The sequence below is a fragment of the Heteronotia binoei genome, chromosome 1, assembly GCF_032191835.1.
Source record: "Heteronotia binoei isolate CCM8104 ecotype False Entrance Well chromosome 1, APGP_CSIRO_Hbin_v1, whole genome shotgun sequence".
Taxonomy (NCBI): domain Eukaryota; kingdom Metazoa; phylum Chordata; class Lepidosauria; order Squamata; family Gekkonidae; genus Heteronotia; species Heteronotia binoei.
This window is the reverse complement of record NC_083223.1, coordinates 263,927,270-264,041,870: the sequence shown is the minus strand read 5'-3', so window position 1 is coordinate 264,041,870 and position 114,601 is coordinate 263,927,270. Positions and strand designations below refer to the sequence as shown.

The 114,601-nt window shown below is 46.3% G+C and overlaps 4 protein-coding genes across 9 annotated transcripts in view; 2 read left to right on the top strand and 2 right to left on the bottom strand.

Moving 5' to 3' along the window:
- Positions 1-3,225: 3,225 nt before the first annotated feature.
- Positions 3,226-82,967, bottom strand: NDUFS2 (NADH:ubiquinone oxidoreductase core subunit S2). Of its 2 annotated transcripts, XM_060255156.1 has the most exons (15): positions 82,826-82,967; positions 80,936-81,039; positions 73,671-73,861; positions 71,180-71,300; positions 69,097-69,209; positions 68,898-68,972; positions 64,103-64,180; positions 62,176-62,261; positions 61,393-61,512; positions 57,620-57,749; positions 55,765-55,860; positions 53,632-53,715; positions 50,339-50,396; positions 44,881-44,923; positions 3,226-3,237 (listed from the first exon to the last, which is right to left on the bottom strand). In XM_060255156.1, the coding sequence occupies exons 1-14, from the start codon at positions 82,903-82,905 to the stop codon at positions 44,886-44,888; spliced, it is 1,374 nt and encodes a 457-aa protein (XP_060111139.1). In that variant the 5' UTR covers positions 82,906-82,967; the 3' UTR covers positions 3,226-3,237; positions 44,881-44,885. The 2 variants fall into 2 exon arrangements, with proteins under 2 accessions (XP_060111139.1, XP_060111131.1); XM_060255148.1 differs by lacking the exon at positions 3,226-3,237 and having other exon boundaries at positions 44,676-44,923.
- On the bottom strand, positions 7,000-34,203 carry FCER1G (Fc epsilon receptor Ig). Of its 2 annotated transcripts, XM_060260589.1 has the most exons (5): positions 33,907-34,203; positions 16,426-16,517; positions 15,269-15,316; positions 10,942-10,962; positions 7,000-8,563 (listed from the first exon to the last, which is right to left on the bottom strand). In XM_060260589.1, the coding sequence occupies exons 1-5, from the start codon at positions 33,959-33,961 to the stop codon at positions 8,468-8,470; spliced, it is 312 nt and encodes a 103-aa protein (XP_060116572.1). In that variant the 5' UTR covers positions 33,962-34,203; the 3' UTR covers positions 7,000-8,467. The 2 variants fall into 2 exon arrangements, with proteins under 2 accessions (XP_060116572.1, XP_060116580.1); XM_060260597.1 differs by lacking the exon at positions 10,942-10,962 and having other exon boundaries at positions 15,260-15,316.
- A 2,441-nt stretch (positions 82,968-85,408) lies between the features above and the next one.
- On the top strand, positions 85,409-93,304 carry LOC132588222 (cytochrome b-c1 complex subunit 8-like). Its single transcript, XM_060260578.1, has 3 exons — positions 85,409-85,573; positions 88,891-89,058; positions 93,095-93,304. The coding sequence occupies exons 2-3, from the start codon at positions 88,905-88,907 to the stop codon at positions 93,187-93,189; spliced, it is 249 nt and encodes an 82-aa protein (XP_060116561.1). The 5' UTR covers positions 85,409-85,573; positions 88,891-88,904; the 3' UTR covers positions 93,190-93,304.
- A 7,132-nt stretch (positions 93,305-100,436) lies between these two features.
- The window catches only part of PACS1 (phosphofurin acidic cluster sorting protein 1), a 126,877-nt gene continuing 112,712 nt past the window's right edge, over positions 100,437-114,601 (top strand). For 3 of the 4 annotated variants that reach the window (XM_060255080.1, XM_060255068.1, XM_060255074.1), the window contains exon 1: positions 100,443-100,820. In XM_060255080.1, coding sequence (XP_060111063.1) covers positions 100,477-100,820 — 344 coding nt within the window. In that variant the 5' untranslated portion in view covers positions 100,443-100,476. Of the gene's footprint in view, positions 100,821-114,601 lie in introns of all 4 variants that reach the window. The other variant, XM_060255063.1, reaches the window with a different exon arrangement.

The following is a 114,601-nucleotide window of genomic DNA, read 5'->3' as shown; positions in this document are numbered from 1 at the left end:
TCAGTCTCCATAGGGAATAATAGAGTTCCCAGCAGACATTTCCTTCCCCTCCCCCCGCTTTTTGATTACCCTGAAGCGGAGGGAGGGCCTCCAATCCGGGGAATCCCCTGCCCCCACCTGGGGATTGGCAACCCTACCCTAACTAGTGGTCAAATTCTAAGTTTTTTACTTTTGTATATTGCAAGCGGTATTAGTATTAATATTTCTTTTGTATATTGCAAGTGGTATTAGTATTAATTTATTACTCGTTATTTTATCAATTCCTAGTGTCAGTTTTATACAGTTTTTTTAATATGCTGTTGTATCTGGCAACCCTATGCCTGCATCCCGTGTCCATGGATCCAATATCTGAGTAGACATTCAGTGCTACTATGCTGTTCCCACTTTTGATCTCAGAATAGGGTTGCCAAGCCCCAGTGCCTCTCCCCAAAATACCCCCCAAGTTTCAAAAAGATTGGACCAGGGGGGTCCAATTCTATGAGCCCCAAAAGAAGGTGCCCCTATCCATTATTTCCTATGGAAGATAGGCATTTTAAAAGGTGTGCGGTCCCTTTAAATGTGATGGCCAGAACTCCCTTGGAGTTCATTTGTCACACCCTTGCTCCTGGCTCCAACTCCAAAGTCTCCTGGCTCCATAGGGCTGCCAATCCCCAGGTGGGGCCATCTATTGCCTGTTTGTTTATGGCTGTGCTGGAAAATGATTTTTATTGTAACAGTGACGTTAACCCTTTCTTTGAAGACATATTGTTTTTTGTTAGGTTTGTGGACGACATCTTTTTGATTATGAAACATGCAGAAAGATTGGAGAGTTTAGTTGAATGGATGGACTCTTGTCACCCTAGCATTAAGTTTTCGTTTAATAGAGATCCTGACACCATTGTATTTTTGGACACAGTGGTGTATCGCACTGCCAATAGTACTCTAGCTATTAAGAACCATAGAAAGGCAGTGGCTAAGAATGGGTATCTACATTATGACTCTTTCCATCCTCCCGTTTTGCGGAATAATATACCCTATGGGCAATTCTTACGCATGAAACGAAACAGCACCTCAGTCACTGAGTATAAAAAATCGTGTAATCAACTGACAGTGCAGTTTAAGGAACGGGGTTATCCAGTAACAGTCATCAAAGGGGCGGAGACGAGGGCTGCCAAACAAGGACGTTCCCTTATGCTTCAGCGTACGATCAAACAGAATGGAGAGGCTAGGGAAAATCAAAGATTATTTTGTTCATTACAATATACTCCGAAGGCATTAGCGATTAAAAACATCATTTTGCGCCATTGGGGTATTGTTTCCAGCATTGCAGGATGTGCCTCCCCACCTATAATTGGTTTCCGTAGATCTAGGAATCTAAGGGACTATTTGGTGCATACGGATTTGAATACTGCACAGACGTCTTCTCGATTGCCCCCTGGTCATTTCCGTTGCAAGGGTTGCAAAGCGTGCAAGTACTCTCTACAAATAAAAGAGTATGTGGATCCTAGATACCAAACAACCATTAAATTGACAGGTTTCACTAATTGTGACTCTAAAGGGGTCATCTGTGCCCTGGTCTGTGGAGATTGCTCTAAAATGTACATAGGATGTTCCCGTAGGGCTATTAAGACACGTGTTTTGGAACACATCTCAAGGGTTCGCCATCAAGTTCCTGGTGTTCCTCTCCTTCAACATTTTACTGAGACTGATCATAACTTAGAAGCCTTAAAATTCTTTGTGATTCAGAAAATTGGTGATAGTAGAGGTGGTGATTTACAAAGGACCATGTTACAAAAAGAGGCACGGTGGATACATCGTTTAAACACCATTGAACCCTCTGGCCTTAACCAACACAATGATTTCTCTTGTTATATATAATGTTTGGTGTTTCTTGGGTATGTTGGAGAGTGTGGTGTGGTCTCTTTTAAATGTTTAAGTAACAACAGCTGTGTCCGTCCCTTTAAAAAAAGCCGTGGGCTCTGGCAGCCCAAGCTGCAAATTAAGATATCAAAATGGGCGTTTGAGAAAGAACTTGGCTGGATTTTTCAGGTTGTTTGACCTACTGTATCTGTATGTTTTTGTTAAAATCACTTTGGTTTAGGGTGGTTTTTATCGGTCACTTTTGTTGTTTACAGTTGACTTACGAGGAAGCTGCAGGAGCAGCGGAACGCAATCAAATCCGGGGTTTGCGTGAAGGCTAGAATTTGTCCTTCAGAAGTCAACAAACAACGGAGGGACTCCTGTGGAACTTTATTTTTGAGTCATTGTACTCATTTTGAAAACTCTGTGACTGTGTGGGGTCCTCCTTGGAATATTGTTTTGAGACTGTTGTTTTCTATTTCTATTTATACTGTATGAATGTATGCCCACTGTTGTAGGCTGTTCATTTCATTATAATAGAACTTTATATACACCAGTTTAGAGTGTTTGTGCACAATATTTTGTATTTTTGTATTTTTGTAATCCCCAGGTGGGGGCAGGAGATCCCCTGGTTTGGAGGCCCTCCCCCCAACTTCAGGGTCATCAGAAAGCAGGGGAGGGGGGAGGAAATGTCTGCTGGGCACCCAGTTATTCCCTATGGAGAACAATTCCCATAGGGTATAATGGAGAATTGATCCATGGGTACTAGGGGCTCTAGGGGAGTTGTTTTTTAAGAGGCACCAAACTTGCAGCATAGCATCTGGAGACTCTCCTCAACATAACCCCCAAGTTTCAAAAAGACTGGAGAGGTCCAATTCTATGAGCCTCCAAAGAAGGTGCCCCTATCCTTCATTATTCCAAATGGAGGGAAGGCATTTAAAAGGAGTGTGATCCCTTTAAATGTGATGGCCAGAACTCCCTTTGGAGTTCAATTGTGCTTGCCACACCCCTATTCCTGGCTCCACCCCAAAGTCTCCTGGCTCCACCCTCAAAGTCCCCAGATATTTCTTGAGTCGGACTTGGCAACCCTATCTCAGGAGCAGGGATTTCGTATTGTTTCCAAGACCTGTTGGACCAGGCCAGCAGTCTCCAAACATTTCAAGCCTGCAGGCACCTTTGGAATCCTGACACAGTGTGGGGGGCGCAGCTGCAAAATGGCTGCCGCAGCTTACCTTCAGTCACACAGTAAAAATATGTGTCTTGTAGTACTGGCTGCTGCCCAAGCAACATTTTAAAACATCTGCATAGTCAATCATACCACCAGTGGCCCATCGGAAGTCTTGCTTGCAAAAGACCCATCAGACTCAACCCAGTTTCTAAAAAAAACTTGGCAGGTGCCAAGAAAGGTATTGGCAGGCACTCTAGTGCCCATCAGCATCATTTTGAAGACTCCAGGACCAGACTCTCAACTCCCCTTCCAGCACTATGTTATTCTACTGAACATTTCTCAGGAACACTGTAGGCATATACTGCATTGAGCAAGGGGTTGGACTAGCTGGCCTGTATGGCCCATTCCAAACAGCCCTGTAGCCACCGGGGGGGCTGTGGGGGCACTGCCCCCTGACTTCCAAGCAGGGCACCCTGACTTCCGGAGGCAGCCTGCTCTCTGTATCTTTTTTGCCATGGCTGAGCTGCCAAAGAATCATCAGCGGCAGCTGGAGCTGGGAAAGCTGAGTTGTCTCTCTCTCTCTCTCGGCTTGACTTCGCGAACGAAGATTTAAGAAGGGTGTAGTAGTCCACGTCTGCTGCAGGCTCATTGGTGGCTGACAAGACCAATGCGGGACAGGCAGATCCGGCCACAGTGGCTGCAGGGAAAAGTCTGATTTGGGGTTGGTGCTGTAGCAGTGCGATTCTTCCTCAATCTCCTTTTGTCCTCAAGTCCAGCTATGCGTGCGTTCTCAAAGGAAGAGACAGCCTGGTGGATGGTGTGCCTCCATGCTTTGCGATCTGAGGCTAGGTCAGACCACTGGTGATGGTTGATGCGACAGGTGCCAAGGGATTTCTTCAAGGAGTCCTTGTACCTCTTCTTTGGTGCCCCTCTATTTCGATGGCCGGTGGAAAGTTCGCCATACAGAGCAATCTTGGGAAGGCGGTGGTTTTCCATCCTAGAAATATGCCCTGCCCAGCGCAGCTGCGTCTTCAACAGCAGTGCCTCGATGCTTGTAACCTCCGCCCTCTTGAGGACTTCAGTGTTGGTCACAAAGTCACTCCAGTGGATGTTGAGGATGGTTGTACTGCAGTTGTACTGAGTTGTACTGCAGCAGCAAAAGTAGCAGGTGGAGAGGAGGGAGGCAGAGTAGTGAGAAATGGAGGAAACCATGTGGAATGGGTGGTGGTGGTGGGGAGGAACAGATGGAGCTGCTGGCTGCAAAGTGTTGGGGTGGGGAAGAGGGAGGTAGAAGGAAACCCCCCCTGCTTGCATGCGAGGTGCAGTCTCTTCTCGGCTCCAGTTCTAGGGTTGGCCACCTTGACTTGGCTGTTTTCAGAGCCTCCAGCTTTTGCCCCTACCCCAGAAAGCTTCTGAGAAGCAGCGAGCCCCACAGTAGATGGAAAAGGGTGCCCCCCCAAGTTTTTTTTTTTAAAGCCCCTTTTAAAAATCCTGGTTACGGCCCTGCTTCCAACTCTATGACTCTCTGATTCTCTGAAAAGAAAAACGGTAAGGTGAACTTCACTTGCATTCAGAAGAAGGGGGCACTGTAATGCAGTGGAATTTATCCCCCCGGTCAGCATGTGCTGAGGTTTGTTCTCTTCAGTGAGGGTCACTGTCATGTTCTGCTAAAACTGCACAAAACCAAGGGAAATGACTCATGCCCAGCCATCCTCTGCCTTTATCTGACTGCACCACTACCATCTCCCCTGCTGTTCTTCCTGTGCGAGACCATTATCTTGATGGGGAGCAGGGCAGCATGCACATAACTGACTACATGGAAATATCAGATAAATCCAAGCTGCAGTGTTCGTCTTTTTTCCACTCTTCTTTGGTGCAGGTTGCGCGAGGGCGGCATTTGTGCCACAAGGAAGTCGTTAGAGCAAGGTTCTGGCCCGGGAGGGAGACCCTTCCGGGGTTTAAGTTTAAGCAGGGGTCGTTTTGTAGAAAAATTGGTGGTGGAGCTCATTAGCATAACTCATAAGCATATGCTGCCCCCCCCACCAGCCAAAAGCAACTCAACACAAGAAAGGAGAGTCCCAGGTTAGTGAGGCCTGCTCGGGCTGGCTAGAGATCCAGCCAGTCCAAGCAGGCCTCGCTCACCTGGGGCTCTCCTTGGCTGCCCTCCCCCCCCCCAGTCAAAAGGCCAGCAAGCTACCAACCACCCAAAATCACATAAGAAGTGGAGAAAGGGTGGTGTGGGCTTCTCCAGGGGCTAACGAGGGCTGCTGGGGGTGTGGCAAAGCCACTGGTAGCTGGCTGGCTGCCCGCTCTCTTAATCCAGGGATTGATATGCAGCTGCACCTAGAACATAAGAGAAGCCATGTTGGATCAGGCCAATGGCCCATCCAGTCCAACACTCTGTGTCACACAGTGGCAAAATTTTTTATACATACATACACACACACTGTGGCTAATAGCCACTGATGGACCTCTGCTCCATATTTTTATCTAAACCCCTCTTGAAGGTGGCTATGCTTGTGGCCGCCACCACTTCCTGTGGCAGTGAATTCCACATGTTAATCACCCTTTGGGTGAAGAAGTACTTCCTCATCCGTTTTAACCTGGCTGCTCAGCAATTTCATCGAATGCCCACAAGTTCTTGTATTGTGAGAAAGGGAGAAAAGTACTTATTTCTCTACTTTCTCCATCCCATGCATTATCTTGTAAACTTCTATCATGTCACCCTGCAGTCGACGTTTCTCCAAGCTAAAGAGTCCCAAGCGTTTCAACCTTTCTTCATAGGGAAAGTGTTCCAGCCCTTTAATCATTCTAGTTGCCCTTTTCTGGACTTTCTCCAATGCTATAATACCCTTTTTGAGGTGCGGCGACCAGAACTGCACACAGTACTCCAAATGAGACCGCACCATCAATGTATACAGGGGCATTATGATACCTACTACTCAATGGGCTAGGTAGGTGGGAGGGAGGAGGGGGACATCAGAAAGGTTCAGGAGCTGCGGTCCTGTGAGCTCCTGCTAAATTCAAGGCCTGATTTAAGTTACCTGCTGCTCTCTCAGAAAAAGAAAATACATACAAGGAGACTGAGCTGTGGCTTGGGTTGCCAACCCCCAGGTAGAGCCTGAAGATCTTCCACAATTACAGCTCATCCCTGGGCTACAAAGATCTGTTCACTGGAGAAAATGGCTACTTTGGGAGGTGGAATGTATGACATTATACTCTGCTGAAGCCCAGCCCCGCCCCGCCCCTCCCCTCCCCAAACTTCTCCCAGATAAGAGTCCGCACACTTAACCACTACACCAAACTGGCTGTCATGGATAGGTTGCTGGAGACCACGATCAAATTAATTCATGCCACAGTATTCTGCATTACTATGTATGGGGATAAAAGTTGTACAGTGAAGAAAGCTGACGGGGAGAAAGTTTATTCATTTGAAACGTAGGGTTGGAGGAGAGTTTCACCATGGGCCATCAAAAAGACAAGTGGATTCTAAGGAAAATCAAGCCAGAATTCTCCCTAGAAGCTAAAATTATTAATAAGGCTCTTGTTCTTTAGTCACTTTATGAGAAGACGGGAGACCCTGGAGACAGCAGTAATGCTAGGAAAACCTGAAGGCATCAAGAAAAGATCCATGAGAGAAATTGACCCCATCAAGGAAGCTACAACCCTTCGTTTGCAAGACCTGAACAAGGCTGTTAATTATAAGACCTTTTGGAGATTATCAATTCATAGGGTTAACATGCACACAACATTTGTTTGGAACTGGAAGGCTTTAACTGCAGCGGCAAACAACTGATTACTTACAGCAGTGTCCATGTACACAGCAGGGGTGTCGAACTCATTTGTTACGAGGGCTGGATCTGACATAAATATGACCTTGTTGGGCTGAGCCGTGTGTGTCATAAAATGTAATGCTAGGTTGCGGAGATATAAATGTAATAAAGGACACAGACAAACACAAAGATTTAAGAAAAAAAAAACTTAAAATATGCTTTAAAAGTTAGCACTCTTGCAACATTTTGTTTAATAGTTTATGATAAGAGACACTTCTTGCTCTGAATTATTGCATCAAAATCTGGAGGCAATGTCTGTGCTGTAGCAGTCTTGAGTTTGCTGTTCAGGTGTGTGTCTGTAAGTTGTAAACCTACTTTTGATTTATTGACATTCGTTACCAAAATCTCACGGTCAATGCTTCGAATCTAAGACCAAGGGGAAAACATGAAATGGCTGGGCATTCCGAGCTTTTGTGGGTAAGTTGCTTCACATGCTAGTCAGCCAATGGAGAAGACAGAGGCTTTGCTCTGCAGCTCCTGTGCGATTGAGCAAGCCTGGCAAACCAAGCTGTGATGCAGAAAGAAGCAAGAGAGAGAGAGACAGAAGGAAGCTGATGACAGTTAGTTGCTCACGGGCCTGATAAGAGCCCTCCGGAGGCCTGATCTGGCCCTCAGGCTGCACGTTTGTTATCCCTGCTTTAAAGCATAACATGAGCAAAAATACAAGACCGTGGTCCAAAGATCACCCCTCTTTTGACAACCAAAGAAGGCATAGGGCAGTGAGGAGGGGAGATGAGGACAAGCAACTCATACTTTCGCAGGCTTTATTTCCATGGAGAAAGTTGAGGACTGAAGGCTTTAAGCTAGAGGCTTCCCACAGGAATTGTTTAGGAAGACAAGAAAGTATGGGACATCAAGGATGTAGGGTTGCCAACTCTGGGTGGGGAGATGCCTGGAGATCTGGCTATGAAGCCTGGGGAGGGTGGGGTTTAGGGAGAGGAGAAACCTTATTGGGGGTATAATGTCATACAGTCCACATCCCAAAACCGCCATTTTCTCCAAAGGAACTGATCTCTGTAGTCTGGAGATCGGCTGAAATTTCAAGAGATCTCCAGGTCCCACCAGGTGGCTGGCAACCCGACAAAGGTGGCAAGATTGGAAGACAAAGGTACAGCCAGGGTTAAAGGTAGATGAGAGGCAAATTCAGAAAAGCACAGCTTCCTTTTGTGTGGTTGTCCGTGCTTCCCGCAGCGGCCATTTTATGGTTGGTTCTGCCTAGTGCGGCAGCCATTTTGTTCCTGCACCCACCACCCTGTGTCAAAATTCCAAAGGGGCCCATGGCCTCAGAAAGGTTGAGGCTCGCTGCTGTAGGCTATGGAATTTCTCATGGCCATATGGGGTCATAGATAAACCAGGCTTTGCCACACAACAGAATGGCTTTGTGGGATCAACAAAAAGTGAAATTTCACACAATCTCCCATCCTAATAGGAGTCAGCTGCAATGAGCAAGCAGTGGCAGCTTTGGGTAAGCCTTCCCCCCCTTTTCAAATCCACTTGGCAACGGCTCATAAGAGGACAGAGTCTTCCCTGCAGGCCCAGCGAGGATAGCTCTACGGTTGTCCTGTGTCAAACTCGGTTTTGCAATTTTCATATGCAGGCAAAAGGTTTCCACAAGCGACAGCAGTGCCTATTCTTCTACTGGTTCTTCAGGGACTTTGCCCCGTGCTTCAACTTTGGGGAGCTCGAGGGGTGTGTAGGTGTCAGTTTCCTGAGTGACGAGGCCCTGGAAGATGGGAAAAGGTTAAAGGGTGGTGCATGTGACTCTCCTCACCTCTCCTGTATCCTCACAACAACAACCCTGGTAGGTAGGCTAGGCTGAGAGAGCCAGACTGGCCCAAGGTCCCTGTGGTGGAATTATAGGCGAGCCAGGGCAGTTCTGTTCAGCAGCCTGAATTTGCTTAGGCCTCTCTGTCTCGTTCTTTCTCCCATAAGGCTTTGCATGCCTCTCTCAGCCCTGACCTGATCTGTCAGTACACTAGAAGAATTGTTTACATTTTTTTCAGTTTAAGCATGTACAGTCAGCTCATACATAATGTTATGTATGCGGACCAATGTGGAGACTTTTATGCGTGTTCCCGCCTGGCTCACTGGAGCCGTAAGGACTGAGTTTGAAGAAGAAGAAGAAGATATTGGATTTATATCCTGGCTTCCACTCCGAAGAGTCTCAGAGTGGCTCACAATCTCCTTTACCTTCCTCCCCCACAACAGACACCCTGTGAGGTAGATGAAGATATTGGATTTATATCCCGGCTTCCACTCCGAAGAGTCTCAGAGCGGCTCACAATCTCCTTTACCTTCCTCCCCCACAACAGACACTCTGTGAGGTAGATGAAGATATTGGATTTATATCCCGCCCTCCTCTCTGAAGAGTCTCAGAGTGGCCTACAATCTCCTTTCCCTTCCTCCCCCACAACAGTCACCCTGTGAGGTGGGTGGGGCTGAGAGGATTTTCCCAGCAGCTGCCCTTTCAAGGACAACCTCTGCCAGAGCTATGGCTGACCCAAGGCCATGCTAGCAGGTGCAAGTGGAGAAGTGGGGAATCAAACCTGGTTCTCCCAGATAAGAGTCTGCACACTTAACCACTACACCAAACTGGCTCAGGACCAATGGGCAGCAGGATCCAAACACCTGCTGCCCTGCTCCAATCCTGGGTCCCTTGCTGGTTTGAATGATCCAATGGCGTGCTAGTGCAGGAACCTTGAAGTGTATATAAGTTGATCCCATTGGCCCAGTTGTCCAGTCTGAGTTCAGCCATTGCTATGCTGTATCTAATAAAAGAGCTATGATCACTGCTACCTCGTCTCCTTTGTGCATCGAACCCACTCTATTATACATAAAAACCTCAACCATTTTTATCTTCGGTTGAGACAAAGTATTTGTATGGCTCCTGTAATTTAGTTTTATCATGCTCAGTTTGTCTTTCTATCAAAATTGACGGGGTGGGGTGGGGATATAGGATTGCCAACTCCAGGTTGGGAAAGTCCTGGAGATATGGGAATGGAACCTGGGGAGGGCAGGGACCTTGGTGGGGTGCAATGTGATAAAGTCCATCCTCCAAAGCATCCATTTTCTGCAGGGGAACTGATGAGGGATGAACTGTAAACCTGGGAGATTACAGTCGAGATATTACAGTCGAGGGATGCACTGTATTCATGCATCATATTAGAAGAAGACTGCAGATTTATACCCTGCCCTTCTCTCTGAATCAGAGACTCAGCGGCTTACAATCTCCTATATCTTCTCCCCCCACAACAGACGCCCTGTGAGGTGGGTGGGGCTGAGAAGGTTCTCACAGCAGCTGACCTTTCAAGGACGACTCCTGGAATAGCTGTGGCTGACCCAAGGCCATTCCAGCAGCTGTAAATTGAGGAGTGGGGAATCAAACCCGGTTCTCCCAGGTAAGAGTCCGCTTACAATCTCCTTTACCTTCCTTCCCCACAACAGACACCCTGTGAAGTCAGTGGGGCTGAGAGAGTTCTCCCAGAAGCTGCCTTTTCAAGGACAACTCTGCGAAAGCTATGGCTGACCCAAGGCCATTCCAGCAGGTGCAAGTGGAGGAGTGGGGAATCAAACCCGGTTCTCCCAGATAAGAGTCCACACACTTAACCACTACACCAAACTGGCTCTCAAAGGTATTTTTAAAATATATATTTTTGTTTGATTTTATATATATATATATATATATATATATATATATATATATATATATATATATATATATATATATATATATATATATAAACGTGTGTGTGTGTTTGTATATGTTGTGTATCCCTGATAAAGTTGTGTGCCAAACCCACAGGGATCCTTGAACGAAATAAAATTGATTTTCCCTCTGCACCATCCCCCCCACCCCCACTTTCTATTTCTTGGCTGTTATTTTTGCCTCTTTAAAAATACAGTGTTGTGTTGCCATTGTCTTGATCGGCTTCTCATTCGTGGTCATCACTCTCAGCCTTTTTTTTTCAAATTGTAAAACCCATTCACAACTGTTATGATTAAAGACACAAAGCAACAAAGTAGAGATACAAATATTTCAATGCAAAGATGCCTAGAACTGCCTGTGCCCCTCCCATCCAAAGAATACTGACAGATACTCACTGTGTAGACTCCTTCCACTTTCTAGAGAGAGAGAAAAGAAAATGAGATGAGGATTCAGAAAAACAGGAATCATAAACAGAAAACGAAAATATGTTAACTTCTTCAAACTTGTCCAGCCCCCTTTCTTTCTCTCCGCCAAGATTTTAAATTCAATGCAAAATAATACATTTAATAATAATACATTTTATTTATATCCCGCCCTCCCCGCCGAGGCAGGCTCAGGGCGGCTAACAACATCAATTAATATAACAAATTATACAATAATTTAAACAATAGGTAAAAATTAATTAAAATTCTAAAAACAGTAAAACGATAAAATTAACATCGTGGAGCTATTCCGACAGATGACACAATGGGAACAAACGCCCTTGCGCTAGATCAATTCATTTGAGAGCAGCAAGGTCACTACATTTTACTGCAAGGGCTTCTGTGTCGTCGCCCTGTCAGGCAGACAACCCACACAGTTAGCTTTTCCCCAGCAGAAAAAAGGAAGCTATGGCAGTAGCTGCACCTGCTGAGTTTCTGCCTGTTGTGCAATGTTTTTTTGGGGGGTGTCCCAAACAAAAGACTTAGCAGCCCTTCCCCAACATTGCAGGAAAGTTGTCATGATGGTTGCCCTCCCCACCACCACTGTGGGGAAGCTTCTGCCACCCTTCTAATTCTCTGCTCCATGGCAGGGAAGATGCCTCCTTTCACACTGCCCAGCCCTCACTGGAGCCAGGGATATAGCTTGCCAAAGCACCATGCCATGATGTCCCTCAACAGGATAGGGTTGCCAGGTCCAACTCAAGAAATATCTGAGAATTTTGGGGGTGGGGCCAGAAGATTTTTGGGGTGGGGCCAGGAGGAAGGGTGTGACAAGCATGACTGGATTCCAAAGGAATTTCTGGCCATCACATTTAAAGGGACCGCACACCTTTTAAACGCCTTCCCTCCGTTTGGAAATAATGAAGGATGGGGGCACCTTCTTTGGGGGCTCATATAATTGGAACCCTTGGTCCAATATTTTTTTGAAACTTGGGGTTGTTTTGAGGAGGGCCATTAGATACTATGCTGAAAATTTGGTGCCTCTACCTCAAAAAATAGTCCCCCCCCCCAAGTGCCAGATGCCCACTGCTTGATCCAACATTATACCCTATGGAGACCGGTCTCCATAGGGAATAATGTAGTGCCCAGCAGAGATTCCCCCCCCCACACACACACATTTTCTGATAATCTTGAAGCAAGGGGAGGACTTCAAAACTGGGGGATCCCCTGCCCCCAACTGGGGATTGGCAACCCTACAACAGGGGCATATTGAGTCAACAAAAAGATCACCCTGGAAAAGGACCTGCCCTCCAGCCTTCCCATTACCCCACCCCACTGATAAGGGACGCCAACTCTGGTTTGGGGAATTCCTCAAGATTTTTGTGAGGTGCCCAGGGAAGGCAGAGTTCAGGGAGGGGAGAGAGTTGAGCTTAAGGGTTGTTACCAGGTTCCCCTGGCCACCAGTAGGGGGAGCAGGTGTAGACTCTGTTCTCCAAAGCTACCATTTTGGGGAACTATTGTAATTCCAGGAGAATTTTAGGCCCATTTGGATTTTGTAACCTTAGCTACGGTTGCTAGCTCTCTGGGTTGGGAAATACCTGGAGATTTAGAGGGTGAAGCCTGGGGGAGGACCTCAGCTGGGTATTATGCCATAGAGTCCATCCTCCAAAGCAGCCATTTCCCACAGAAACTGATCTCTGTCATCTAGACATCAGTTGTAATTCTGGGAGATCTCCAGGCCCCATTAGGGCTGCCAAGTTTCCACCAGGGGCGGGAGATCGCCCACTTTGGCGGGCCTCAACCCCCTCAGCAGGGAGGAGGCCACCGGAGGGATCCCCACTTGCCCAAGAGTCCCATCACTGTGCGGGGTGTGCGGCACCCAGAAGTGACATATCACGCTGGGCACATTGAGCGGGGAAACTCTATGGTTTTGTTCCGGGACACTCCAGCAATTTCGGGAGGGGGGGAATCTATGGTACCATAGAGTCCCCCCCCCAATTGCTAGAATGTCCCCATGCAAAACCATAGAGTTTCTTAGAGCGTCCCCACGTGACGTGCCTGGCGCAATACATTACGTCCAGGCAATGTCATTGAGCTGCATGCGGGCAAAAAAAAGTCCCCCCACCACCACCAGCAGGAGACTTGGCAACCTTACGCCCCACTTGGAGGTTGGCAAATCTATTCATGGCTCATGAGAGAGGACATGGCTCATGAGAGTTAAATGAGGTTAAATGCACAGACTCTTATCTGGGAGAACCGGGTTTGATTCCCCACTCATCCAGTGACCTTGGATCAGTCATCACTCTCTCAGACCTGTTCTGCTCAAGAGCAGTTCTCTTAGAGCTCTATCATCCCTACCTACCTCTTGTGGAGAGAGGAAGGAAAAGGAGATTGTGAGCTGCTCTGAGACTCCGAGTGAAGGGCGGGGTATAAATCCAAAGTCTTCTTCTTCATCATCATCACAGATTTGTCCTTGGCCTAGAGAAATTATGAATGGACTGTGGACATGGTCTGTTTACAGTGGTCAGTGCCTTAAATCCTTAAGGCTGCCAACCTCCAGCTGGTGGCTGGAGATCTCCTGGTATAACAACTGATCTCCGGGCAGCAGAAATCAGTTCCCCTGGAGAAAATGGCTACTTTGGAAGGTGGACTCTGTGAGATTCATTGTACCCCACTGAAGTTCTTCCCTTCCTCCTCAGGCTTCCCCCCCAAAATCTCCAGGTTCTTCCCAACCAAGAGGCCTATGCGTCCTACAAGAACCAGCTTCTTGCCAAAAGCTGTTCCTTTGCACCTTAAATATGTCTGGTTTTGTTTCACCTGCTCAAGGATAAGGAAAAGGCTGTCTATATTTGCTCAGGGTGGGATGGGCGGGATGGGTTTTGCCCATTCGGAAACTGCTGTGCTGTGCTCTAAAATCCCATACTATTGTATGCAGGATAGTTTCTATCACTGAGGGTTGCCAACCTACAGGTAGCGCCTGGATATCTCTTGGAATTCCAGCTGATTTCTAGCCAACAGAGATCAGTTCCCCCGGAGAAAGTGGCTGCTTTGGATGGTGGACTCTGTGGCATTATAGCCCTCTGATTCCCACCACTCCACAAGCTCTGCCCACCCAGGCGGCTCTAACAAATCTCCAGGAATTTCCTGACCCAGAATTGGTAACACTAGACCCTGTTTATCAGGGATAACAATGCTCAGGGTACCCCTACAGCCAGCCCCAAAGCTGGTAAAAGTTCTGGGGGTGGGAAAATTTAAATCATCGCAGAATTAATGAACATACAAATTCTTATTACTTCCTGGAAAGAAGAGAAGGATTTGGGTTTTTCAGCTCTGGTACAAACTGTCTTGGATCTTGTCCAATATCACGAATCTGATTACAGATAACTGAGATGATGTATACAAAGCACTTATGTTTGAACACATTCTGTAGACATGCTAACAGGGGTGTCAAACTCAGGTCTTTTTTGTAGCAGGAACTCCTTTGCATGTTAGGCCACATCCCCCTGATGTAGCCAATCCTCTTGGAGTTTACAGTAGGCCCTGTAATAACAGCCCTTTAAGCTCTTGGAGGATTGGCTACATCAGGGGGTGTAGCCTAATATGCAAAGGAGTTTCTGCTGCAAAAAAAGCCCTGGTCAAACTCATTTGTCATGAGGGCTGGATCGAACATAAATGAGACCTTGTCAGACCAGGCCATGTGTGTCATAAAATGTAATGCCAGATAGTGGAGATATAAACTTTATAAAGAACAAAGACAAACGCAATTGAAGATTTAAAAAAAAATTAGCACTCTTGCGGTATTTTGTTTATATAACAGTCTCTGATAAATGACACCTCTTGCTCTGAATTATTGCATCAGAATCAGGAGACAATGTGCTGTAGCAATCTTGAGTATGCTGTTCAGGTGTTGTTCAGGTGTGTGTCTGTAAACTGCAAACCTACTTTTGATTTATTGACATTCATTACAGAAATCTCATGGTCAATGCTTTGAGCCTAAGACCCAGGGGAAAACATTAAATGGCTGGGCATCGCAAGTTTTTGTGCATAAGTTGCTTCAAGTGTTGATCAGCCAATGGCGAAAATAGAGGCCTTGCTCTTGTGCTCTTGTGCAATTGAACAACCCTGGCAAAACAAGCTGTGATGCAGAAGGAAGCAAGAGAGAGAGAGAGAAGGAAAGCAAATGACAGTGAGTCGCTCGTGGGCCTGATAGGAACCTTCCAGGAGCCTTATCCGGCCCTTGGGCCACATGTTTGACACCCCTGTGTTAAGAAATATGAATATTGTTATTAACTGAATGTACCTCGTAAATTGCCGAACGCTCTTCTCTTGCTTTCTTTCGATATCGGATCTGAGGAAGCGAAACACAGAGTTAAGTTTATCTATACCAGGGTTGCCAATCCACAGGTGGGAGAAGAAGAAGAACCCAAAAAACAACTGCGTCAGAAATACACAACACTTATAACAAATTTACAAAAATTTATATTATAAATGTGCAAAAGCATCCACAAATTCATCCAAAGATAATAAAATACATAAAGAACATAAAGTCCCAAACAAAGGAATACTGTTCCAAAGGATGACTCTGGAAAACGTCAAAAAGTCTTTGTAGAGTAATACTACTTGAAAGTAAATCCCAGACGGAGTCCTTCCACTGATGCCTACTTCAGAAGGAAAAAAATCTTGCCTTCACGCAATCACCGACTTTTATCACGTTTCGCTGCGTTGCAGCTTTTCCACAAGCCAACTTACGAAGTCCTCAGACTAGCTTCTCTCACACGCCCATCTTTCGTATTTTAAGTGACGGCTTGCTCAGAAGGAAAAAATCTTGCCTTCACGTGATCAGCCGACATCAGCGGAAGGACTCGTAGCGGAAGTAGCTTGCATTGCTACTGTGAATGCAAGGACAGCAGTGTTACATGCCACCAGGATAACTAGCAAAAGTAATATAAAACAACAGATTTTTCAGGGACTGCCAGAATGTTCAGGCAACATGTGATGTGACTCCCCAGGAGTGACATCATAGCACTGCATGATGCCCAGCTTCCTGGAGCCCCCAGGGATTGCTAGTCCTTGGCTGGCAGAAACCAGAGCTTGAAAACTGGCAATATTGTAGTGGTTCCCTAGCAATGGCCACTGAAGTAATCAATTTCTTAAAGCTACAGGCTTTGGCTTGCAACCCAAGTTCACAGGGAAAGGTTTCCAAATGCAGAAACATAAGCAAGACTGTCTATGGCCAAGCTGATGGCATATGGCTATTATGTGCCCACTTGGGATGAGCTCACCATTGTGGCTGTTAGGCTAACTGGTAGGGGTGACCCTAAATCCCCAATTGCTTTCTCTTCTGTTCAACACCCTTTGGATTTTATCAAGATTCAAGAAGCCAATTAGAACCACACTGGAGAATGCTGGTTATGTCACAACCACCCATGAACATTTCAAAGATTTGGGAGGACTCACCTTCAATCGGCAGTAGAGGAAAGTGAGAGTGATGCCATAGACAAACAGAATCCCATCCAAGATGTAACATAACTGAGGTTCTTGTAGAGCCTCTGCAGTGAGACAAGGTACATTTGGTGACTTCTTCAGGAACAGACTTTTAGCCTGTACATAATTTCTTTTTTAAAAAATGGGAAGTGATAATAGGAAATGCATAGGGCACATGGGTGCTCCAAACTTCAAGCCACTTTAATGCAGGGGTGTCAAACATGAAGTTCGGGGGCCGAATCAGGCCCCCAGAGGGCTCCTATCAGGCCCCCAAGCAACTGGCTGTCATCTGCTTCCTTCTCCCTATATCAGAGGTCCTCAAACTTTTTAAATAGGGGGCCACTTCACTGTCCCTCATACTGTTGGAGGGCCGGACTGCCATTACTGTACAAGGCCGCGGGCCGTCAGTTCTCCATCTTCTGCATCTCTCTCCCTTCCCCACACTACACACCCCGGCCTGGGAACTCACCTCATCTCAGTATCACCTCACACTCTGTCTCCGCCGCCTCAGCCCAGTGCCGGAAGTGTGCGTTGCTAACGCGAGTTTAGGTCGAACGTCACTTCCGGTCTGATTTTGCCATAACCTGGCGGGCCGCATAAACGTCCTCAGCGGGCCGCATCTGGCCCGCGGGCCGTAGTTTGAGGACCCCTGCCCTATATCTTGCTTCCTTCTGTATAACAGTTTGCTTTGCAAGGCTTGCTCAGTTGCTATAGAGCAAACCCACTATTTTCTCCATTGGCTGAGGCTCCTCCCTTGAGGAGGAAGGCGGGGAACGGCGAGAGCTTGTTTTTCCAGTCTCTCTCAATTGCACAACAGAGCTACTGAACCAAGCCTCTCTTCCTTCTATTGGCTGAGGTTTCCTTTCCTGGGGGAGGAAAGAAAGAGCCACAGCTTCCTTTGCCCAGTTCCCTGGATCCCATGGGAGAAATATAGAGAAAACACCTTTAAGACCAACATGTGCTAACATTTTAAGCATGGTGTAAGTTTTTTAAAAAATTAATTGTGCTTGTCTGTGTCCTTTATAAAGTTTATATCTCTGCTACCTAATCTTAAATAGGTACACACATGACCTGGCCTGACATGGCTCAGCCCAACCCAACACAGCCCAGCCCAAAAAGGTCTCATTTATGTCACATCCAGACCTCATAACAAATGAGTTCGACACCCCTGCTTTCATGACTTCCTCCCAAAGGAAACAGGGAGTGGTAGTGTGATGCCAGCATGGGGAACTCTCTTAATGCCCCCCTTCACACTTTCACAGAATTCCGCCCCCCCCCCCCCCAATGTTATCTGGGCATTCTGTTGATCTGCTCCACTTACACACACACAGAGGGCTTTTTTTGAACAGGAACGCATAAGAACACAGTTCTGGCTGGTTTGGCATCATGGGGTGTGGCCTAATATGCAAATGAGTTTCTGCCAGGCCTCTTCTACAAAAAAAACCCTGTGTGAAACAATGGTGGCATCAGGGGGTGTGGCCTAACATGCAAATGAGTCCCTGCTGGGGGGGGTGGCGGTGGCGATTCCAGGTGAGGTCTAACCAGAGCAGAGTAAAGCGATACCATAACTTCACGTGATTTAGACACTATATTTCTGTCAATGCGTCTCAAAATTGCACTTGCCTTTGTAGCCTTTTTTAGCCACCACATCACACCGTTGATTCATGTTCAGCATTTGGCCCACTAAGACCCCTAAGATCTACTGCCAAGACAAGTCTCCCCCATCCTATAATTAGGAAAAATCCAATGCATAATTATAATAATCATAGGATAGGGGGAGACTTAGCGGACCATAGTTAGTGGACCATCGTTCTCATCGTCCTTTCTTACATGCCCAGGGAAATGCTGGTTGCCACTTTGGGGTCAGTCAGCCATTTTTCTCCAGGCCAGTTTGACAAGGGATGCTGGAGGTATTTGCCATCTTCTGGGCATGCAGCAGGATCACTGGAGATGTTGCAGGGGGGAGGCATTTGTGAGGTTCCTGCAATGTACAGGGATTTGTACTAGATCACCTTGCAAGTTCCTTCCAAGTTCCAACTCTATGATTTTGCGATTCAAAGGAGGAGGAGGAGGAGGAAGAGGAGGAGCCAGGAGCAAGGTTGTGGCAAACATAATGGAACTCCAAGGAGAGTTCTGGCCATCATGTTTAAAAGGACGGCACACCTTTTAAAAGCCTTCCCTCCATTGGAAATAATGAAGGATGGGGCACATAAGAACATAAGAGAAGCCATGTTAGATCAGGCCAATGGCCCATCCAGTCCAACACTCTGTGTCACACAGTGGCAAAAAAAAAATTATATACACACACACTGTGGCTAATAGCCACTGATGGACCTCTGCTCCATATTTTTATCTAAACCCCTCTTGAAGGTGGCTATACTTGTGGCCGCCACCACCTCCTGTGGCAGTGAATTCCACATGTTAATCACCCTTTGGGTGAAGAAGTACTTCCTTTTATCCGTTTTAACCTGTCTGCTCAGCAATTTCATCGAATGCCCACGAGTTCTTGTATTGTGAGAAAGGGAGAAAAGTACTTCTTTCTCTACTTTCTCCATCCCATGCATTATCTTGTAAACCTCTTTCATGTCATCCTGCAGGCGACATTTCTTTGAGGGCTCATAGAATTGGACCCCCTGATCCAATCCTTTTGAAACTTGGAGGGTGTTTTGAAGAGAGGCATCGGATGCTACGCTGCAAATTTGGTGCCTCTACCTAAAAAAAAACAGCCCCTCCAGAGCCCCGGATACTTGCAGATAAATTCTCCATTATACTCTATGGGAATTGGTCTCCAAAGGGAATAATGGAGTGCCCAACAGACATTCCCCCCCCCTTGCATTCTGATGCTCTTGAAGTGGGGGAAGGGCCTCCAAACTGGGGGGATCCCCTGACCCCACCTGGGGACTGGCAACCCTAGGCAGCTATGCCACAGCTGCTGACACATTTATTTATTTATACCCTGCCTTTCTCCCCAGTGATGACCCAAAGTGGGAGGGGCTGTAGCTTAGTAGTTGAGCATCTGCTTGGTAAGCAGAGGGTCCCAGGTTCAATCCCTGGCATTTCCAACTAAAAAGGGTCCAGGCAAATAGGTGTGAAAAACCCCTGCCTGAAACCCTGGAGAGCCGCTGCCAGTCTGAGTAGACAATACTGACTTTGATGGACCGAGGGTCTGATTCAGTATAAGGCAGCTTCATATGTTCATATGTTCAAAGTGGCTTACATCCTCCTTGTTTAGTCCATTTTATCCTCACAACAATCCTGCAAGGTAGATGAGGCTTACTGGCCCAAGGCCACCCCACCAGCTCATTATGGCAGAGCAGTCTATTGTAGAACAAAAAGTGAAAGCAGCAGATCCAGGATCTCCTGGGCTGAGGGAAATATTGGTCGACTGGGCAACTGGATCTGGATGTTTGCACTGGAAAGAGAAACCAGTTTGTACGCAAGATTCGCTGCCAGCTAAAAAAACAATCTGTTCTCCAGTTTCAGCTGGGAGGGAAGTTTCAGTTCTTGGAACATAATAGCCTACGTGCCCCACAGCCAGTCACAATTTCAACCTCCAGTCAAAAGGAGAAGGATGTAGAAATGCCAGGTTCAGAGCCAGCCCTAGACTGTCTGGCACCCTAGGCAAAGCTAACTTCTGGCACCTCCCCCCTTGCATTGATAACGTCACTGAGTCACATGGGGCGGGGCACACGATTCAGCGACCCAAGAAGGCCAGCACCCTAGGCAATCACCTAGAGGCAGGGCTGTCCCTGGCTACGTCCATAGAAGGACGGGGTGCCTTCTTTTAGGGCTCATAGAAATGGACCCTCTGGTCCAATCTTTTTGAAACTTGGGGGTTGTTTTGAGGAGAGGCACTGGATGCTATGTTGATAATGTGTTGCCTCTACCTCAAAAAACAGCCCCCCAGAACCCCAGATTCCAAAGGATCAATTATCCATCATACCCTATGGGAATTGGTCTTCATAGGGTATAATGGCGTACCCAGCAGACATTTCCCTCTGCACCTCTGGATTCTGATAACCCTGAAGTGGGGAGAGGGCCTCCGAACTGGAGGATCCCAAGCCCCCAACTGGGGATTGGCAACCTTATAGGGTTGCCAGCTTTGGGATGGGAAATTCCTGGAGCTTTGGGAGGGTGGAGCCTAGAGAAGGGGAGAACTGCAGTGGGAATGTGATGGCATAGGGTCTGCCCTCTCGAGCAGGCCCGGCGCTAGAGTTTCCAGCGCCCCGGGCTGGATCTCACTTCTCTGCTTCCCCCCATTGCTCATGATGATGTCACTGTTACACTCCCCCCCCCCGACTTTGTGGAGGCTGCCCGAGCCTCGGGAGGCCTCCGCAAAGTCCCGAAGGCAGCAGGTGCGCTCAGAGCACTCTCGCAGCTTCCCTGACTTTGTGGAGGCTGCCCAAGTCTCGGGAGGCCCCCGCAAAGTCCCAAAGGCAGCAGCGGGCACACTCAGAGTGAGCTCACTGCCATACCCCCCAACTTTGCTGAGGCTGCCCGATTCTCCAGAAGCCTCGGCAATGTCAAGATGGCAGCGGGGTGTGGGGAGAACGCCCCTAGGCCAAGTGGGGGCGGCTGCCTACTTGGCCTACTCCCGCGAGCCGGCCCTGCTCTCAAGAGCAGCTGTTGTCTCCAGGGGAAGTGATCTCTGTAGTCTGGCAATGAGTTATAATTCCAGGGGATCTCCAGGTCCCACCTGGATAACGGCAACCCTTTACAAGCCTACTCTGCCTAGCTAAATTGAGAGAGCCAGTTTGGTGTAGTGGTTAAGTGTGCAGACTCTTATCTGTGAGAACCGGGTTTGAATCCCCCAGCACTCATTTTGTAGAAAAATAGGTGGTGGAGCTCATCCAGGGATTGCACATACTACTCAATGGATAATGAGGTAGAACTCTCAGAAGGAGGAGGAGGAACTCTCAGAAAGGTTCAGGAGCTGCGCTCCTGTGAGCTCCCACTGAATCTGAGGCCTAGATTCCCCACTCCTCCACTTGCACCTGCTGGAATGGCCTTGGGTTAACCATAGCTCTCATAGGAGTTGTCATAAGAACATAAGAGAAGCCATATTGGATCAGGCCAATGGCCCATCGAGTCCAACACTCTGTGTCACACAGTGGCCAATATACACACACACACACACACACAATGTGGCTAATAGCCACTGATGGACCTCTGCTCCATATTTTTATCCAATCCCCTCTTTAAGCTAGCTATGCTTGTAGCCGCCACCACCTCCTGTGGCAGCGAATTCCACATGTTAATCACCCTTTGGGTGAAGAAGTACTTCCTTTTATCCATTTTAACCTGACTGCTCAGCAATTTCATTGAATGCCCACGAGTTCTTGTATTGTGAGAAAGGGAGAAAAGGACTTCTTTCTCTACTTTCTCCATCCCATGCATAATCTTGTAAACCTCTATCATGTCACCCCGCAGTCAACGTTTCTCCAAGCTAAAGAGCCTCAAGCGGTTTAACCTCTCTTCATAGGGAAAGTATTCCAAACCTTTAATCATTCTAGTTGCCCTTTTCTGCACTTTTTCCAATGCTATAATATCCTTTTTGAGGTGCGGTGACCAAAATTGTACACAGTACTCCAAATGAGGACACACCATCGATTTATACAGGGGCATTATGATACTGGCTGATTTGTTTTCTAACAATTCCCTTCCTAATAATTCCCAGCATGGTGTTGGCCTTTTTTTATGCAATCACACACTGTCTTGACATTTTCAGTGAGTTATCTACCACGACCCCAAGATCTCTCTCTTGGTCAGTCTCTGCCAGTTCACACACCATCAACTTGTATTTGTAGCTGGGATTCTTGGCCCCAATGTGCATTACTTTGCACTTGGCCACATTGAACCTCATCTGCCACGTTGACGCCCACTCACCCAGCCTCAACAGATCCCTTTGGAGTGCCTCGCAATCCTCTCTGGTTCTCACCACCCTGAACAATTTAGTGTCATCTGCAAACTTGGCTACGTCACTGCTTACTCCCAACTCCAGATAATTAAAGAACAAGTTAAAGAGCATGGGACCCAGTGTTGAAAGAAAATATGGATAGTGTTCATTCATTCATTATAGGGAAAAGGGGACCCCCCACTTTCCCCCAACTTTTAGCAGTAAAACTTCTGTGTGCTAGCTTTTTGATATGGTTAGGCCATTTTTTTATTGCATTCTCTTGCTAACCTTATATCTCAGACTTAGAGTTAGACCCCCCTTCCTTTGTTCCTTACTTTTTAATTTTATTCACAGCATTTGTCTTTCTAGTCAGCAATAAATGTTGGTTGGGAAAGTTTTAGACTGTTACAATTCATGGTACAAGGGCGAAACACAAGCTGGGCCATGAACATAAATTCTATTGTTTTGCTGAGTTGCTAAGATGTTGCTAAGCAATATGATAACTTTCTATTTCTGAGAAACTTGATCTTTCTTGTATGTCTAAATCCACCCCCCAGCCTCACACGGTCGGTCGAGGTAGACTGTAAGCCCCAATGGCAGTTTGCCACAGGGTGAGGTAGCGGATGACGTCGGTAATGCTTTAAGAGGCTGGGGGCTTGGCTAAATCGGGCAGAGAAGGGCGTTGCTGTTTGCCCATCTCTCCACTTATCTGCAGAAAGTGAAATAAAACTGTTTTCTCTGAACAACAAAAGTCTCTTGCCTGGAAAATTGTTTGGGCTTCAGGGCTGAGGCCCAAAACCGGTTGACACCAGTACTGAGCCCTGCGGCACCCAACTACTTACTGTCTTCCACTGCGAAGACTGCCCATTTATACTCACTCTCTGCTTCCTATTAATTAGCCAGTTTTTGATCCACGAGGACCTGTCCTTTTACTTCATTACTCTCGAGCTTACTGAGGAGCCTTTGATGAGGAACTTTATCAAAAACTTTCTGGAAGTCAAGGTAAACAACATCTATTGAGTTCCCTTTGTCCACATGCTTGTTCACCCCCTCAAAGAACTGTAACAGGTTAGTGAGGCAAGATCTTCCCTTACAGAACCCATGCTGAATCTTCCTCAATAACCCGTGTTCATCAATGTGCCTACTCATTCTGTCCTTGATAATGGTTTCTACCAACTTTCCCGGTATTGAAGTCAGACTGACTGGCCTGTAATTTCCCGGATCTCCTCTGGAACCCTTTTTAAAGATGAGGGTGACATTTGCTATCTTCCAGTCCTCAGGAAAGGAGGCAGATTTCACTGAAAGATTACATATTTTTGTCAGGAGATCCACAAGTTCAACTTTGAGTTCTTTCTGAACTCTTGGATGTATTCCATCTGGACATGGTGACTTATTAGTTTTTAATTTGTCAATCAGTTGTAGGACCTCCCCTCTTGTCACCTCAATCTGACTGAGGTCTTTCAACACCCCTTCCAAAATTAGTGGTTCTGGAGTGGCCAAACACTTCTCATCTTCCACAGTGAAGATGGAGGCAAAAAATGCACTAAGCTTCTCAGCCATTTCCCTATCTTCCTTCAGTAATCCTTTGACCCTTTGGTCATCCAAGGGCCCCACTGCCTCCCTGGCTGGTTTCCTGCTTCTAATGTATTTGAAGAGATTTTTATTGTTGGTCTTTATGTTTTTTGCAATATGCTCCTCATAGTCCCTTTTTGCCTGCCTGATCACAGTCTTGCATTTGATTTGCCACAGCCTGTGTTCCCTTTTATTAATCTCACTTGGACTAGCTTCCCACCACTTAAAGGGGTCCTTCTTACCTTTTAAAGCTTTCATTACTTTGTTTGTTAACCATGCAGGCCTTCTCTTATACCAGTTTGTGCCTTTCCTAACTTGTGGTATATATTTTATCTGAGCTTCTAGGATTGCAGTTTTACATAGCCGCCAAGCTTCCCCAAGGGTTTTGACTGTATTTACCTTTCCTTTCAGTTTCCTCTTCACATACCTCCTCATCTCAGAGAATTTACCCCTTTTAAAGTTAAACGTGGTTGTGCTGGTCTTTTGGGGCAACTCCCTATTTATACAAATGGTGAAATCAATAACGTTATGGTCACTGCTCCCAAGCAGTGCGATCACTTTTACATCTCTCACCAAATTTTCGGCATTACTTAAGACCAAATCCAGGATTGCCCCACCCCTGGTAGTTTCTGTGACCATCTGCTCCATAGCACAGTCATTAAGAGCATCTAGAAACTCAATCTCTTTCTTTCGACCTGAACACATATTGACCCAATCAATCTGCGGGTAGTTAAAATCACCTATTACGACACAGTTTGGAGGCCCTCTCCCCACTTCAGGGTTATCTTTAATCCTTCCATCATATTATAATCGTCCTCTATCTTTGATTTGGTGGGTGATAACAAACTCCCATAGTTAAATTTCCTTTTGGGCCCTCTATTTCGACCCAAAGCTTTTCTAGAAGGGAATCTAATGCTTTGACCTCAGTCTTGCTGGACTGTATACCCTCTCTGACATACCGAGCCACCCCACCTCCAACCCTTCCCTCCCTATACTTCCGATATAACATATCCAGGAATCACCGTGTCCCACTGATTCTCCTCATTCCACCAAGTTTCTGAAATTCCCACAATGTCTATGTTTTCCCCCAACACTAAACATTCCAACTCACCAATTTTACTTCGAACACTTCTAGCATTTGTATACAAACATCTATAATTTCCCAGGCAAGTTAGACCCGCAACCTTCCTCCTGCTGCCTCAAGACTTTGGCAGGCAGCCCATACTGTTTGTCACCATCTCAGTGGACAACTCTGATCCATTACCCGGTAGAAAAGTAACAGCTAACCCTTCATCTCTTTGAGATGAGTCCTCCCGAACCAGAGACATTTCATCTCCTGTCGGCTTTCCCCCAAGATTTAGTTTAAAAACTGCTCTGCCACCTTTTTTATTTTAAGCACCAGCAGCTTGGTTCCATTTGTCCTTGAAAGGGCAGTTGCTGTGAGAGCCCTCTCAGCCCCACCCACCTCACAGGGTGTCTGTTGCAGGGGGAGAAGACATAGGAGATTGTAAGCCGCTCTGAGTCTCTGATTCAGGGAGAAGGGCAGGGTATAAATCTGCAATTCTTCTTCTTCTTCTAAATATGGAGCCTTCCTCAGAACCAGTCCAAGGAACCTCCCTCCAAAGAGGAATGAAAACTTCCTTGTGCCAGAAGAAGACTTAGCACTTAGCTAAGTTGAAATACACACATGCTTATCCAGGAGTTATTTCATAGAAAAAGAGATGCCAGAGCTCATTTGCACTCCTAATTTGCATATTCCACACACACCTGACATCACCAGAAGGTGTGCTCAATTATATCAGCTCAGCATCTACCTTAAAATGCTTATTGGGTTATAACTGTCATAATAAAACCTTACTGCCACATCATACTTTTTGAATTACTTTCTCCTATGTGGCTACAGTGGCATGATGAAGATTTCCATCTGTCTGCTTTATATGTTTTGGTTATTTTCCAGTTTTTTGTGGTCGAAAATATTAGACAGTTTGTCAGATCTTAGAGTTCAGCAAAATTCTCACTGGGGGTTTGAGCAATGGAGCCCAGAAGCAAGGTTTTTTGGGGGGTGGGGGGTGGGGGAGAAATAGCCCAATAAAATGTAGAGTTTCTGGAGCTCTGCTCCTGTGAGCTCTTGCCAAAATGAGGCCTGCTTATGACCTGGGTGATGACGAGCATATAGCAAATTATTCACTGAAGGATAAAACAACTGGGCTTTTTAAACATGGAACGTAACAATTTCCTATTTCAGAATGGAAAAATATCTAAATAAAAACCAATAGTATTTGATGCCCTCTCTCCCTGAAGTGACAATACCACAAACTTCACCTGGATTTCCCCCATATCCAAGAGGGTTTTTCAAGCCCACAATCACCCTTGATCCTGAAAGAGAACATCTCAGAGAGGCCTGAGAGGAACAGAACAGAGCAGAGCAGCTCTGATAAGCTGAGACAGCTGGAGAAGTTGCTAAGAATTTCTGCGTTTTGAAAGACTTCATTCTGAGGCTTGGGTGACTGCTGAAAAGGCTGAGTTGTGATAGCTGGGGAACTGCTGTACGTTTGGGTGAGTGGGCTAAAGGTGAAAGTGATTGATTGATTGATTGATTGAGAGTAATTGTTGATGATTGCTTAGGAGTGGTCTGCTCCACCCTCTTTGCATTTTAAGCTGCGCCTTGCCAAAGGCGCGAGCCTTCGGCGCGAGCCGAAGGGCGAGAGCTAAAGGGCTCTTGGCCTGTGGCTCTTTGCCTGGGGGCTTCCTAAGGACCAGGAACCCAGATCCCTGATTTCCTTGTTCTCCCAATAAGGTAAGTTGACCTTCCAGAAGGGGAGCCACGTAAACAACAGCATTTAAAGAGGACTGTATATTTAATATATATATCATGAAGGTAGAATGCCAGCAGGGGGGTGGGGGCTTTCCAGTGTTTTGCACTGAGTGTCACATGTATGACTATCTGCCCACAGGACAGAAGTCTTGGGTGTGTGCTCGATGCAAGGAGCTCCTGGTCCTCAGGGAACGAGTTCGTACCCTTGAGGCCGAGGTGACTGCCCTGGAGAAGCAGAGACGGTCAGTTAGGCAATTGGGGAAGACTCTTGGGGGCGTATTAGATGAGCCCCACTCTGAATGTGGCAGCCCCGTTGCTGCCAGAGAGCGTGAGGGTCTAGAGGGAACAGGGCACCTTGCTGAGGATAAGGGGAATGCGCCCTCAGAAGGGACCTCTTCTTCGGTTGGTGAGCGGGTATCCTTTCGCGCCAAGGAACCATCCCTGGGCAGGGGGAGAGGGGGGGTCTTGGTAGTTGGTGATTCGATCCTTAGGCAAGTAGACAGCTGGGTGGCGAAACCGCGTATTGACCGTATGGTGACTTGCCTGCCTGGTGCGAAGGTAGCGGACATTACGCGTGTAGTAGATAGGCTGATAGACAGTGCTGGGGAGGAGCCTGTGGTCATGGTGCATGTTGGCACCAACGATGTGGGGAAATGCAGTCGTGAGGTCCTGGAGGAGAAATTTAGGCTGCTAGGTGGGAGACTTAAGGCCAGGACCTCCAAGGTGGCCTTCTCGGAAGTACTACCTGTTCCACGTGCAGGGCAGGAGAGACAGGCGCAAATTAGAAGTCTCAATGTGTGGATGAGACGATGGTGTAAGGAGGAAGGGTTTAAGTTTGTTAGGCACTGGGATGCTTTCTGGAACAAGCCGGAGCTGTACAAAAGAGACGGTCTCCACTTGTCTCCAGATGGAACCAGGCTGCTGGCGCTTAAAATCAAAAAGGTGGCAGAGCAGTTTTTAAACTAAATCTTGGGGGAAAGCCGACAGGAGATGGAATGTCTCTGGTTCGGGAGGACTCGTCTCAAAGAGATGAAGGGTTGGCTTCTATTTTTCTACCGAGTAACGGATCAGAGTTGTCCACTGTGATGGTGACAAACAGTATGGACTGTCTGCTAGAGTCTCGAGGCGGCAGGAGAGAGGTGGCGGGCCTAGCTTGCTTGGGAAATTATAAATGTTTGTATGCAAATGCTAGAAGTGTCCGAAGTAAAATTGGTGAATTGGAATGTTTAGTGTTGGGAGAAAACATAGACATTGTGGGAATTTCAGAAACTTGGTGGAATGAGGAGAATCAGTGGGACACGGTGATTCCTGGATATAAGTTATATCGGAAGGATAGGGAGGGAAGGGTTGGAGGTGGGGTGGCTCTGTATGTCAGAGAGGATATACGGTCCAGTAAGACTGAGGTCAGAGAATTAGATTCCCTTTTAGAAATGCTTTGGGTTGAAATAGAGGGCCCAAAAGGAAATTTAACTATGGGAGTTTGTTATCGCCCACCAAATCTAAAGAGAGAGGACGATTATAATATGATGGAGGGATTAAAGATAGCGGCTAAACGTAAAAACTGTGTCGTAATAGGTGATTTTAACTACCCGCAGATTGATTGGGTCAATATGTGTTCTGGTCGAGAGAAAGAGATTGAGTTTCTTGATGCTCTCAATGACTGTGCTATGGAGCAGATGGTCTCAGAACCTACCAGGGGTGGGGCGATCCTGGATCTGGTCCTAAGTAATGCCCAAGACTTGGTGAGAGACGTAAAAGTGATTGCGCCACTTGGGAACAGTGACCATAATGTTATTGATTTCACCATTTGTATAAATAGGGAGTTGCCCAAAAAGACCGCCACAACCACATTTAACTTTAAAAGGGGTAAATTCTCTGAGATGAGGAGGCATGTGAGGAGGAAACTGAAAGGAAAGGTAAATACGGTCAAAACCCTTGGGGAAGCTTGGAGACTATTTAAAACTATAATCCTAGAAGCTCAGATAAAATACATACCACAAGTTAGGAAAGGCACAAACAGGTATAAGAAGAGGCCAGCATGGTTAACAAACAAAGTAATGGAAGCTGTAAAAGGTAAGAAGGACTCCTTTAAGCGGTGGAAAACCAGTCCAAGTGAGATTAATAAAAGGGAACACAGGCAGTGGCAAATCAAATGCAAGACTGTGATCAGGCAGGCAAAAAGGGACCATGAGGAGCATATTGCAAAAAACATAAAGACCAACAATAAAAATTTCTTCAAATATATTAGAAGTAGGAAACCAGCCAGGGAAGCAGTGGGGCCCTTGGATGACCATGGGGTAAAAGGATTACTGAAGGAGGATGGGGAAATGGCTGAGAAGCTGAACGCATTTTTTGCCTCCGTCTTCACCGTGGAAGATGAGAAGTGTTTGCCCGCCCCAGAACCACTAATATTGGAAGGGGTGTTGAAAGACCTGAGTCAGATTGAGGTGACAAAAGAGGAGGTGCTACAACTGATAGACAAATTAAAAACTAATAAGTCACCGGGTCCGGATGGCATACATCCGAGAGTTCTGAAAGAACTCAAAGTTGAACTTGTGGATCTTCTAACAAAAATCTGTAATCTTTCATTGAAATCTGCCTCCGTTCCTGAGGACTGGAAGGTAGCAAATGTCACCCCCATCTTTAAAAAGGGTTCCAGAGGAGATCCGGGAAATTACAGGCCAGTCAGTCTGACTTCAATACCGGGAAAGTTGGTAGAAACCATTATCAAGGACAGAATGAGTAGGCACATTGATGAACACGGGTTATTGAGGAAGACTCAGCATGGGTTCTGCAAGGGAAGATCTTGCCTCACTAACCTGTTACATTTCTTTGAGGGGGTGAACAAACATGTGGACAAAGGAGACCCGATAGATGTTGTTTACCTTGACTTCCAGAAAGCTTTTGATAAAGTTCCTCATCAAAGGCTCCTTAGAAAGCTTGAGAGTCATGGAGTAAAAGGACAGGTCCTCTTGTGGATCAAAAACTGGCTGAGTAATAGGAAGCAGAGAGTGAGTATAAATGGGCAGTCTTCGCAGTGGAGGACGGTAAGCAGTGGGGTGCCGCAGGGCTCGGTACTGGGTCCCATCCTCTTTAACTTGTTCATAAATGATTTAGAGTTGGGAGTGAGCAGTGAAGTGGCCAAATTTGCGGATGACACTAAATTGTTCAGGGTGGTGAGAACCAGAGAGGATTGTGAGGAACTCCAAAGGGATCTGTTGAGGCTGGGTGAGTGGGCGTCAACGTGGCAGATGCGGTTCAATGTGGCCAAGTGCAAAGTAATGCACATTGGGGCCAAGAATCCCAGCTACAAATACAAGTTGATGGGGTGTGAACTGGCAGAGACAGACCAAGAGAGAGATCTTGGGGTCATGGTAGATAATTCACTGAAAATGTCAAGACAGTGTGCGTTTGCAATAAAAAAGGCCAACGCCATGCTGGGAATTATTAGGAAGGGAATTGAAAACAAATCAGCCAGTATCATAATGCCTCTGTATAAATCGATGGTGCGGTCTCATTTGGAGTACTGTGTGCAGTTCTGGTCGCCGCACCTCAAAAAGGATATTATAGCATTGGAGAAAGTTCAGAAAAGGGCAACTAAAATGATTAAAGGGCTGGAACACCTTCCCTATGAAGAAAGGTTGAAACGCTTAGGGCTCTTTAGCTTGGAGAAACGTCGACTGAGGGGTGACATGATAGAAGTTTACAAGATAATGCATGGGATGGAGAAAGTAGAGAAAGAAGTACTTTTCTCCCTTTCTCACAATACAAGAACTCGTGGGCATTCGATGAAATTGCTGAGCAGACAGGTTAAAACGGATAAAAGGAAGTACTTCTTCACCCAAAGGGTGATTAACATGTGGAATTCACTGCCACAGGAGGTGGTGGCGTCCACAAGCATAGCCACCTTCAAGAAGGGGTTAGATAAAAATATGGAGCAGAGGTCCATCAGTGGCTATTAGCCACAGTGTGTGTGTGTGTGTATATATATATATATATATATATATATATATATATATATATATATATATATATATATATATTTGGCCGCTGTGTGACACAGAATGTTGGACTGGATGGGCCATTGGCCTGATCTAACATGGCTTCTCTTATGTTCTTATGTTCTTATCTCACTTAGTGTACCGTGATCATGAAACTTACAGAGAAAAAGGAATAGTTTATTTAAGGGGTCCCCAATCTTGGAGTTTTGACACGGTATGGTAGGTGCAGCCACAAAATGGCTGCCGCAAATGGTTTGCCACAGGAAGCAGGGCCAGCCAGAAAATGGCTGCTGCATTTACACAGCCCTTGTGATTTGATGGCAGCTGCTGCCAAAGAAATTAAAAGAAAAAACATGGACAGCCAATCACTTTGGTGGTCAGTCAAAAGTCCTGTGGGGCAAAAGCCCCACTTTCTAAAAACACTTAGTGGGCACCAACAAGAAAGATGTTGGCAGGTATCATCATGGTGCCTCAGGGAACCACATAGTGGACACGCAATGTATGGTATTCATTCTACCGAGGTTAAAACTTTTGGCCTTGAAAAGGACCGATCTTAATTCAGCTCTTAAAATGTTGATGCTGGTAAATCGATAGACCTCGAAAATACAAAGCCTTGAGTTTGCTGCCACGGTTTTAGAAGCTTTGCGGGATTACAAGGAAACCATAGATTTGCCATTCATTTCTTTGAGAAAGTGGATGCCACTCCTGCTTTGACCACTCCTTGATGTGGTGGGATAAATACCCAGTGTTGGCATTTTGAGAAATGGGAACTCTGATGCTCAGCTGGTTTTAGTAGAATCAGCTTTTTTGCCTTGACTGGAACTCTTGGTTTTACTTTCCAACAGGAGATCCAAAGCATCATTACTGAACACAAGAATTGCCTGATGTATCCCAGTATGAAGTTGCTGTCTTGGGTGGGGATGAGGGGCCCTGTCGCCTACACTGGTCCTACACTGGAAAGTCATGACCCCTTCCTGTCTATCTTTTAGAAAGCTGCCCATGGCTTTCTTTGGCAGGAAGTTGCTCAGCCTAGATGAGGTTTATGTATTGCCATTTTAACTTCCATGTGAACTCGATTGCTATTGGGTTTAACTCTTTAAAATTGTGACTATATTTTATACTTCCCTCAGACGCTATTTGGGAGAGGGGTACTAAGCCGGCATCCGAGTTTTAGAACTAATTTACTCATACCCAAATACATCTAAACAGTGCTGCATACTTTTATGGAGAGCCAGTTTGGTGTAGTGGTTAAGCGTGCGGACTCTTATCTGGGAGAACCGGGTTTGATTCCCCACTCCTCCACTTGTACCTGCTGGAATGGCCTTGGGTCAGCCATAGCTCTGGCAGAGGTTGTCCTTGAAAGGGCAGCTGCTGTGAGCCCTCTCCAGCCCCACCCACCTCACAGGGTGACTGTTGTGGGGGAGGAAGGTAAAGGAGATTGTGAGCCACTCTGAGACTCTTTGGAGTGAAGGGCGGGATATAAATCCAATATCATCATCTTCTTCTTTTAACACCCTGGTCTGGATAGGCCAGGCTAGCCCGATCTCAAAACCAAAACCAGGGTCAACCCTGGTCAGTCTTTGGAAGGGAGACTGTAATATGGTGGGTTCTTAGGCATTGAAGAGGTGAGGCGGTAGTGATAGCGAGCTCTTTACTGAGTACAGCATGGTGGTGGCCGCACTAACTGAACTGGAGAACAGGGCCTGCTGGGCCAACGATATACAGCACTGGGTTCCCACACTAGCACGTTATTGGGTCATTCAAACCAGCAGGGGGCCTGTGATTGGAGCAGGACAGTTGAGATTTGGATCTTACTGCCCTTTGTTCCCAAGTCCCCAAGCTCAGTCCTCCAGGCTCCAATCAGCCAGGCAGGAACACCTTTTAGTAACACAAGATTCACATATACAACAGAGACCAACCACCAAGGAAGATCAGGTCACAACATGGAGGGAGGGCTGGCCCTAGACTTTCTGGCACCCTAGGCGAGGTTAACTTCTGCAAGGTTAATGTCACTGAGTCACATGGAGGGTGCTTAATTTGGTGCTCCCAGAAGGCAGGCGCCCTAGGCAGTTGCCTGATTTGCCTAGGGGCAAGGCCAGTTCTGCACGGAGGCAGGCATTGAGAAATCACCTCAGAACGTCTCTTGCCTTGGGGTCACAAGAAGTCACCAGAAGTCGGCTGTGACTTGACTGAAAAAAAAAAAAAGTTTTAAAACTTAAGCAGTTTCTCAAAAAGATGGGGCTGTTTGCCAACTGACAGCTGTTAACGGATGGGGGGGGGGGGAATGAATTCTTAATCTTTTGACTGATTAAATTATTTGCCTATTGCCAGTCTGTAACTTTAGGCACCTTTTAAAGACAGACGGAAAGGATGTGATATCTTGCAACCTATCTGATTTCTCTCCCTCCCTTCTTCCAAGCAGTGTGGGCCAGAATTTGTGTTTTCCTCTCATTTTATACTCACAACATGCCCTGGGAGCCGTGTTCCTTCTAAGCTGAGTTACTATGAGCTAGCTCACAATTTTTTAGCCTTCGGCTCACACGCTTGTGTCTTACCTCAGGAAAAATGGCCCCAGAGCAAACTCATTTATGCAGTAGTAGCTCATAACTTTAGATGCCAGTAACTCACAAAGTAGTATTGTTGCTCACAGGACTCCACAGCTTAGAGGGAGCATTGCCTGTGAGGAAGATTCAGCTCGTGTGAAGGGCCCAATATCATCCAGTGAGCTTCCTAACCTCATGAGGACGAAGTCTCAACTCCCAAACTCTTGTCTGACAGTGTAACTGCTACGCCACAATGGCTATCTAATTATTAGAAAGGCCATCATTAATAACCATCCTTCCGATTCTCCATAAAATGCAGACTAGAATTAATGCACCCGTCATACACAAGCCTGTCCCCCACTGCTTCATGTTGGCCACTGCCAATTAATCAACTATTATTAGTTGATGAATCTACTAATTAAATCTTGCCTTCCCCACCTGTGTACAGATGATGAAATCTCAGCGGGGAAAATTAGCAGCTGATTTATCCTTGTGCTTCCTCACCGCCCATGGAAATAAATGCTTTTTGCATGGACAGCAACGTGACGCATCAGAGACATGACACGCACCAGAAATCTGTAGAGCCCCCCGATATGGCATTTCTGCACCCCGCCCTGCCACCTTCACCTGCTTCTGCAGCCGTCAGGAGAACCAGGAGGGCTGTCAAGAGACCCAGCTTCATCCTGGAGACTTGCGTGGAGTCGTTCTGCTGAGCGGCGGCTCTCCTTCCAAGAGATGGGGCCGGATGGACGCAAAGCCAACCACCAGCGCTATGCGCTCTGCATGCGCCTGGCTTTGCAAAGTCCGGCAGCCGAGCTGAGCTTCTGCTTTGCCGTTCTCGATTTGGCAGGACAGCCCACAACCCACAAAGCACATGCTTTCCTGCGTCGGCTGCCTGAATTGCTTGCTCAGTGATAGCCCATCAAACTCAGAGGCAAGTTCCCCTTTTTTCCAAGTTGCTTCAAAGAACTGGGTGGTGAGTGTCCAGAAAGGGCTACAGCAGGGGTGGACAAACCTGCTTAACGTAAGAGCCACAAAGAATACATGTCAGATGCTTGAGAGCCGCGAGACAGACGTTTGAGAGCCACAAGCGAAGGAGGGAGGGAGAGAGGAAAGGTGGAAAGAAAGTGAATGTAAGGGGGAGAAGGGAAGGAGAGGTGGAATGAAAGCAACTTTAACTTTAAATGCATTCTCCAAGCCACCAGCTGGCTTGGCTTGGAGAAGTGATTTAAAGAGATAAATGACTTCTCCAAGCTGGCCAGTGGGGCAGTGGGGAGCTTCAAGAGCCTCATAATATAGATGAAAGGGCCACACGTGGCTCCCGAGTCACAGTTTGACCACCCCTGGGCTAGAGTAAAGGAGCATTCCCACAATCTTGTGTGCATGAGAGTCACAGAAAAACACACTAGAAAATCCCCTGCGTGGCTTCTTGCGTATGCAACCGCAGGTACGACATGCGATGGTGCACCAGGGCTTATGTACCACATGTGCCAGGGGATGCGCACGCCTGTCTTGGAAGGGACTTCTGCAGTGTTTCTCCACTGTTTTATCACGTGACAAGTGTCCAGGCAAACGGGCTTTAACTTATGCTCCTTCTAGAGTTGCCAATCTCCAGCTGGGGGCAGGGGATCCCCTGGTTTGGAGGCCCTCCCCCTGCTTCAGGGTCATCAGAAAGCCCAAAATACCCTCAAAGTTTCAAAGAGATTGGACCAGGGGGTCCAGTTCTATGAGCCCCAAAAGAAGGTGCCCCTATCTATTATTTCCAATGGAGGGAAGGCATTTAAAAGGTGTGCGGTCCCTTTCAATGTGATGGCCAGAACTCCCTTTGGAGTTCAACTATGCTTGTAATACCCTGGCTCCTGACTCCACCCCCAATGTCTCCTGGCTTCACCCCCAAAATCTCCTGGCTCCACCCCCAATGTCCCCATTGAATTGGACTTGGCAACCCTAGCTCCTTCTGCCGTAGGCCTCAGATCAGAATAGGGTTGCCAAGTCCAATTCAAGAAATCTCTGGGGACTTTGGGGGTGGAGCCAGGAGACACTGGGGTGGAGCTAGGAGCAAGGGTGTGACAAGCATCACTGAACCCCAACGGGAGTTTTGGCCATCGCATTTCAAGGGACGGCACACCTTTTTAAATGTCTTCCTTCCCTCCACCCTCCCCTTCTCTGATTTCACCTCAGAGGCGGAGCGGGCGACGCCGCTGCACTGCTGCTGCCTCTTCTCCGGTTCACCTTAGCTGCTCCTCTGAGATGGGGCGGCTCGCCACGCTCCTTGGCGCCGTTTCCGCCCCCTCCCCCTGCTTCCGTTTTTTGGGAGAGCAGGGGAAGAGGCTGTAAATCCTGGGGTCCCCCGCCAGGGCGGGAGGGTTGGGAAGCCTAGATCAGAAGCTGGCATTAAGATAGGCCCGATCTCACCTTGCATTGTCTGTGTTTTTAGTTTGAGGGTCAGAGAATGTCACAACCTTGAAAAAAGAGCCAAGCTCCTAGCCCTCCTCACTGAAAATACACAGGCAGTTCCTTAGGAAAAGGCTGAACCCTATCTGGAATCCAGCAAGCATTGTGTACCCCAAGACTCTAGAAACGGGGCCCCCAAAATGGTGCCCATGTATGCCAGGCCACCTCCTGATAACCTTTCCTGCGCCATCAAATGTTTTTAGAAAGTGGGTGGGGCCAGGGGTTTGTCCAGCAAGACTTTCGATTGGCCACTGGAGACGTGATTGGCCATGCAGATTTGTAACAGCTTTGCTTGGGGCAGCAGCTCCTGACATAGCACAAGGATCTTCAATGTGCAACTGAAGGTGAGCTGTGGCAGCTGTTTTGCCTCCAGTGGCAACCATTTCACCTACCATCCTGCGTCCAAATTCCAAAGTGTCTGCAGGCTCAGAAAGGTTGAGCTCAGTTCTAGAGAAACAACAGTATTTCTATGTTTATGTTTAATTCGATTTACACCCCGCCCTCCCTGCTGAGGCGGGCCATGTCCTTTATGGAGAGGATAATCCTCCCATAGCAAAGTTCAAATCAAAAGAATTCTAAGATATTGGATTTATATCCCACCCTCCACTCCAAATCTCAGCGTCTCAGAGCAGCTCACAAACTCCTTTATCTTCCTCCTGCACAACAGACACCCCCTGAGGTGGGTGGGGCTGAGAGAGCTCTCACAGAAGCTGCCTTTCAAGGACAGCTCTGCGAGAGCTATGGCTGACCCAAGGCCATTCCAGCAGCTGCAAGCGGAGGAGTGGGGAATCAAACCTGGTCCTCCCAGATAAGAGTCCGTGCATTTAAGCACTACACCAAACTGGTTCTCAGGCACCATGAGCCACTGTATTTTATGGTTTTGACTATGAATTGGTGCTTAGATTATGGGAAGGAGGAGGAGGAGGAGGAGAAGATTGGATTTATATCCTACCCTTCACTCGGAGTCCCAGAGGGGTTTACAATCTCTTTTCCCTTCCTCCCCCCTCAACCAACACCTTGTGAGCAGTGTTCCCTCTAAGAAGACTGCAGATTTATACCCTGTCCTTCTCTCTGAATCAGAGACTCAGAGCGACTTACAATCTCCTATATCCTCTCCCCCACAACAGACACTCTGTGAGGTGGGTGGGGCTGAGAGGGCTCTCACAGCAGCTGCCCTTTCAAGGACAACTCCTGTGATAGCTATGGCTGTCCAGCAGCTGTAAGTGGAGGAGTGGGGAATCAAACCCGATTCTCCCAGATAAGAGTCCGTACACTTAACCGCTACACCAAACTGGCTCTAAGCTGAGATAGCATGAGCTAGCTCACAGATTTTTAGTCTCCAGCTCACACATTTTTGTCTTCGCTCAGAAAGGATGACCCCAGAGCACAATAATTTATGCAGTAGCTCATAACTTTAAGGCCAGTAGCTCACAACTTTGTTTCCAGTAGCTCACAAAGTAGAATTTTTGCTCACAAGGCTCTGCATCTTAGAGGGAACATTGCTTGTGAGGTAGGTGAGGCTGGAAGAGCTCTAAGAGCACTGTGACTGACCCAAGGTCACCTAGCTGGCTGCACGTGGAGTAGTGGGGAATCAAACCCCGCTCCTGTTAACCAATACACCAAATTCAGTATCGCTTTATACCGAATCAGCTTGATCCTTCTGGCTCAACACAATCTCTGCTGACCAGCAACAACTTTTTGGGTCTGAGAGACAGAATGATCTTTTGTCCCATCTGAAATCCTTTATGATGGATCGAACTGTGGGGATGTTCCGCATGCAGAACGGGTCTTTCAGCATTGAGCTGCAAGTCCCTCTCCAAAAGACTGGGAGTTCCTCTGGTCGAATGCTCTATGTAATTTAAAAAAAAAAAACGCAATGAAAACAGAGCTTGTCTCTTAATTATCCTGTTTCTAATTAAACCCCAGTGAGTGTCTATGTTGGTTACTCTGTACTTCTCGCCTATCACCACCGCAAACGAGTGACTCAGTTCCTTGGGAGCTTCCTGTATTTTCAAACCGACCACTAATATAGCAGATCATGCACATGGGGGGGGGGGCGGTATGGGATGCTTCAAGCCCCCCAAGATGTATGTAAAAAAACAAAATTTCACCCCACCCCTACATACACACAATTTTCTTTCTGGCCAGCCAGAGTTCATCCATCCGTCCTGTTCAGACCAGCTGTGTATACAAAGATCTTATACCCAGACCAGGTAGATAACTCACTGAAAATGTCGAGACAGTGTGCGACTGTAATAAAAAAGGCCAACGCTATGCTGGTTTGGTGTAGTGGTTAAGTGTGCGGACTCTTTTCTGGGAGAACCGGGTTTGATTCCCCACTCCTCCATTTGCACCTGCTAGCATGGCCTTGGGTCAGCCATAGCTCTGGCAGAGGTTGTCCTTGAAAGGGCAGCTGCTGTGAGAGCCCTCTCCAGCCCCACCCACCTCACAGGGTGTCTGTTGTGGGGGAGGAAGGTAAAGGAGATTGTGAGCCGCTCTGAGACTCTTCGGAGTGGAGGGCGGGATATAAATCCAATATCTTCATCTTCTTCTTCTTCTTCTATTAGGAAGGGAATTGAAAAGAAATCAGCCAGTATCATAATGCCCCTATATAAATCTATGGAGCAGCCTCATTTGGAGTACTGTGTCCAGTTCTGGTTGCCACACCTCAGAAAAGATATTACAGTATTGAAAAAAGTGCAGAAAAGAGCAACTAGAATGATGAAAGGGCTGGAACACTTTCCCTATGAAGAAAGGTTTAAAATGCTTGGGGCTCTTTAGCTTGGAGAAACGTCGACTGAGGGGTGACATGACAGAGGTTTACAAGATTATGCATGGAATAGAGACGGTAAAGAAAGAAGTATTTTTCTCCCTTTCTCACAATACAAGAACTTGTGGACACTCAATGAAATTGCTGAGCAATCAGGTTAGAACAGATAAAAGCAAGTAATTCTTCACCCAAAGGGAACACATGGAATTCATTGCCACATGAAGTGGTTGCAGCTACAAGCATAGATGGCTTCAAGAAGGGATTGGATAAACATATGGAGCAGAAATCCATCAGTGGCTATTAGCCACAGTGTATTGTTGGATCTCTTTCTCTGGGGCAGTGATGCTCTGTATTCTTGGTGCTTGAGGGTGGAGGCAACAGTGGGAGGACTTCTAGTGTCCTGGCCCCACTGGTGGACCTCCTGGTGGCACCTGTTTTTTTGGCCACTGTGTGACACAGAGTGTTGGACTGAATGGGCCACTGACCTGATCCAACATGGCTTCTCTTATGTTCTTACTATAGTTCAGAGGAAGAGCCTCTGCTCTGTATGCAGAAGGTCCCAGGTTCAATCTTTAGTATCTCAGGTTAAAAGATCTGACAGGAGGTGATGTGAGTGACCTCCACCCAAGACCTTGGAGAGCTGCTGCCAGCCTGAGTAGACAATACTGACCTCACTGGTCAAAGGGTCTGATTCCATATAAGTCAGCTTCAAGTATGTTCATGTCACCCACAGAAACCATTCATTTCCCAATATAGATCCATGCTTAAGGGAGCTGGAGCCAAGCAGGTCTCTTCAGAAGGGTTCCCACATCAACATTTCTTGTCAACGCACCAGGATAGCCACTTCAAAATACAGGACCATGCTATGGGGAAAGAAACCAACACTTGCTTCAGTATAACAACAAACATAAGAAGAGCCCTGCTGGATCAGACCAGTGGTCCCAGCTAGTCCAGCATCCTGTCTCACACAGTGGCCAACCAGTGGTGTAGTGGTTAAGTGTGCGGTCTCTTATCTGGGAGAACCGGGTTTGATTCCCCACTCCTCCACTTGCACCTGCTGGCATGGCCTTGGGTCTGCCATAGCTCTGGCAGAGGTTGTCCTTGAAAGGGCAGCTGCTGTGAGAGCCCTCTCCAGCCCCACCCACCTCACAGGGTGTCTGTTGTGGGGGAGGAAGGTAAAGGAGATTGTGAGCCGCTCTGAGACTCTTCGGAGTGGAGGGCGGGATATAAATCCAATATCATCATCATCATCATCATCATCATCATCATCATCATCATCATCATCATCTTCTTCTTCTTCTTCTTCTTCTTCTTCATCATCATCACCATCATCTTCTTCATCATCATCTTCTTAATCTTCATCATCATCATCTTCATCATCTTCTTCATGTTCTTCTTCTTCTTCCTCCTCCTCCTTCTCCTCCTGACGGCTTGAAACAGGGCAGAGAGACTGAGGCTTTCCCCTCATAAGAACATCAGAAGAGCCCTGCTGGATCAGACCGGTGGTCCATCTAGTCCAGCATCCTGTCTCACATTTTGGTCAACGGATTCCTCCAGAGGGCCAACGTCAAGGCATAGAGGCCAAGGCCTTCCCCTGATGTTGCCTCCTGACTCAGAGGATGTGAAAGGACTGTGGAGGTTGCCCTCAGTCACCATGGCTAGTAGCCATTGATAGACTTATCCTCCATGAATCTGTCTAATCCCCTTCTAAAGCCCTTTATTTCTGCGGCCATCGCTACATCCTCTGGGAGCAAATGCCACATTTTAATCACCCTCTGTATAAAGTAGGATTTTTTCTTGTCGATTTGTCCAACTCCTGGCCTATGGGCCAGAACCAGCCTGCCCAGGGCTTCAGTCAGGCCCGCAGCAATTTTCTCCCCCTCCTGTCCTCACCCTTTGCAGCCCCAAGGCTGCTATAACAAATGTTCCCAGCTCCTTCTGCCTTGTCTTTGCTGACTTCTGGGCTTGCAAGGAAAACATGGAATGGATTTTCCATTAAGGTCTCTGCACCCATTCCATGTTTCCCTTGCAACATTGTGCTGCAATATATTTCCATGGAGTGGAGGTAAGGCAGTTTCACTTTTTGCAGCGTTTATGGCTGGTTGATGCTGCTTGCAAATAAAGGTTTGATGCTTTGAGCCAGCTTGTCTTTGCTGAATGGACCTGAGAACTGGTGCCTAGTCAGTACTCAAACCTGGGAACCCACAGCCATATTATCTGGAGAGTTATCGTAAATCTGAGTAGACTCGGGGTGGAGGGAGAAGCTTGCAATGCCCAGCCATTTCATGTTTCCTAGATTCAGAGCATTTTATATTTGTAGTTTCTGCTGTGATCCTTGTGCTTTTTCTTCATGTTTTATTTTTAAAATTGCATTGCCAAATTCCACTATTGCCCCACTTTTCCATTTTAAACAAAACATCACAAGAGCTTTAGTATAAAGTTTATATCTCTGCTACCTGGGGTTACGTTTTATGACATGCATGGCTTGGCCCCACAAAGTCCTGTTTGTGTCAAACCTGGCCCTCGTTACAAATGAGTTTGACACCCCTGCTTGTCTGTCCTGAACCTACTGCCCAAACAAGAACTGGGCAGGAGTAGGGTTGCCAAGTCCAATTCAAGAAATATCCAGGGACTTTGGGGGTGGAGCCAGGAACAAGGTTGTGACAAGCATAACTGAATGCCAAAGGGAGCTCTGGTCATCACATTTAAAGGGACTACACACCTTTTAAATGCCTTCCCCCAAATGGAAATAATGGATAGTGGCTCATAGAATTGGACCCCCTGGTCCAATCCTTTTGAAACTTGGGGGTTGTTTTGAGAAGAGGAATTGGATGCTATGCTGAAAATTTGGTGCTTCTACCTCAAAAAACAGCACCCCCCCCAGGTAACCATGGAACAATTCTCCATTATACCCTATGGGAATCAGTGTCCATAAGGAATAATGGAGTGCCCAGCAGACATTTCCCTCCCCCCCCCGACTTTCTGATGACCCTGAAGCTGGGGAAGGGTCTCCAAACTGGAGGATCCCCTGCCTCCACCTGCATTAAGGTAAAATGGTTCAAATTGGTTATTTGAAACTATTTTTGTATGGATTATCTGTATACTTAGTTTGTATTCTTCTTCACTCAGCCTGTGGAAGCTTCAGAGAAACGGAGACAGAGAGGCGCCGCCTTCGTAGCTGTCTGCTACTGTTGGCTTTTTTTCTACTGCAGTTTGACTTGTGAAGAAGACTCTACTTTGCCAGTTCTTGGCTGAAACCATTTGGAGGCCTATTGGTCCCAAGAAAGACTGTGCATATTATAATACTTCACCTAATGTTGTCCTTTGTAAAGGACTGGGCATATTGTATGACTTCACCTTATGTACAATTCACTGCTTTAAGTGGTTGTTTATGTTTCCTTTACAAATTTCAATGAAAATTTGTTGATTATATTGGAGGCTGGTTTAATCACAGAACCCTTCGGGGCAGTCCACCCGGGGATTGGCAACCCTAGCAGGAGTTCTGAAAAAGTAAAAAGAACCACAAGTGTAACGTCTAATTTTTACCATTTGTGCCAAGGCCCACAGCCGCCTCTTCCTTTATGTGGCTTTTCTTTCCAGACTGCAAACTTTTGAACTGTCCCAGTCAAGGTAGCTGGTGGCCACTGTGGAATCTACCAAGTTCCTGAAAATATTGTTGCTTTCAGATTTAACCACGTTCCCCGCCTGCCCCACTAAAATGAGTGGGTTTTTGATTGTGGCCTGGACTGGAGGAGGTTAAACAGGCCTGAGTGGAATGGATCCATTGACTAGCCCCCTTATAGGGGACTACTCGCCAACAAGTATAGCCACCTTCAAGAGGGGTTTAGATAAAAATATGGAGCACAGGTCCATCAGTGGCTATTAGCCACAGTGTATGTGTGTATATAAAATTTTTTGCCACTGTGTGACACAGAGTGTTGGACTTGATGGGCCGTTGGCCTGATCCAACATGGCTTCTCTTATGTTCTTAATGCCAGTGTACTGCAGAGATTTGGCTGCTGGGTTTGGACCAGCTTCACTTCCCTACACCAGGAGCCAAACAATGTTCCCTTTAAGCTGTTAGTGTGAGCTAGCTCACAGTTTTTTTAGCCTCCGGCTCACACATTTTTATCTTAGGTCAGGAAAAATGGCCCCAGAACAAACTAATTCATTTATTAGCTCACAACTTTAATGCCAGGAGCTCACAAAGTAGAATTTTTGCTCACAAGACTCCATAGCTTAGAGGGAACGTTGGAGCCAAAGGTAGATATGATCGGGAAGATCCAGCCCTTACCTTGATGATCCTGGTGAGCCTGATTTTGTCAGATCTTGGAAGTTAAGTGGGGTCAGCCCTGGTTAGTAATTGAATGGCAAACCACCTCTGAACATTTCTTGCCTTGAAAACCTTATGGGTTTGCCATAGGTCAAATGTGACCTGACAGCTGACAAAAAAAGGGGTGGGGGTGGGGATAAGACACCTGTATCTCCACCAGGTCCTCTTAAAAGTGTGTGTGAGGGGGGATCGGGTGGGAGAGTGATTTTTGGAGTGTGAGGGGGAAGTTCAATAGCCACTCTGCTTTCAAGTGAGCAAGGTAAAGAGCACTGGAGGGACGAGCAAGTGCTTTGCTTTCATTGGTGTGCTACGGTTATATTTAAAAGAGAGGTGGGTCTCCCAGCTTCAGAAATAGTTTACACAGAGAGTGATTAAAATGTGGAATTTGCTGCCTGAGGATGTAGTGTTTGTTTGCCATAGGAATAAAGAGCTTTAAAAGGGGATTAGATAAGATTCATGGAGGATAAGTCTGCCTCCTAGCTGGGGTGACTGAGGGGAACTTTCATATTCAGAGGCACTGATCCTCTGAATCCCAAAGCCATGAGGCAACATCAGGGGAAGGCCTCTGCGCCTTGCTGTCGGCCCTCCAGAGGAACTGGTTGGCCACTGTGAAAGACAGGATGCTGGACTAGATGGGCCTCTGGTCTGATCCAGCAGGGCTCTTCTGATGTTCTTATGAGGGGAACATCTTCGCTTCTCTGCCCTGTTGTTGGCTCTCCAGAGGAACTGGTTGAGCCCACAGTGTGAGACAGGATGCTGGACTAGATAGACCCGCACTGGTCTGATCCAGCAGGGCTCTTCTGATGTTCCCATGAAGAGAAGGCCTCGGCCTCTCTGCCCTGTTGCTGGCCCTCCAGAGGAACTGGTTGTGGCCAGTGTGAGACAGGAGGCTGGACTAGATGGACCCTCACTGGTCTGATCCAGCAGGGCTCTTCTGATGTTCTTATGAGGGGAAAGCCTCGGCCTCTCTGCCGTTGTCAGCCCACCAGAGGAACGTGTTAGCCACTGTGTGAGACAGGAAGCTGCCTGGACTAGATGGACCACTGGTCTGATCCAGCAGGGAAGACAGCCAGTTTGGTGTAGTGGTTAAGTGCGTGGACTGTTATCTGGGAGAACTGGGTTTGATTCTCGATTCCTCCTCTACAGTCAAGTGCTGGAGTGACTTTGGGTCAGTCGTAACCTCGTCAGATTTGTTCTGCTCAAGAACTGCTCTGCTCTCTCAGCTCCACCTACCTTCCAGGGTGTCTGTTGTGGGGAGGGAAAGGAGACTGTAAGCTGCTCTGAGACTCTGAGAGAATGGTGGGGTATTAATCCAACCTCCTCTTCTTGTTCTTCTTTCTTCGCTGACGGGTAGCTGACCCTACATGATCACCCCTCAGAGGAGGGCTTCTTTGGTAGCAGGAACTCCTTTACATATTAGGCCACACACCCCAATGTAGTCAATCCTCCAAGAGCTTACAGGGCTCTTAGTACAGGGCCTACTGTAAGCTACAGGAGGACTGGCTACATCAGGGGTGTGTGGCCTAAAATGCAAAGGAATTTCTGCAACAACAACAAAAAAAGCCCTGCCTCAGAGATTGCCCAAGTGCTCAAAGGAATATTCTGGTCCCTTCCCACCCCTCAATAAGAAAGTGCAGCTCTGGCCAAAGACAGATTTAGCCCGGGGCGGGGGGGGGGGAAAGAGGGGAAATCATGAAGAGCCCAGTGTTCACAGGATTGGGAAGAACAACGAATGAGTGTGACAGTCTCACTGAAAGAAGAGGAAGTGGCAGGAAGGGGGAGGCAGGGAGACTGGCAGGCTTGGGTAGCTGATATCACACTAGCGGAACTTGCTTGCAGTCCGGGTGAGAGTATTTTTATTTCACAAAAGCCTGACTGCAGTGCACGAGGACCGGATCTCTCTCTCTCTCACACACACACAGAAATAACAGATCAAGTCTGTGTCAACATTCTTTGCTGGGCAGAGCCAAAAGTGGGAGGGGGCACGGCCCAAGCATCTGCACATGAGCCTCGACTCCGGTTGGATCACGTCCTCAGCTACCGAGAAGCTTATCTGTCCACTTCGCCAAAGACGATGTCCTGGGTGCCTGTGAGGGAGGGGAAGGAGAGTGGTTATCAGCAGCTGCAGCAAGATGCTGACGAAGACGACGATGACTGTAGATTTATACCCCGCCCTTCTCTCTGAATAGCGGCCCTGTGGCACAGAGTGGTAAAGCAGCAGTACTGCAGTACTGTGTTCTGAACTCTCTGTTCACGACCCGAGTTCGATTCCAGTAGAAGCTGGATTCAGGTAGCTGGCCCAAGGTAAGTAAGTAAAATTTTATTTATATCCCGCCCTCCCCCGCCGAAGCAGGCTCAGGGCGGCTAACAACACAATGACCAGTGGTACATTAATAAATAGAACAGTAATAAACAACACAATGACCAATGGTACATTAATAAAACAATTATATTAAAACATTAAAATTGAGCATTAATTTAACCTTAAAAACCAGTTAGAGCATTAATTAAAACAAACCATAACATTATCATTGACGCTATTCTAGTTAATACTGATGGCGGATTTTCCTTTGTTGTAGAATTATAATTCAGCTGTTCATAAAGGCTAATTTGAAGAGGGTGGTCTTGCAGGCCCTGCGGAACTCCGGTTCCGCAGGGCCCACACTTCCTCTGGGAGTTGGTTCCAAAGATATGGGGCCGCAGCCGAAAAGGCCCATGTGCGAGTGCTCTGTAGTTTAATTTCTCTTGGCCCAGGGGTAGTCAGTCTGTTTTTTCCTACTGACATCAGTGCTCTCTGGATTGACTCAGCCTTCCACCCTGCCGAGGTCGGTAAAATGAGTACCCAGTTTGCTGGAGGGAAAGTGTAAAAGACTGGGGAAGGCAATGGCAAACCACCCTGTAAAAGGTCTGCCGTGAAAACGATGTGAAAACAGCGTCACCCCAGAGTCTGAAACGACTGGTGCTTGCACAGGGGACCTTTCCTTTCCATTCCTTCTCTCTGAATCAGAGACTCAGAGTGGCTTAAAATCTCCTATCTCTTCTCCCCCCCCACCCCCACAACAGACATCCTGTGAGTTGGGTGGGATTGAGAGGGCTCTCACAGCAGCTGCCATTTCAAGGACTAGAGTTCCACAAAATAGGAATGAAATTACAACAAAAATACTGCGGAAAAATAACGAAAGAATCCTGAAAGTACTTAACAATTCTAATAATTATTCAGTTGTGATACACCAATATTATAATGCAACTCATTACATGCTACAAAAGTTCATAAATCTCAAATGCAATGTGCAAGGCTAGAAATAAAGTTCATAAAAGATTCTCAGTTCCTTTGTGTCAATTTCTTGACTTCAAAGCGCTCAAAGACGTTCACCCGACTCCGCGGGAGGAATAAAGCGCTAATGCGGCCCAAATTTCGAATGCAGATGATTTAAATACTATATCATGACAGATTGTAAGCCGCCCTGAGCCTGCCCCGGCAGGGAGGGCGGGGTATAAATAAAACTTATTATTATTATTATTAAATTTTAGAAATCATTTATTCACTCTTGCAGATGTTGTATTGAAACTTTTATCAGATGTAGAAGTTCTGAAAATAGTGGGTCACGATAAGTCTCTGACAGTAAAGCTGCCTGAAGTACTGTTTCAGATTCCTTTGTCTAAGAGACACCTCCCACATTCCAACATCCAACTAACTTAGGAAATAGCTTAGGAAGGACAGAATAGTTTTCTCCAGAGCTAGTGCTGTAAGAAGGGTTTCGTTGGATGTTGGAACGTGGGAGGTGTCTCTTAAGACAAAGGAATCTGAAACAGTACTACAGGCAGCTTTACTGTCAGAGACTTATCATGACCCACTATTTTCAGAACTTTTACAACTGATGAAAGTTTCAATATAACATCTGCAATACTGAAGAAATGATTTCTAAAATTTAAATCATCTGCATTCAAAATTCGAACTGCACTAGCGTTTTATTCCTCCCGTGGAGTCAGGTGAACGTCTTTGAGCGCTTTAAAGTCATGAAATTGACACATAGGAACTGAGAATCTTTTATGAACTTTATTTCTATCCTGGCACATTGCATTTGAGATTTATGTAATGAGTTGCATTGTAATATTGGTGAGTCACAACTGAATAATTATTAGAATTGTTAAGCACTTTCAGGATTCTTTCATTGTTTTTCCACAGTATTTTTGTTGTAATTTCATTGCCCTTTCAAGGACAGCTCTGCCAGAGCTATGGCTAACCCAAGGCCATTGCAGCAGCTGCAAGTGGAGGAGTGGGGAATCAAACCAGGTTCTCCCAGATCTCCTTTCCTTTCCCCTCCCCATAACAGACACCCTGTGAGGTAGGTGGGGCTAAGAGAGTTCTTACAGCAGCCGCCCTTTCAAGGACAACTCCTGCGATAGCTATGGCTAAACCAAGGCCATTCCAGCAGCTGCAAGTGGAGGAGTGGGGAATCAAACCCGGTTCTCCCAGATAAGGGTCTGCACACTTAGCTACTACACCAAACTGGCTGATACATGTTAAGAGGCAGTACGGTTGGATAGGAAGATGAATTTGCTTGGGGCGGGGGGAAGGGTGAAGCAGGAAGATGAGATCCAGATTCAAAACCCTGATTCAGGCCTGCAGCCTGGGGGGAGGGGAGCCTGTGGGGGCGCTGTCTGACTTCTGGGGGGGACTCCCAGGAGGTCCTCTAGGGTGCAGCCTGCTTGTTTTTCTCTTCTATCCTGGCTGAGCCAGCAAAGCATCACCAGTGGCAGCCGGAGCTGGGGGAGCTGAGCAGGGCACAGGGCACTGCAGCAGCAAAAGCAGCAGGCAGAGGGAGAAGAAGATGACGACGATGATGATTTATACCCCGCCCTTCTCTCAGAATCAGAGACCCAGAGCGGCTCACAATCTCCTTTACCATCTTCCCCCACAACAGACACCCTGTGAGGTGGGTGGGGCTGAGAGGACTCTCCCAGAATCTGACCTTTCAAGGACAACTCCTGCCAGAGCTATGGCTAACCCAAGGCCATTCCAGCAGCTGGAAGTGGAGGAGTGGGGAATCAAACCCGGTTCTCCCTGATAAGAGTCCACGAACTTAACCACTGCACCGAAGGTGGAGGATGCTGCGTGGAATAGGATGGGGATGGGGGGACGGATGGAGCTGCAAGCTGCAAAATGCTGGGTGGAGGATAGGGAGGTGGAAGGAAGCCCCCCCCCCCACCTGCCTGCAAGGTACAGTCCCTTTTTGATTCCAAGGTTTTCGGACTGGATGCCTCGACTTGACCGCTTTCAGAGCCTCCCATCTTTTGCCCCTACCCCAGAAAGCTTCTGAGAAGCAAGCCCTGCAGGGGATGGGAAAGGGTTCCACCTCCCTCGACTTTTAAAATCCTGGTTACGTTTCTGCCCTGATTTAGCCATGAAGAGAAGGGGAGAGGCTGCGGCTCATGGGCAGAGTATCCGTATGGCATGCTGAAAAGCTTGGGTTGCCAATCCCCAGGTGGAAGCAGGGGATCCCCTGGTTTGGAGGCCCTCCCTCCACTTCAGGGTCATCAGAAAGCGGGTGGGAGGGAAGGGAAATGTCTGCTGGGCACACCATTATTCCCTATGGAGACCAATTCCCATAGGATATAATGGAGAATTGATCTGCGGATATCTAAAGCTCGGGAGGGGGGACTGTTTTTTTTTAGGTAGAGGCACCAAGGTTTCCATATAGCGTCCAGTGCTGCTCCCCAAAATACCCTCCAAGTTCCAAAAAGATTGTACAAGGGGGTCCAAATCTATGAGCCCCAAAAGAAGGTGCCCCTATCCTTCATTATCTCCAATGGGGGGGGGGGAAGGCATTTAAAAGGTGTGCGGTCCCTTTAAAAGTGATGGCCAGAACTCCCTTGGGAGTTCAATTCTGCTTGTCACAACCTTGCTCCTGGGCTCCACCTCCATTGTCTCCTGGCTCCACCCCCAAAGTCCCCAGATATTTCTTGAATTGGACATGGAAACCCTATTTCAATCCCTGCATCTGCAGTTAAAAGGCCCAGGTTCTGCCTGACACCCAGGAGAGTTGCCTAAGTAGACAAGGCAGACCTTGAAGGGCCACTGGAATTATTCTGTATAAGGCAGCTTCGTACATGTATTCATGCAAGACTTTGGGACAGTTCCTGTCTTTCAACCCAGCCTACCTCGAAAGGTTGTTATGACAGCAGAACTGCATAGGTTAGTCGTATTCCCTTTCACGAAGAAGAAGAAGATGATATTGGATTTATATCCCGCTCTCCACTCTGAAGAGTCTCAGAGCGGCTCACAATCTCCTTTACCTTCCTCTCCCACAACAGACACCTTGTGAGGTGGGTGGGGCTGGAGAGGGCTCTCACAGCAGCTGCCCTTTCAAGGACAACCTCTGCCAGAGCCATGGCTGACCCAAGGCCATGCTAGCAGGTGCAAGTGGAGAAGTGGGGAATCAAACCTGGTTCTCCCAGATAAGAGTCCGCACACTTAACTACTACACCAAACTGGCTCTCCACAGGCCTCCTCCATGGGTGCTTCCCTCCACAGCCGGTAGGAGGTCAGTGTGGCAAAGCGGTTAATGGAATGTTTGGCTACGACCTGGGAGACCTCAGTCTGAATCCTCGAATCAGAGCTCATCTTGTAGCAGGAGCTCCTTTGCATATTAGGCCACACCCCTCTGATGGTGTAGTGGTTAAGTGTGCAGACTCTTATCTAGGAGAACCGGGTTTGATTCCCCACTCCTCCACTTGCACCTGCTGGAATGGCCTTGGGTCAGCCATAGCTCTGGCAGAGGTTGTCCTTGAAAGGGCAGCTGCTGTGAGAGCCCTCTCCAGCCCCACCCACCTCACAGGGTGTCTGTTGTAGGGGAGGAAGGGAAAGGAGATTGTGAGCCGCTCTGAGACTCTTCGGAGTGGAGGGCGGGATATAAATCCAATATCATCATCTTCTTTTTCTTGATGTAGCCAATCCTCCAAGGGCTTACAAGGCTCTTAGGACAGGGCCTACTGTAAGCTCCAGGAGGATTGGCTACATCAGGGGTGTGTGACCTAATATGCAAAGGAGTTCCTGCTACAAAAAAAGCACTGACCAGTGTGCCCTCTAAGCTGAGTTAGTGTGAGCTAGCTCACAGGTTTTTAGCCTCCAGCTCGTGCCTTTTTGTCTTAGCTCAGGAAAAATGGCTCCAGAGCACACTAATTGCTGCAGTAGCTCACAACTTTAAAGTAGAATTTTTGCTCACAAAACTCTGCAGCTTAGAGGGAACATTGGCCCTGACTATAATGTCTCAGATCAGGAATTCCTCCTACAAAATGAGCCCTGCCCCTAATCATGCTGCAGGTGTGCGCTGGGTGACCTTGGGCTAGTCACATGCTCTCAGCCCCACCTACTTTACAGGGTTGTTGGTGAGAAAAAAAAGGAAGAATGGGGAATAAAGAAATGTATGCTGCTCTGAGCGCAGCGAATGGGGCGAATGGGAAGCGCTACATTCATAGAAGGGAAAGAAAGCCAGACCTACCTATGATGGCCACCACATCTGCAAGCATATGCCCTTCGGACATTTTATCCAAGCCAGCCTGCAGAAGAAGGGTAGGGGGGAGGGGAAAAGAAACAACAGTTCACCAGCCATTTCCCCGTTTGTCCCTTTAAACACTTCCCCCCCTTAAAAAGATAAAAAACAATTGAATCGCTTTCTGTTTCTCTTTTGTTTTTTCATCACTGTAGCTGGTCCGTTTCTTCCAGGAGCAAAATGAACAGAGGACTACAAATCGGAATCCAAATGACAGGCATTCCATGGATTTCCCCATGAAGAAAGGTTAAAGCGCTTGGGGCACTTTAGCTTGGAGAAACGTCGACTGAAGGGGGTGACATGATAGAGGTTTACAAGATTATGGGACATGATAGAGGTTTACATGATTATGGGACAAAGAAGGTAGAGAAAGAAGTACTTCTCTCTTTCTCATGGTACAAGAACTCGTGGGCACTCAATGAAATTGCTGAGCAGTCAGGTTAGAACGGATAAAAGGAAGTACTTCTTCACCCAAAGGGTGATTAACAAACAATTGAATCGCTTTCTGTTTCTCTTTCGTTTTTTCATCACTGTAGCTTGGATCAGGCAGAGCTGTGGTTTGGCATACCAAAGAAACTGGAAACAAGCAGTGGTTTTTTGCAGAGCAAGTGCAAAAACCACGGTTTGCCAATTTGGGCTTATATGGGGAGGATGGATTGTGTCAGCAAGCCAGGGCACTGGTTGTTGGAATTCTGAGCCACTGGTCTGATCCAGCAGGGCCCTTCCTGCAGCCCTACCTTTTAAATATGATGCCAAACCACAGCTCTGCCTGATCCAAGACAGAACAAGGACGTCTCAGTGGAGCCCAGCAGCAGCTGGCTACAAATTCCAGTGAAGAGATACATGGAAAGAAGGAAGGTAAAGCAGCCAAAAAATAAACTGTGTAGAGAACCACTAAACAATCCACAGTATAAATAATATTCATAAGTTTTGTATATATTCATAGAAATCTCCAATCCAATATCATATAAGTACAATAATAAGTATGAATTTTATCAGTTCATGAAAGTGCTTGTGGCAGAATTTCAGTCCTTCAATCTCAAAGAGCACAAGTGGAATCGATAGAAGGACGTCTCAAGAATACCTGGTTCTTGAGATGTCCTTCTACTGAACTGAAATGAACTGAGGGGGAAAAAATCATACTTAGTATTGCACTTATATATTGTATTTGAACTTTACTGAGATTTCTATGAATATACAAAACTTTTGAGTATTGCTTATACTGCGAATTGTTTAGTGATTCTCTACAAGGTTTATTTTTTGGCTGCTTTACAAATTTCAGTTTTTCTGCAAGCTGCAAGGCGCCGTGACCCTCTGAATGAGAAACACAAACAGATTTGCACAAAGGCAGGATGATAACTCTGCACGATTGGTGCACGTTGCCCAATTTCAGTTGATTTTTATCTTCCCTTGTGGCAAGAAAAAAAAAGCTACTTTCCATGTAGATTTCTGTGTGTATGGCTCTTTTTCTAGCAGGAGCTCCTCTGCATATTAGGCCACGCCCCCTGATGTAGCCAATCCTCCAAGAGCTTAGAGGGCTCTTCGTACAGAGCCTACTGTAAGCTCCAGAAGGATTGGCTACATCAGGGGTGTGTGGCCTAATATGCAGGGGAGCTCCTGCTAGAAAAAGAGAATATGAAGTGGAGCCTGCACATGTCCCCATGCAGCAGCCAAAGGGTTGGCAAGGAAAAATGCATGCAGCATTTCTCCACCTGCCCTTCCCTTCGCTGCCCAGGACCTGAGAAAAGGAACACAGAAGAGGAAGGCGCCTTGCACCTCAGTCCATGTCCGCTGTCAAAGGCTTTCCTTTGCAATGACTGACATTTTCCTAGCTCAGGAAGAAGAAGAAAAACTGATAGAGGCATTGTTTCTGAAGAGCTGGAAACCTTTCCCGTTCCCTTCTGCAAGCAACTACTTCCAGTTATTCCTTGTTCCATGCAAATTTTACAGCTTAGTTAAATGGATGAGCCACAATGGGCTCTCCTGTGCCACTGAGGAAGGCGGAGGTAGAGAAAGTTGATGTATACAACAGCAGCTCTTCCATTTGCTGAGACCGCAGAGAAAGCCTGGACTGGAATCTCTGATCGGGATTAGGAAGCATCGAGTCTGGGACAGAAACTGGTCCCTGGATCTAACCAGAAGGGACTCGATGCAGCAACCTTGCTGAAGCTCAACAGGTCTGGTTCTAATCAAAACCCAGAAAAGACACTATCTACAAACCTTATATGTACCCCTTGTTTATTAGCAGGCTGGTGGTGTTCAGACTGTAATCTCACCTAGCATAAATGAAAAGCGGGTCAGGAAGCATCTAGCCTGATCTAGAAGTGTCTACTGGGGGACAGGGAGTACCACTGCTCTGGATCACTGACCTCATTGGCTATTCTTCCTGCAGATCCCTCCTTGCACCAGAGTTGGCTAATGGTGTTCAGGCTATCACCCCACTTAATGTCAATGAAAAGTGGGTCAGGAAGCATTAAGCCTCTACATGGGGGCCAGGGAGCATCACTGCTCAGCTTCCTGACTACTTGTTGGAACTCAGTCCTAAAATGGCTGACTGACTCCATCTTAGTAATAGTAATGTTGTTTCTGCAATGTCATGCTGAGTCATGCTGCATCATGATCCAGCTGTTACCTGTTACTGAGGTAAGGTGGTATGACCTCACCTGTAATTAGGCTTTGTGCTGACTCACAGAGCTGATGCAACCTTGCATGATTGGTACGTGTACTTAGGGAAGCTCAGTGAGCCTGCTCAGTCTGCCTGTAAGGATTGTGGGTACTGTGAGGCCCACTATCTGGGTGGTAGCGATCACTGCTGGTGTTGGATCCTATGCTACTGTGCTTGGATCGTGCTGTGTATACTTACTGCTGTATACTGTTATCTATCGTGCTGTGTATACTTACTGCTGTATACTGTTATCTACTGAAGTGTCTACTGATTACTGTGTATGACCTTGGCCTGGCAACGACTCTGAATATTGGATACTTTCCTGGTAAATATATCTACCATTGAATACAGCTGTTTCTCTTGTCTATTAATTCCTGTGTTTTGCCTGTCCCTCTCCTTCAGCTCTTCTGCTGCGTGCAAAATACTCTTAACACTACTGTCCCTGCAGAACCCTCCTATCACCAGAGTTAGTTGGTTGGTAGTGCTCAGGCTATAATCCCACTCCACACTCCTCTGGTCACCAGTTCGAGACCTGTTGTAGCCTCTCTCTGCATGTGCTTGACAGCTATTATCTTACCAGGTGCGCAAAGCCAGGAGCTTTAATCTTACAGCGATAGGGTCGACTGCTACCATCGGAGACCAGATAGACGCCAAATTCCCCCTGCAGAAGCAGAACAGAGATGATTAGACTCAAAACCATTTAGTCAGCAGCATGCTTGTCCCGGTACAGGAGAGGAAGTGACTGTGACCGATTTGAAAGCTGCTACTGAAAACTGACAAAGCTGAATTGGAGGTGATGCTGATCCCTGAAACTGGGCCAATGCCAGCAACACAAAAAAAAACTGGTCACCAGTGTTGGACTAGAATTTGCATCTCCACTCAGTCATGGAAGTCTGCTGAGTGGTCATGGGCCAGTCGCACTCTCAGCCTAACTTACTGTGATGGATATATTAGGTTCCGTCTCTCCCTAAGAGCAGGCCCGTAGCTGTGGCGGAGCCTGGAGGGGAAGGCAAGCCACTCTATTAAAAAAACCCCTTCCCTCTATAGGGCCTCTCCATTGGAGGGCCTCCAGGACCCGAGGAAAAGGTAGGGAGGGGGAGAGAGAGAGCACATGAGAGAGCAACAAGAGAGAGAGAGTGCAAGATGAGAGCGCGACAGCGAAAGCGAGAGAGACAGCGAGAATGAGTGACAGCAAGGGAAAGACCGAGAGAGTGACAGAAAGAGAGTGGCAGTGAGGGGGAGAGCGAGAGAGCAAGAGAGAGCTGGGGCCGGGTGGACTGGCGGCTGGAGGGAAGCAGCCAAGCCCCATTGCACCCCCCACCAAGTGTTTTATCTTCCGGGCCCCTCTACCCAAATTTTTCTGGCTATGGGGCTGCCTATGAGTGACCAATGTTGTAACTTCTACCTTGCTTTCTTGTGGGTTAAAACAATTTTATTTGGTAAGATATGGTAACAAATTATATTTCTTGCATCATTAATAACTTCTTTTATCTATCCCATATATTACTTTCTACCCACCCCTCCCCCCGTTACTTGACCCCCGCCGGTGTTATTTACTTAAAGTACTAATGTTTAAAGGTACCCTTAACTAATAAAAACAAAAATTAATATTCTTTTTTTTAAGACTTAATCATTATCAAAAATTGTCCAATGTCCTTTTATTTTCCACTTTTTCTACATCTCTTGTGAACTTTTTCCACTCCATCTTAAAAACTTCTAAATTATAGTCTCTTGAAATTCTTGTTAATTTGTCCATTACACTCCATGTCATAACTTTTACAATCCAATCCCATTTCTCTGGTATTTTTTCTTGCTTCCACAACTGCGCATATAATGTCCTAGCAGCTGAAAGCAAGTACCAAATTCTAGTTCTATCTTCTTTTGGAAATTTTTCCATTTGTAATCCCAACAGAAAAGTCTCTGCAACTTCCTTAAATTCATATCCCACGATCCTAGAAATTTCTTGTTGAATCATCTGCCAATACTTTTTTGCTCTTTCACAAGTTCACCACATACGGTAGAAAGAACCTTCATGTTTTTTACATTTCCAACATCGGTCCGGCATCTTATTATTCATCTTTGCCAATTTCTTAGGAGTCATATACCATCTATACATCATTTTAAAACAGTTCTCTTTAGTACTATGACATGTTGAAAGCTTCATAGAGTTCTTCCACAAATATTCCCAAGTTTCCATCTGTATTTCTTCACTTCTACCTTGCTTTCTTCAGTGTTATGTTCAAGCCATAAATAAAAGTTTAAGTTCTTGTCTGTTGACCCCTGTGGCCTGGTTGAGGGGAAAGAGAAGGGGCAGGCTCAGATCTCAGTCTTCTCCCCTATTCCAGCATTTGGGATCTCTTCTTAAACATGGAGGGAGGGAGAGAATCACACATAGCTCTCGGTTTCTGAAATGACGAGCGGCAGGGATTCTTGGAAATCAGGGAATATTTGCCTCTGTGCCTAGATGAGAATCGTCTGGTTATGGCTACTCAGTGGGGAGAGAAGAGCACTCTGTACAAGCTCAGATATATTCTAAATGGTTTTTACTTAAGTCTGTCAAACCCTGATCCTTAGTTTTGGGAAAGGGACCAGAGCCGGGCCTTCCTGAACGTTAAGGGCCCGCGGTTATGATGCAGATTCCGTGGTTACGACAATGAACACTCATAGCTGTTCTTGCTAATTTATGTACTGCAAAGATGTAGGCAAGTACCTTGGGGGCCTCGATGGCTGTGTACGTTGAGCCAGGGGGCACTTGGTAGCCCTCTGTGTACAGCTTGAAGTGGTGAATCAGGGCCTCCATAGAGCTCTGGGGGAAAAGAGAGGTCGACAGTTTATTAGGGCACTGAGCCGGCACGCCACATAACTAAAACATATCAAGAAAGAGAGGGAGAACTCTTGTCAAATGAAGGTGACAGTTAAGTGGTAGCAGGGCTTTTTGTGTAGAAAAAAGCCAGCAGGAACTCATTTGCATATTAGGCCACACCCCCTCGACAGCACCATTGTTTTGTGCACGGCTTTTTGTGTCGAAAAGGCCCAGCAGGAACTCATTTGCATATTAGGCAACACCCCCTTGACAGCATAATTGTTTTGTGCACGGCTTTTTGTGTAGGAAAAGCCCAGCAGGAACTCATTTGCACACTAGGCAACGCCCCCTGACAGCACCATTTTTGCACACGGCTTTTTGTGTAGAAAAAGCCCAGCAGGAACTCATTTGCAAATTAGGCCACACCCCTTGGCAGCACCATTGCTTTGTGCATGGCTTTTTGTGTAGAAAAAGTCCAGCAGGAACTCATTTGTGTATTAGGCCACACCCCCTAATGCCAAGCCAGCCAGAACTGCGTTCATGTGCTTTCCTGCTAAAAAAGGCCCTGAGTGTTAGCTAAGGGTGAGGCAAAAAGGTGTGTGCTTTTGTCAACTCCAAAATGTCACTCACTCCCACCATTTCATCAACTTTTCAAAGGTCACTACAAAAGGAATCAACGGTCAGGGTGACCTCTGGCTGGCTAGGACTGCTGAGGCAAGTGGCATACGAAGCACCGTTCACACTATAACAGTGCAACCCTATGTAGAGTCACTTCAGTCTAAACCCAAGGGAGAGCCAGTTTGGAGTAATGGTGAAGCACGTGGACCCTCATCTCGGAGAACCGGGTTTGATTCCCCACTCCTCCACTTGCAGCTGCTGGAAAGGCCTTGGGTAGCTCTGGCAAAGGTTGTCCTTGAAAGGGCAGTTTCTGAGAGAGCTCTCTCAGCCCCACCCACCTCACAGGGTATCTGTTGTGGGGGAGGAAGGGAAAGGAGATTGAGCTGCTCTGAGACTCTGAGATTTGGAGTGGAGAGCGGGCTACAAATCCAATGTCTTCTTCAGTGGCACAGACAGGGTTAACTCTACACAGGATGGCACTGTTCGTCGGTGTCTCTTGTCTTTAGCAATGCTCTCCGATATCAAAATGGTATCGTTAACATCATGGCAAACAAGATTTTCTCCCTGATTGGTTGTGATCACTTTGAGGAATGAAACTGATGACGATGATGGCTACAGCCAGGGGTGGAATTCTAGCACGAGCTCCTTCGCAATCCTCCAAGAGCTTTCAAAAAAAGAGCCTTGTAAGCTCTCTGAGGGCTGGCAGCGTCAGGGGTGTGTGGCCTAATATGCAAAGGAGCTCCTGCTAGAATCCCACCCCTGGCTACAGCAGAATGGAGCAGATGTCAGCTGATGTGATCGTGCACAATTATGAAAAGAGAGAGGTGAAGGGGTGGGGCGGGGGTCTCTTTCGGCTAGCCACTTTTGCTACACACACAAAAGAGAGGGAGTCAGGGGAACTGCTACACACACAAAAGAGAGGGAGTCAGGGGAACTGTTCCACCCTGTTTTTAATCAGCAACTGAACAGCGATGGTTGAGTACTTCTGGCCTGGTTTCACAACCCCACTTCCCAAAGCAGCTACCTCTGGATCAGGAAATGGCAGCAGATTAAGAACCCAATTCATGAAAGGCCTCTCTAAAAAAACCACAAAACTTCCCTCCCACCAGACTGGGACTGCTCTTCCTTACCGCTCTGCTTTTACCTTCATTTCTGCCCTCTTTGGAGGAGCGATCTTGGCATCATCCACCTTGATCTCCCCGGGGGGCATCTTGTTGAGGGCCTGTAAGATGATGCGGAGGGACTGGCGCATTTCTTCCACTCGGCAGAGGTATCTGTTGGGAAGACGGGCAGGGGTCTGAACAGGTCGGGGGTGCAGAAGCTAGGAGATGCCAGGAGGGCTGCAGAATATTCCAGCGTTTGAGGAGGGGGGCAAAGGGAGTAAAGTCAATAGGGAAAGACCCACTTGGAGCAGTCTCACATGACAGTGGGCTGAACTGGACCACTGAAGAGTCTTTGGCAAACGAAAATTCAATTAAACAGAACTTTCTTTTGCCAAAGAATCTTCAGTGGTCCAATTCAATGACATTGCTGAGCAGTCGGGTTAGAACTGATAAAAGGAAGTACTTCTTCACCCAAAGGGCGATTAACACCTGGAATTCACTGCCACATGAGGTGGTGACGGCTGCAAGCATAGACAGCTTCAAGAGAGGATTGGATCAACATAAGGAGCAGAGGTCCATCAGTGGCTCTTAGCCACAGCGTAATGTTGGAACTGTCTGTATGGGGCAGTGATGCTCTGTATCCTTGGTGTGCATGGGGGTGACAATGGGGGGGCTTCTAGTGTCCTGGCCCCACTGATGAACCTCCTGATGGCACCTGGATTTTTTTTTTTTTTGGCCGCTGTGCGACACGGAGTGCTGGACTGGATGGGCCACTGGCCTGATCCAACACGGCTTCTCTTATGCTCTGAAGTTCTTTCCAAAAGCCTGCTGCTCAATTTTTAGTTGTTTAAATTTTCATTTGTAACAGATTCACAATAGAGGTATGCAGGGATTTTTTTTGTAGCAGGAACTCCTTTGCATATTAGGCTACATACCCATGATGTAGCCAATCCTCCAAGAGGATTCATTACAGGGCTCTTATTACAGGGCCTACTGTAAGCTCCAGGAGGATTGGCTCCATCAGGGGGTGTGGCCTAATATGCCAAGGAGTTCCTGCTATTAAAAAAGCCCTGGAGGTATGACAGAAACTTTGAAACAGGGGTGGCCAAAGTGTGACTCAGGAGCCACATGTGGCTCTTTCACATATACTGTCCGGCTCTTGAAGCCCCCATTGCCCCACTGGCCTTAGAGAGGGCATTTCTCTTTAAATCACTTCCCCAAGCCAATTTAGCCAGCGGCTCGGGCAATGTATTTAAAGTTGCTTTCTTTCCACCTCTCTCTCCCCCGTCTATTTCCCTCCCTCGCAGCTCTCAACAACTGACGCGTCTTGTGGCTCTCGAACATCCGACGTTTATTCTATGTGGCTGTTGCGTTAAACAAGTTCAGCTGCCCTGCCTGAAACTTTGCTATGGCTCAAGGGTGCCACCTACAGGGTCTGGGATCTTGGAACCTGGAGTTTACATTAGACTGACATTCATTCCCACTCCACATGGGGTCACCAGGCCAAAGTTAATCCTGTTTTGACAAAGGACAAGCCAGTCTAGAGGAGACGGTTTGTTGTGGTAGTTCAGAGTCATTAACAGCTACTTGGCAGCAAGGGCTATCATTTTTCTCATTTTCTGACTGGCAACAATAGCCTGTGAGCAGTGCTGGCGCTAGGGTGCATGGCACCCTAGGCAGGCTTCCTGCCCGCTGCCGCCCCCCTCTCTCCCTCAGAGAAGCTTGCCGTGATGAGGCTGGGCCCTACCGGCTTTGAGGCAGCTGGTATCTGCGCATTTTTCGAAGAGACCGCTGGAGGTGGCTTCTCCCCCACTCCTTTCCGGAACTGGAAGTGAGGGGAGAGCAAAGCCTCCTCCGGAGCTCTCTTCGAAAAACGCGCAGATGCCGTCTGCCTCGAAGCTGGTAGGGCCCAGCCTCATCACGGCAAGCTTCTCTGGGGGGGGTGGAGAGAGCTGGAAGTGAAGGGAGGGGGCTGGCGGAGGCAGTGGGGAGAGAGGCAAATTAAGGCAGTTGTCTTGGTTACCGATTCGTTCCCCCCCCCTCCCGGCGCCCAGGGCAACCACCTAGTTTGCCTAGCGGGTGAGCCAGCCCTGCCTGTGACGTGAGGAGGGACTTTGCATGGGATTGATGAAATCAGCTGTCACTCTTAGAGAGGTGGCTAGCTGAGGCCAGATTTCCACTGACCATAAATATCTGGGTATTTGGGATTCCCCCTCATTTTCTTTGGAAACTGGGGTCCCCAGGAGGTTGGGAAGGGGTTAGAGACACCTCCAACATCTTGCTACTGCAAGGAACTCTGCACATGCTTTGAGGCACCTGCTACAGCCTAGGTAAAGTGTATCTAAGTAAGTTAGACTGACTTTATAGCTTTTATTTGAAAAACTGCGCACTGCGATGTATTGTGTTCCTTTCCCCTGCGTTTTATTTTGCCCTTTTGTCTCTATCCCCCCTTTTTAAAATCCAGTCATGCTTTCCTTTTATAATAAACTTTCTTTTTATAGTGAATTGTTTGGGCTTTGTTTCAGTACAGGATATTTCTCCTGAGAGCCAGTTTGATGCAGTGATGAAGTGTGCAGACTGTTATCTGGGAGAACCAGGTTTGATTCCCCACTCCTCCGCTTGCAGCTGCTGGAATAGCCTTGGGTTAGCCATAGCTATCGCAGAGGTTGTCCTTGAAAGGGCAGCTGCTACGAGAGCTCTCTCAGCCCCACCCACCTCACAGGGTGTCTGTTATGGGGGGAGAAGATAGGAGATTGTAAGTCGCTCTGAGTCTCTCATACAGAGAGAAGGGCGGGTATAAATCTGCAGTAGTCTTCTTCTTAATGTCTTCTCCATGTGTTATACGGCATGGGTTCTACAGTTTTCCAAAAATTACGTTTACATCCTGTTTTTTATTGATCTAGTACTGTGCTAATAGGAACCCTTTTTAGTGGCTCAGTCTAGATGTTCTTAAGGTGTTCCCTGAGTTGTGGCATCCATTACTAGGTTTCTTCCAGGGAACCCAGAGTCTAAGAGAGTTTCCCAGCAAAGAAAAGAACCGCCCCCCCTTCCATGTGTCAAAAGAAAGTATAATAAATTTCAGGGGAAACATGATAATGGACAAACTTTCAAAGTAACTGAGAAGTATGGAGATTATACCTAGAATTTCTTGGGGGGGGAAAGGCTCACTTCACACTGAAGAATCAAGAAAAGTATATAATACACAATCATCTAATCTTCTTGTACCAGAAATCTGGAGGGGGCCGACTTGAAATAAAAGCCAGGGCTCATGATAGGATAGCATAAGCACATAAGAGAAGCCATGTTGGATCAGGCCAATGGCCCATCCAGTCCAACACTCTGTGTCACATAAGAGAAGCCATGTTGGATCAGGCCAATGGCCCATCCAGTCCAACAATCTGTGTCCCACAGTGGCCAAAAAAATCCCAGGCGCCATCAGAAGGTCCATCAGTGGGGCCAGGACATTAGAAGCCCTCCCACTGTTGTCCCCCGCAAGCACCAAGAGTCCAGAGCATCACTGCCCCAGACAGAGAGTTCCAACAATACCCTGTGGCTAAGAGCTATTGATGGACCTCTGCTCCATATGTTTATCCAATTCCCTCTTGAAGCTGGCTATGCTTGAAGCCACCACCACCTCCTGTGGCAGAGAATAGCAAGGGAATGAATGAGCCATGGAGGCTCCTGTAGGTTGTTCCAGCTTGGCCTCTTTTTCAGCTCAGAAGTTCCAACTTCCCATAACGGAGAGTTGTTATGGAAATTCTGAGGGGCTTCACTCTGCCTTCAAGCTGTCTCTCCTCCTTGACCCCGAACGTACCTGTCATAGCAATCTCCTCGGGATCCAATTGGGACGTCAAATTCCACCTGGTCGTACACGTCGTATGGCTGGGTTTTGCGAAGATCCCACTGGATTCCTGAGCCACGAAGCATCACGCCGCTATCGAGGAAGGGACAAAGGAACATGAGAACGTCAGAGGTGCCCTGCCAGTCAAGACCAGGAGTCCATCTAGTCCAGCATCCCATCACACAGATGCCTTAAAGCGGGGTCCCCAACCTTTTTGACTCTGCAGATACTTTTGGAATTCTGATATAGCCTGGTGGGCACAGCTGCAAAATGGCTGCCCCAAAAGAGGTGTCCTTGGAGGTGGAGCTTGCCACCAAATAGCCTATGAAGAAAAGTTGGAGCTGGGCATGGAGAGGAGAGGCTGAGAGGTGATATGATCACCATCTTTTAGTACTTGAAGGGCTGTCACATACAGGATGGTGCGGAATTGTTTTCTGTGGCTCCAGAAGGTAGGACCAGAACCAATGGGTTGAAATTAAATCAAAAGAGTTTCCAGCTCAACATTTGGAAGAACTTCCTGACCGTTTCACTGATACAGGGGTCGTTTTGTAGAAAAGTAGATGGTGGAGCTCATTGGCATAACTCATTAGTATATGCCACCCCCACAGCCAAAAGCAACTCAACGCAAGAAAGGAGAGTCCCAGGTTAGTGAGGCCTGCTTGGGCTGGCTGGAGATCCAGCTGGCCAAGCATTCATTGTCTAACTCAGCCCTTCTGCAATGACATGTCAAATACACAGTCTCCACAGGTTCGTTACCTAAAACCGTAATTCAAAGCCTCCTCTGCTGTTACCACTCCAATATCGACGGTGCGGTTTTTCCAGATTCGGTTATTTGTGAGCATCTGCAAGAGCAAGATTCGTTTGCTGAGCTCTGGGAGACTTTCAAACAACTCCATAGTTCAGGGGTGGCCAAACTTGCTTAATGTAAATGTCAGATATTTGAGGGCCACAAGACATGAACATCAGATGAGAGAAGGAAGGAAGGAAAATAGATGGGTTGGGAAGGGAGAGGTGGAAAGAAAGCAACTTTAACTTCAAATGCATTCTTCAACCTGCCTGCTGGCTTGGCCTGGAGAAGTGATTTAAAGAGACAAATGCCTTCTCCAAGCTGGCCAACAGGGCAGTAGGGCTTCGAGAGCCACACAGTATGTGTGAAAGAGCCACATGTGGTTCCCGAGCCACAGTTTGGCCACCCCTGCTATAGTTCTTCCACTAGATGGAGACTTGCAACCAAGGCCAGCATGCATGCCACAATTCCAAAAAAGTGTAGGGAAAACAAACAGAAACCAGCCAATTGAAGATCTAAACTTTTATTTAAGTAAAAAACCAAGTTCCTAATCCTCAGGAAAGTCAGCGTAGTGGTTAGATACAGTGTTTAGAGTGCCAGACTAGGATTTCAGAAATCCAGGTTTAGAATCCTTCAGCTGCCAGGGAAGTTTGCTGGGTGACTCAGGCCAGCCATGCATACTTAGCTCAACCTACCTTACAGGATTGTTGTGAGGGTAAAAAAGGGGACAGTGTCAAGTCCCCAACAGTTCAGTGGTCAACACCAGGCCATTCAGAGAACAGTCCTTTATTGACTTACTGACACGTCAGGCTCAAGATGGCTCTTGCAAAAACTGACTTTGGCGGGCAAATGCCCTCTACTTATACTTTATGTTAAACCATTACACATTCAAACCCAAGGCGTGAAGCAAGCAACCCCTCCCCCATGGTTCTTTCCCAGTCCCGTCGCAGCTGCACACAAATCAGGCAGAGACGGCCTTGGCCATCCCTGAGATCAGGCAGAAGGAATGCGTCAGTTGTTACACGGAGATAGGAGCTTCCTAAGTGAGAAGTGAAAGCAGCGTTCTAACTAAACGGTAAAAGGCACTCTTGACAGAGAGGAGAATGATTGAAGCTAGATGCAAAGGAAGCACCTTTAAGACCAATGAATGCTAATGTTTTAATCATGTTTTAAGTTAAAAAAAATCTTTGTGTGCTTTATAAGGTTTTTATCTCGCATTACATTTTATGAGACAAATGGCCCAGCCCAACTGGGTCCCATTTATGTCAGATCTGGCCCTCATAACAAATGAGTTTGACACCCCTGGCCTAAGCAGACACACAGTGCTTCCCTCTGGGAATTCTGAAAAAGGGGTCACTGGGGAGCAGCCGGAGAACAAGGTCTTGGGAAGCATGCACCTGGCTGTTGCAACACATGAAGCACAACCTCATAAGTGGGTCAGAGCCAATAGTCCCTCTAAGCTGTGGAATCTTGTGGGCAGGGCCTTTGTTTGTAGCAGGAACTCCTTTGCATATTAGGTCACACACCCCGATGCAGCCAATCCTCCAAGAGCTTCCAGGGCTCTTCGTGCAGGACCTACCATAAGCTTCAGGAGGATTGGCTACATCAGGGGCGTGCAGCCTAATATGCAAAGGAGTTCTTGCTACAAAAGAAGCCCTGCTCGTGAGCAAAAATTCTACTTTGTGAGCTACCGGCATTAAAGTTGTGAGCTACTGCATAAATTAAGCTTGCTCTGGGGCCATTTTTCCTGAGCTAAGACAAAAAAATGTATGCGCTGGAGGCTAAAAAACTGTGAGCTAACTCACTAACTCAGCTTAGAGGGAACATTTGGAGGGGGGGGCGCATGGAGACCATGCAGCGAGAGCCACCCATTCTTATTCAGCCCTCAAGTCTCACCTCTTCCACCTCGTCTATCCGGATGGAGAAATTCTTCACAAATTCGTAGATGTCGTCCATCAGCCCCAGAGGCATGTCCTAAACGAGGAGGAGAAAAAGAACAGAGTTCTTGCTGAAGCCATCATGTGACCTCTACTCATCCCCAATTCCTACAGGAATACACAAGTGAGCCATGCTAGACTAGGCAAACTTTGAGTTTCCCCAGAGCTTTACCATTCCCTTGAATCAGCAAGGCAGGTCCTATACTCTTCACTGTAAGTGTAAAACTGCTTACCGCTAACTATGCTTTGCTGTGGCATGGATGGCCCAGGATAGCCTCATCAAATCTCAGCAGTGTCAGCCCTGTTTAATATTTGCATGGGAGACCACCAAGGAAGTCCAGAGGCAATGGCAAACCACCTCTGTTCATCTCTTGCTTTGAAAACAGGTGGTCATAAGCCAGCTGCGACCTGACAGTGCTTTTGTCACGTTCTCAGGATAGCTTTCCGTCACCACTGGCTGTGCCTTAATTAATTCCTTATGGGATCTATATCTCAGTTTGTTGCCATCACAAGTCTCAAAGCCGCAAATGCTGGACGCCCAGGAGACCTCCCTCCCAGGGAATGGCCAGATTCAGACCTGCTTCCTTTCAGCAAGGTGGCTGCATCCTGCACCCTCTAGCCCAGAGGTGGTAAACATGCGGCCCAGGGGTGTCAAACATGCGGCCCGGGGGCTGAATCAGGCCCCTGAGCCACTGGCTATCATCTGCTTTCTTCCGCATAACAGCTTGCTTTGCCAGACTTGCTCAATCACATAGGAGCTACAGAGCAAAACCTCTATGTTCTCCATTGGCTGAGGCTCCTCCCTTGGGGACAAAGGGGGGGGGGAGGCAGAGGCTGCTTTACCAGGCTCTCTCAATCACACATGAAAACTACTGAGGCAAGCCTCTCTTTCTCTCACTCCTGGTCTCCTGGGGAGAGAGAGAGAGGGAAAGTTTCCTTTGCCAGTTTCCTGGATCCCATGGGAGAAATACAACAAAAGCACCTTTAAGACCAATGAGTGCTAATGTTTTAAGAATGTTTTTCTTTAAAGGTTTTTTTTAAACAAATATTTTATTGCGTTTGTCTATGTTCTTTATAAAGTTTATATCTCTGCTACCTAATCTTAAAATAGGCACACACATGGCCTGGCCTGACCTGGCCCCGCCCGACAAGGTCACATTTATATCAGATCCGGCCCTCATAACAAATGAGTTTGACACCTCTGCTGCAGCCCCTGGGGTCACTTAAGGGCATTAGAAGAGACCAGCTGGCTCAGACCAAAAACTCATTCAGACCACCACCCAGTTTCCAACAGTGGTGAACAGCCTGAAGCTCTCAGGAAGCCCGTGAGAAAGGCATGAAGGTTATATCTCCTCCCCTCTTGTTGTCCCCCCCTTAAAAACCGTTGGCATTCAGGAAGTATATAATCTCAGAACATCCAAGATCCATTTAGCCGTTGTGGCTGTTAGCAGGATTCCTCCTCCACCACTGTTTTGTCCGGGGCTGGAAAGTTCCAACTACATGCAACCACAGGTTTTTTTTTGTAGCAGGAACTCCTTTGCATATTAGACCACACCCCTCCTTTGCATATTAGACTACATTAGCCAATCCTCCAAGAACTTACAGGGCTCTTAATACAGGGCCTACTGTAAGCTCCAGGAAGATTGGCTACATCAGTAGGGTGTGGCCTAATATGCAAAGGAGTTCCTGCTACAAAAAAAAGCCCCGCTTGCAACAAACTTAGGGAGTCCCCTCATGGGGTTTTCAAGGCAAGAGAAGTTCAGAGGCGCTTTGCCACTGCCTGCCTCTGTGTTGCAACCTTGCTGGTCGCCCATCCAAGTACTAACCAGGGCTGACCCTGCTTAGATTCAGAGACTGGATGATAACGGGCTAGTTTTGTTTACTCCTCTTTAAAAAGCAGCCGCCCCTAATCAGCACACACTGTGGCCATGAATTCTGTAAATTAAATTGCTTGGTGCATGAAGAAATACTTCTGTTAAGAACATAAGAGAAGTCAGGTCAATGGCCCTTTCAGTCTAACACTCTGTGTCACACAGTGGCCAAAACCCAGGGGCCATCAAGAGGTCCACCAGTAAGGCCAGAACTCCAGAAGTCCTCCCAGTGTTGCCCCCCAAGCACCAAGAAGACAGAACATCACTGCCCTATATATAATAGTCTTCCATCTATTCCTTGTGGTTAACAGCCACAGATGGACCTCTGCTCTTAAGAACAAGCCAATGGTCCATCTAGTCCAATGGCCAAAACCCAGGTGCCATCAGGAGGGCCCACCAGCAGGGCCAGAACTCCAGAAGTCCTCCCGCTGTTGCCCTCTCAGCACCAAAAATACAGAGCGTCTCTGCCCTGGGCAGAGTGCTCCATCTAAACCTTGTTGCTAATAGTCACTGATGGATCCCTGCTCCAAATGTTTATCCAATCCCCTCTTGAAGCTGTCTATGCTTGTGACCGCCGCCACTTCCTGCTATTCTGGAGCCTATGGTTTTCTCTGCATCACATCACTAATATAGGAAAAGAAGAACCTGGAGGGATCTCTTGAGGAGGGGTAACACGTGTTCAAAGGCAGAGGCAAATCACAGCTGACAAAAACCTAGCCCAGTGGACAAGGACCCGAGGCCCAGGGGACACTGCTGCCCACAGAGAAGGCAACCAGCTAGCCTGTAAAATGAGGGAGGGGAGAGGCTGTGGCTCAGGGGAAAAGCCTCTGCTTTGCATCCAGAAGGTTCCTGGTTCAATCCCTGGCGTATGACGTAAAAAGGAATGGGCAGCAGGTGATGTGAAAGGCCTCTGCCTGAGACCCTGGGAAGCTGCTGCCAGTTGAGTAGACCAGAGGTCTCCAGTGTGGTGCCCATGGGCACTCTGGTGCCTACTCACAGCTTTTCTGGCACCTGCCAAGTGTTTTTAGGCAGAGGGTGAGGCTGGATAGGCCTGTTGCCCAGCAAGGCTTCTGAACTATTGGAGATTTGATTGGCTGTGCAGATATTTTTGAAAACACTGCTTCGGCAGGAATAAGCATCGATCCTCCTTGGTATACTACAGTCAATGTAATATTTTAAGCTGAGGATTCTTGCGAGCAAAAACTCTACTTCATGAGCTCCCGGCATTAAAGTTGTGAGCTCCTGTATAAATTCGTTTGCTCTGGGGCCATCCTTCCTGAGCTAAGACAAAAAGGTGTGAGCCGGAGGCTTCAAAACTGTGAGCTGGCTCTCACACTAACTCATCTTAGATGGAACGCTGATTACAGTCTGCTTTTGCTTGGCGGGTGGGAATAGCGTCCATTGAGGAAGTGTGTACAAAATGAGGAGGACCACCAGGACTTTGTCTGGATTGGTGTGGATGATTCTGGAAAAATTATTCCCTGGTCTTTGAGGTTATGGAAAATTTAGCTCCATGTGAAGCCTTCCGAACGACAGTACAGGGACTCTGAGTGTCTTATTAATGATTTCAGGATGGACTTTGCACTGATGTTTCACTAAGTCTAGGCGGCCCCGTGGCGCAGAGTGGTAAAGCAGCAGTACTGTGGTCTGAACTCTCTGCTCATGACCTGAGTTCGATTCCAGAGGAAGTTGGATTCAGGTAGCCGGCCCAAGGTTGACTCAGCATTCCATCCTTCCGAGGTTGGTGAAATGAGTACCCAGCTTGCTGGGGGGAAAGTGTAAAAGACTGGGGAAGGCAGGGCTGAATCTGGGGGGGAGGAGGGCGGCAGAGGGGGGTGCTTGCCCCGGGCGCTGACGGGGGGGGCCAAATTGGGTATGGAGTCCATTGTAATCTATGGGACCATAATATAGAAAGGGGGCGTCATTTTTTAATTTTGCCCCCCCCTCAAAAAACATGTAGATCCGGTCCTGGGGGAAAGCAATGGCAAACCACCCCGTAAAAAGTCTGCTGTGAAAACGTTGTGAAAGCAACGTCACCCCAGAGTCGGAAACGACTGGTGCTTGCACAGGGGACCTTTCCTTTTCCCAAACTAAGTCTATTGTTACGATAGTGGAGAGCTGGATATTTTGTATGCAAATATAGATGTTTATAGCAAAATCATAGCATTTGTAGCGTGTGTGCGAGCTTAAACACAGCATACTGTTTATAGTTATGAAGAAGATAAGATGAAGAAGATATTGGATTTATATCCCGCCCTCCACTCCGAAGAGTCTCAGAGCGGCTCACAATCTCCTTGACCTTCCTCCCCCACAACAGACACCCTGTGAGGTAGATGAAGATATTGGATTTATATCCCGCCCTCCACTCCGAAGAGTCTCAGAGCGGCTCACAATCTCCTTGACCTTCCTCCCCCACAACAGACACCCTGTGAGGTAGATGAAGATATTGGATTTATATCCCGCCCTCCACTCCGAAGAGTCTCAGAGCGGCTCACAATCTCCTTGACCTTCCTCCCCCACAACAGACACCCTGTGAGGTAGATGAAGATATTGGATTTATATCCCGCCCTCCACTCTGAAGAGTCTCAGAGTGGCTCACAATCTCCTTGACCTTCCTCCCCCACAACAGACACCCTGTGAGGTGGGTGGGGCTGAGAGGGCTCTCCCAGCAGCTGCCCTTTCAGGGACAACCTCTGCCAGAGCTATGGCTGACCCAAGGCCATTCCAGCAGGTGCAAGTGGAGGAGTGGGGAATCAAACCCGGTTCTCCCAGATAAGAGTCCGCACACTTAACCACTACACCAAACTGGCTCTAATAATATATAACAGATCTAACTCTGCCACTTCACAGATGCTTCATCTAGCCCCACAGCTGTTTTTTTACCTGGTGCACTCCTCCTGGGCGGACGTACGCTGCGTGCATTCGGGCCCCAGAGACCCGCTCGTAGAATTCAAACATCTGCAGGAAGATGACAAAGGGGAAGTGAGTGCAGAACATAATGAGCCCCTTGAGGGATCCCCATCCATGGCCAGTCTGCTGCATTCCAGGCAGAGCAAACAAGGTGGCTCAGGGCAGGGCTTACCTTTTCTCTCTCCTCAAACATCCAGAAAAATGGAGTCATGGCCCCGATGTCCAGGGCATGCGTGGTGATGGCCATGATGTGGTTTAGGAGACGTGTTATTTCCCCAAAGAGAACTGAAAAGGAGGTAGATTCAAAGACAGGTTAGACAGAGGGACCGCTGAATTGCGACGGATAACAAAGCTCAAGCAAATGTATCCTCCTAAGAACGTAAGAGAAGCCACGTTGGATCAGGCCAATGGCTCATCCAGTCCAACACTCTGTGTCACACAATGGCCCAAAAAACCCCAGGTGCCATCAGGAGGTCCATCAGTGGGGTCAGGACACTAGACGTCCTCCTACTGTGGCCCCCCCCCCAAGCACCAAGAATACAGAGCATCACTGCCCCAGACAGTGTTCCAGCAATACGCTGTGGCAAATAGCCACTGATGGACCTCTGCTCCATATGTTTACCCAATCCCCCCCTGAAGCTGTCTATGCTTGCAGCCGCCACCACCTCCTGTGGCAGTGAATTCAATGTGTTAATCACCCTTTGGGTGAAGAAGTATTTCCTTTTATCCGTTCTAACCCGACTGCTCAGCAATTTCATTGAATGTCCACGAGTTCTCGTATTGTGAGAAAGGGAGAAAAGTCCTTCTTTTCCTACCATCTCTATCCCATGCATAATCTTGTAAATCTCTATCGTGTCACCTCCTGGACTGAATTGAGACCTAGGTTTCCTGTCCAATTACCAATGCTCATTTCTCTATGCCTTCTACCCCTCTACATATCACACCTAATCCAGTCATGCCTGCTGTTGTCATTCACCTCTCCCAGATACAAGGATCATGGACTCACATTCTAGCTGTATGTGAAAAAGTGGGCAGTGACTCATGGAAGTTCACACTCTGCCCCAAATTTTGTTAATCTTTGAGGCACTATCGGACTCTTGCTCTTTTCTACTGGGGACAGAAGTGTCTGTGTTTGCAAAATGCTCTGCACCTAAAGTAGAAAACAAATCTAATAAATAGAATACAACACTAGAAACATGCCAGGAGAGTAAAGAAATGCCCTCCACAGAACTATACGCCATAAAAAGTAGCAGCTTCCATACCACACCCCAACCTCCTCCTGCAACAAGGCCAAAACCAGCAATTCTCAAACTAAAAAAAGAGAAAAGATAAAGGTAGTCCTCTGTGCAAGCACCAGTCGTTTCCAACTCTGGGGTGACATTGCTTTCCCATATTCATGGCAGACTTTTTTACGGGGTGGTTTGCCATTGCTTTCCCAGTCATCTACACTTTCCCCCAGCAAGCTGGGTGCTTATTTTGCCAACCTCGGAAGGATGGCAGGCTAAGTCAACCTTGAGCCGGTTACCTGAACCAGCTTCTGCCAGGATTGAACTCAGGTCGTGAGCAGAGTTTAGGACTGCAGTACTGCAGCTTTACCACTCTGCGCCAATGGGCTCTTTATCCTCAAACTGGCAACATAATAATAATGATAATCCACAGACCCAGCAAACAACCAATCAGCTGGATCTCTTGCACAGTTCTGGTAAGGAATACAAGGATAATGTATGTGAAGGGCTCTGAACACTTGGCCCACACATAAATTATAACTACCTGGTTTATAAATTATAATCACACTTTCTAAGCTACCTGATTTGAGGCATTATAGTCAGGGCTTTTTTCATAGCAGGAACTCCTTTGCATATTAGGCCACACACCCCTGATGTAGTCAATCCTCCAAGAGCTGACAGGACTCTTAGTACAGGGCCTACTGTAAGCTCTAGGAGGATTGGCTACATTGGGGTGTGTGGCCTAATATGCAAAGGAGTTCCTGCTACAAAAAAAGCCCTGACTATAATTATAGTTCAATATTTAAACCCTGTTTTTCTACCCATTGGAAACTCAAAAGAGGCTTACAATGTTGTCTCCCCACTCCCCCATTTTATCCTCAAAACCACCCTGTGAGGCAGGTGAGTTTGAGAGCAAGTGACTCGCCCAAGGTCACCCAGCAAGCTTCCACAGCAAAGCACGGATTTTAACCTGGGTCTCCAAGATCCTAGTCCGACGTTAACACCCCTAAGCCGTGCTGGCTCACCTACCTCGGATCCACTGAGCCCTTAGGGGTGGACGGATGTTGAGCAGCTTTTCCACCGCTAAAGAGTAGGCCTGTTCGTTGCACATCATGGAGACATAGTCAAGCCGGTCGAAGTAAGGCAGGGCCTAAACCAGAGCATAAGAACATGAGAAGCCATGTTGGATCAGGCCAATGGCCCATCCAGTCCAACACTCTGTATCACACAGTGGCCAAAAATTTATATTTATATATATACACACACACACACAGTGGCTAATAGCCACTGATGGACCTCTGCTCCATATTTTTATCCAACCCCCTCTTGAAGTTGGCTATGCTTGTAGCCGCCACCACCTCCTGTGGCAGTGAATTCCACATGTTAATCACCCTTTGGGTGAAGAAGTACCTCCTTTTATCTGTTCTAACTCGACTGCTCAGCAATTTCATTGAATGCCCATGAGTTCTCTACCTTCTCCATCCCATGCATAATCTTGTCAACCTCTATCATGTCATCCCGCAGTCGACGTTTCTCCAAGCTAAAGAGCCCCAAGTGTTTTAACCTTTCTTCATAGGGAAAGTGTTCCAGCCCTTTAATCATTCTAGTTGCCCTTTTCTGAACTTTCTCCAATGCTATAATATCCTTTTTGAGGTGTGGTGACCAGAATTGTACACAGTATTCCAAATGAGATTTATACAGAGGCATTATACACCATTGATTTATACAGGGGCATTATGATACTGCCTGATTTGTTTTCAATTCCCTTCCTAATAATACCCAGCATGGCGTTGGCCTTTTTTATTGCAATCGCACACTGTCTTAACATTTTCAGTGAGTTATCTACCACGACCCCAAGATCTCTCTCTTGGTCAGTCTCTGCCAGTTCACACACCATCAACTTGTATTTGCAGCTGGGATTCTTGGCCCCAATGTGCATTACTTTGTACTTGGCCACACTGAACCTCATCTGCCACGTTGACGCCCACTCACCCAGCCTCAACAGATCTCTTTGGAGTTCCTCACAATCCTCTCTGGTTCTTACCACCCTGAACAATTTAGGGACATGTGAGAAATAGGCACCACTGGAGGCTTGCCCAGGCTCCTCTGGAAGACAGTTTTTGTCTTCTCATCTCTACTATTAGTCTCTGCACAGATTTTGGCAAGGTCAGGTTTACATTTTAAAATACATTTTACAGTCAGATGTAATAAGCACCGGTGTTATTAGATATTTTCAGAATGCATACAGGCAATGCAAGCTGTATTGCTCTGCATCTCGGTGCAAATGTACAATGTTAGCACAACAGAAAGTACAAGGAGAGATCTAGATTACTAACACACTTTTCAACGAAGGTGGTGTACAGTACGCGATCTACGATTCCTCTGTAAAACAAATGGCTAAAAGATGCATGGTAACAGTCCAAACGCAGCAACTATTCAGCTGGGAAAGGTTCAGTCTCAAAAGTATGGTATGGTATCACACAGCTGTCCTACTCTGCGTATGTAACGCTGCCAAAGCAAGAAAGGGAGCTCTAGGGCCATGACAGAAAAGACCCAGCTTCTGGTGGAGCCCCCGCAAAGGCTGGTATTTTCTGCAGAGGCTACTGATCCAAGAGGGGTGAAGAGGGGGGGAAGGTTCAGAGGGGATTGTGATATGAAGACATTAGCAAGGAAACGAGGAGCAGGAGAACAGGCAGTGAGCAGACAGCTAAATCTATGGAAGATTCAGGAGATCCAACAAACTGACAGCAACGAGATCCAAACAAGTATTAACAGGATGAACTAAAGCAGGATGGCCAAACTGTGGCTCGGGAGGCACGTGTGGCTCTTTCACACATATTGTGTGGCTCTTGAGGCCACCATCCCAGCAGCCAGCTTGGAGAAGGCATTTGTCTCTTTCAATCACCTCTCCAAGCCAGCCAGTAGCTTGTAGAATGTATTTAAAATTAAAGGTGCTGTCTTTCCACCTCTCCCTCCCCCATCTATTTGCGGCTCTCAAACATCTGATGTTCATTTTATGCGGCTCTTACATTAAAGTAAGTTTGGCCACTCCTGAACGAAAGTGTCAGGGACTCATTTGCATGCCAGCAGGAACTCATTTGCATGTTAGGCGACACACCCCTCACACCAAGCCAGCCGGAACTGCGTTCCTGCTCAGAAAAAGCCCCAGAAACAAGGATTTTTATAAATTCCCCCCTCCATCCCCCCCCCAAGTTGAAGCATTTGAATTTTTTTAAATCATCAAAGCATAGTATCTGCTGGCCCTTTGGGACAGACACAGTGCCATGCCATTGCCCTCAAGCCAAGTGGGAATACAAATGTGACAACTAGCATGGATAGACATCACACCCTTTGAACCCTGACCAAGCCACCCAGAACTCTAGCCAAGTCAACCGGAACTGTGTTCCTATGCGTTCAAAAAAAGCCCTGTAAAGTGTGATTTGTGAACGCCCCCATGGGGCTAGTCAAGGCATCTGACAAGGAAACTTGGACCGAAACAATTCAGGGTGGAGGGCATTACCTGGAGATAGGTCTTGTACTCGATCAGCTTCTCTGTGCCCCGGTGCAACAGGCCGATGTGGGGATCGCATTTCTTCACTGACTCCCCACTCAACTCCATGACCAACCGCAAGACCCCGTGAGCTGCAGGATGCTGAGGCCCGAAGTTGATTGTCACATTGGAGACGGTCTTCTCAGCCGGAGGGTCTATGTCTGTTTTGGACACATGAGTGTAAGGGGTGGGGGGAGTCAATATGCTTGTTTTTGGAGAAGCAAACAGGAATTTCATATGTTTGGAGGCAGAGGAAGAGAGGCTAGGTCCTTGAGACAGCCATGATGAGTGGAAACATTGTCTCAGAAACAATTTCTTTTGTTGCAAGACCTGTTTCACACGTGGGGTTGGAAACATTCCCTGTCAGTTTAATCCTCTGACTTCCACATTCCCTGGCCTCTGAACTCAGCTTGAATTCTTTGCTCAGATCAACTAAGATTAACAAATGTCAAAGGAAGAAAGGTTTAGCCAGTTAATTAGAGCCAGTTTGGTATACTGGTTAAGTGTGCAGACTCTTATCAGGGAGAACTGGGTTTGATTCCCCACTCCTCCACTTGCAGCTGCTGGAATGGCCTTGGGTCAGCCATAGCTCTCGCAGAGTTGTCCTTGAAAGGGCAGCTTCTGGGAGAGCTCTCAGCACCCCCTCCCACCTCACAGAGTGTCTGTTGTGGGGGAAGGAGATAAAGGAGATTGTAAGCTGCTCTGAAACTCTGATTCAGAGAAAAGGGCAGGGTATAAATCTGCGGTCGTCTTCTTCATAAACAAAGGAAGGAAAGTTTCATTAGTTAATATAATAATGCAAATCTTTTTCATATGCTTGAAAGTTAGTTACAAAAATTTCAGTTCCAGATGGTTTCCCAACACTGGCCTGTGGTCTGTGGTCAACCCCAACACAATCTTCCACCTTCTTGCCCATCATTGCCTGAATTTGCATGAAAAAGTGGGTATAGAATCATAGAGTTGGAAGGGACCTCCAGGGTCATCTAGTCCAACCCCCAAACAAATAACATATAGACGATTCCCTCCAGTACTTTAACACCTTACTGCAATGTAGTTTCAGAGGGTAACTCTCTTGGTTTGCAGGAGAGCAGCTAGCTTCAAGTCCAGTAGCACCGTGGCAGCTACCGGGAGAGAGAGAAAGAGAGACAGGCTCTGAGGCAACTGCTCACTGGACTGAAGAATCTCCAAGTCTCCCACTCTGGTCTCCCCTACAGATTCTCTAAACTCCAACCACACACAAAAAAGGGGGACACAAGCTTTGATTAAAGGATTAGTAGAGGTAGCCCTGACCTGGAGAGCCCAGGCAAGCCTGATCCTGTCCGATCCAAAAAGCTAAGCAGGGCCAACTGTGACAAGTTCTTGGATGGGAGACCTCCTTGGAATACCAGTACTTGGAGGCAGAGGCAGGCTCAAGCCTCTGAATGTCCTTCATGCCCAGTAGGAGTCGCCAGAAGTCGCCATGACTTCCAGACATGGAGACACACACGCACACAAATACAATTTTTTTTTTTAAAGACTGATTAAAGATTAGTAGCATGAAAGCTATGCATTCCCTGGAGGTCTCTTGTTTGGGAGCCTGCAAGACTAAGGCTGTAATTATTTGTGAGATAAACAGAAATTGCATTTTCTTAGATATTTGACTCAACGGATACGACACAAGAGGGAGATGAACAACAAAGGTTTCTTCAACAGAAAATAAAATATATCCAGCAGGGCAAATGCTTTGTGTGGATGACTTCAGAATATGAAGTGAAACTGGCTCTCAGCTTCACCTCCCCAAAGGTTACAGACTTTTCTCCAATGAGAGTAACTACTTTGGGGCTGAGCCTTAAGTAAATAAATTCTGGAGGCCTGCTCCAGTGACAAAGTGTCTCGGCTCCAGCGATAACAGTTTAGTAGACCTGTGAGTTCAGCAGAAGGTAGAAAAAGCCAGGGCGCTACTCTAGAAAGAGACTGGGTTTCTAGCTACTCTCAGTGGCTGTGCCATGGAGCAGATGGTCATAGAAACGAGAGGCGATCCTGGACTTGGACCTAAATAATGCCCAAGGCCTGGTGAGAGATGTAAATGTGATAGCACCAGTTGGAAACAGTGACCATAATGTTATTAACATTTATGTAAATAGGGTGTTGTCCAAAAAGACTGACACAATCGCTTTTAACTTTAGAAGGGGTAACTTCTCTCAAGCGAGGGGGCTTGTGAAGAAGAAACTGAAAGGAAGGGTGAGGAGGGTCAAATCCCTTCAGGAAGTGTGGACACCATTTAAAACTACAAACCCAGGAGCTCAGACAAAATGTATACCACAGGTTAGGAGAGGTACGGACAGGTATTTTTAAAGACCTGCATTATTAACAAACAAAGTAAGGGAAGCAATAAAAGGTAATAAGGATTCCTTTAAGTGGTGGAAAGCTAGTCCGAGTGAGGTAAATAAAAGCGAGCACAGGCTCTGGAAAATAAAACACAAGTCGCTGGTCAGATAGGCAAAAAGGGACTATAAGGAACATACTTCAAAAAAACATAAAGACCAACAACAACAATTTCTTCCAGTACACTTGTAGCAAAAAAAACAGTCAGGGAGGCAGTGGGGCCTTTGGATGACTAAGGAGAAAAAGGACAATAGGGAAATGGCAGAGAAGCTGAGTGCACGTTTTGCCTCTGTCTTCATTGTCAAAGATGGGAGCCGTTTGCCCACTCCAGAACCGTTCATGTTGAGAGGGGTGTTGAAAGACCTGAGTCAGATTGAGGTGACAAGAGTGGAGGTCCTATGACTGATAGACAAATTAAAACCCAGCAAATTACCAAGCCCAGATGGCAGACATCCAAGAATTATGAAAGAACTCCAGTGTGAACTTGTGGATCTCCTGACAAAAATATGTAATCTGTCACTAAAACTTGCCTCCGTTCCTGAGAACGGCAGAAAAGGGCAACTAGAATAATTAAAGGGTTGGAACACTTTCCCTATGAAGTAAGGTTAAAACATTTGGGGCTCTTTAGCTTGGAGAAATGTCGACTGAGGGGTGACATGATAGAGGTTTATAAGTTTATGCATGGGATAGAGAAGGTAGAGAAAGAAGGACTTTTCTCCCTTTCTCACAATACAAGAACTTGTGGGCATACAATTAAATTGCTGAGCAGATCAAAGGAAGTACTTTTTCATCCAAAGGGTGAAAATGGAATTCATTGCCACAGGAGGTGGTGGCAGCTACAAGCATAAACAACTTCAAGAGGGGATTGGATAAACATCTGGAGCAGAGGTCCACCAGTGGCTCTTAGCCACAGCGTATTGGTGGAACTCTCTGTCTGGGGCAGTGATGCTCTGTATTCTTGGTGCTTGAAAGAGGCACAGTGTCCTGGCCCCACTGGTGGACCTCCTGATAGCACCTGGATTTTTTGTCCACTGTGTTGACACAAAGTGTTGGACTAGATGAGTCACTGGCTTGATCCAACATGGCTTCTCTTATGTTCTTAACTGGAAGGTAGCTAATGTAACCCACATCTTTAGAAAAGGTTCCAGAGAGGATCCTGGAAATTACAGGCTGGTCAGTCTAATGTCGATATCAGGTACGTTGGTGGAATCTGTTATTAAAGACAGAATTAGTAGGCACATTGATGAACAAAAGCCAATGAGGAAGAATCAGCATGGATTCTGTAAGGGAAGATCTTGCCTCACTAACCTGCTAATGTTCTTTGAGGGGGAGAACAAGCATGTGGACAAGGGTGACCCGATGGCTGTTGTTTATCTAGACTTTCAGAAAGCTTTGATAAAGTTCCTCATCAAAGGCTAGTAAGTAAACTCAGTACTCATGAGATAAGAGGACAAGTCCTCTTGTGGATTAAACACTGGTTGTTAATTAACAGGAGACAGAGAGTGAGTATAAATGGGCAGTTTTCACAGTGGAAGGTGGTACGCAGTGGGCTCGGTAATGGGTCTGGTGCTTTTGAACTTATTAATTGATGATCTGGAGTTGAGAGTAAGCAATGAAGCTGCTACGTGTGTACATAACACTAAGTTGTTCAGGGTGGTGAGAACCAGCGAGGACTGTGAGGTGCTCCAGAGAGATCTGTTGAGGCTGAGTAAGTGGATGTCAATGTGGCAAATGAGGTTCAACGTGGCCAAGTGCAAAGTGCCCAGTTTGATGAAGTGGCTAAGTGTGCGGACTTTTTATCTCAGAGAAACAGGTATGATTCCCCACTCCTCCCCTTGCAGCTGCCATAGCTCTCGCAGAAGAGCCAGTTTGGTGTAGTGATTCGGAGAGAAGGGCGGGGTATAAATCCACAGTCTTCTTTTTCTTCTAATGCACATAGGAGCCAAAAATCCCAACCATAAATACATGTTGATGGGCTCCAAACTGGTGGAGACAACCAGGAGAGAGATCTTGGAGTCATGGTAGATAACACAATGGAAATGTCAACTCAATGTGCAACTGAAATAAAAAAGGCAAATGCAATGCTGAAGATTATTAGGACGGGAATTGAAAACAAATCAGCTAGTATCATAATGTCCCTGTATAAATCGATGGTGCAGCCTTATTTGGAATACTGTGTAGAGTTCTGGTCACCACATCTCAAAACAGATAATAAAGCATTGGGAAAAGTGCAGAAAAGGGCATTTAAAATGATTAAGGGGATGGAACACTTTCCCAGTAAAGAGAAGTAAAAGAGGTTAGGGCTCTTTAGCTTGGAGAAACGATGACTGAGGGTAGAAATATAAGTACTTTTCACCCTGTCTCACAATACAAGAACTTGTGGGCACTCAATTAAATTAATGTGCACTAAGTTTAGAACAGACAAAAGGAAGTACTTCATCCTAAGTGTAATTAACATTGCCACAGGAAGTGGTGGCAGCTACAAGCAGAGACAGCTTCAAGAAGGGATTGAATAAACATATGGAACAGGGTCCATGAGTAGTTATTAGCCACATGATACAGAGGGACCACTCTGTTTTGGGGCACTGATGGTCTGTATTCTTGGTGCTTGGGGGGGCAAAATAGGAAGGCTTATGGAGTTCTGGCCACACTGGTAGATCTGATGGCATCTGGGTTTTGGCCACTGTGTGACACAGAGTGTTGGACTGCATGGGCCATTGGCCTGATCCAACATGGCTTCCTTTATGTTATGTTCTCTTATTGCCTCAGCAGGTTCAAGGCTGCTCTCTGACCACACAGAATTTCTTTCCACAGAAGCCATACGCATGCCAGGAATGATGGGCCCTTAATAGAATGCTTATTTATCAACACTAAAACAAGCTTTTCCCCTTAAACTAACCCTAAACAAAAGCCTGCCTGAGCTGATGTGGCTTTCCAGAGCCATGAAATCTCTATCTAAAAGGTTAAAAGTCCCCCCCCCACCCTGCTTCATCCCTTCCCATAGGGTTGCCAACCTCCAGGTGGTGGCTGGAGATCCCCTGGGATTACAACTGACCTCCAGGCAACAGAGATCAATTTCCCTGGAGAAAATGGCCACTTTAGAAGGTGGACTCTATAACATCCTAATCCACCAATATCCTCCCCCAAGCTATGCCCTTCTCAGGCACCACCCCCAAATTTCCTGGTATTTCCCAACCTGGAACTGGCAACCCTACCCTCCTGACCAGTGGAATTCCATGGGCTCTGATTGGCTGACAACCACATTGATTTGCATGAGGCTTAAATCACAAGGATTGGTTCAGAGACCCGGAGGAGCGGCAGGACTTTGGGGGATGATTGCCATAAGCACCTTAAAGACCATTAAGACTTTGGAGGTATGTGCTTTCGAGAGTCAACGCTCCCTCCATCAGGAAATACATCAATCTGAAGAAGGGAGCTTTGATTCTCGCAAGTTAATATTGCAATGTAGTTGGTGGCTGCTCACCCTGCATCTGTCTGGAGCCATTTTTCAACAGTGGCACCTACTCTGAGGAGTAGGCTCTCTGAGTCAGCAAGGAAGGGATCCCACTTAGAAATGTTTAGGAAGCACTGAAAGGCTGTTTAGTTTGTCTGTATATGGGGCAGTGTCTCTGAGGGCGGCCAGTTAATAGTTATGATTATAATTTAATTATGGTTTTAATTTAGAACTCTAAGCCCTTTTGAGACACACTAGATAGGCAGCGTATATCTATTTTAACAGATAATCAAAAGTGTAAGGATGGCTCCTAACAAAATCCTTTTGGAACAGGCTTCCTTGGGAGGCGGTGGGCTCCACAGGAACAAAGATGCTGGTCCACGGTTATTTTTTTTGAAATCTACCCTGAAGGTACAAGGGAGGCATGGTTTGGAAAAAGGCTTGGGTAAATTCCTTTCTTAAAGGGGCATTTGAGAGGTCAGCTAGATAGCGGGAAAAGGATTTCTTTTTCTTGAACTGGGGATACCAAGACAGAGAATTTAAACAGATGGATCAGATTGATGTCATGAAGATATTGTCCATTGCATTCTATCCTGTCCATTTTATGGGCCCATATGAAATAAACTGCTGAATCAATTTCTCACAAAGTTTAAATCAGAAGAGGAATGTATTAAATTTTTACTGGCTAATGCCATTCCAGATGTTACCCTTAAGGTGGCTACTTTAATATTTTTAGCAATAAAAATAAGGAAGAAGATAACTACAGCCACCTATACAAGAATTTTGGCCAAGTTATAGTCTCATTCTGTCACAATGTTTTATTATATATGTTTTAAATCTTATTCATAGTGCTCTGTTTTGCTATGTATTTTTTTTATGTTTTAATTTTTATGGCGAGAAGTAAACTGTATACTTTGGGGGGTTTGCTGGGTTGTTATGGCTTATGGCTACCACAATAAAATACTTTGACTTTGGTGGGCTCTCCCTCTCTCTTTTATGGGGGGGAAGTCTTTAAACAGAGGATAGATGGCCATCTGACAGCAAGTGAACTTAGGCAGGTCATGGGAAGGAGGGCAGGAAGGGTTGCATCAGTGCTTAGTTCTCGTGGCCCTTTCTTACACGCCCATGGAAACGCTGTTCACCACTTTGGGGTCATGCAGCAATTTTTCTCCAGGCCATTTTGGCCAGGGATCCTGGAGGTTTTTGCCATCTTCCAGCCATACAGCAGGGGAGGTCACTGGGGGTGTGGGAGGGAGGTATTTGGGAATTTCCTGCTTTGTACAGGGGGGTTGGACTAGATGACCCTGGAGGTCCCTTCCAACTCTGTGATTTTATGAAGTAACAACATGGCACACACTTCTCTCCCAGCCCTTTAAAGCAATATTGGGGAGGGGAACATGCCAAGAAAGAAACTCACCGTTCCAAGGAGGAGGGACCCACTTTTCTGTCTCTTTGGTGGGGTACATGACAGCGCCTCCATACTGCTGATACCACTCCACATCGGGCTGCCACTGCTTCCCTCTGCCAGGGGAGAAGGAGTGCAAAGATATCAAGACCTGCTAAGCTGTACTCTAATCACAAAACTAACCTGCCTTACACGGGTGCTGTGAGAGTAAAGTGGGGGAGAGGAGAATAAGAACATAAGAGAAGCCATGTTGAATCAGGCCGGTGGCCTATCCAGTCCAACACTCTGTGTCACACAGTGGCCAAAAAACAAGTGCCATCAGGAGGTGTATCAGTGGGGCCAGGACACTAGAAGCCCTCCCACTGTGCCCCCCCCCCCCAAGAACCCAGAATACAGAGCATCACTGCCCCAGACAGCTGTGGTTAATAGCCACTGATGGACCTCTGCTCCAAATGCTTATCCAATCCTCTCTTGAAGATGGCTATGCTTCAATAATGAGTTGAAATTACAGGCAGAAAGGTACCAGCTGGATATTAGGAAGATCTTTTTTTACAGTTAAGAGTAATTCAACAGTGGAATCAGCTCCCTAGGGAGGCTGTGGGCTCTCCCTCACCCGCAGTCTTCAAGCAGCAGCTGGATAAGCACTTGTTTAAGGATGCCGAAGGCTGCTCCAGCATTGAGCAGGAGGTATGGTCCCTTCCAACTCTATGGTTCTATCTAAACTTATCACTACAAGGAGAAAGCTGGATTTTTAAAATTTTATAGCAGATTTATCAAACTTTGCTGATGGTTGTCTTTTTCCTACACAGAGAACAGCATGCTTAGGAACCAGATAAAGTTGCCACTCGTATTAGCTCCATTGCTGCGTCTCTAACAGCAACGTTACACTAAGTTTGCCAACTAGCCTGCAGAAAAAAAATGTCCTGTCCGTTTAACAGAGATTTAATGCCTGGAAATGGGCAGCTGAAGCTTTTCATGGCACGGAGAAAATATCCCATTTAACCTCTGTTGAAGGGCAGGAAGTTTTTCTCCAGACCAAGATGAAGCCTGTTCCTGGCATGGAGATGAAGGGGCAGGAGAAACTTTATTTGCTACTGCTAAAGAGATGGGGGGAGGGGTCATTATGTAGAAAAACAGGTGGCAGAGCTCATTAGCATATGCCCTCCTACCCAGTCAAAAGCAACCTGATGCAAGAAAGAAGAGCCCAGGGTGAGCAAGGTCTGCTTGGGTTGACTAGAGATCCAGCCAGTCCAAGCAGACCTCGCTCGTCTGGGGCTCTCCTGGGCTGCCCCCCAGTCAAAAGGCCAGCAAGCCCCTCCCCCCCGCCACCGCCCAAAATAACATGTGGAGAAAGAGTGGCATGGATTTCTCCAGGGGTTAATGAGGGCTGCTCAGGGTGCGGCGAAGCTCCTGGTGGTTGGCTGCTCTCCTTATCCAGGGATTGTTATGCAGCTGCACCTACTATTCAATGGACAAGGTGAATAGAGAGGAAGAGGGGGAACCCTCAGAAAGGTTCAGGAGCTGTGCTCCTGCTAAATCTGAGGCCTGGATGGGGGTAGTAAAAAAAGGGGCAAATGTAGAGGTTTTTTGGGGGGTGACGATGTAGCACTTAGTTTGAACTGCATCAAAACACAGCATGCCACAGAAAAGCAGACAATGACTCTGGGCGTGTGCAAAGTGCTTTTTCTTTAACAGCCAGTAACCAGAAACTCCCGCCTACACATCACCCCAGAGAACAGGGTTTCCAGGTCAGAATGTGGCTGTTGTCAAGACAATTAAGCACTTGACATTTCTCTAGGAGCCAACCCTGAAGCGACCTAACTTCACACACGCACAGCTATCGGGGAGGAAATTGCAAAAAAAAAAAAAAATCCCAGCCCTGCACCAGAAAGAGGATATTACCTGGTGGGAGCCGTCCCCAGCCCTTTTAACCATGACCCTGAAGGTGCCCGCAATCTCCATAAAGACCTGAGCGCCGCCATCTTCCCTTGCGGCACCGCGGAATCCCACTTACGTCACAAAGGCGCATGCTCTGAATCCTTGTCGGCCTTTCAAAGCCGCCATGATTGTTGTGGGCAAGCGTGCCCTTTTCCCCCCACGCAATGTCAAGCAACGGCTCGGTGACTTCGGCAGCCGCATTTGAACAGGCGCCAAATGTGTTGCGCATGCCCAGTAGTTACTTTATTACGCTTCATACCTAAGTGGGTTTAATAAGCTTAAAAACAAGTCTAGCTCGCCATCTAGCGCTGCATAACATTAAAAGGGAGCTTTTGCATGCATGCATTCAGAACTGAAAGAGGTAGAAGAGGTAGAATTTCTCCTTGCCAGATAACGTTAGGATCTCTTGGCTATTCGACACATAATGTCACAGGATAATAATAATAATAATAACCTTGAATAAACCTTTGTTGGTCTTAAAGGTGCCACTGGACTCAAAACTTTGTTCTGCTGCTTCAGACCAACACAACTACCCATCTGAACCTTATTTATTTATTTATACTTTAGTTTTCTATCCTGCCCTCTCTGCAAACGGACTCAGGGCGTCTAACAGTCAATTTAAAAACAATTTATGGTTATAATTTAAAACAATAACATAGCAATTAAAATATATTTCATGGTGCTGTTCATAACGTCATAATTGGCGGGATCATAGCTTGCTTTCTTCTGACTGATCCTATAATGATCGTAATTCCTCATGAGTGATACCGCTCAGCAGAGTAGCGTGTGTGTTAGACTTTAAAGTGCTATATAAAAAAAGAGTAGTGTAAAAAAACCCCCAAGTCTGTGTTAGACTTTTAAGTGCTACAAGACTCCCGTATCCGCCCAATAAATGCACACCGCACAATCTGGTTAGTCTGTCAGATGCCACTGAATTCCCCTTCAACATCCCCAGGCACCTAAGTGAGGCCGGTGGCTTCACTAGCTGTTCTCGAGACTCAAGCATGCTCACTAGTGAGGCACTCCCAGGCATCTACAACCAAAAAAGTTTTATTCAACAAAGTAGGAGTCCAGTAGCACCTTTAAGACCAACAAAGTTTTATTCTGAAAATAAGCTTTCGTATGCATGCACACTTCATCAGACAAGGAATGAGATACAATGAGCAGAGCTACATATAGCTGGTGGGCAGTGGTTTAGAATGCAAAGTGGTACAAAGTTAAAATCCAATTTGAAAGAACATTTGGTCTGCATAGCATTTGCGTGGGAAACCAATAAACAGTAACATGTCAGAATGTGAGAATGTCTGTTAAAGTCTGGACCAAAATGAGGACATTTCTTTCTCAGAGCTTTTCCCCATCCAACTAATTTACCTTTTAACATGTCTCTCTCTCTCGGCTTGACTTCGCGAACGAAGATTTAAGAAGGGTGCAGTAGTCCACGTCTGCTGCAGGCTCGCTGGTGGCTGACAAGACCAATGCGGGACAGGCAGATCCGGCCACAGTGGCTGCAGGGAAAAGTCTGATTTGGGGTTGGTGCTGTAGCAGTGCGATTCTTCCTCAATCTCCTTTTGTCCTCAAGACCAGCTATGCGTGCGTTCTCAAAGGAAGAGACAGCCTGGTGGATGGTGTGCCTCCATGCTTTGCGATCTGAGGCTAGGTCAGACCACTGGTGATGTTGTGACCAACACTGAAGTCCTCAAGAGGGCGGAGGTTACAAGCATCGAAGCACTGCTGTTGAAGACGCAGCTGCGCTGGGCAGGGCATATTTCTAGGATGGAAAACCACCGCCTTCCCAAGATTGCTCTGTATGGCGAACTTTTAACATGTAACATACATATAAACATCATTCTAGTTGGCTAATAAAAAAAAAATTAAAATATAGTGGAAGATGGGTTTAGTATATGTAATGCGGTAAACACCCAATATCCCTTATTTGAGTACGTCAATACAAAAAACATTATTCTGATACACTATCCTAACAGAGAACTGCATTGGAATACTGTGGATATATAGCTATACTCAGGCCTTTTTTTGATCTGGAACACAGTTCCAGCTAGCTTGGCATCAGGGGGTATGGCCTAATATGTAAATGAGTTCCTCCTGCGCCTTTTCTACAAAAAACCCTGTATGAAACAATGGTGGCATCAGGGGGTGTGACCTAATATGCAATGGGTTCCTGCTGAGCTTTTTCTACAACAAAATCTCGGGCTATACTTGGTGAAAATGGGTTAAGCATATGTTATGAGTGAGATAAAAAACCAATATCCCTGTTCAGTCCTGGGGAGGTGTTCATTCCACGTTTCATAATAATTTGAAATTCAGCAATTTCCCTCTCCAGTCTGTTCTTAGAGTTCCTTTGCATAATTAAAACAGGAACTAAAAAGTTTTATTCAGAATGTAAGCTTTCGTGTGCACGCACACTTCATCAGACCACCGCCGTTACTGGACTGGATCTACACAGGCATCTAACTCAGGGCAAGACTGGGGGCGTCATCTGCTCCTACTGAGCATGCCCTATACTTATTTGCAAGCTGAGGGCAATACTACAGTCTGATGGCTTCAACTGCTGCTACTGAGCACGCTCAATGATAGAATGCGGCATCACGTTTGGTCGCGTCAACGGAAGTGGCGTTCACATTCCGGAAACGGAAGGAATTAGTTGGGCAGAGGCTGGAGTGGGAAGTGGTGACCTTTCTGGAGGACGCTGAGCGGGTGGGTAGTTCGACTTTAATTTGGGTCGCAGGTTTTTGTCTCCAAGTGAACCGGAGAGGGTTTCCCAGGAGGCGGCAAGGATTGTCCTCTGTCCTCCCTACTGCTGGAAGGGGGTCACGGACTGCCCTATAGCAGACGGGGCAGCCAGCGTTCTCTTCCCGTTGCTGTGTCTAACTGCATGTCCCACTGCCTAAACCCAGCATCACCAAAAGCGATTTTCAGCAGCGTCAATATCGATGCAAAGATCAATTAAAATCAGGCCTTGAATTCAGCAGGAGCTCACAGGAGTGCAACTCCTGAACCTTTCTGAGGGTTCCCCCTCTTCCTCTCCACCTACCTACCTTGTCCATTGAATAGCAGGTGCAGTTGCATAACAATCCCTGGATGAGCTCCACTACCTATTTTTCTACAAAACGACCCCTGATTAAAACCCAATAACATCCCTTGAGGTCTCGCTCGTGGAAAGGGACCCCCTCTCCTGGCGTGATGATTTTAGTGACTACTTGTTTGATTTAGAGCGTGCTTTTTCAAGAAAGGGTCCTCAAAATGGATTCCAATGTTTTGAAAAGTAGTTAAAGTGTCTTAATCTCCTAATGTTCTGCATTAGATTTTGTCCTTTTGGAATGCAGGTGCTGAGTAGTGCATGTTTTTAAACACCTTTGTCCCAGGATTAGAGACCTTAAACAGTGAAATGGAACAAAACAAAGTTTGAGTCCAGTGGTACATTTGAGACCGTCAAAGTTTTATTCAAGATATAAGCTTTCATGTGCACGGACGTTTCTTTAGATACAGTGAAATGGAAGTAGCTGGTCCGTACATATAGGTAGCAGGTGAGCAGTAAATTAGCACGCAGCATAACAAAAATGTAACAATGGGAGGGCTTCTGGTGTCCTGGCCCCACTGGTGGATCTCCTGATGGCAGCTGGGGTTTTGGGGCCACTGTATGACAAGTGTTGGACTGGATGGACCATTAGCCTGATCCAACATGGCTTCTCTTATGTTCTTACTAAACAAGAATAAGTTTAGTTTACATCTTCTCATTAATCTCCAGTTTTGACATATTTATTTCCTTCATTGTGTTCCCCACACCCTCCGGAATTGAACAAAAACAAACGGTAACCGTCCGTATCAACCAACCTTGTTATTGTTGGGCCTTGTATCTGTTAAACATCATCTTTATGCTGCATGCTAATTTACTGCTCACTGTCTACCTTTATGTATGGTCTGGTTATTTCCATTTCATTGCATCTGAAGAAGTGTGCATGCACACAAAAGCTTATACCTTTTATAAAACTTTGTTGGTCTTAAAGGTACCACCAGACTCAACCTTTGTTCTGCTGACCCTCCTGATCCTAGAACAAAGTTTGAGGACAGTGGACCTTTAAGACCAGCAAAGTTTAATTCTGGGTATAAGCATTCATGTGCATGCACACTTTTGATACATTGAAAAGACTTTCTTAATTATTGCATATATGTAGAGGGAGAGGGAAATGGGGGGGGGGGAGGTTAGTTGCCAGGGAAGGCTAATTAGAGTCAAGATGCTGTGATAAGTATAGCTAAGATTGGATTAAAGTCGTTGGTAAGATCTGTGAACAGCAACAAATTAGCATGTAGCTAATAAAAGAGTTAACAAACAGATGTTGGAACTAAGTTTGAGACCAGTGGGCACCATTGAAACCAGCAAAGTTTAATTCTGGGTATAAATGAGAACGGAGTAATTTAGCATGTGTAGTCAGAGAAGAGCCCAATATGTTCGTTAAGACCTGGGGGTTCCATTGTCCGGAATGCTGTAATAACTGTTTCTGAAATTCCTTTGCAATAAAACAGCTACTTTGAGGTCCCCTCATTGAGTGCCCTGGGAGGTTGAAATGCTGTACTACAGGTTTTTTAGTTTTGTGATTCTTGATGTCAGATTTGTGTCCATTTATTTTTTGATGTATGGTTTGACCTGTTTCCCTGTGTACAGAGCTGAATGGCATTGTTGGCATTTAATGGCATACACAGTGTTAGAAGATGAGCAAGTGAATGTGCATGAGATGGTTGTTCAAATCAATTTATGAAGGACCACTTGTTCAGATCATTCAGAATTGAAACTGTTCATTTATTTATCATTTTACATTTCTAGCCCGCCCTTCCCAAAATGGGCTCAGGGTACTTCACATTGCCTATAGATCCAAACTGGATGGGTCTCACGAGAAAAAAAAAAATCAAATGATATTGCAGGAGCTGTCCTGCTCCGTCGGGGAGGGACGGTGGCTCAGTGGTAGAGCATCTGCTTGGTAAGCAGAAGGTCCCAGGTTCAATCCCTGGCATCTCCAAAAAAGGATCCAGGCAAATAGGTGTGAAAAGCCTCAGCTTGAGACCCTGGAGAGCCGCTGCCAGTCTGAGTAGACGATACTGACTTTGATGGACCAAAGGTCTGATTCAGTATAAGGCAGCTTCATACCTTCATATGTCCTTGAAAGAGCAGCTTGTGGGAAAGCTCTCTCAGCTCCACCTACCTCACAGTACCTCACTGTCTGTTGGTGGCAGGGGGTGGGGAGGTAAAGGAGATTGTGACTGCTCTGAGATTCAGGGTATAGGGCAGGATAGGACTGTTAAATGATAGGATCACATGAACACAGGAATGTCTGAAGTAACTTGTTTGTGAAAGGGGAGAGGAGAGGAGAAGAAGATAGAAGAAGATGATAATGGATTTATATCCCGCCCTATACTCTGAATCTCAGAGTCTCTGAGTGGTCACAATCTCCTTCACTTCCCTCCCCCGACAACAGACACCCTGTGAGGTAGGTGAGGCTGAGAGAGCTCTCACAGCAGCTGCCCTTTCAAGGACAACTCCTACAAGAACTATGGCTGTCCCAAGGTAGATAATTACCTTTCTTTTACTTTGAGGATGGAATCAAAGCCTGTCATCCCATCGAACCTAGAACACAAGCCCGTGCTCCTCTGTTTGGTGTAGTGGTTAAGTGCATGGACTCTTATCTGGGAAAATCGGGTTTGATTCCCCACTCCTCCACTTGCAGCTGCTGGAATGGCCTTGGGTCAGCCATAGCTCTTGTAGGAGTTATCCTTGAAATGGCAGCTGCTGCAAGAGCTCTCTCAGCCCCACCTACCTCACAAGGTGTCTGTTGTGGCGGGGAGGGGAGGTAAAGGAGATTGTGACTGCTCTGAGATCCAGGGTATAGGGCAGGATATAAATCCAATATCTTCTTCTTTTGAACATTCCTCTGAAAGTCCACATATCCAAACAAATTTGGAGAAGGAACACCTGAAAACCGTAAACACACCACTCCCATTAATCTGTGCTGCTTTTGCAGAAAAACCCGTCGAGATGGGTATCAAGTTTGGAAATCTGGAACGAGTGAGGCACATCATCACCTACAGCTTGTCTCCCTTTGAGCAGAAAGCCTTTCCCAACTACTTCACCAAAGGGATTCCCAACATGTGGCGGCGAATCAGTGCCCAGTTCTTCCGGGTGACTCCTCGTAAGTGGAAAACTCTTTAACGGGGTTCCGTCTGCAGTCTCGGTGTGTTGCCTGCTTTTTTATATCAGGGGTCCTCAACCTTTTTCCAGCCTCCAGGCCCCTTTGGAATCCTGACCCAGTGTGGTGGGTGCAGCCACCAAACAGCTGTAGCAAGAGGTGAAGTCAGCCGTGAAATGGCTGCTGCAGCTTAACTCAGTAAAGACCCTTGTGGTGTGGCGACAGCTGCTGCCATAGCAACATTTTAAATAAATTGTAATACTCAAATCAGAAACTTCGATGGGCAAAAGCCTCATTTGACCCCATCCCCTTTCTAAAAACACTTGGCAGGCACCATGATGCCTGTGTGTGGTATTGTGGTTAAGTGTGTGGACTCTTATCTGGGAGAACTGGGTTTGATTCCCCACTCCTCCACTTGCAGCTGCAGGAATGGCCTCGGGTCAGCCATAGCTCTCGTAGGAGTTGTCCTTGAAAAGGTAGCTGCTGTAAGAGCTCTCTCAGCCCCACGCACCTCACAGGGTGTCTGTTGTGGGGTGGGGGGGAGGTAAAGGAGATTGTGACTGCTCTGAGATTCAGGGATATAAATCCAATACCATCTTCTTCTATGGGTATCACGTTGGGGACCCCTGTTTCGTGTAGTTTTAGATAAACTATTGTAACCAGGGATCCCTCTAAGCTGAGTTAGTGTGAGCTAGCTCATCGTTCGTTAGCCTCCTGCTCACACGTTTTTGTCTCAGTTCAGGAAAAATGGCCCCGGAGCAAGCTAATTTATGCAGTAGTTTACGACTGTAATGCCAGTAGTTCACAAAGTAGAATTTTTGCTCACAAGATTTCACAGCTTAGAGGGAGTATTGATTGTAACTGCAGCTGACTTCTTTGGAAGCTTGTAAAGAGAGGCTAGACGGCCATCTGTTGGCAATGCTGATTCTGCGAACTTAGGTAGATCATAAGAAGGATGGCAGAAAGGAGAGCCAGTTTGGTGTATTGGCTAAGTGTGCAGACTCTTATCTGGGAGAACCGGGTTTGATTCCCCACTCCTCCACTTGCAGCTGCTGGAATGGCTTTGGGTCAGCCATAGCTCTCGCAGCAGTTGTCCTTGAAGGGGCAGCTTCTGGGAGAACTCTCTCAGTCCCACCTGCTTCACAGGGTGTTTATTGTGTGTGTGTTGGGTGGGTGGGGGGAAGGTAAAGGAGACTGTGAGCTGCTCTGAGACTCTGAGATTCAGAGTGAAGGGTGGGATATAAATCCAATATCTTCTTCTTCATCAATGCTTCGTTCCCTTGGCCCTTTTTTACATGCCCAGGGAAATGCTGGTTGCCATTTAGGAGTCAGGCAGCAATTTTTCTCCAAGCTAGTTTGGCCGAGGATCCTGGAGGGTTTTTTTGCCGTCTTCTGGGCACGGAGCAGAGGTTACTGGGTGTGTGTGGAGGCATTTGTGAATTTCCTGCATCATGCAGGACTAGATGGCCCTGGAGGTCCCTTCCAACTTCATGATTCTTTTGAGGGCTAGAGATTTGAAGTCCATTGGATCAGTCCATGGATGCCCAAGGCTGGAAATGAGGGCCAATAAACGCGAACTAGCTGCAGAAGCAGAAAATCTTGGTGTGTGCATCTGCCATCACATGGGGCACAGAAGAGGGAACGTTCACTGTGGATTTGGCGAGGTTGTTTTTTTTTTTTTTTAAGTTCACACTGCGCAACCCTGAAAGCACTAGATGGGGCAAGAGAGCAGAATAAAGCAGAAGTCTCCCATCGTCAGTAGACACTTGTGTTTGCAAGCCGCTCTCCACGTGCTCTTGAGTTGTAAGAGCCTTAACGTAATTACATTGTTATGTCTTCCTGCTCATTAGCATGTACCCAACTGATAGTGATTAATGCTAAATGATGGCATTGATGTGGCTCATTTCTGATACTCAGTAGGGCTCAGTAATCCTTACAGCAGCATATAGTAGGTATTGCAGCCTTTTGGATATACTGGGGTTTGCATACTTTGATTGAATAATAATAACAAATTTGATTTATATCCTGTCCTATACTCTGAATCTCAGTCGCAGAGCAAACACCCCATGAGGTGGGTGGGGCTGAGAGAACTCTCTCAGAAGCTGCCTTTTCAAGGACAACTCTTGTGAGAGCTATGGCTGACCCAAGGGCATTCCAGCAGCTGCAAGTGGAGGAGTGGGGAATCAAACCCGGTTCTCCCAGATAAGAGCCCGTGCCCTTAATCACCTACACCAAACTGGCTCTTTTAACTTTGGTTTAGGAGGAAGAAATTGGATTTATATCCTGCGCTCCAATCCGAATCTCAGAGCAGCTCACGATCTCCTTTACCTTCCTCCCCCACAACAGACATCCTGTGAGGTGGGTGGGGCTGAGAGAGCTCTCCCGGAAGCCGCCCTTTCAAGGACAACTCTGCAAGAACTATGGCTGACCCAAGGCCATTCCAGTAGCTGCAAGTGGAGGAGTGGGGAATCAAACCCAGTTCTCCCAGATAAGAGTCTGCACACTTAATCACCTACACCAAATTGGCTCTCTTAACTTTGGTTTAAGAAGAAGAAATTGGGTTTATATCCTGCTCTCCAATCCGAATCTCAGAGCGGCTCACAATCTCCTTTACCTTCCTCCCCCAGAACAGACACCCTGTGAGGTGGGGCTGAGACAGCTCTCCCAGAAGCCGCCCTTTCAAGGACAACTCTGCGAGAGCTATGGTTGACCCAAGGCCATTCCAGCAGCTGCAAGTGGAGGAGTGGGGAAACAAACCCAGTTCTCCCAGATAAGAGTCTGCGCACTTAACCACTACACCAAACAGTATCTCTAATTAAAGAGGAGTGGAAGACATTGGTCCATACCATGGTGGGGAGGACATAACTAGTGTGTGTTAAGTGCTGTCAAGTCATTGCCAACTTACGGCAACCTTGTGAATCGGGGTCCTCCAAAATGTCCTCTTGTTGACAGCCTTGCTCAGGTCTTGCAAACTGAGGGCCGGGGCTTCCTTGCTTGAACCCACCCATCTCCGGTTGGATCTTCCTCTTTTCTTGCTGCCTTCAACTTTTCCAAGCATTATTGTCTCTTCCGGTGACCTAGAGCTAGTGATAGCTTTTTTATGGGAACAAAGGAGAACAAAAGATTTGACCCAGGTGTGGAGCTCCTGATTAAACAGTATATCTCATTGTGTTTTGGTCCCACTCTCTCCCACTTTGATCCTTCTCAATCTTTGGGACTCTAAGGTTATTCAAAAACTGGATATAGAGCTAATAATAGTAATTAACTGCAGCTAAAGCTGTTATTGCACTCAAATGGAAAGATGAGCATTCTTCCTCTATAAGGACTTGGTACATCAAGGTCTTGGATTATTTCATATTAGACAGGATCACAGATGAGAATAACCATGATTCTAATATGTGGTCACATAGATCTATAATGGATAAGTGGTCTCCCTTTTTAAAAAACTCACTTCGTTGACTATTTATCTTTATCATAAGTTGTTTGAACTGAATTTTTGCATGTATCGTATGTGTGTAGATTGTATTTCCTACCATGCCATTTTAATGTTTCACTGTTTTCTGTAAGCTGTTTACATTGTCAGTTGTCAATAAAAAAATTATTTTTAAAAATATTATTATTATTATTATTATTATTATTATTATTATTATTATTATTATTATTATTATTATTATTAATTGGATTTATATCCCGTCCTCCCCGCCGAAGCAGGTTCAGGGCGGCTCACAACAACCATACTAAAACAATAGACAATGGATAAACATTAGAGATTAACAATTAAACCAAGTTAATAACATATAGTTTAAAACAATTTAAAACACTTGGTGCTACAATTTAAAACACTTAAGAAATGATGCTAGAGCGCAAATCCCAATTGAAGTGGTACTCAAAAGAGTGTTAATGCTGTACACAACCTGTAACACTTCAGAACACGCTTGCCAAAAAGTCTCCCAAGTATTGGTCTCAAATTTTTGAAGTGCTTCCAATCGAGATTGTTGTTTTTTTTAAACTCAGTACTTTTGTGTTTTGTTTCCCTAAGCGTTTGTCATCGCCTATGTGATTTATTCCTGGGGGAATGAAGAATTTGAACGCCTGAAAAGAAAGAACCCCGCCGACTACGCAAACGATGAATAATCCAACTTTGACCGAGAACCGTTACAGCATCTCACCTGCGTCAGCGCTTGTTCTGCTTCTCTGGCTCATTGAAAGAGACTTTAAAAGATTCAATAAACCTGTATTTCTGATCCCACTTATGACTAATTCTTTGAAACTTGTGTCAGAGAGATGCGCTACAGCGGGAAGGGTCTGGCTGCTGTTTGCCATCTCCCTTTCTCTCTCTCTCTTTTTAAAAAGACACAATTATTTTATTTATTTGTTAGTGGGGTTTTTTTTTTAGTTACCAATCACCCAAAGGGTCTTGCGGTGACTTACAACGTTAAAACCAATAAGGTAAAAACAGCATTAAACAAATGCAAATATAAAATACTAAATATAAACCAATGCTTTTTCATGGCTTAAATTCAGGCTAAATTGTCCCTGAAAACTAGTATTTTATTAATTTATTATGTTTTACTTATTACTTAAAACATTTTGCCTTTCCTCTTGGTTCTAGGCAGCCTGCAGTAAGAGTTGAAAACATTTTTTAGTCTAAAACCAAAAAATAAAATAGCCCTAGATCTCTCCCCGTCTCTTAAAAGATGCCTGCCATTTAAACCACCTCAAAACCCCTTGCAAAATTGGGGCTCTCCATGTAGGAGCACATACAGCCTGGGCTGCGAGAGCTGCACTGGCTGTCGATAGTGTACCGGATTCGCTACAAGGTGTTGGTTATTACTTTTAAAGCCCTATATGGCTGAGGACCTGCCTACCTTAGGGACCGCCTCTCCCCATATGTTCCCCAGAAGATACTTAGATCAGGGACACAGAATCTGTTACTGATCCCTGGGCAGAGGGAGGCATGATTGAAGATCACAAGAGAAAGAGCCTTCTCTATACGGCCCCTTATTGGTGGAACCAACTCCCAGAAGTGAGAGCCTTGCAGGACCTTCCCCAGTTCCGACAACTTTGTTTCAACTCGCCTTCAACTGAGATATGAGGATACCTAAAGAGGGCTGAATACACTGGAAACAATACTAGCAGCAAATTGCTTTTAATGTTTTTTATTGTTCACTGTTTAATCTGTTTAATGTTTTTAACTGTTAGAGTTCAGAATTGTAAATGTTTTGATTGTTGTGAGCCTGCTTTGGCAGGGCGAGTGGGATATAAATCCAATATAAAATAAACAGGCAGGATCTGGAGTGCCTCCTGAAGATCTTCGGAGGGAGGGCGCTCACCTCTTCAGGACGCCCATTCTGCAAAGATGGAGCTGCAATGGAAAAGGCCCTGGCTTTGGCCAATGGCAGATGGGCCTCCCCGAATGGTGGGATAGCCAAAAGATGGCTACCTAATGACTGTATATGTGAAGGAGTTAATACATTTATCAGGGGTATCCCATGAGATATGGCACAGGCAGGATGTTGATGCAGTAATAAGGTAAAGGTATAAATGCAGTAAATGAAGAATTAAATAAGCCTCAGTACATTTATGTGGGCATTGAAGTTGCTGTCAAAAACTGCTCCCAACAGTATCACCACAAGGAATGCTGAGGCAGCTGGTGATTTTTGAAAGTATGAGGGTGGCAGAGCTGGGATAGGCAGAAGAGGCAAAAGTAATGACAGGGACAGTGGGAAAACTCCAGGGCTTTTCTTGTAGCAGGAACTCCTTTGCATATTAGGCCACAACCCTCTTATATAGCCAATCCTCCAAGAGCTTACAGGACCTACTGTAAGCTCCAGGAGGATTGGCTATATTGGGTGTGTGGCCTAATATGCAAAGGAGTTCCTGCTAAAAAATATAAGCCCTGAACTCCTCCATGTGTGACTGTGGATTATTCCCTATGCTGAAAGGGAAAGTACTTTCATAATTTTGAACTCCAGGTCTCCAAAGTCTTGGGCTGCCTTGCATTGCTGATGTGTAACGGCAGAATTGTAAAGTGCTTCCCGCAATACTTAAAAAATGTCTCACCTATTTCTGCGATCTATTTTCAAAGCTTGAAGTACTTTAGTTTAATTTAAATTTTCAGCCTGTGTGGGGATACTTTGGTTGTATATTTTTAGTTGGGTACCTGTGTTTATAGTATTTGAATAAACCGAAGGTCCAGTAGCACCCAAGAGGCTCTTCCAGATCTTAAGCATTCATTAGAAACTTAACTCCATCAAATACAAATTAGATCAAAGATGCACCAGCCATTACATTAAGGTCAGAAGTTGGGAGGGTTGTTACAAAGAAAGGCGATGGAGTAAGGATGCAGGAGTACAATGCAAAATGGAATCAGCTACATTACAGTTAGGAGGTATGTATTGAGGTGGGAAATGCAGAAAAAAATAAGATGAGGAGTCTGGGACTTTTCAGTTTAGAAAAGAGACCACCAGGGCTGGCCCTAGACTGTTTGGCACCCTAAGCAAGGCAAGTAGGGTTGCCAAGTCCAATTCAAGAAATATCTGGGGACTTTGGGGGTGGGGCCAGGAGACATGGGGGCGGAGCCAGGAGCAAGGGTGTGACAAGCATAATTGAACTCCATGGGAGTTCTGGCCATCACATTTAAAGGAACAGCACACCTTTTAAAATGCCTTCCTTCCATAGGAAATAATGAAGGATAGGGGCACCTTCTTTTGGGGCTCATAGAATTGGACCCCCTGGCCCAATCCTTTTGAAACTTGGGAGGTATTTTGGGGAGAGGCACTAGATGCTATACTGAAAATTTGGTACCTCTATCTCAAAAAACAGCCCCCCCAGAGCCCCCAATACCCGCAGATCAATTCCCCATCATTCCCTATGGGACTCGTTCATGGAGGTGCACAATGGCTTTGGGGGCGGGGCTCCCCCCCCCCCCCGCCGGCCAGCTGGCTGGGGGAGGGGGGAAGCCTGTAAAACCGGGGGATCCCCCGCTGGGCCCTGGGAAGCCTAAAGGCAAGGCTAGCTTCTGGTGCAACCCCCCCCCCCTTTGCACTGATAATGTCTCCAAGTCACATGGGAGGGGTGCCCAGTTTGGCACTCCTAGAAGGCTGGCACCCTAGGCAGTTCTCTAGTTTCCTAGTGGCAGGGGCAGCCCTGGAGACAACTAAGGGGGAGACATGATGGAAGTTTATGAAATTATGCACAGGGTGGAGAGAGCTGACGGAACTTTTTCTCCCTCTCCCAAAATACTAGAACACAAGGGCATCCGATGAAGCTGACGGGCAGTAGGTTCAGGACAAACAACAGAAAACACTACTTTACACAGAGCAAAGTTTGAGGCCAGTGCGGCGCCTTTCAGACCAACGAAGTTTTGTTCAAGGTATAAGTTGCTTTAGACCAACACAGCTACCCACCTGAAGCTACACGGGAAGTGATTAAAATGTGAAATTTGTTGTCAGAGGATGTAATGATTGCCGCAGGAATAAACAGCTTTAAAAGGGGATTCGATGGATTCGTGGAGGAGATATCTATCAATGGCTACTAGCCGTAGTGGCTGAAGGGATCCTCTGTATTCAGAGGCACTAAGCCTCTGAATTAGGGTTGCCAAGTCCAATTCAAGAAATATCTGGGGACTTTGGGGGTGGGGCCAGGAGACTTTGGGGGGTGGAGCCAGGAGACATTGAGGGCGGAGCCAGGAGCACGGGTGTGACAAGCATAATTGAACTCCAAGGGAGTTCTGGCCATCACATTTAAAGGGACAGCACATCTTTTTAAATGCCTTCCTTCCATAGAAAATAACGAAGGATAGGGGCACCTTCTTTTGGGGCTTGTAGAATTGGACCCCCTGGTCCAATACTTTTGAAACTTGGGGGGTATTTTGGGAAGAGGCACTAGATGCTATACTGAAATTTTGGCACCTCTACCTCAAAAAACAGCCCCCCCCAGAGCCCCCGATACCCGCAGATCAATTCCCCATCATTCCTTATGGGAATTGTTCATGGAGGTGCATAATGGCTGTGGGGGTGGGGCTTCCCCCGCCGGCCAGCTGGCTGGGGGAGGGGGGAAGCCTGTAAAACCGGGGGATCCCCCGCTGGGACCTGGGGATTGGGAAGCCTACTCTGAATTCCAGAGCCAGGAGGCAACATCAGGGGAAGACCTCCATCTCTCTGCCCTGTTGTTGGCCCTCCAAAGAAACTGGATGGCCACTACGTGAGACAGGATGCTGGACTAGAACGTACTATTCGTCTGATCCAGCAGGGCGCTTATGTTCTTACATTGCATTATATTTATTTTGTAACTGTCCTGTCCCTGGAAAGATCACGATGAAAAATCCAAAATAGGAATATCAGAATTTTTGATACCTAGGAATGTTTACTGTTATGCCAAATGCATGCAATAAGAACAGGCTTAAAAAAACTTGTTTATAAGCCATTTCCCTGCTCTTAAAATCAAATTTCAAGCGGAAGACAATAGTATTAAAGCAAATAATGATCCTTGAAAGGTGCATCTTAGACATATATTAGTGGCTAATTAAAGCCCATGAGGTGCAGTGGGCCAAGTATTGTACTAGGATCTGGGAAACCCAGGTTTGAATGACTGTTCTGCTGTGAAAGCTTATAGGGTGATCTTGGGCCAGTCTCATACACTAAGCCTAACCTACCTCAGAGGGTTGTTGTGAGGATAAAATGGAGGAAAGGAAAGGAGAATGATGCAAGCTGCTTTGGGTCCCCGTTGGGGAGAAAGATGGGGTATAAAAGAAGTAAATAAGATGGTAACAGCTTGAATTAGGGAGCTTGTTACCAGTTTAGAGCAGGGGTGTCAAACATGTGGCCCAGGGGCCGAATCAGGCCCCAAGAGGGCTTCCTTCTGCATAACAGCTTGCTTTGCAAAGTTTGCTCAATCGCACAGGAGCTACAGAGCAAAGCCTCTATTTTCTCCATGGACTGAGGCTCCTCCCTCGGGGACAGAAGGGGGGAAGGCAGAGCTTGTTTTTCTAGGCTTTCTCAGTTGCACAGCAGAGCTACTGAGCCAAGTCTCTCTTCCTTCTATTGGCTGAGGCTCATCTCCCCCCAGTCCCCTGGGAAAGAAGGAAAGAGCAACAGCTTCCTTCTCCCTGTTCCCTGGATCCCATGGGAGAAATACAAAGAAAGCACCTTTAAGACTGAGTGCTAACATTTTAACCATGTTTTGAATTTTGTTTTGTTTTTTAAATATTTAATTGTGTTTGTCCGTGTCCTTTATGAAGTTTATATCTCTGCTACCTAATCTTAAATAGGTATACATACGGCCTGGACCGACATGGCCCAGTCCAACCTGACATGGTCCAGCCCAACAAGATCTCATTTATGTCCACTCCGGCCCTCATAACAAATAAATTCAACAGCCCCGGTTTAGAGAGTGCTGTGCCACCTTAAAGACCAACTGACTATTATATTTTTAGTAGAAGTTCATAAAATTATGCATAGGGTGGAGAGAGTTGACAAAGAGAACTTTTTCTCCCAAAATACTAGAACTTGGGAAACAGCAACATCTTAAAAGGTACCATTTGGTTCCTTGTTAATTCCAGACTGGTAGATGTGTTAGCTCTAGCAGCAAAATTAAGCAAGTCGAATGACAATTTAAATACTTAACTATCCCAGCATAAGCTTTCATGAGTCAGAGCTGGCTTCAATGGAAGTGTTGGTAGCAATAGCATGGCTAGCCTGCTGGAATGTAAATATATTATTTTTTCTAATTATAGTGTGTTTTGTTTTTAAATGTCATCACCTGCCCTGCTTCCTTGGGAAGGGGCAGGATGTAACTGGGTAATTTGGTTAGTTGTAGGGTTAGCATTTTTTGCCGAGGTATGAGTATGTGCAAACGCACATGCATATTGGGAGGGGAAAAACAACCAAAATAGTTATTGATCCTACCACATTGTACGACTTGTAAAGTGACTTGTCATGTGAAATTAGGGGCCTAGAGATCTCCCAGAATTACGACTGATCTCTGATTAAACTGAAATTTTAAAAATTAAACTCTGTCTTCCCGAGGCACTGTCTCCAAACCTTCAGGAATTGGCTAAACAGAAGTTGGCATCCCTTTGTGAAAATAATGTTGTAGAAAGTATACAACAAGACTGTGCTTTTGTTCAGTGGGTGTTTCCTACTGTTCCTTAGGTTTTTAAGTGTCACCCTCTTTGCCTGTGACTGTGTATTAAGCGCCATCAAGTTACTTCTAACTTGTGGCAACTCCGTGCATTAATGACATAGCAAACCACTGTGTTATACAGAACACAAAAGGTGCTTATAGAACAAAACTGAAGTCCTGTAGCACCGTTAAGACCAACAAAGTTTTATTGAGAATGTAAGCTTTTGTGTGCTAAAAGCACACTTCATCAGACAATAGTATGGGATGGAATTAGCAGCGGTCCTACATATATATAGAGAGAGGGTAGTACTGCCAATTCCATGCTAATCCCATGCTATTGCCTGAAGTGTGCTTTTAGCACACAAAAGCTTACATTCTCAGTAAAACTTTGTTGGTCTTAAAGGTGCTACTGGACTCCAACTTTGTTCTATTGCTTCAGACCAGGGGAGGCCAAACTTGCTTAATGTAAAAGCCACATAGAATAAACATCAGATGTTTGAGAGCGCAAGACAGGAAGGCAGGCAAATAGATGGGGGAGGAGAGGTGGAAAGAAAGCAACTTTAAATGCATTCTCCAAGTTGCTGGCTAACTTGGCAAAGTAATTTAAAGAGACAAATGCCTTCTCCAAGTCAGCTGATGGGGACTTTGAGAGCCACACAATCTGTGAGAAAGCGCCAGTTTGGCCACCCCTGCTTCAGAGCAACACAGCTGCCCACCAGGATTTATAACGCGCTTATAGTGCTACTTTTATGACATAGTGCTACTTTCTTATCCTGTGTATGTATTATACAGTAAGTACACAATCGTATCTGGACACAAAAGACAAATAGAAGTTTTCTGACAGACAGCAGAACGCTCCCATTGCTGTGGGCGGGAGCTATGAACAAGGAGGAAGGGGGGTTAGGCGGTTGGCTAGGGAAATAAAAGAGCGCGCGTCGCGGCCGACCACCCTTCAGCCAATCAACGGCATCGAGCCGTTGGAGGAAAAACAAACAAACAAACAAAGCTTGGGCGCGCGTGCTTCCCCCCTAGTGTACATAAATACGAACGTGGGCACGCGCGTTGCGAGCCGCGCCCCTCCCAGCCGCCTCCTCGCAGTCCCCTCAGTTCTCCCGCACACGCGCGCACGGGGGCGCGCGCTCGGAGGCTCCGCCTCCTCCTCCTCCTCGGGAGAGCGCGTCTGCGTGCGCGGGGCAACAGGAGGCGAAATCCTTCACAGAGCCGTTGCCGCCGCGCTAAGAGGGGAACGAAGAAGGCGGAGCGGGGGAAGGAAGGTAGCGGGACTCTGCCTCGGTCATGGCGGAGCGAGGGGCTCCCGGCGGCGGGGGCAGCTCCGGCAGCGGCCAGCGGGGCTCGTTGGTCACTGCCCTCCTTCAGCCGCCGTCTTCGTCGTCGTCCGCCGCCTCTTCTTCGGCGTCTCCCGTGCCTCAGACCGGCCCGGGGCAGCAGCAGCAGCAGCAACCGTCGCCGTCGTCTCAGCAGCAGCAGCAGCAGCTCCTCGTGCCCGGCGGCTCCTTCGCCCCAGGGGGAGGAGGTGTGGGGGCCCCTCCTGGGGGGGCGGCGAGCGGGGGGCGCCCGGTGCAGATGAACCTGTACGCCACCTGGGAGGTGGATCGGAGCTCGCCCAGCTGCGTGCCCAGGTGAGACGGAGGAAGGCGCGCTCTGCCGTGTTCTAAGCCTTCCTTTCCTTTCCTCCTCTTCTCTTCCTCCTTCCCGTCCCCCCCCCCCCCCGCCGCTCTTTCCTTGAAGTGCTCAGGTGAGAAGAGGGCAGAGCCCCCACCCCACCCCCTTTTGCATCGCCCCCCCCCAAACCCACAACGCAGCATCGCCGTCGCCTCACGTGGGAAGGAGGGAACGCCTCCCTGCAACAAAACATGGGCGTTCTAGGGTTGCCAGCCTCCAGGTGGGACCTGGGGATGCTCCAAATTTTAGCTGTCTCCAGACTTCAGAGATCAGTTCCCCTGGAAACCCCTGGGTGGTGTGGAGGGTGGATTCTCTGGTATTGTATCCCACTGAGGTCCCTGTCCTCCCCAGGTAAAAAAAAAAAAGGTAAAGGTAGTCAGTGTTCCTTGATTCCCAGCTCCTCCACTTGCACCTGCTGGAATGGCCTTGGGTCAGCCATAGCTCTGGCAGAGGTTGTCCTTGAAAGGGCAGCTGCTGTGAGAGTCCTCTCAGCCCCACTCACCTCACAGGGTGTCTGTTGTGGGGGAGGAAGATAAAGGAGATTGTGAGCCGCTCTGAGACTCTTCAGAGTGGAGGGTGGGATATAAATCCAATATCTTCTTCAATATCTTCTAAGCTGAGTGAGTGTGAGCTAGCTCACAGATTTTTAGCCTCTGGCTCACACATTTTTGCCTTAGCTCACAAAGGATGACCCCAGAGCACACTAACTCTTATGCAGTAGCTCACAACTTTAATGCAGTAGCTCACAAAGTAGAATTTTTGCTCACAAGACTCCGCAGCTTAGAGAACACATTGAAGGTAGTCCCCCTGTACCTTTTTTACCTGGGGAGGGCAGGGACTTCAGTGGGGTACAATACCAGAGAATCCACCCTCCAAACCATCCATGTGTAGAAAGTGTTGATAGATGACTGGGGAAGGCAATGGCAAACCACCCTGTAAAAAGTCTGCCGTGAAAATGTCATGATGCGATGTCACCTCAGAGTCGGAAATGACTGGTGCTTGCACAGGGGACTACCTTTACCTTTTAGTCCTCCTGTGCAAGTACCTGTCATTTCTGACTCTGGGATGACATCCATGCAGTCCCCCAAATTCTCCACAGTTTCCCAGGCTGGATCTGGCAACGCTGCCCACTCCCTTCCCCCATCCCCTGGCAGTGGCCAACGGGGACCTGGCATTGTCCACCCACCCAGGTAGAATGGAATACTACCTCCTTCCACACCTCTGAATTGGCCGAAGTGTGAAAGAAATAGTGCTCCCCTGCTCATAATGGGAATATCACACTCCCTGTCAACAAAAATGAGCTCCTCCCATAATGAGATACTGGCATTGCCCCCACTTGAAGGAGAAATCCTCCCCCCTCCACAACAAAACATCTACGTTGCTCCTCACCTGTAAAGGAAGAGGGCAAGTCTGCATGTGGGGAAAACTAGTCTGGTGTAAAGGACAAGACATTGAAATAGCTGTATCTCCCCACTTATGAAGGAATACTGCTCCTGTCCCACTGAATCTAGTTGCCTTGAACCAAGAGAAAAGTGGGGTATAAACTTTAAAATAAATAACTGTGTTGGTCCGCATGTAAAGGAGATATAATCCTCCCTTTAAAACCAAACACTTTTGTTACCCTTGTGTGAAAGAGAAAGAAAAAAACCATGCCATGAAATCACCCCATAGCACCCTGCAACAAAACACCTGCATCATCACAATCATGACGGAGAAACAGCCCCCCCCCCCCAATTGTACCCTCCATAAAGTAGAACAAACCTTCGGTTTTAAAATATCTAAACCCCATCACTTTAATAGTTCTGTAGCCTGAAACATATTGGATATGGGTGCCCAGTTCCCTGCCCTATATACCTTGGCATAAGCAGCCAAACGTATAGGAGGATAGCTCCCCTAAGTATCTGTATCCCTTCTCATAAAGAACAAACACGTGCAACTTTTAAGAACTGATTTTTAACATACTATTTGGACAGCATTTCTTTTTTACCTCACTATAAGATAATTTCACTCCTTTTATGTAGTAGATCTAATATTACTCTCGCTGTTGCTAAAAAAAAATTGTTTAGGCATAAAAGCTCAAAGGCCATATTTATCAGAGGAGGGCACATGACTGCTTAAGGTATTTGACCAAGAAAACATAAATCAGATGAAAGGAAAGGAACCAACACATTCTGAAACAGATGCATAGAAAAGCTTCTACCCCTCTTAGAAAGAATGACCCAGTCCCACTGTGCAGCTCTCTTCACATAAATAAGATGCCACCCCCTTTAAAAATGCAAAGCCTTCCTCGCAGGCACACACCCATGTCAGTTCTCCATGCAGAGAAGCCTCCTGGAGCATTTACACCCCCATATGTGAAGAACCAGCCTGCACTTACATCTACATCCCCCACACATAGAAGATGATGAGCTTCTCTGTTGAACATCTGTCTGCTCCTGAACCCACAGCCAGACAGACTGAAATGCATAGTGCTTCCTTGCACCCAAATAAAGGGGAAACTAGCTCCCCCTCACATACATGGGGTGAAAGTGTAGGTTCTGGGGTGCGGGGTTGTAAAGGGAAAGCTTGTTGTGCTTTATGTGTGGGGATATAGATATTGAGGAAGGCCTGGTTCTTTTATGCAAATGGGTTTCAGTTTTTAAGGTGAATGTCTTCTCAATATTTGGAAGACATTGGTGTTTGTGGATAGCTGATTCTCCATAATGTATAAAGGAGAGCTAGTTTTTCCACCCTGAAACGCCCCCATCATCCCCCTTGCATAAAGAAGAACCAGTATTCAGCTTTTTGAATAATTGCAACCTCCCTGGCCCGTAGGAAGAACTAACCCTCCCCCCTCCCTATATAGAGACCCTTCTTTCTCAGGTGAGAATGGTGTCTCCCACCACACAATCTGAGTCAGGAGGAAATCCTTCGTACCTTTGCATTTGCAGCTTTTTCTCCCCCTGATGCAAGTGAGAATACAGTCTCCCCACTCTGACTCACTGTCTCCCAATTTCTCCTGTTTCCTGGTTATGAGCAAAACTGCTGATTTAAAATGAGATGAAGGGCCCCGACTACATGATACAAAACCCTTGGGTTGGGTCCAGGTCTGTCTTGAGGATTGTTAGTCACACGTGTGCTGGGAACTCAGTTCAGTTTGGACCAGGACTGCAGCAAGCTGGGAGGGAAGGTGCTTACCCTGGTAGTGTTTTTTTAAAACCTTAAATGGCCTTGGGGAGAGTGCTGTTTGCCCAGTTGGGGGAAACCTTTGTGTAACCAGTTGCTACATGTGAGCCCCCAGCAGGGCAGTTAGACTGGGAAAATGACACAGGAGAAAGCCCTTTTCATCATGCACTGCAGTGAATTGGTCTCTGAACACCTGGGAATTGTGTTTCCAGTGGGGAACTTGCAGGTGCATGTGGACCACAAGGACCAGAAGAATATAATGTGTGGTCAGGTCCTAACACGCATTGCAAAGTTGCTAAGGCTCTACCACCATCTTGTTACAAAAATCCACTTGCAGCATCTATGAGCAGCCATGCCTTTTGGTCCTCCAAAGGTAAACGACCTTGGCTATTGGAATGGAGGCTGAGATCTGTATTGCTGCATTTTTGTCAGGTTTCTGTGAGAACCTTTCACTCTTAACTCTTTGTTTCTTCTCATGAGATATCTGATGCTCTGTTCCCATGAATATGGATCCTTAAGTGGTCCCCTCAGTTGAATTATTCCCTCCCTCCTTGCCACATGAGATCTTCCTAATTCAACAAAAGTAGCTTTTTTCTATTGCTAGTGAGGTTCCTAAAAACATCATCCCTTTCAAAGTTGCTCCCCCTAGAAATTGGTCTTTGTGCCCCTCCCTTGTTCCATTAAAAGGGAGGCGATAGATCACCTACATATACCCTGTTGTCTTCTCTTCAGGTGAGAGTGATATAAACGGCTTCCTAAGATCCTTCTCCTGTAGTTGTGCAGAGGTGAGGCTACTCAGAGCTGCTTGTTCCATCTCACAAAGACACAGCCTTGTCTGGAGACTTTTATCGCTTTACATCCCTGTCAGAGAGTCAAACCATCTTCATTGGCCTTGAATACCAACATCCTTCAACAGAATCTTTATTCTATAGACACCCTTCTTTGCTGCATGGTAGGGTCATATCTAGGGTTGCACATTTGGCATAAACCTAGCCGAAAAATACTGGTATTTTTTGAGCATTTTTAAAACCGGTTTTAAATTAGGGCTGCCTGCCGGCTATCCAAAATGGTCAAGCCCCCAAATATTTTCAAAGTTGCCAGATAGCCAAACTTAAAGGGCATTTAAAGGGATCAAGGTCCCTTTAAATGCTTTCTCCAAGCTGCATGACTCCATGGCAAGTGAACACCTTCGTAAACACTTGCCACAAAGTCACATGGCTTGGAGAAGGCATTTAAAGAGACTGTGATCTCTTGAAATGCCTTGACCCCCTCCACTGGAAACAGGATGGATGGGAGCACCTTCTTGGGGCCCTTAGAACTGAACTCCCCTGCTCCAGGCTTTTTGAAACTTGGAAGTTTTTTAGGAGAGGCATCAGCAGCTATACTGCAAATTTGGTGCCTCTGCCTCAAATAACAACCTTCCCCTGAGCCCGAGATACCCCTGGATTGATTCTCTATTGTACCCTAAGGGGACTATTGATTATAATGGTCCCCATAGAGTATAATGGAGCCAAAAAAATTCCAGATTCCTGGATATTTGCTGAATCAAATGCCATTCCAGTATTGGGATTTGGGAATATTGGGGAAAACCACTATTTTGGGGGTTCAGTCTACCTGTACCCAAAACTACCAGGGTTTCCCCCCACACACACACCCCAGTTCATATCTTATATATAGTATTGGCAGATGGTCTTTACTTTAAAGCATGTTCTGTATTTTAAGAGACTCTTCTAAAGAATTATCTTGTCCAGTACAATGTCATACGTAATTTTTGTTTTTCTCGCTACCATTATGCAATCTCTTTTGATTTGGAAATTTTGTTGAGTGACCTCTATATGTTCTCCATAATTTATTTATTTCATACTCCACGTTTCTGCCCAGTGGAGACCCAAGGTGACTTACAGCATTCTCCCCTTCTTTTAACAATAGCCCTGTGAGAAAGGTTTGGCTGAGAGTGTGTAACTGGCCCAAGGTCACAGAGCAAGCAGTGTCTTACTAGATGAATGTGTATTTGCCAAGCAACCCTCTGCTCCCGACTTGCGTTTGCTTATGTTACTTTTAAAAGTTCCCTGTATCTTGATGACGCTAGCAGAACCAATGCTATTAAAATGAAGGAATGTACTATAAACTGCCCTCATCTAGAACCTTTAGAGTGAGTAAAACTAATTTTTAAAACCAGTCTCTCTCCCACTCACGTTAGTGAGTCATCAGTCAGCTAACTCCTAAGTGACCTTACTGGAGATTTCTGTCTGGGTAACAATGTCATCCCCATCTCAAATGTGGGAACCCCCCCCCCCCTTTCTCCTGAGGTGTGTAAAACTAGCTGTAAGACTCACCTTCCTCCTTTTCCTCACACTTGAAGCTGGAACACACCCCCTTGCTCTCGGCCTTCACAAAATGGGATTTATTATTTGCATGGCACTATGTCTCTTTCAAGTACCGCAGAGATGGGCTGGCTACAAGCTCTGCCTGGTGGTGAGAAATTGGCATAAGAGGGAAACAGCCGCTTGTGTCCACCGGGAGATAAGCAGCTATCTTGAACTGATTGATTACTCTTTATTTTTAGTCTGCCCAGACCTGTTTGATCTTGAAGAGCCCAGGTGGCTGATTATTATTCTCCTCTGGAGCAGACATGGTGCTTGTTAGAAGAATTACGATGCTAATCTCTTGTTCAAAACCTACATGAGGCTCGGTCAGTATTTTCCTGCTAACAAGTATAATAACCTCATGTTTCTAACATCACTGGTGCTGCATTTTAGCATTTTTGTGGTTGTTGAGGTGATTCGCTGTCTCTGTTTCAAGGGCTGTGTATTCCCAATCTCTTTAAACAATAACATGCTTATTGCTGATCTTTAGATTGAGACAACTCCTTCAGTGGTTGAGTGTTAATAGCACTGGCTAGCCCCATTTACTGTGTACTTTTACGTCCCTTGATTTATATTCAAGATCTTGTTTAACTTCTGAGCTGCCATCTGGAGGAAGGACCTTTAAATGCTGTACATAGTATGAATAGCTCTTTGAAAGCTGTGGAGAATAATCCTGGCCAAACCTGAGTTGAAATCTATTTAAGAACAAGTCTCTTTCATCTAGAAAGGAAAACAAATGTGATACTTTCAATATAGTTTACTCTCTTATCAAAATCCACTTATAATTATAAACTGATTTGCTTGTTTCTGGATTCATTTTGGGGCACTTGTTCTAAAACTCTTAAAACCCAGAGTTGTAGCGCCCTGCCAGGCTATCGAGCACAGAGAGATAAAACGACAGGCATCCTTGAATCAGGATTTTGTTCATGATTGCATTAAATAAAACTGCATTTTCTTTCGGATATTCTTGCTTTGAGGAGTTGAGGGAATTGATTTAAGACCACAAGGGGTCATAACAGTTATTCCAGTGCAACCTCTGCTATATTTACACTGTGCAGAAAATACCTAATTATTTTTTGGCTTAAAGCAGTAGTTCTTAGTGTAAGTAGCAAAGTGTGAGCCATTTCATGTTTCACCAGCAAATGTAGATTTCTTATGTTCAGAACTGCTCTCTTACCTAGTTTTCTACCACTGCTGTGGTTGAAATGTCTGCGTAACAGCTGTAGGTTGCTCTACATTTTTCACTCTTAATTTGCTTTCATGGCACCGGAGGCATTTAGTTCCTGCCACAGAGGAAGTTACTGGGTAGAATGTCTGTCTTCTCCATTCCAAATATATCAGTAGTGGTAACTATGTGATATTTCAGCTGTTTTGTTTTTTTAAATGGCTGAACTTGGTCAGCACATGGAATTTTCTTCTCCAGGGAGAAACTAGCATCATTTCAACAACCACTATATAAAAGTATCTTATATGGAGGAAATATAGATGGGTAAAACAGTACCCAACACAGTTGAGAAACTAAGTTGTATTGCTGATCTAAGGCAAACAAAATGTTTTGGGATTTGAAAATTCTTTCATGTGGATAATCTCTCATGTGACAGTAAGGATTGAGTGAGAGGTGACCAAGTGTGTCTGCAGTCCTGTTTTGGAGGGCAAGTGCAAATCATAGCTTTCTGATTCAGGTGTGAGTGCTTTAGATAAATATTTAATGCATGTAATACCAAACTGTGCATTGGTATGGTACATAAGAACTCTCAGGTTTTTAAAAATCTCCTTGCTAGTTTTGAACATCAACAGCATCCTGTGTTGTTTCAGAGTAGAAGAAATTGGCAATACTTCTCCCCCCCTTCCTATTCTGACCTCTTTGTTATAAAATATTTGCCTTGCTCATGTGTTTCTTCTGAAGGACTCTGCTGGTTTCCTTGGTGAAGAATAACCATAGTAGGTGGAAAGGCAAGTTTTGCCAAAGCTACTTTTCCCCCTGTTTCAGCAAATAAATCACTCTTGACATGTCTGATGAGGTTGCTGACTTGTTCGGAGTAGAAATTTGAAATCTTTTAGTAATATGTGCTCCGAGAGCCAGGAAAGTGTCAGTTTTCTCCAGTTTAACAGGTTTTGTGACTGTCGTCTTTGTTATAAGAGGAGCATTAAAGTGGAAACCTTGTATAAGGAGATGATGTTTGAACAAGCTGTGTGGGAGCTACGCTGTCAAATGTCCAATTACAATTACAACCTTACCTGATTTTAGCCCTTTTATCTTCCATTCTGCCAGGCTGTCAGAGTGAAGTTACTTCATGTTTTGTCAGCGATGTGTATAGATTTGATCAGATTCTTAAAATTTAGATACTTAGCTTAGCCACCTTGCTTAGAAGAGGCCACGGCTCACTGGAAGAGTGTGTGATTGGTATACAGTGTGTCCTGGTTCCAGGTTTTTTTTGAGCAGGAACACACAGCTATGCATTCCAGCTGGCTTGGCATCATGTGGTGGGGCCTAATATGCAAATGAGTTCCTGCTGGGCTTTCTCTGGTTCAATCCCAGGCATTTCCAATTAAAGGATCTTGGACAGCAGATTGTTCAAAGTTGAAACCATGGACAGCTGCTGTCATTCAGAACAGACAGTACTTAGCTAGCTGGACCAATGACCTGACTTAGTATGAGACAGCATGACAAGTTATGCTGTCTCATACTAGTTATGCTGTCCATACACCCTTGACTATACTTGCTGCCCACCTCATGCAGTTAGTTCACATCTTTTCAAGTTCTGATTTTCTGCATTTAAAAAAAGCGCTGTGTTTTGCTGTTATAATTTATAACATACCATCCTCTTGTGATCCCTGGAATGTCTGGAATGAGCCTATGGGATCCCTGGAATGTCCAGTATGGGCACTTGAAATGTCTGGCATACTTAAGTCTGTTTTACTGGGGTTAATTAGTCCGGGTCATCTTGCATGTGAGTTGCTTTCATCCACTTATGTTTTGATGGCTCAGGTACATTGTGGCATTAGTACCGAGAGGGAAAATCCTACGTGTGTGTTTTGGCCTGCCACCTGTGTTTAATCTCCCTAATGTAATCTATGTCTTTAACCTGTGAAATTAAAGGTGGAGGTTTTTTTTCAACATTTGGGTAATTTTGGTGCATGTAAGGCAGTGATAGTGGCTCCAATGCCATACGACATTTTCTATGGGTCGTCTTAGAACCATTCCCCAATGTAGCACATCCCTTATGTTTTAGGGAAGTGGGCAGGGCCACTGCCCTGCGGGGTTTATGGCTGGCAGATCATTTCAAGAGCAGCTGCCAGAGGAACCAGTAAGGTGTGAGCCTCCTGGAGGTACAGGCCTCATGCTTGGGATAGAATGAAATGTGGCTCTTTGGGTTGGTGGTAACTGCAGTTGTGAGTGAACACCCCTAAGGCATTTTGGTGTTAAATAGACTGGGGTTTGTTCTTAGAGTATCTTTCTGTCCTTAAAATGATGTTTTAAAATTGCATTTAATCCTGCTTGTTATTTTTGTTCATTAATTCCATCAGTGTGAGGACACTGCTAGCTTCTAAAGGCATTACTATAATACCTTATTATCATAATATAATTTCCTTGTGAAGAGGTGACGGAACTTGTTGACTTGCCTTTGTCACACTTTTGAGACCTGTGCTGTTTGCATGTGTAAATTGCTATGTGTGTTAATCTGTTCATCGCTAAAATATGTATGTCTCTAGGATAGATCTAGTAGCCTGTTATAATCTGCTTTATCTGAAGAACATTATTTGCTATTGCCACAGATCAGATGATCATCTGACCAATCACTTAAGAGTGATTTTGCAATGAATTTAGCAATGAACTTTGCAATTAACTTAGAAGGGTGTAACTCTATATAGGATGACACTGTAGGCTACTCAATGTCTCGTAGAAACAATGTGGCCACTGGATCTCTGTTTATTTGCTGCTGTGGTCACTGGAATCTCTTTTGGGTGCATCGCTGTAACAGTTTTTCATGATAAATGGGGAACCTCTATTTTAGGAGTGACATCCAGTTAAAGCGAAGAGCCCCGTGGTGCAGTGTTAAAGCTGCAGTACTGCAGTCCTAATCTCTGCTCATGACCTGAGTTCGATCCCTGGCAGAAGCTGGGTTTTCAGGTAGCTGGCTCCAGGTTGACTCAGCCTTCCATCCTTCTGAGGTCGGTAAAATGAGTACCCAGCTTGCTGGGGGGAAAGTGTAGATGACTGGGGAAGGCAATGGCAAACCACCCCATAAAAAGCCTGCCATGAAAACATTGTGAAAGCAACGTCACCCCAGAGTTGGAAATGACTGGTGCTTGCACAGGGGACCTTTCTTTTTCCTTTCCAGTTAAAGCATTTTTAGCTTACTGTTTAAAAAAACAGATTGGTAACTAATTTGTATAAAATCAGACACTTAATATGGAGTTCTTTTGAGATAGTGTAATTTGTGCGCCCATAGTTCTCATCAACATTTATCTTTTTTTTTGTTTAATAATGTTGAGAATCTCCACCAATTTACATTTCCCCATGCCAATTAAAATTGGTCCCACTGATTAATCAGCTAAGTTGCAGTCCTGCTTCATACCATTTTTCCAGCAGCCTCATAACCTAAATGGGGTAAAAGTGAAGTGTCCTTAAATTAGGGAAGATTCAGGGTTGCATTAAGAAATAAATATATTGACTTTGATTCCATTAAGTTAGTATTTTCACATGTTCAGTTTTGAACTTTAACGCAGTAACACTCTTCTACCCACTCTTCTGCCTCACCAAAGACTCCTGAATAAATTTAGCAGTCATGGGATAAGAGGATGGATTCTCTTATGGATTAAAAACTGGCTCAATGACAGGAAGCAAAGAGTAGGAATCAATGGACAGTTCTCACAGTGGAGGGAGGTAAGCAGTGCGGTCCCACAAGGATCAGTATTGGGGCCAGTACTATTTAATTTGTTCACTGATTACCTGGAATTAGCGATTGAGTAATGTAGTGGCCAAGTTTGCAGATGACACAAAATTATTCAGGATGGTGAGCCAAGGCTGACTGCGAAGAGCTCCAAAAGGACCTTCATGAACTGGGCCACTGGGTAACAGTGTGGCAAATGAAGTTCAGTGTTGGTAAGGGTCAGGTGACACACATGGGGTCAAAAAGGAAATTCCAATTTCAAGTATAGGCTAATGGGGTCTGAACTTACTGAGATTGAGAAGGAAAAAGATCTTGGGGTCATAATGAATAGCTCAGTGTAAGTGTCAACCCAGTGTGTTGTTGCAGCAGTGAAAAAGGCAAACTCTGTGTTAGGGATTATTAGGAAAGGGACTGAGAATAAAACATTTGATATTGTAATGCTCCTGTATAGACCTGTGGTGTGACCTCATTTGGAAAACTGTGTACAGTTCTGGTCACTTTGTCTCCTAAACGACATTGCAGCGCTGGAAAAAGTACAGAGGAGGATGACCAAGATGATTAGGGTGGTTGGAGCACCTTTCCTATGAGGAAAGGTTGAAGAATCTGGGACTTTTCAGTTTAGAAAATAAATGACTAAGAGGAGTGGGGAGACATGATAGAGGTTTATCAAATTATTCATGTGGTGGAGAGAATTGAGAACACAAACCTTTTCTTCCTCTCCCAAAATACTAGAACTTGAAGGTGTCCAATGAAACTGATGGGCAGTAGATTTTGAGTCCAGTGGCACCTTAAAAACTAACAAGGGTTTTATTCAAGGTATAAGCTTTTGTGTGCTTATCCTTCTTCAGATATAGTGAAATGGAAATTCCCTGTCTGTACATATAGGTGGAGGGTGAGCAGTAAATGAGTTTACAGCATAATGAAGATGTTTAACCATATAAACTAAGCTTGTTATTCTTGTTTGGTTGTTGAATCTGTTAAACATCTCCATTATGCTTTAAGCTGACTTACTGCTCACCCTCTACCTGGACAGGTAATTTCCATTTCATTATATCTGAAGGGGTGTGTATGTGTGCGCACGTGAAAGCTTATACCTTGAATAAAAATGTATTGGCCTTAAAGGTGCCACTGGACTCAAATTTTGTTCTCCTTCTGACCAAAATGACTGCCCATCTGAATCTATCTTGATGGGCAGTAGGTTCAGGATGGACAGAAGGAAATACTACTTTGTACAGAGTAGTAATACGTGGCATTTACTGCCAGAGTATGTAGGGATGGCCCTAGGCATAAACAGCTTTATTAGGTAGATTTATGGGGGATAAGTCTATCAACGGATTCTAGCCATGAGAGAGGATGCTGGACTAGATGAACTGTTGGTCTGATCCTGCAGGGCTCTTCTTAATGTTCTTATAATGTGTGTATATTGTTGTAGTAATTCACTGCCTTTATGAATGACCTTCACTCATGTTGGTTTAAGTGATAAGAGCTTGATTGCCGAGGAAGTTAATCTGTTCTGGAATTGTTCTGACTAGAAGAATTAGAAGGTCTGTCTTGGCATCCTAACACTTGAAAGTGTGCATGGTCACTCAAAAGTAATGGATTTTACTACCAAGCAAATGCACAGAGAATTGCAGACTTCATAATAAGATCTGTAGGCAATTTTGTCTTAGTGTGATCCCCTTGAGAGCCAGTTTGGTGTAGTGGTTAAGTGTGCAGACTCTTATCTGGGAGAACCAGGTTTGATTCCCCACTCCTCCAGTTGCACCTGCTGGAATGGCCTTGGGTCAGCCATAGCTCTGGCAGAGGTTGTCCTTGAAAGGGCAGCTGCTGTGAGAGCCCTCTCCAGCCCCACCCACCTCACAGGGTGTCTGTTGTGAGGGGAGAAGACATAGGAGATTGTAAGCCGCTCTGAGTCTCTGATTCAGGGAGAAGGGCGGGATATAAATCTGCAGTTCTTCTTCTTCTTCTTGAGTAAACTAATATACTTTTGTGTGATGTTCTGTCAGATTGCCTCTAACCTGTGGCAGCTTGGATGGCCCAGGCTAGCCCAGTCTCTTGGAAGCTAAGCAGGATTGGCCCTGGGTGGCATTTGTATGGGAGACCACCAAGGAAGACTGGGCGTACTGCACAGAACCAGACAATGGCAAACCACTTCTGTTGGACTGAAAACCCTACAGGGTTGCCATAAGTCAGCTGCAACTCAATGATACTTTCTACCATCATGAATTAATAGCCTCCAAAACATCCTATTACTAAAAGCCTTTGTTAAGTCTTACAAACTGAAGGCCATAGCTTCCTTTATTGAGTCAGTACATCTCATCTTTGAGTCTTCCTCCTTTCCTGTTACCTCCAAACGCTCATAAAAACATGAATCTGCCTTATACTTAATCAGACCATTGGTCCATCAAGGTCAGTATTGTCTACTCAGACTGGCAGTGACTCCTGCCCAATCTTTTAAACTGGAGATGCCCGGGGAGTGCCTGCCACTGAGCCACAGCCACAGCCTCTCCTCCAGCCCTACATTTCAAATACATTTAGATAACACTTCAGATTTTGAACCTCTGGTGAAATATCTGTGTCCTCATAGTGATATTGTCTGCCCTGAGCCCCCAAGATACGATGACTGTAAACATTTGATTATGGTATAATTGTGGCAAAGATCATAGCTAAAGGCTGGGTGGGACTAGTAGATATTCAACAATAAATCCTTATGGATGTATTTAGATGTCCTTAAAACCTGAAGTAGGATTCTTTTGGAAGATTTGCTCACATAGTCCATCCAGGTTAGGATTGTCTACTGAGACTGGCGGGAGCTCTCCGAGGTCTCAGGCAAAGTTCTTTTGCATCGCCTACTGCCAAATCCTGAACATTTCTGTCCTGCCAGTTTGGTGTAGTGGTTAAGTGTGTGAACTCTAATCTGGGAGAATGGGGTTTGATTCCCACTCCTCCCCGTACACCTGCTGTGTGACCGTGGGTCAGTCTCAATTCTTGAAAGAGCTCTCTCAGCCCCACCTTCCTCTCAGGGTGTCTGTTGCGGGGAGAGGAAGGGAAAGGAGTTTGTAAGCTGCTCTGAGACTCCAAGTGAAGGGTGGGTTATTAATTCAGCCTCTTTTTCTGCTGTGTCTCCTTAGACTTGACATATAGGCTCAATCCCTGGTATGGTCAATTGAAAAGGCTGGAAGCTACTAATCAGAGTAGACCATAGTCGCTAAATACACTAATGGTTTGACTTGATATAAAGCAGCTTCATATGTTCATTGTGCTTTACACTTCCACTTCCAAATGTTTCCGTACTTTCTTGTAACAAATAGA

Coding starts and splice junctions, on each gene's coding strand:
- FCER1G (XM_060260589.1), bottom strand. CDS start 33,961: ATGAAGCTGGGTCTCTTGACAGCCCTCCTGGTTCTCCTGACGGCTGCA. Junction 16,518..33,906: donor CCTGACGGCTGCAGAAGCAG/GTGAAGGTGGCA, acceptor GTCTCACTGCAG/AGGCTCTACAAGAACCTCAG. Junction 10,963..15,268: donor AGCGTTCGGCAATTTACGAG/GTACATTCAGTT, acceptor CTCTCTCTCTAG/AAAGTGGAAGGAGTCTACAC.
- LOC132588222 (XM_060260578.1), top strand. CDS start 88,905: ATGGGTATCAAGTTTGGAAATCTGGAACGAGTGAGGCACATCATCACC. Junction 89,059..93,094: donor GTTCTTCCGGGTGACTCCTC/GTAAGTGGAAAA, acceptor TGTTTCCCTAAG/CGTTTGTCATCGCCTATGTG.
- NDUFS2 (XM_060255156.1), bottom strand. CDS start 82,905: ATGGCGGCGCTCAGGTCTTTATGGAGATTGCGGGCACCTTCAGGGTCA. Junction 71,301..73,670: donor AGTACAAGACCTATCTCCAG/GTAATGCCCTCC, acceptor GCTCTGGTTTAG/GCCCTGCCTTACTTCGACCG. Junction 61,513..62,175: donor GCTTTGAATTACGGTTTTAG/GTAACGAACCTG, acceptor CTTCCTCGATAG/CGGCGTGATGCTTCGTGGCT.